The sequence below is a fragment of the Podarcis liolepis genome (genome assembly GCF_965112155.1).
Source record: "Podarcis liolepis genome assembly, chromosome: 2".
Lineage (NCBI taxonomy): Eukaryota > Metazoa > Chordata > Lepidosauria > Squamata > Lacertidae > Podarcis > Podarcis liolepis.
Window position 1 is genome coordinate 28,150,360 of NC_139555.1, and position 119,544 is coordinate 28,269,903.

Here is a 119,544-nt window from a genome sequence, read left to right on the forward strand (position 1 = left end):
AAATCTAAAGCCACCAACTGGTGATGCATATTTCAGACTGCTGGTGAACCCAAATTATTATAATTTCTTTTTGCTTGGGAGGGAATCTGATAAATGCTGCTTCCCAGGGCCTGGTAGCAAAACCAGGAGCCAAAAAAACAACTACAAGCTGCCTCTGTCACCTATTAATATCCTTTCAACTGTGCAATGCTTTGCTTGCTGTTTCCTAGGATTTTTTCCTACATTGCTGCTGCATGGAACATAGTCCTCTTCATTCAAGTCTATTTTAAGGTTACTGCACTTCCCCAGCACTCAAATCTCAAATTGTTTTTTTTGAGCACATATCTCTCTCCAGGGCCCATTGTGACTTGAAAGCATTTTCTGGAATGTGATTCTGCCTGTGTCATAGACATGAATTTGGTCATACTAGTGACATCACCAATAAGCGACCCAACTCTACTCCATCAGGCTTCTGCCATGCTGTGACCCTTAACACCAGCACATAGTACCAAACTAGACACTGTGAGTTGTATCTAATGCTAGTCCTATGCAGAGTAGACCCACTGAAGTTAGTGGAACTGAATGGTTTAGGTTTCAATGAGTTTACTCTTGAGTAGGATGAGCATTGGCTACAACCCTATGGTGCTCATGCTTTTAAGAACCTTGCTTAAATTGACAATTTATTTTAAAGAAAAAACAGCTGCATGGCCCCCATAGGGAACGTACTGCATTCATGGATTGCGGCTGAGCACCAGTTTCCTGCTGAAAATCCGCCTCCTGATATCTCCTGAGGTGGTGTTTAGTGCAAAACAATTGCAAATAGGAGCAATTGTTGCCACAACATCCCATTCCGGGCCAGGAGCAGGTCTATTGAGGCTCCACATCTGCTCTCTTCACAATATGGCCATCCAAGGAATGTTGGAGGGTGTCATAGATTTGTAGAGTTGGGAGGGACCCTGAGGGTCATCTAGTCCAACCCCCTGCAATGTAGGAATCTCAACTAAGCATCCATGGCAAATGGACACCTAACCACTGTGAAGGAGATTCCACAACCTCCCAAGGGAATCAGTTCCACTATCAAACTGCTCTTACTGTCAGAAAGGTCTGCCTGGTGTTTAGTTGGAATCTCCTTTCTTGGATTTTCTTAAATTGAAACCATTAGTATGAATCCTACCCAACCCCCAGAGCAGGAGAAAACAAACTTGCTCCATTTTCCATGTGACGGTCCTTTAGATATTTGAAGATGGCTATCATGTCTCTTCTCGGTCTCCTCTTTCCCAGGCTAAACATACTCAGCTCCCTCAACTATTCCTCATAAGGCTTGGTTTCCAGACCCTTGATCATCCTGGTTGCCCTCCTCTGCGCATGTTCCAGCTTGTCAATATCTTTCTTAAATTGTGGCACCCAGAACTGGTCACAGTGTTCCAGGTGTGGTCTGACCAAGGCAGGATAGAGTGGTACTATTACTTCCCTTGAGCTGGACACTATACCTCTGTTGATGAAGCCTTGCACAGTGGTACCTTGGGTTACATACGCTTCAGGGTACATACGCTTCAGGTTACACACTCCGCTAACCCAGAAATAGTGCTTCAGGTTAAGAACTTTGCTTCAGGATAAGAACAGAAATCGGGCTCCGGCGGCACGGCGGCAGCAGGAGGCCGCATTAGCTAAAGTGGTGCTTCAGGTTAAGAATAGTTTCAGGTTAAGAACGGACCTCCGGAATGAATTAAGTACTTAACCCGAGGTACCACTGTATAGCATTAACTTTTTTACTTGCTGCATCACACTGTTGACTCACGTTAAGCTTGTGGCCTACTAAAGACCCTCAGATCATTTTATTCACATGTACTATTGGTAAGCCATCTTATATTTATGCAGCTGGTTATTCCTGCCTAACACTTAAGGTTCTAATCTAACCCATATCTCTGAATATGGAAAGTTGTTCCTTTTTTAGTCGTCTTTCTCCCCTTCAGTGACTCACCCTTTTTTTCTGAATAGCTTTCAGAAGCGGCACACTTTCACAAGGAGCCTTTATTATGCATTCTGTTCTGTTCTCCCAGGGTGTTTGCAGCAGTGTCTGGAAATAGGCCACTTGTAGATAACTGTTTTGATACTGAGTGACACTGCTTATGAATGTTGGCAGCAGTGCACAGCTGTTGGGTCATTCAGCGCTGTAATAAATCATTAAGGTAATACAAAAAAGCAGTCTTTTTTGTCTGATTTTCTATTTTTAAAAGCATGTCCTCACGCGCTTGTGTGAAGCAGCTGGGTTAAGATGAGAGCTGCTCCCTTGCGAGGCCTGCTCTTAAAAGCTGTTCTCTTCAATCAAAATGCTCTTCTTTCACAAAGAGAAGGGTTTTGTTTTGTGTGAAGCTTTTCCCAGCTCTCCAGAAGATCTTTGAATTTCTGGCTGGTGAGGCTGTTAGAAAAAGCAGTGGCACTTATTACATGGATGGAAATACAATGAGAGATTCTATCGGTGAATGGGATGGCAGCTCATTGAAAACCCTGCATATAATAAAACATAAGTGCAGTCCTAACCATATCCACGAAGAAGCAAGTCATTGAGTTATCTGAGAGAGAAATGTGCTTCAAATATACTTTATGGTGTGTACACATTTGTTCCAGTGTAATTGGACAGCAACTTGCATTTAAAGGATTTACAATATGCATTTCTTACACTCCAGTAAAGGGGGGAGGGAGCTTGGAGTGGTATCCAGGAATAAACTATTATGAGGCAAACCCAGAATCCGAAGGCAATGCTGTTAAATTTCAGAATATTCTACCACAAGATGTAAAAGTCACCAACTCAGATGGCCCTGAAACGGGGTTGCAGAAACCAGTTGGAGAACATTTTAATTTCTCAACATCCTCAACACAGCCTGCTGCTGACCTGATGGTTGCTGTTTTCCAGAAAGGGAATTTGAAAGGAAAGCTCCCAGCGAGAGGCAAGACAGGCTTTGGGATTAGTTGTGTTTATTTTGTCTTTAATTGAGACAATGGTTTTCTGTCCCCGCACAGCTCTTAATTAACATTGCAAAGCTTGGGTGTTTGTTTTACTGCTATCTGAAGCTTAACTGGAATTGCACCTTTGTTCCCCTTTCGTTGTCATTTGGCCCTCTGAATTTCTTTGTGTGCAACGCACACACACACCTGCCAGGTGAGTGGGATAACACCTAATCGTTATAGCATCTGATGAAGTGGGGTGGACTCTAGTTCACGAAAGTTCATGCTGCAATCAAACCAGCAGATTTGAACTGGCTTGGAAATCTTAGACTATATTATAGAGTTGGAAGGAACTCTGAGGGTCATCTATAGTCCAATCCCCTACAATGTAGGACTATGCAGCTGTCCCATACGGGGATCAAACCTGCTACCTTGCTACCTTGGCATTATGAGCGCCACGCTCTAACCAACTGAGCTATCTAGCCTAAATCCTCCCTATAATCCTGAGGTGGGGCTCTAGATGATATGGTGCTATGCACTCTGCACATGCCCAGAGGCACGCTTTCTACACCCTGAGGTCCGGACTCAACCCCACACCACACCCCCTCCACGCTGGCTCAGATTAAATCCTGGAAGGTGACAACCGCATCCTACATGAACCTTTCTCCATCCTCCTCCTTCCCCTTTAAACGGGAGGCGCCATATTCGCGGACGGCGGGGGACTTCTCGGCTTCCTTCTTTAGTCCCCCCCTACGAGTATCCGCACATGGTCTCGTCCCACCTCCGCCCTTTAATTGGCAATGCGAATTCCTCTCTTCGGCTTTCTCCTTTAGCCCGGCCCCGCCCGGGGCGCAACACTCGCGAGCAGTTGCTAGGAGACGGGTAAACGCTACTCCAATCGGCGGGATCCGCTTGGCGGAGAGAAGAGCCGGGTAAGGAGGAGGCGCGGGGAAACGGGGGGGGGGGGAATCCAGGGGTGCTTTTTATTATCTCGGCGTATGGAACACGCGCGCTCTCCCTCCAGCGCCGCACTTCCCACCCTCCCACCGTGGAATGGTACAGACCACCCCTCCCCGGCTCCTTCCTCGGGCTCGAGGCCGCCGGTGGAAGCTCCCATTGGTTAGCGGCACGACCTGCTTCCCGGCCCCGGATGGGAGGGATGCTGACTATGGTTACCTAAGCATGGTTCAGGGAAAGGGCCGCCGGGGAATCTGCACATGCTCAGAGGCACTCTTGTTCTTTATATTTTCTCTTTGCAAGCCCTAGGGGTTAAGTTCTTCTGACACTGGAAGGAAAAGCACCCAGAATTCAGCCCAGGTGAGCCCGGGGTTGCCACCTTTGGGCAAAATACGGAACAGGTCAGGCAAAATAAAGGGCAGGTCGGGGTTGTTGCGGGGTAAGGGGACTAAACATGACTTTGCCTGGCGCAGGAGTGACTTCAAAGCAATCCATTACAATGATCAAATGGAAGCTATCCATCCCTGCAAACATTCCAGCAACAATATCGAAAGGAAACCCTCCCCGCCTTCTGAATTTCTGTCTGCCAGAAGGGTGATAAATGTAGAAAACCAGCCAAAAAAGAAAAAGAGAGAGGGATGGGGAAGAGATAGCAATTCTGCTTCTCTTCCTCACAGAGATTTGCCTCCCAACATCCTAACATGGTTTGCGTAACCCCTCCACCCCTCCAACGACACCTTTATGAATCCCTGTTTACACACACACACACACACACAAAAGCACCTTTCGAGTTTAATACCAGCGTCACTGCTACCTGTGGGTTTCCAGATCGAGGGTGGGCAAGCTGTTTCTTGGACTCCAACCCCCATCAGCACTAGCTGCGTGGCTGATGATGGGATTTGTAGTGCAGCAGTGTCGAAAGAACCAGAGGTTCATCTCCCATTTAGATGTTTGATGCAAATAATACAGGGACAGCCAACATGGTGCCCAAAGCCGAGGTGGCTGGACGACTCTTATTTGGACTGCAAAGCCCTTCATCCCAGATCATTGGCCATGCTGGCTGGGGAGATGGGAGTTGGAGTCCAATGATACCTGGAGGGCATTACCTTGAGGTAATGCATTATGCCTAAAAGCTACGTATGATAGCTAGCTAAGTTGGTGACCCTCTCTGATATTTGCTGCCTGAAGCAAATTGCTGCCTGATGACCAGCCTTCCCCAAAGACCTTCTTTTCCAGGGCTTATGCTGCTTTCAGCTGCTTCCCTCCGTTATTGGGGAGCTTTGCTCCTTTTCAACTGATTTCCTTCACGATTGTTTGACTAGTAAATAAGACCTACATTGTCAAGTATATGAGACATTTAAGGTTGCTTTGGTTATTGCTGCTCTGCCTGTTTTCTTTCATATTGGACTCTGTCAGGCTCAATAATTATTTCATTATTATTATTATTATTATTATTAGTTTATTTAGATTTATATACCACCATTCATCAGGGGTTAAACCACAGAGCCTAGGACTTGCCGATTAGAAGGTCGGCGGTTCAAATCCCTGTGATGGGGTGAGCTCCCGTTGCTTGATCCCTGCTCCTGCCAACCTAGCAGTTCGAAAGCACGGCAAAGTGCAAGCAGATAAATAGGTACCGCTCCGGTGGGAAGGTAAACGGCGTTTCCGTGCGCTGCTCTGGTTCGCCAGAAGCGGCTTAGTCATGCTGGCCACATGACCCAGAAGCTGTCTGGAGACAATCGCCAGCTCCCTCCGCCAATAAAGCAAGATAAGCGCCACAACCCCAGAGTCGGCCACGACTGGACCTTTACCACCATTCATCAAAAGATCTCAAGGCAGTTCACAATATAAAAGGAATAATAATTTAAGGCTTGCACAGATGCTTTTAAAAATTCATAATTTCCCACTACTAAATATGTAAGGTTACAACATGGAGCCGACATGGGAATATTGCACCATTCTTCATCAATGATGTCATAGTCTCTAACCAATTAGTGCCCTGTGACACTCATGTAAACTCAATCCCCATGGAAATTGCAAGGTTAATTGATTCCCTAGCTAGTTTCCCAGTGACAAAATATTGTGGTTTTGTATTCTGGAACGAGGTAATATCCCCATAATAGAAGTCCTATCTTGAAAAATTATGTCTGGAGTGCTGTGACAATTTCACTTCCACAGCCTCACAAAAATTCAATATAAGGTGATCAGTTTGGCTTTATTGATCTCCCCTTGTTACCTGCCCTTTAGTTAGTTAGAGTCTACTTGCTCCAGTCTTTTCAAGGTCCTTAAGGCCTTGCAACAGACTCGTGTTTCCCCAGTAAGGGTCAGGTGTGAATTATGCACTAAAATAGCAACAGTTGAAAAGTGGTGCTGAAGGAATAACAGGATCTTTTTCTCTCCCATTTGCAGTGAGCACCATGGAGATTGTCTACGTTTATGTGAAGACGCGCAGTGAGTTCGGTCGACAATGCACCTTTTCCGACCGGATGGCAGAGGTCAATGTGGACATTCAGCCAGATCCACTGCAAGCTACAAATTTTATTGAAAGAGACCCCATTGATACTGGAGTACAGTGTTCCAGTGATATGTCAGAGCATGAGGTAGAGTGTCTGATCTTGAAATACTACTTTCTACTTTTCTGCCTTTAGGCAGAATGCTGAAAGAGAAATGTATAGCTGATTATGCAGGATTTCCAAACTGCATATAATTCAGCTGGACAAGAAAAAGAGAGTTCTGTTTACAGAACCTTGGCATTAGAAAAAGAACATAAATAAGGGATCTAGATTTCTGTACTGTTCAGAAACCATTCTAAAATCTTCATCCAGTGCAATGTGGCTTTATGGTGGCTATTGTTTTAGTGGCAGAGGGATGCAGGTGGTGCTGTCGTCTAAACCACTGAGCCTCTTGGGCTTGCCGATCAGAAGGTCAGCGGTTCAAATCCACACTATGGGGTGAGCTCCTGTTCCTCTATCCCAGCTTCTGCCAATCTAGCAGTTCTAAAACATACCAGTGCAAGTAGTTAAATAGATACCGCTGCGGCGGGAAGTTAAGCAGCACTTCCGTGAGCTCTGGCTTCTGTCACGGTGTTCTGTTGCACCAGAAGCAGTTTAGTCATGCTGGCCACATGACCCGGAAAGCTGTCTGCGGGCAAACGCTGGCTCCCTCAGCTGGAAGCGAGATGAGCACTGCAGCCCCATAGTGACTGGACTTAACCATCCAGGGGTCCTTTACCTTTACGTACCTGTTTTGGTGGCTGTTTTAAAACAAAGTTCTTTTTGTTTTTGTTTTCCAAACTGAAGCTGGAAAACCCAAGCCCTTAAAAAAGAAACAAATCCATGAATTTCCTTAATGAATGGCAACTTCTGGATTTTGTTTGATATGATTGCAGATATGCAGATTTTTTTGACATCTGCTATATGAAAACGCAAGTCTGTCTATGGAGGTATAAGAATGATGCATAGCCTGCAGTTGGACATTGCAGGGGAGGCATGGCTTTTACCAAAATCAGCAACCTGTTCCTGCAGTACAAAACGCATGTAGCAACACCCCCATGTTGTGAGTTTCCCCGTTGCTACAAGCAGCAGTCTGTGAAGTTACATAGGGACAGGGAACTTGCAATGCAGTGACATTGCATCGCATACTTAGTATTTGTAGGCATTCCAGATGGTGAAGGCATGGGGCTGTTGCCTAGGTTAGAAAGACATGTATTCTGTGTCAGGGTAGGGAAGAGCTCTCCACCGGGTGAACTTTTGCCTGCCTGCCAACTCAGCTGCAGAAGGCACAGAAGCCATGAAATGGCAAACAAAATCAACGAGTCCGGTGTGTTTTGAGTGTTGATGGGTTGTTGTTGTTTGGCAAAATATACAGTCCACTCCTGCTTCATGCCTAGGACTGTGGGAGCTAGAATAATGTAGCAGAACACATACTTGACATATGAACACAGGCCCCAGGCTCCATCCCTGCCATTTCCAGTTGAAGGATCTCAGGGAGCAGGAGAAATATGAATTACCTTTGCTTGGGGCCCTGTACAGCTGCTGCCAGCTCAAGTAGAAAATGCTGAGTTAGTGGCCAGTATAAGGAAGTGTCATTTATGCAGGAAGTATCTTTGTACAAGGGACGCGGGTGGCACTGTGGGTTAAACCACAGAGCCTAGGACTTGCCGATCAGAAGGTTGGCGGTTCGAATCCCTGCAACGGGGTGAGCTCCCGTTGCTCGGTCCCTGCTCCTGCCAACCTAGCAGTTCGAAAGCACGTCAAAGTGCAAGTAGATAAATAGGTACCACTCCGGCGGAAAGGAAAACGGCGGTTCCGTGCGCTGCTCTGCTTTGCCAGAAGCGGCTTAGTCATGCTGGCCACATGACCTGGAAGCTGTATGCCGGCTCCCTCGGCCAGTAAAGCGAGATGAGTGCCGCAACTCCAGAGTCGGTCATGACTGGAGGTCCCTTTACCTTTATTTTTGTACAGCATGGTTCTTATTGGAATTTCTGTGCACAATTTCTGTATAGGGAAGAAAATAAACAACTGTTTCTCATGTGCAAACCAGCCTGCGGGTAGTAAGACTGTCAATGCTGGTAATCAGAAGTTTTGGATGGACTCTGTAATGTGGATTAACGTCATCCGTGGTATTATGTGCTTGGCAATTGGTTGTGTTCTTCGTGTTATCCCTTTACATGCAACCCAATTGGTCGCCAAAACGTTCTCCTCTATGGCCTCCTGCATTTCTTACGTATGACCCTTGAGAATCATGGTCTTGTCTGAGGCCACTGCTGCTGCTGTTTAAAAAGAAAGGGGGGGGGAAAGACTGAAGGCAGCTGTGGTTTTCCTTTACACCAGGTCAACACAGAAAGGTTTGAAATGGAAACCCGGGGCATCAACCACGTGGAAGGTGGCTGGCCTAAAGATGTCAACCCCTTGGAAATGGAACAGACCATTCGCTTCCGCAAGAAAGTTGAGAAGGATGAGAACTACATCAATGTCATTACTCAGCTGGGCAGTGTAAGTCCCTTTGGCCTCACCCTTTCAGCAGCCTATGTCAGAGCTTCGCAACCTGCTTTCCTTATTCCTTTTTCTTTGTTTTCTGTGTGACCTCCCCAGGTTTGTTCTGTGGCCATCCACTGACTGATTCCATTACTTCTTTTGTAGCAAATGGATCACTGCATCAAGCAGAACAATGCCATCAATATCTATGAGGAGTACTTTGAGGAAGAGGAGTTGGCGGGAGTTACAGATGAGGCTCCATCAGCAAAAACTATCAATGTCTTCAGGTAGCTCTTGAGCAGCCAGAAACCTCTGTCCTCTCTTCGAATCTGGCTTGAGATGATCTTTGGTTTTGCTGTAATGACTGAAATATTGCTGATGCTGCTGTCCTGCAAGGTGTATTGATGTTAGGTAAAGGGACCCCTGACCATTAGGTCCAGTCGTGGCCGGCTCTGGGGTTGCGGCACTCATCTCGCTTTACTGGCCAAGGGAGCCGGCGTACAGTTTCCGGGTCATGTGGCCAGTATGACTAAGCCGCTTCTGGCGAACCAGAGCAGCACACAGAAACGCCATTTACCTTCCCGCCGGAGCGGTACCTATTTATCTACTTGCACTTGACGTGCTTTCGAACTGCTAGGTTGGCAGGAGCAGGGACCGAGCTACGGGAGCTCACCCCGTCGCGAGGATTCAAACCGCCAACCTTCTGCTTGGCAAGTCGTAGGCTCTGTGGTTTAACCCACAGCGCCACCCGTATTGATCGTTATTAACCCTAAATTATTTGGGCAGTCTGTATTTGAAGAATTGGATGGTCTTTCTTATCTATTATTTCCCTATCTGTCTGCAAGATGCTCCCAGCTGACATTCACTGACTGTCCCTGAAACCAAGCATTGTCTATGAACATATCCCTGCTGTTTTCAGTTAACTTCACAGGGCAGGGTAGGATATATTATTATGGCACTTTTTCCTTCCATCTCCCCCTAAATGGAGCCTAAATGTAGGACTAAATGTAGTGGCAGACATCATGTCCATACAGTTAAAAAAAAGCCTAGAGTGATGAACAACTGTCTCTTTTGACTCCTTCTGATGATCTGTTTATTGAACACTCTTCCTGATTTGCTTGCACAAAGTTTATGCAGAGGTTAGATTGTGCTTGGTATTTATTGAGCATTTGCGGCAATTTGTTTATAGGGCACTTGCAGGGCTTGAAAGGTCAGCACGAACACTTTGAATTGTGCCCGGAAATGCACTGGAAGCCAATGTAGGTCTTTCAGGATTGTCTTATAACCACCCCATAAACAAATCAGGACAAATGCTCAATAAAGACCAGACTTTAGCCTAAGCTCTGTGCAAACTTTGCGCAAGTGAATTAGGATGGATGCTGGAGAAGCAGGTCATCTGGTGGAAACCTTGGTAGGCTAAATGAAGAAGAAACTGAGAAACTATATATTATTCAGGCAATAGTTATGACTTCTGGAACAACTGAACTGGGCGCATTTGGGACTGGAAATAGACTCCCACCCCAGTGAAGGATTTCTGCAGCACCTCCTTCAAAATGCTCAGACGCACATAAAACTCACTTGTCTGTGAGATATATTTTTTATTTTTAGTTCTTTGTGAGATTTGATGGCACAACCTGTTGCTTATGAGCAAATGAAATGCCATTGTCTTCTTCTTTATTATCGAAAAGGGACCCAAACCCAATCAAAAGAACAGCCACACATCTCTCCTGGCACCCCGACAGAAGCCGGAAGCTGGCAGTCTCTTATGCCAGCCTAGAATTCCAGCGGAGTTCAAAAGACATGAGCTATGATTCATACATATGGGATCTTGGTAAGAATTGAAACACTTTATTGTCACTTGTACAACTTGTATACAGTGAGATTACACGAGCACCCCCCACTTAGCTCTCTTAGTCTTAATTCCCCTCGTTTACTGACGCACACCCACCAAACCCGAAAGTCAGTTGCCCGGTTATTATCTTTTCATTCAGCAGCCTAACAGCCCATGGATAGAAGCTGTTCTTTACCCTGTTGGTGCAACGAATCATGCTTCTATATCTTCTGCCTGAGGGCAGGAGATCAAGAAAGTGCCGGCCAGGCAATCATCCCTGAGAATTTTCCTCACTCTCCTGAGGCAACGTTCTTCCGCTATTTCATCCAGCGGATTCATGGGACAGCCCATAATATCTTGTGCTGTATTAACCACCCTCTGTAGGCACTTCCTATCAGTTGATGTCAAACCAGAGTACCACACTGTGATGCAGTATGAAAGGGCACTTTCTATTGTTGACCAGTAGAAGGAGATCATCAAATGTTGATTGACATTGTTCTTCCGCAATACTCTGAGGAGATGGAGTCTCTGTTGGGCTTTCTTAACCACCTGGGTTGTATTGATTTTCCAAGTAAGGTCTTCACTGAGATAAACTCCTAGGAATTTAAAGGAAGAGACTCTCTCCACGCAGCCCTCCCCGATGTACAAAGGGGCTAGTTCTCCTCTCTTCCTCGGAAAGTCCTTTGTCTTGCTGATATTAAGGTGCAAGTTGTTCCCTAGGCACCATGTAGATATTTTTGGGACCTCCCCTCTATATGCTGATTCGTCTCTACCTGTTATTAAACCCATTATGGTGGTGTCATCTGCAAACTTAATAATTGCAGTAGATGGGTCAGAATGGGGGAAGGCGGCGATTATGGTTTCTGTGTAATTTCCCCTAGACTGGGCCTGAGCGCTGGCAGAGCCATCTCTTGGCTGGGATCTGTGGGAGACGCCTCCTGCCATGTCCGCCCTCTGCAGAATAGAGGAAGCAGAAAGGGTCTCTGACCTGGATTTTGCCCAACTCTAAAGGGTAGTCCCGTTATTAGTTCTGCCTCCCATTTCCTTGTTCTGCTTCCTCACTTTAGCTTTTCTACTGCCTGCACCTTCAAGTGACTTTGCGCCCAGTTCATTCATATTCAGGAGCAGAAATGTTGTTTATGGCGGCCATGGGGTGCAGTGGGACGAGAGATAAGGGAATAAAACAGATAATTTTTTTACCGTTCACTTTAGAATTGTGAAGTCTGATAGTTATTTTCTTCTGTATGGTAATTCTGCCCCCCCTTCTTTTTTTTAGAAACCCCCAACAAACCAGAACTTGTTATCCGGCCATCCTCACCTTTGGTGTGCTTAGAGTACAACCCAAAAGACTCGCATATCCTGATTGGAGGATGCTACAATGGGCAGATAGGTAAGGGAAATAGTTAGCACACGGTAAAAAGTAGTGGGGAATTCGGGGCCCTCATTGTGTACCTTGAAGTCTATTCTTTTTTGCCTTTATCTATAATTGTCACTGGCAAGCCTTCACTCCAATAGTGCCGGAAAAGGAAATGGAGGAAGGGGGCTGGCAATCCATGTGCTTTCAAATATTTATCTTTTTTGTTGCACCGACTCCAGTTTTTGAAAATATTTGCTGCTTTCAAAGTGTACATGAACTTTTTATTTTTTTCAAAAATCTGACAGCAACAGGCATCTAAAGCCAAAAATAAAAATAAATGGAAGCCAGGTTCAGTGTCCAGAGTTAGTGGAAACTGATAACTGGTCTTAAGAGCAAAGGAAATCCATAGCGGAGGTTTCAAGGTTTCAAATTCCGCTTGCTCGGTCATATCCACTTCTGCACCCACTGCTTTGAATGAAAACACAGTTATGAACTATGGTGGGAGTGCTTGTGTTCGATTTGCGTAACTCAGAGTTTGGCATTTCTTGGAATAGAATTTGAATTGTGGAAAGCAGAATGCATGCAGCTGTTTTTATTCATGTGTTTAATCAGCTTCTATCCTGCCCTCCAAACTTACACAACTCTGAATTAAAATAACGTGGCAAAAACAACATTACAATAAGAAAAATGGAACAGCAAAGAAAAATTCATTTGTTCTTTAGAAGCCTGGACAAATGAAAAAGACAGTATAGCAGCAAAGATCCCAGGTGAGCCTTCTAAGGAACAGCATTCCATAGGCAGGGTGCCACCACCGAGAAGGCTCTGGGGGATCCAGTGTACTACTTTGGGTTAACAGTTACCTGTTCTCTTCCATTCCCCGTGCCTTAGGTTCTCATTGCCAGATGTTTTGTCTAGTCCTCATTGCCGTCCTCAGGCTGCTGCTTGGTTTTATACCTCTTTGAAGGTGGGCTTTGAACGTAGAGAGGCATACCTGAATGCCCTGCCACAGCTTGCCTTCCATCGCTGCTCTATAGTTTAAAGAGAGCATCGGATGTGCCCTATATGCTCTGTCTCTTCCTAACTACTGTGCAGATGGACCAGGATGAGTGTATTCACATGGTGAATTGTGGCTACTTGCCTTGTTTTCAGAGAAGAGTCTGTGAACTCTCATGCTTGAAAGAACAGGCTGTGTGCAGCTGGAATTTCGCCTCCCTACTTCCTTTGCAGAAGTTCTCATGCCAAAGACGTCACCCGTCACATTCCTCTTTTTCTTTTTTAATACACGAACAGCAGCATGTCTTTCTAGTAGTAGTAGGAACCTCTCCAAAGAAAACAGGAAGCAGAGCTCTGACTGCACACAGTTATCTCCCATGCCCTTCCATGTACCATCAGATACCACGACTGTTGGAAACAGGAAATTGGGGGAGAGGACTCAGAGCATTCCTTATTTTCCTGTGTTTCCCACAAATACCATTTGGAGCTCTTGCTCTCCACTATGGCTGGGTAATACCATATTTTTTGCTCCATAAGACTCACTTTTTCCCTCCTAAAAAGTAAGGGGAAATGTGTGTGCGTCTTATGGAGCGAATGCAGGCTGCACCGCTATCCCAGAAGCCAGAACAGCAAGAGGGATTGCTGCTTTCACTGCGCAGCGATCCCTCTTGCTGTTCTGGCTTCTGAGATTCAGATTTTTTTTTCCCCCTTGTTTTACTCCTCCAAAAACTAGGTGCGTCTTGTGGTCTGGTGCGTCTTATATAGCGAAAAATACGGTATATTGATATATCGCCCAAAACCGGTTTCAACTCCATATTGTGATAGCGGTTTCATAATTGTTGACTGAGCAATATATCGCAAATCATGATGCGTGTTAGGGCTAGGTGATATATCATCCAAAACTAATTTCAAGTCCATATCATGACAATGGTTTCATAATTTTTGACCGGGCAGTATATTGTGAATCGTGTGTGTGTGTGTGTGTGTGTGTGTTATGCAAAAATCACAATGTGGGGAAAACCGTGAAGCCAGCCAGTGCCTCTACATAGCTCCATCCTTATTACAGACGTCATGATAGATCAGTATATCCAAGGCTGGATTTAGTTTTGATGAGGCCCTAAGCTACTGAAGGTAATGGGGCCCTTTATATGTCCAGCTGTCTTTTGTCAACAACAAATTGTCACTGTTTTTTGTGTTGAATATATGCTATATGGTAATTTATGGACCTAATAGGTATCTAAAGCCATTTGAACATAATAAAATATGCATTTTATCCAAGTAATTGCTGAACAGAAATACAATTAAGAAGAAGTATATTAATAGTGAAGTAATTATTAAGCTCTAACTTAAAATGATTTTTTATTCATAACAAACTTAGTAATGCAAATACTTCGGCATTTGGCAATAACACAATTTACAACAACTCATAATCTATTCCTCTTTGGCCCCCCCCCCAAGAGAGTGGGGCCCTAAGCTATAGCTTGTTTAGCTTATACGTAAATCTGGCACTGAGTACAGTGGACGCTCGGGTTGTGAATGTGATCCGTGCAGGATGCACGTTCGCAAACCGCGTCTGCTCACGCGCATGTTGCGATTTGGTGCTTCTGCGCATGTGCAAAGTGCAATTTAGCGCTTCTGTGCATGCACGACCACCGAAACCCAGAAGTAACCTGTTCCGGTACTTCCAAGTTTCGGCTTTCCACAATCCGAAAAAACGTAGCCTGAAGCGGTTGGAACCTGAGGTATGACTGTATATCGCAATGTTCAGCTGGCAGTGGCGTAGCGTGGGTTGTCAGCACCCGGGGCAAGGCAAGTAATTTGCGCCCCCTAACCTGTGGATTTGCGCCCCCTAACACTAACCCCCAGATGTTGCGCCCGGTGCGGCCGGCCCCCCCCCTGCACCCCCCACGCTACGCCACTGTCAGCTGGTGATATATCACAAAGTTGAAAACCAGCTCTGTTCTTATTCCAGACATTGTGATATATCGCAGTGTTGTAAACCAGATATCGCCCAGCCCTACTCCCCCCAGAAAATCATCTTACCGTTTTCTGCTAAGGCTGACCCTTACCAAATAGGGTGTTTTCCGGCTTTGCACACCCCAGCCTGTCTTTTGGCTGACTTCACCAGGGTGCTGTGTGGATGTGTAGTCACATTTTCATCGACAAGGCTGCCCTGGGGATCCTGTTCAGATTGGTACATGACATAGCTGCCGCCGTGAAGTGTTACCCAAGGAGCTCACGACCCCGTTATTCCTAATTGTCCCTGTTTGATTAACAAGAACGGTTGTCTGCCATGGTTATCGGAGTTCCAGCAAGCACAGGTTTGCCAGGTCCATTTATGATCGTATTGCCTTTTTCATTCACATGTGCCCTTTGAGTTAATTATACTCCCTTTTATGTTTCTTTTGCCATTTTCATCAGCAATCAGATCTGACAGGGTCTCTATTACAGGGACGTTATTAAGCACTTCATAGGTGATGGAAGAGGGAGTTGATTTCACTTTGTCCTTCACAGGCCTCCTGAGGCAGGCAGTAATGGCCCCGTGAAACACACTCTGTCACCTCCAATGGCTTAATTATAACTGAACCATAGACAGCAAAAGCAATTCCCTGCTGCATCTGCAAAAATCCAGCCCATCTGTGTGCTTTAAAAAGGAGAAGCTTTAAAAGAAGCCTCTGATAATGAAGCACTTTTGAATTAGGTCTAAGGGTTAAAGCACACGCCAGAGACATCTGGTGAATTTTTGCTTCTGCCACAGACCACATACGATTTATTGGGGGGGGGGGTTCCAGTCCAAATAACAATCACCTCCTGTATCATTTTGGGGTACATTTGGATGAAGACATAGGGCACTTTGTGGCAATCCTTAATTTTCTGTGTTAGTCCAGTACAGTGATGTAAATTCTCGAGAATAATCTTTTGGAGAATATTCTTGAGAATATTCTCGATTAATGAGAATATTAGAGAATTTTCATTTAAAATAAGAGAATATTCATTTTAATGCGTTGAAAATGATATAAAAGACAGCTTGATAAACAAAACTATATGCAAAGAAGACATTAACATTAAATATATTATCATTATATGATAATATATTTCAGTATGTCAATCTCTGGTAAATGGCACCTTGTACCATTGAATGGCACTGCAAAAACCAGCTACTGGCACTAAATAAAAATAAAGAAATGTCAACTGTTTAAATGAAGGCCACCTCACATGCTGTTACACATAATTGTATAGGCCTAGGTACTTTAAGTGTATAGAGCATTAAAGCTACTTTCTGTAAAAAAAAAAATCACACTGTGTGGCCAAGGGTATAGAATTGCTAAGAATAAGGTCACACCAAAATAGAAAAAAGGCTATTACATACAGTAGAAATACATAAAAATTCAAATTTTCATCAAATTAAATGAATAGCATTTTTAAAACTAAAAAAATATATAATGTTTTCTGTAGTTCACATTTCAGAACTGCCAGTGGTGAATGATACAATGCCCAGTAATGTAACTGGATTTTTTAAAAAAATCATTATTCATTACTTACACTGGCAATATCAGAGCTTGACTTATTATTTACTGGATTTTTTAAATGTGCATTGTAAAACTGGTTCTTACATTAGAATTTACAGTTTGTGGAGAATATTCTCCAGAGAATTTTCTAGCAGAGAATATTCTCACCTCACATCACTAGAGTATGGCATTTACATTGGCACTTCCATTTCTGGATCTGAAAATGTCCGTATTTTTTGCTCTATAAGATGCACCAGACCATAAAACGCACCTAGTTTTTGGAAGAGGAAAATAAGGGGGGGAAATTCTGAATCCCAGAAGCCAGGACAGCAAGCGGGATCGCTGCACAGCGATCCCGGATGCTGTCCTGGTTTATGGGATAGCCGCGCGCAGCCTCTCCTGGTCAACGGGAGCCTTCACCCCCTGCCCGGGAGAGGCTGTGCGCGGCTAAGGCTCCCCCAACAGTCGTGCTCCCTTTAAAGAGCGGAGAAAAGCCCCCAAGAGCCGTACACACGCTCCACACGGTTCTTTAAAGGGAGCGCTGACCAGAGCCTCCCGCCTGCATTTGCTCCATAAGACGCATACACATTTCCCCCTACTTTTTAGGAGGGGAAAAGTGCGTCTTATAGAGTGAAAGATGCGGTAAATGCAAATGCTGCAAAGCTATGATGTATACTTGATTTTTAAAGAATTGCTCAGTATATATTCCTGAAATCTAATTAATTGGGGAGATTTATTCAAAATAAAAGCAGTTTATGTTGACATTTTGAGGACGAGCTGTAGACTGGAACAGTGTGGGTGGCGAAAAGAAGCTAGATTAACTTTTTGGAGTGGTTTCCCGATTACCATAGAATTGTAGAGTTGGAAGAGACCACGAGGGCCTTCTAGTCCAACCCCCTGCAATGTAGGAATCTTTTGCCCGACGTGGGACTCAAGCCCACCAACCTGAGATTAAGAGACTCATATTCTACCAACTGAGCTAACCATAACCAAGGACCTTGATGCATGTTGAACAACTTCAAGCTAGGACCCTCAAGTAATCCTCTAGCCAAAAGATGCTCTTAACCTTGTTTGTGGAAGGATGACCTGAGCATCTTTCAAGCGACCCACAATTCCTGTTTTCACTGCCCCTCAGCTTACTGGGACACTCGAAAAGGAGGCCTGCCAGTGGAACTGACCACAGTCGAGCTTAGCCACCGGGATCCTGTGTATAATGCTATCTGGCTGCAGTCAAAGACTGGGACGGATTGCTTCTCCGGATCCACCGATGGGCAGGTAAAAGACAGATACTGCAGTTTGCTATCCTTAGGAACAGATAGATACTCAGGAAAAGGGGTGCAGTAGCTGCACCAGACCTACGGAGGAACTAGAGACGTCTTCGTGCTCCTGCATCTTTGCTCCAGGCTCTGTTGTTTTAAAAAAATGACTTGAGCTTCTCGCTGCTTCTGTACCCTTGGCTGGTTCAAACGATCAACTGCATTTATCAGCTAAGCCACAGCACTGAATGCGGGCGGTACTTGTATCCAAGATGGTGCATATAGCCGATGGTGTGTATCTCTGAAGAGCAGCCAATAAGGCTTCTGGGTCAGTCCCCATCAAATAATAATTCAGCCATAGAGCAATGGACGCTCATGGAAAGATCTGTAGCTGGGAGCGCTATAGCAGAATTCAGAAGTAGACAGAAAAAAGTAAGAATCACTTGTGAGAAGAGTAAGAAGAGTAAGAAGAGAGCCAGTGCGGTGTAGTGGTTAAGAGCGGTAGTCTCGTAATCTGGGGAACCGGGTTCGCGTCTCCGCTCCTCCACATGCAGCTGCTGGCTGACCTTGGGCTAGTCATACTTCTTTGAAGTCTCTCAGCCCCACTCACCTCACAGGGTGTTTGTTGTGGGGGAGGAAGAGAAAGGAGAATGTTAGCCACTTTGAGACTCCTTCGGGTAGTGATAAAGCGGGATATCAAATCCAAACTACTACTACTACTACTACTACTACTACTACTACTACTACTCTTCTTCTTCTTCTTCTTCTTCTTCTTCTTCTTCTTCTTCTTCTTCTTCTTCTTCTTCTTCTTCTTCTTGGTGCTATGAGAATTCTACACTGTTCAGGAAGGAGAAGAAAGGGGAGAGGAGTCATTGGATTGTTTCTAAGCAGGGGTCAGCAAACTTTTTCAGCAGGGGGCCGGTCCACTGTCCCTCAGACCTTGTGGGGGGCTGGACTATATGGGGGGGGGGAATGAACAAATTCCTGTGCCCCACAAATAACCCAGAGATGCATTTTAAATAAAAGGACACATCCTACTCATGTAAAAATACACTGATATCTGGACCATCCGCTGGCTGGATTTAGAAGGCGATTGGGCTGGATCCGGGACGTGGGTGGCGCTGTGGGTAAAACCTCATCACCTAGGACTTGCTGATCACATGGTCGGTGGTTCAAATCCCCGCGGCAGGGTGCGCTCCCGTTGCTCGGTCCCAGCGCCTGCCAACCTAGCAGTTCGAAAGCACCCTCGGGTGCAAGTAGATAAATAGGGACCGCTTACTAGTGGGAAGGTACACGGCATTTCCGTGTGCAGCTATGGCTCACCAGAGTAGCTTCGTCACGCTGGCCACGTGACCTGGAAGGGTCTCCGGACAGCGCTGGCCCCCGGCCTATAGAGTGAGATGGGCGTACAACCCTAGAGTCTGTCAAGACTGGCCCGTACGGGCAGGGGTACCTTTACCTTTGGGCTGGATCCAGCCTCTGGGCCTTAGTTTGCCTACCCATGAACTAATGAAAGTCTAAAACTCTCAGATGCCATAGAACCAGGGAATCCAACTTGAGTAAAATATTGGGGAGGGGGCAGGTAAGTCCTGCCCCACATAATCACATGACACGGCACACACACACTGTTTGAATGGCAATGCCCATTAACTTGGGAGGGCGTGGCCCCCTCAAAAATTGTATTGGGGTTGCAAAGACCCCTCTGCCCCTGGGAGTTGGCTCCTGTGGATAGAACATAGAGTTGGACCTTTGAAGCGGGGTGGGGGGTTGTAGAATAATTTAAACTGAATTTCACAGGGAGCTTCAGCTAGTATAATAAAAAAGATTCTTGTCCTCTAAATTGGGGGGGGGGGTGCCTTTATGAACCACTGCTGATTACCACCAATGGAGGAGGCCATATGGGGGGGGGGGAATGTGCTGTCCAGCTGATAAAAACTTTTATCTTGGAGAGGCTCTGGGAATAGAATCCATCTCATCCTGGCGACAATCTTCTAGGTTGGCAGGTGAATTCCTTGCAGACCTGATGGTCCAGGAACTTTGAGTTCCTTTTTCTCTTCTTCCTTCCCTCCTAAGTATCCAACGCAGCTTGCTTTCTGGAGCCATCTGGATGACTTCTGTCTGTGATGCCCCTTGGGTCCCTTTCTTTGCTCTTGTTCTCTGCTTTCACAGCACAGAATAATCTGAATGATTTGAACTAATCTGATAGGAATGTTTCGGGTACAGCAAGTCCTGGGCTCTGCACAAAGGATTCAATTAAGGTATTAGTGTGCCACTTCCAGCCCTCCAGACCGAAGATTTGGGGAACAAGTTGACAAGCAGCAACGCTGAAGGCCAAGGGTGTGGATATTGGGGGTGAAAGGCTGGTGCCTAGAGCAGTTCAGGAGACAAGAGCCCTAGGAAAGAGCATACATACTTGGTCACATTCTGCTTCGCTTGGAAACCATCCCTAGTGGGGAAACAGAGCCTGTAGATGGAATGAGCATAGAAGGTTCTTCAGTACTATGCTGTTGATCAGAGATTAGACATTTTGATATTAGATCTTGCAGTTCATGATGGGAGCTGATTCAGATAACTAAGTTGGCCACATGATAGTTAAAATTAGCAATAGCCTGCTCACCTGAAGGTGTCGTTAGATGGTTTCTTATCTCTTAAAATCAGCTAGTAAGATGTGCAAAACAGTGTTGCAGCAGGGAGAGTTCCTTAACAAGGTGCCAGCCATGTTTTCTTAGATACCCCATTCCATTCCCCATGGTTTTCCATTGTTTTTCCCAACTCATTCCATGGGCAGTGATCATTTGCAGTCTTCACTGTGTTGTGTGTATATATTTTGGGGGAGGGTCACTTCCTTAGCCCCCCCCCCCAACTTTGGGGTTCTCCCAAGCATGCTGATACCACCCCTCTTGTGTGTGGATGGTGCTGTTTGGGTTGTATAAGGATCAGCAAACAGACCATCAAGTTTACTAATAGTGTGGCAGAAACCTTTCATCCAATGAAATTGCCACCATTTCAGCGAGTTGTAAATTAGCCATCTGAACCCACCCATAATGTGGGCCCCCCTCAAAAAGCATCAGTAATGGAATTTCTTTTTTCCAGGTCCTGTGGTGGGACATTCGGAAACTAGCTGAACCAACTGAAACACTAGTGATGGACATCAGTAGGAAAGGGATCTTGGAAAATGCTTTAGGAGCCATTGCCCTGGAATTTGAGCCAACCATGGTGAGTCTGCTCTGAATTCTCTCCTGTGTATCTGAGTTCTAGAGAAGGCTTTCGTCTTCTTTCCCCACCTTTTAGTTTTTGGGTGCCACTAAAACCCTGTCCTCAGTTCCTAAGTGATACTATGTGGGGAGGGGACTAAAGGAGAGAAAACACATGAGAATTTTTTTTTTTGAAAAAGTATCCGGGAAAAAGCTTAAGAGTGAAATGGCAATAGAGATGTGCCTAGAGAAACACATTTTAAAACCAGGACATTCTGAGTGCACCAGGAGCACAGGAGAGGGCATCATTTATATATGTATTTTATAGTACACAGTCTGCACACCGGCATTTTCTTTTGCAGAAATTTGACTAGGCATTGGAGAGGTAAAAAGGTAAAGGACCCCTGACAGTTAAGTCCAGTTGCAGACGACTCTGGGGTTGCGGCGCTCATCTCGCTTTATTGGCCGAGGGAGCCGGCGTTTGTCCGCAGTTTTTCCGGGTCATGTGGCCAGCATGACTAAGCTGCTTCGGGTGCAATGGAACACCGAAACCAGAGCAGTGCACGGAAACACCGTTTACCTTCCCACCAGAGTGATACCTATTTATCTACTTGCACTTTTTGGCGTGCTTTTAAATTGCTAGGTTGGCAGGAGCTGGGACTGAGCAACGGGCTCATCCCGTCATGAGGATTCGAACTGCCGACCTTCTGATCGACAAGCCCAAGAGGCTCAGTGGTTTAGACCACAGCGCCACCCACATCCCTTATTGGAGAGGTACAAGGGAACAAACTGGACTTTTGAGGATATAACATGTAAACTGCAAGAGAGCTGAGTAAGGGGTGCAGCGATGGAAGGCGAGCTAGATGGACCGGCCAGTGGTCTGACTTGGTGTATGGCATCTATGTTCCTAAAACACCCAACTTCCTTCTTTTCAGTCTTGGTATAAAGTCTGAGGTATCTATTGTTATTTCTGGATAAGCTAGCAAGTGAGTAAGAACAACCAGCATTTACTGAGGAATTGTGCAACTTTTAAAATATGGCTCACCTCCATGTTGGCGGTGGTGCATGAGGAACACATCGACTAACATTGTTGTTAAATCTTCTCGCTCTGAAATGGCCGCTTCTGAGATTGGGGGTGTGGAAATCGGCTGCCGCTTGCGAAGGGATCTAATCTCTGCAGCCAGCAGGAGCTGAATCTCAATAAGCATCTTTATCTCTTTGTTAGGTGGCCAAGCTAGCCCCTAATCACTGAGGCTGCAGGTTTTCTGAGAACCAGCGGGGAAGCTAAATTGTGCATCACACATCCCAACAAGCCTACGAGCCTAACTTTGAAAGTTGTGCGGGGGGTGAGAAGAGAGACACACACAAGTCCACAAAGTCTAAAGAACATAATATTTAATGTTGTCATTGCAAAGGTATTTTTCTCCCCCGCCAGCTAGTGAATCGTACTCTACACTCTGAAGGTGGAGGAACTGCCTTTTTCTGTGGTTTTCTGTGGTGTGTGGTCTTATCTTTTAATTTGTCAGAAGCAGCGCAGAGTGGCTGGGGCAACCCAGTCAGACGTATAGATAATAATTTTTTGTTGTTGTTGTTGTCAAGTTATGAGGCCAAGACATGGGACATCCTTAGGCCAGGTGTGGTGATATCACCCCTTTAAGACTGGTTTATAGGAATGGGTTAAAGATGAAGGGACCCCTGACCATTAGGTCCAGTCATGGCCAGCTCTAGGGTTGCAGCGCTCATCTCACTTTATTGGCTGAGGGAGCCGGCGTACAGCTTCCGGGTCATGTGGCCAGCATGACTAAGCCGCTTCTGGCGAACCAGAGCAGCACACGGAAACACCGTTTACCTTCCCGCCGGAGCAGTACCTATTTATCTACTTGCACTTTGACGTGCTTTCGAACTGCTAGGTTGGCAGGAGCAGGGACCGAACAATGGGAGCTCACCTCGTCGCGGGGATTTGAACCGCCGACCTTCTGATCGGCAAGCCCTAGGCTCTGTGGTTTAACCCACAGCACTACCCGCGTCCCTAGGAATGGGTTAGAACCTCAGAAAGAATGTGCTTACATATAGCTGTCTCCCATTAAGGCTTCAAGGCCAGGTTCACAAGGTAATTGGGTGGAAGAGGTCCCATGGTCTAAGTTCCCATAAAACCTGGGTTTTTGAGAGCTCTCAGCAGCCAGCTAAGCTGAGGTCAGCGTCTGTTTGGGCTTTTGACAGCAGGTTCTTCCGTTGCTCAGCCCAACGGCTACCCCAAACTCACCGTCAGATCACATGTCTGAACCACAAAAATCATACATCCACTGTTTCATTTAGAATATTTTTTGTTTGTTTGTTTTCCTCCTCTAAAAACTATGTGCGTTTTATGGTCGGGTGCGTGTTATAGAGCGAAAAATACGGTATCTACAGATTCCACTTGTCCATCCATTGGCGGCCAACCTCTCTGTGTCTCTCCTTCCAGTGAATATTGTAAGTGCTGAGTTCCATCTTTGGGCTTCGTTGCTCTTGTCTCCTCAAACTTTGCAGCAATATTTATAAAAAAATAACCAATCCACCATCACTTGCCTTTCTACTCCACGTGAGTCCTTTCGTGAGCTCTGCTCTTTGGTCCAGGAAAAGAGAACCCACCACTCTGAAGCGTAACAATAGCGTTCCATTGTGTTTCCATAGCCAACCAAGTTCATGGTGGGAACAGAGCAAGGGATTGTGATTTCCTGTAACCGCAAAGCCAAGACTGCTGCTGAGAAGATTGTCTGCACGTTCAGTGGGCACCACGGCCCAATCTATGCCCTGACGAGGAATCCTTTCTACCCCAAGAACTTTTTGACCGTTGGGGATTGGACTGCACGCATTTGGTCAGAAGAGAGCAGAGAATCGTCCATCATGTGGACTAAGTAGGTAACACATTGTGTTGCCCATATCTTGTTGTTTTTAAAATTGCATACATGTCAGCTGGCCATAACAGTGGGTGCCTTGGTGCTGTCAGGGATTACAATGTGGCCACAACTTTTTCACCTTGAGGGTGCTCCAAGGTCAATTTCTGGCATGCCTACCAACAAAGTCTTAGCTCAGTTGGTTGGAGCGTGGTGCTGATAATGCCAAGGTTGCAGGTTCGATCCCCGTATAGGACAGCTGCATATTCCTTTTCATTGCAGGGGGTTGGACTAGATCAGTGTTTCACAGACTTGGGGCTCCAGCTGTTTTGGACTACAACTCCCATCATCCTTAGCTAGCAGGACCAGTGGTCAGGGATGATGGGAACTGTATGTGACCTTTGGTTATTAGCCGTGACCCCCGCTAATTGATTTACGAACCTCGATTAGCGATTTTATGGCTGCCTGGTCCGGCGCGCTTCCGTCAGCTGCGCCACTCTGTCACGGCTCAGCAGAGTTTCACACAGCGGTGTAGAACTGTCACCAGCTTGATTCAGCTTCCAGACAAACAAACAGAGTCCAGCTTGTCTATTTACAGCATTTATTCCAACATTTCTTAGGAATTTCCAGGACTATTTGCAGCCATGCCAGACTTGCGTCTTTTCCCCACGGAGTACAGAGTGGGACTGGCAAACTTTGCCTCAAGCTCCTCCCGAGCTTCCAAAAGTGACGTCAGAATGGTGTGGCATCATGGGAAGAACTTAACTCGTTAAGCTCCAACTCCCACACCCTCCCTTGCCGCACCTTCTGACAAGACCCTTTTGAGTTCAACACCTTTCCCTTTGCCTTGTGCTCCTTCCCAGCATCTTTCCCAGGCACCTGTTGAACCCCTTCAACACTCCCAGAATCACACTGTGCGAACCAGGCCCACGCACTTGTTGCTTGGTACCTTTCCGGCGGAATGCCCTTCGTTGAGCGACTAGACCTTCTGGGCACAAACTCAGATGTTACCTCTGACTCACTGCCACCAGGACCTGTGTCCTCAGCCTCACGGGATTCCCCCTCTGACTTAAAACGTTTTCGAACCCTCTCCATTACACTCACCGGAGAACTGGGCTCGCTTTTGGGTGTTCTCTTAACCTGTGGAGAAATTTCAGATACCTCCTCCTGTTCCTGACCTTGGTCAGTTACCTGATCGTCATCATCAGACTCAGTTTCTTCTTCCTCCCCCCCCAGAATCTTCCTGTTCTGAATCAGAAAGACATTCTGAAAGAACATCACGCTTGGAAGCAGGTTTTGACTTTTCATCCTGCTCATAGAACTCAGCGTGCTTGCTGATCAGTAACTTACTCTGATCACCTGATGGAAATGCAAACCTCCATGCACTCGCTGTTAGCTCATACCCACAGAAGATCATTTTCCGGCACTTGGATCCATCTGGCCCCTGCAACGTAGCAGGTACTGACACAGACGCATGTGACCCAAACATACGCAAAAAATGAATCTGGGGTTTCCTGCCATGCAACAGCCTAAACGGTGTGTCCCCTACCACGGAATTGTAGGTCCGATTCCAGGTGAAGCTCACATACTTGATTGCCTCCAGCCAAAACCTTGGAGGTAACCCAGAATCTTTCAGCAACACCTGTGCAGTTTTAACCAGAGCCTGACACTTCCGCTCTGCCTCCCCTCTCTGATTGGGTGAAGTCACTGTGTGACGTATCCCTTTCTTGCGAAAGTACTTTTGCAAAGCAGAACCTGTAAACTCAGCTCCCCTGTCACTTGTGACAGCTTGCACTTTGGTGGAAAACTTTACTTCCACCTCCTCAATCCAACGTTTGATCAGCTGTGCTGCATCACCCTTGGATTTGAGACCGTGTGTCCAGGAATTCTGTGTAAAATTGTCCTGCATCGAGAGCAGATACCTTGACCCTCCCAGACTTGGTTCTTTTACAGGACCCATCAGATCTATGTGAATTTGTTCAAAAGGCCTAGTGGTTATCCTCTCAATCTTTGGATAACTGCATCCTTTTACCTTTGCCAGCTTGCAAGTTTCACAATTTACAACATGTCCACATTCTAAAATCTTACACCCCTTAGAAACCTCCGGCAGCACCTGTAGTTCTTCTACTGAACTATGTGCCGTCCTAGCATGCCAAATATGGGCACATTCATCATGATTGGGAATTGTAGCACGCCGTGCTTGTGCTTTCTTAACCTTCCCATCACCCTCCAGAGACGTTTTAAGAATGAAGAGATCATTCTGCCCCTTTTTAACCTTGGCAAGCACCCTCCCTCCTTTGGAGATTGTGCACACATCACCCTGAAAACAAACCGTAAATCCCATTTTCAGTAGATAAGGCACAGATAAAAGACAGTGGTTCATCCCAGGAACGGTACAACACTCCAGCGTTTCCTGTAAAATACGAAAATGCAGATTTACAACGTTAGTCAAATTTCCTTTCTGTCCATTTGCAAACAGTACAGATTTCCCGGCAGGAATTGCCGTGCAGTTCCACCTCTCGACAGCAGGTGTCTCTGGAATCAAATTGCGATTAGCTGCAGAGTCAATAACAAAACGAAACTTGGAATTTTCCACACGGCCGTCTTCGAACAAAGCCATGCTCGCAGAGACTTGATAAGACTCTTGTTGTTTACCACGACCACCTGGTTCGGCTCTACGCCTGCCTGCCTTCTCAGGCCTGTTGCCATGGAAACCCGACTGGCTCCCATGAAAAGTGTCCTTGACAACATCCTGCCGCGCCTGTGTGCTCCGGTGGGGGCAACTGCTACGCAGACGTTGAACTCCAGTGGAAAAACACTGCCCGGGGCTCCCAGCTGGCTTGGCCTTCCTCCTTCTGGAATGGCGCCTCCCACCAGCCTCGCCCCCCCTGAAGCTGCTCTTCATTCCAGCAGGTTCAGTGGAAAACTTTTCAAACTTGCCTTTGGAACTTTCCGCCCCCCCGACTTGCTCACTAGCACTCCTTGAGGCTAAATCATCAGGAACAGGGGCTCCAGCCATCTCTAGGCTTCCAGCTTCAATCTGCCCTTGGCCTCCTGCTGAGCCTTCACACAGACGTTTCAGCACACGCCAAGCCTCACACGCAGATTCAACGCTTTCCAGGTGCTGTTGCAAATTAGCATGAACACCTGCTCTCAACATGCAGATCTCAGCTCTCATAGCTTTCTCCCTCTGCATTTTCTCCTCCAGAGAAGCAGATTGCGACTTTCCTGCAACTCTGTCATCTCTGTCCACCAGTTGCACTGGTTCCCTTTGGGAAATGTCCCAAACTTCCGTGGCCATGAACCACGCTCTCACCCTTTTTGTCCAGGTATTCCACGCTTGGACGGTGAGTTCCTCAAGCTGTTCAAACGGAGCTTGAATCCCTTCCTGGCCATCTGCCATCTTCTCCCGTTCTCCCAAGGGGGCCCCAAGCTGTACTTACAATAACGTCAGCTCCACTGGCATCTCTCCCTGGAGAAACGATACCCTGCTGTTCTCAGCTCCTGGCTCCACAGCAAACCTCTGCGTTTTTCAGCTAGCTGCTTTCAAACTCCGAAGCTGCTCCTTTGCCTCCTGCTCGACACCGCAGACTTCAAACGCATTCCAGCAGTATCTTCCGTGACGGTTTTACAAGCGATTATTTAGGATCCATAACCTGTGACCTTTGGTTATTAGCCGTGACCCCCGCTAATTGATTTACGAACCTCGATTAGCGATTTTATGGCTGCCTGGTCCGGCGCGCTTCCGTCAGCTGCGCCACTCTGTCACGGCTCAGCAGAGTTTCACACAGCGGTGTAGAACTGTCACCAGCTTGATTCAGCTTCCAGACAAACAAACAGAGTCCAGCTTGTCTATTTACAGCATTTATTCCAACATTTCTTAGGAATTTCCAGGACTATTTGCAGCCATGCCAGACTTGCGTCTTTTCCCCACGGAGTACAGAGTGGGACTGGCAAACTTTGCCTCCAGCTCCTCCCGAGCTTCCAAAAGTGACGTCAGAATGGTGTGGCATCATGGGAAGAACTTAACTCGTTAAGCTCCAACTCCCACACTGTAGTCCCCCAAAAAAGCTGGAGACCCCTAGTTTGGGAAACACTGGACTGGATTGTCATCATTTTATTATTTGTACCTTGCCCATCTGATTGGGTTGCCCCAGCCACATAATAAAACATTACACATTAAAAAGCTTTCCTAAACAGGGCTGCCTGAAGATGTCTTTTAAAGGTTGTATAGTTGCTCATCTCCTTGACTTCTGACGGGAGAGTGCTCCACAGGGTGGGTGCCACTACCAAAAAGGCCCTCTCTAGATGATCCTCAGGGTTCCTTCCATCTCTACAGTTCTATGATTCTATGAAGTCCATGTCAACGTAGCAATCTAAACAACCCTTTGTGTTTGTCTTCATCCTTTCCACCTTGGATAGCTGTTACACCTTATGCTTGTTTTGTGGTTTGGGGAGGCAGCATGCTTTAAGCAATTAATTGGTTGAAAGCACACTGAAACAGAATGTCACGTCAGTGCTCCTCTATGTGCAACTTACAGCGCTTAAAGCAGTAAACTAGGAGATCCCTTCTGCTCTTAAACCAGCTGCCTCTCCCAAGTGTCTCAGAGCATAGCCAAGGCAATTGTGAAGGGTCAATGCAGCATGTTGGATTTCTTGAACTCGGAAGGGTTGTAGGAAGGGTGTTAAGGAATCTTGTGGAAATATGGAACCTTGAGGTTTATATAAATTCCAGCCCTCAAGTGGACTGTGGAAGTGGTTTTGACTAACCGTGTACATTCCAGTGCCCAAGATATTTACATCACAAACATAGGGAATTAATAGCAGACCCTCCATGTGTCCCTATTTTCCAGGGACAGTCTCCGATTTATAGAAGCTGTCCCAGTTTCTGATTTGATCCTGGAATGTCCCGCTTTTCCTTAGGATGGCCCTATTTCCATTGGATAAATGTTGGAGGGTATGGAGTTATGCAACCCCCTGAGCCAAGGAGATAAGTAACTATACAACCTTTAGAAGACCTCTGAAGGCAGCCCTTTATAGGGAAGTTTTTAAGTGATTTAAGTTTTGTCATGTTTTTTATATATGTTGGAAGCTGCCCAGAGTGGCTGGAGCCCAGCCAGACAGGGCATTATTATTTTTATTATTAATTGGATGTTCCTATTTTCATCAGAGAAATATTGGAGGGTATGCAATAGGTTTCTGTTTCCTCTGTGGTTCAGTAGATACACTTTTCCCTCCTTTGAAATACACCGTTTCATGCAAAGCTTCACTTTTAATAAGCAGCAGGAGTAGGAAGCCTTTTAAATGGATCCTTTGAAACACAAGAAATGCTGCATTCTTTGGCAGATACCATATGGCATACCTCACAGATGGCTGCTGGAGCACCACTCGGCCAGCTGTCTTCTTCACCACCAAGATGGATGGCACCCTGGATGTCTGGGACTTCCTCTTCAAACAGAATGACCCTACACTCAACTTGAAGGTGATTCCGGAGGGAACAAACATATCCACATTTCAGATTCTTCTGTTGCAGTCTTCCTGTTCTGAGACTTCCACTCTCTAGAGGCAGAACGTTAACTTGGAAGATCGCTAGCTTGGTGCCCATTTGAAATTAAGTAGTGGTTTTTGTCACTTCTGCCGGGCTTTGTAGTAGCTCTGGGTGACTCTGGTGCTGCAATGGTAGCCAAATAGTTAAGTATGGGCTCCAGCAGGTAGCCACTTTCTTGGAAGGGGAAAGTTTGTTCATCTGTGTGCCTTGTCCTGTTTGAAAATGGCTGCATTTTTGCCGCAGTTACATTTGTTTGAAGGCCTCTGCATGAAACAGCTTCCAAACATGCATAATTTCTGCAGGCTAAATGCCAATTTACACACATATGGCCCACTTTTCTTATATGGAGAAAACCTCTGTGCAAGGAAAATGTGGGGAGCATCCCCCAAAAGGTGGCAAAATGGGGCAACAGAATGGCATTTGAATAAAACCCTGAAAAATCTGTTCTGCTGTTGATCCTTTTAATCTGAGCTAAGCACTCAGTCCTTGAAAATGTACTGGCATTGAAATGTCAGCAAACCCTTCGCTCCTGAATGGGTCTTTCTTCAACAGGTCTGTGATGATCCTCTCTTCAGCCTGCGTTTACAGGACAACGGGCGTTTTATTGGCTGTGGCTCCAAACTGGGTACGGTGACACTGCTGGAATTTTCCTCTGGCCTATGTACCTTGCAACGGAATGAGAAGAACCTGGCTTCCGCAGTGAGTGTCTCTTGCTTCCTAGGGGGCAAATTGGGGGGGCGAGGCAAACAGACCTCCTTGCAGGAATGTGTGCATGTGTTTTGTTCCTCTAGTTCAGGGGTAGGGGACCTCCAGCCCAGGTGCTGCGAATGTGGCCTGTAGACCTCTCCTTCTAGCCCTCAGACTTCTGCCAAGGCCATGGCCCTGTTACACACCCTCCTCAAGTGTTTTGGCTTCCTCAGCCTGGATAGCTCAGTTGGTTAGAACATGGTACTGATAACGCCAAGGTTGCAGGTTCGATTCCAATATGAGACAGCTGCGTATTCCTACATTGTACTAGAAGATCCTCAGGGTCTCTTCAAACTCTATAATTCTATGACTCGAATGTGTCCTTGAATTGTGTGAATGCCTCTTGATAGCCTGATTAATATAGGTTAATACCTTAGTTTATTGTAAACTTTTTTAAAAAATAAACTTGTAGAAAAATGATGGGATCTGCCATATATCTTTAAAATGAGACAGGTCTGCATCTCTCTAATAGGAAGGTTAATGAACTATCACAGGACCCCAACACAGGGCTCAGAAACCCCATACAGTGGTACCTCGGGTAACAGACGTTTCAGGTTACAGACTCCGCTAACCCTGAAATAGTACCTCAGGTTAATAACTTTGCCTCAGGATGAGAACAGAAATTGCGCGGCAGCGGGAGGCCCCATTAGCTAAAGTGGTACCTCAGTTTAAGAACAGTTTCAGGTTAAGAACAGACCTCCAGAACGAATTAAGTTCTTAACTTGAGGTACCACAGTAGTCCAAAGTTAGTGGCATGACTGATTTAGCCTCCGTGAGGTAGGCCGCTTCAGTTCCACCTACGGGGCTCCCTTGAATCCTTTTCAGCCTGTAATCCTTCTGTGCACCTCAGATGTTTGAGCGGGAGACGAAACGAGAGAAGATTCTGGAGGCCCGCCACCGCGAAATGCGTCTTAAGGAGAGGACCAAGACAGAGAGCAAGGAGGACCGGGGAAAAGAGGACGTGGAAGAGGAAAAGCCGGAGGAGATCCTGGCACGGGTGCAGAAGGAGTTCTTTGATGTCATCGAGGGAGAGCTCAAGCGCAGGGAGCGAGCAAAAGCCAAGCCCAAAACTGGCGACGACCAGGTAACAGGGCCGCTGAGAAAGATGCAAAGGCTGACTCTGCAAGCACAGCACAAAGTCCAGGGAGGTTGATGAGTCTTAAAATAGCTGCCAGGTATCATTTACGGAAATGTATGTAACCCTGGGGTTGTCTGGCGATGAACGACAGGATAGGAATTACATGCAGGAGGAGACAAATAAATTGTTGTTTAGTCATTTAGTCATGTCCGACTCTTCATGACCCCATAGACCAGAGCACGCCAGGCACTCCTGTCTTCCGCTGCCTCCCACAGTTTGGTCAAACTCATGTTGGTAGCTTCGAGAACACTGTCCAACCATCTCGTCCTCTGTTGTCTCCTTCTCCTTGTGCCCTCCATCTTTCCCAACATCAGGGTCTTTTCCAGGGAGTCTTCTCTTTTCATGAGGTGGCCAAAGTCTTGGAGCCTCAGCTTCAGGATCTGTCCTTCCAGTGAGCACTCAGGGCTGATTTCCTTCAGAATGGATAGGTTTGATCTCCTTGCAGTCCACGGGACTCTCAAGAGTCTCCTCCAGCACCATAATTCAAAAGATAAATAAATAAAGTAGAAGAAATAGCCTCCAAGAATGTGACATCATGGTACAGGGGCACTTAATGCATAGCAAGAGAAGGAATGTTCCAGGAAGATGTTTCAGATGGCCACATGTCTTATAACATCCTTCCATATTTCAGGAGCGGACATTTGACGAAGAAGACGATGAACCAATCCTTCCTAAGGTCAGTATTCCTGATCCCACTCCCAAATATCATTTAATGCATGGGTAAGCAAACTAAGGCCCAGGGGCCGGATCTGGTCCAATCGTTTTCTAAATCCAGCCCACAGACGGTCTGGGAATCAGCGTGTTTTTACATGAGTAGAATGTGTCCTGTTATTTAAAATGCATCTCTGGGTTATTTGTGGGACCTGACTGGTGTTTTTACATGAGCAGAATGTGTGCCTTTATTTAAAATGCATCTCTGGGTTATTTGTGGGGCATAGGAATTCGTTCATTTTTCCCCCCTTCAAAATATAGTCTAGCCCCCCCCCCAGGCCTGAGAGACAGTGGACCGGCCCCCTGCTGAAAAAGTTTGCTGACCCCTGATTTAATGTGTGGAGTATCCCTGATCTGCAAGATATCCAAGAAACTCTGGACCCGTCCCAACCTCCTTAAAATAGAAGAACACTCTTGTTAATGGAGCTTGCCCACTGACCCAAGTGAACTTGTCACACTAGCCAACAAGAATGACCATAAAACAGGAGCATGGATGGGATTGGTTGATCCGTATGAGGTATTTGCCACAGCTATGAACATAAGAATAGTGTGCCGCATCAGGCTAGAACAGTGCTTCCTAAACTTTGGCCTCCAGCTGTTTTTGGACTACAACTCCCATCATCCCTAGCTGGAAAGACCAGAACCAGGGGTGATGGGAATTGCAGTCCAACAAACAGGTGGACACCCAGGTTTGGGAAACACTGGGCTAGAAGATTTAACAACAACATTAGTAAATGTGTTCCCACCACCACTGCCAACATGGAGGCGAACAATCGGTTGCCATTCCTCAATAAATTATCTAATTTACAATGCATGGTTGCTCGGCGTTTTTACCCAGATATGGCCATGGATCCCTCAGACTTTATACCGAGACTGAAAAGAAGGTTCTAGGGTATTTTAGGAACATAGTTGTCATCATCAGAGCCAACTCCTAGTTTCCTTTGCTTTCCCCAATCAAATATCTGAGAAGGCCTGCCATCCTCCCAAGGTGATGGACATTGCCATTCAAATGGCATACGTGTGCTGTGTCCTGTGATTGATTATGTGAGGCTGGGCTTACCTGCCCCCCCAAAAAATATTCAATTTGGCAAACCTGGCTGCCATATACCTAGTCAGACCATTGGTCCATCCGGTTCAGAACTGTCCACACTGACTGGTGGCGGCAGCAGCTCTCCTAAGAACATAGGAAGAGCCTGTTAGATCAGGCCCATGTCCCATCTAGCCCTGAAGGAGCGTCTCCACCCCCATTGTTCAGCCCGGACACTGAGGTCCAGCTCCGAGGGCCTTCTGGTGGTTCCCTCACTGCGAGGAGTGAGATTACAGGGAACCAGGCAGAGGGCCCTCTCAGTAGTGGCTCCTGCCCTGTGGAACACCCTCTCACCCGTTGTCAAGGAAATAAACAACTACAGTGGTACATCGGGTTACATACGCTTCAGGTTACAGACTCCGCTAACCCAGAAATATTACCTCAGGTTAAGAACTTTGCTTCTGGATGAGAACAGAAATCGTGCAGCAGCGGCGCAGGGGCAGCAGGAGGCCCCATTAGCTAAAGTGGTGCTTCAGGTTAAGAACAGTTTCAGGTTAAGAACAGACCTCCAGAACGAATTAAGTACTTAACAAGAGGTACCACTGTATCTGACTTTTAGAATAATAATAATAAGTAATAATATTTTTTTTATTTATACCTGGCCCTTCCCGGCCAGAGCTCAGGGCGGGTAACACCAGTAAAATTACAATAAAAATATAAAAATAAAAAACCAATTTAAAATACAGGTTAAAATATAATTTAAAATGCAGCCTCATTTTAATAGTAGCCCATAGATCAAAACCATAAGGGGAAGGAAACATAAGGGTCAGACTGAGTCCAAACCAAAGGCCAGGCAGAACAGCTCTGTCTTGCAGGCCCTGTGGAAAGATGTCAAGTGCTGCAGGGCCCTGGTCTCTTGTGACAGAGCGTTCCACCAAGTCGGGGCCAGTACTGAAAAGGCCCTGGCCCTCGTTGAGACCAATCTAACCACCTTGCGACTTGGGACCTCCAAAGTGTTGTCCTCCGCAGGGCATACCAGGAGAGGCGGTCCGGTAGGTACGAGGGTCCTAGGCCGCATAGGGCTTTAAAGGTCAAAACCAGCACCTTAAACCTGATCCTGTACTCCACCAGGAGCCAGTGCAGAAGACACCTGAAGGCAGCCCTGTATCGGGAAATTTTTAATGTCTAATGTTTTAGAAAAAAAATTATGTGCTGTAAGCCGCTCAGAGTGGCTGGGGAAACCCAGCCATATGGGCAGGGTATAAATAAATAAAAATATGATGATTATAGTCCAGCATCCTGTTCTTACAGTGGCTTAACAGTTGCCTGCAGGGAAACCAGCAGGCAGGATTCAAGCACGAGAGCACTCTCCTTTCCTGGGGTTTCCAGCAACTCCCTTCAGCACGATTGCTGCCTCCCAGTTGTGGAGGGAAAACATAGCCATCATAGCTAGTTGCCTTGATAGCCCTCTCCCTGAATTTGTGCAATCCTCTCTGAAGTTGGGGGCAATCCCTGCCTCCTGCAAGAATGAGTTCCATACTCTTCTTAGCATTACTTCTGTCACAGCCAGTTTGCGCGGCTACAGGGACCACGTAACGCTCAGGGCTGACCTGTGGCCTTCAGCAGAATCGTATGGCAGAGTTCCTCAGGGGCCGCGTTGCCTCAGACTGCAGGTGGGGTTTCCAAACTTATGTTTGTAGGAACTAGTACAGTGGTACCTCTGGTTACGTACTTAATTCGTTCTGGAGGTCCGTTCTTAACTTGAAAATGTTCTTAACCTGAAGCACCACTTTAGCTAATGGGGCCTCCTGCTACCGCTTCGCCGCCAGAGCACAATTTCTGTTCTCATCTTGAAGCAAAGTTCCTAACCCGAGGTAATATTTCTGGGTTAGCAGAGTCTGTAACCTGAAGCGTATGTAACCTGAATCGTATGTAACCCAAGGTACCACTGTACACCAGGGAAAACATTAAGTTGAAAAACCCTTTCCCCTGAATTTCTCGTTTTCTATGTGCAGTGGGTTGCCTTTTTGGTTTTGGTTTTTACTGTGGGATTTTTAAAAAATGCAATTCCTCACCTGTCTGAAGTGGTTTCCAATTCATTATGGTAACTTTTAATCCAGAAGAGATAAGGATATACCTCTCCCAGAGACTGATTTTGAGGGGAGATCACTTGTTAGTGCAGACTTGCAAAGACATATTCCTGGTTTCTGTTTTTTGCAGGAGGAAGAGGAAGAGGAAGAGGAAGAGGAAGAGGAGGAGGAGGAGGAGGAGGAAGAAGAAGAAGAAGAAGAAGAAGAAGAAGAAGAAGAAGAAGAAGAAGAAGAAGAAGAAGAAGAAGAAGAGTGAATGGAGAACCCTGAAATTCCTGAATGGAATTTATATGCCTTCCTGTTTGCTCTTTCTATCATTATTTTTTTACACAACAGACTCTATCAATAAATGTAGCAACATTTTTTTGCACTTTTCTCCCGCTACTCTATCCTAACCCGAACGAGTGTCCAGCTGAGTCCTAAGTGCCTTTGCCATGGAAACTTGCAATAACTCTCAGTGCCTGAGGGACAGAAATAAAATTTGAGGTCGCCGTGATGAATTGATAGCAATACAGGGCTGAAAACAAGAAAAGGAACTTCCGCATAGATGACCCTTTCATATTCTGCACAGGAGAGAGAAATCCATAAATGCCAACAAGGGGAAATTAGTCCTTTTGCAGCGCATCTGCCACGGGGGAGGGAGCAAGATGCTTTTGTTGCTGCCATCTGAAGGTGTGGTACAGTACTGTGACAGTTTATAGTGTTGAGTGGCATTAATAAAGCACTTTAGGCAAGTCAGCCAAGCGACATAGGAGATAACAGAGTGATTTCAGATGGGGGCTTAAATTGCAAAAAGGTCATCGAGATATTATAAGCAGGTCATTATTAGCCATATGGGGTTCCCTGCCCCAATTTCTCCCAGAAACACATCTAGATTAAATAGGGGGGAAATAAAGATTGATATATATGTGGAGCCCTGATCTCATAATAAATACCTGTGTGGAAGCATTCAGAGACATATAATAAGGACTCATCCACACTTCTGCTTGTTCTGTACTTAGAAAGTATGGGTCTGAGTGGCTGTCTGCTTTTCCAAGTGGTTTTGCCTTTTGCCCTGCTGCTTTCTCCGGGAAAACCCACTCTTCGGCAATAAATCAGAGGAAACATCAGTCTGGGGGGAAACCCAATAGTGGGGTAGGAGAGCTGAAGAAAATTTCACATCTGGCAACCTATGTGTGCCTTTGGTTTCAGATAGTACATGGGTAGACGACTCTTAAAAGCCTGGGACACACATTTTCACTGTGGCCCAATAGATGTAGTTGGACTCCAACTCCCATCATCCCCAGTGGTCAGGGATGATGGGAGCTGTAGTCCAACAATACTTAGAGGGCCACAGGTCTCCCCCACCCCCACCCCCCGCGCTCTGTATTTTTCCTTTGGGGTGACTAGTTCTGCAGGTCAAATTGTGAATAATAATAATAATGCTTTATCTAGAAATATTGAACCCTTTGAGCCTTGGCACCTGAATATATTTCCACAAAGGGTGGGTTTTCTTTCCAGTGTCACCCACTCACTTTTCCGAGAGAGAGGTGTAAAATTTCCTCTTCACCAGCCCAGCACAGTTGCAAAGTAGCATCCATCTCCTCCTCCTCTCAAAGCCCTCCTTAATGAGATTTCAGATCCTAGAATTGGCCATCAGTGCCCTATAATCACTCTGTGTAATACAATGGAAAGATGGTATCTGATCTCCCCCCCCCCCCATTTTTTTATTGATTTTCCAAAAAAAAAAATTAACAAACAAACATAAATCTCAACTGTATTTAAACCAAACTTAGTAACGTTGTTAAGTGACTTCCTCGTATCCCCCTGGTTGAATTTCAGTGGATATCATTCGAACGGTTTTCCAAAACCAATATTCTAATAAAATTAACTTAATCACTTAACATCTTTCTTTCTTTCACATTCCGCATTAAACATATTAATTCATCACATTACCTATTTCAATCCTAAGTCTATCTGTTTTTTGCAAGCATCTCCAATTAATTTAACTTAACATGTTTAACTAAATAGTCTTTAAATTTCGTCCATTCTTCCTGATATTCCTCCTCCTTCTGGTCGCGGACTCTTCTGGTCAGATCAGCCAGCTCCGAAAAATCCATCATTTTCATCTGCCAGTCTTCCACTGTTGGTACTTCTTGTGTTTTCCAATTCTTAGCTAATAAAATTTGAGCAGCAGTTGTGGCATATAAAAATAATTTAACATCTTTCTTGGGCAATTCCCAACCTGTTATTCCAGGTATCTGATCTTAAAGCTGTTTCCTTCCTGCTCCTTTTAATGTCTGAGCCAAAGGAATCTTTGCATTTGCTGCCTCCAACGCGACAAGAGAAAACTCCCACTGTCGCTTCTCAAATCCACAGTGCTTCAAATGGCAAAGGACACAGAGAGAGACACAGACACAAAGACAGTTGAGCTACAATAACCAGAAGCATTGGCGCCAGGAACCACGCAACAGAGAGCGAAGGCCAGTTATCGCAGCAAAGTCAACATATTCAGGCCTTACTATTGCAGGGCAACAGCTCCACCATTCCCTGTTGGTTAAATTATTAATGGGATGCTCATCTTGCAGCTCATGCAAAACACTTTCTCCTCGAGGTAGAAGCAGAGGGTGAGAGTAATGGAGAAGAGCTGCCTCCAATGGAGTCTTGTTACAGTCTTTATTATTATTTTTTCCTTCCTGATGTGCACACGGCATCTGGCCAATGCACAAAATGCACTTGAAAACACACAGTCTCTGCTGTTAGTTACTTAGCAAGTTACTACTCAAAGGTTGAGATCTCCCTTTGGTAAACTTGTTTGAAAGTGCTCACAATTTTGCATGCCAAGAGCAGTTCCAAACATACTGAAATCCTAAGTTTCTAGCTCTCGTGATCTTTCTTTTGCACCCTGTGCGATCCCACCACGCTTCTTATCATTGCTGCTGCATAAACTGGATGCCCTTCCCATGGAGCATTGTGTCTGTCTCATGAAGGTCCCCATGATATATAAAGGTAAAGGGACCCCTGACCATTAGGTCCAGTCGTGGCTGACTCTGGGGTTGTGGCGCTCATCTCGCTTCATTGGCCAAGGGAGCCGGTGTACAGCTTCCGGGTCATGTGGCCAGCATGACTAAGCCGCTTCTGGCGAACCAGAGCAGCACACGGAAACGCCATTTACCTTCCCGCTGGAGTGGTACCTATTTATCTACTTGCACTTTGATGTGCTTTCAAACTGCTAGGTTGGCAGGAGCTGGGACCGAGCAATGGGAGCTCACCCCGTTGGGGGGATTCGAACCGCCGACCTTTTTATCGGCAAGTCCTAGGCTCTGTGGTTTAACCCACAGCGTCACCCACGTCCCTCCTGATATATAGGGGCTTTATATATAGGAGGGTTTAAAAAACAGCACACTCCTTGCAGCTAATAATTAGACAGTTGCAGGGAGGTGGGAGGGAAAAAGAAAACGGGGAAGCAAGCAATCCCAGGCACTATTTCTTCATAATTGATCTGCTTTTGCTGTGTCTCTTCTTAAGCCTTCCTCTAGGCAACCTCACAGCAATATGGTCCTTAGTTTAGCTCAGGGGTCAGCAAACTTTTTCAGCAGGGGGGCCGGTCCACTGTCCCTCAGACCTTGTGGGGGGCCAGACTATATTTTTTTGGGGGGATGAATGAATTCCTATGCCCCACAAATAACCCAGAGATGCATTTTAAATAAAAGGACACATTCTACTCATGTAAAAACATGCTGATTCCCGGACTGTCCGTGGGCCGCATTTAGAAGGTGATTGGGCTGGATCTGGCCCCCGGGCCTCAGTTTGCCTACCAATGGTTTAGCTCTTCAGCGGTAGCTGGAGGAGAGGGAGAGGCCAAGTGTAGCATTCGTGACATTGTACTTGAATAGTATTATGAGTTTGTGGTGTTCAGCTGAGTGCCAGACCTCTCTAATCCCTGCATCGAGCACGTGTTAAAATCTAATCAAGGCTTCTAATGGAAATGGCCTGCGAGTGTTCGGTGCCAGGGGTGCCAATCTGAATATAATATTTGAGGGAAACCCCCCTCAAATATTTTATTAGGGGGAGGCGAAGGGACCACGGCCCCTAGGAGTTGGCTCCTATGTTCGGTGATGAAGCAAAGGCACTCTGCACATGTTCTGGGGCGAAGCTGTTTGATGGCTTACTTCGGGACATCCTCCAGGACGAATGCCAGAATCTCTGGAAACCGGCTGAGTTCTCTGGCTGCAGCCACCGCAGGTCCTTCTCTATCTGGCCATCTGCCATGGATGCTTCTCAGCCGAGATTCCTGCATTGCAGGGATGGACTAGATGAAATTGGGGGGGGGATCCCTTCCAACTCTACGATCCCATGATTCTATCCTTCCGTGGCACCCGCCCCCCACTCCCTCTTCGGTACTAGGCGCCAGAGGGCGACGCGGAGCAGGACAAGACCGCGCAGCCCAGCCAATCGCGCGCCTCTGTGTCACCAGGAGGAAGCCTCCCGCGCGCCCGGTTGTTGTGTACACTTTGGAAAGATCTCCAGGGGACCCGAAACACCAGGAGGCAGCGAGAGGAAGAAAGAGAGAGACAGAGGCGCGAGACGGCGGGGGCAGAGAAAAGGCTGAGCCTCTGCAGATCCCAGATGGGGAACGGCAGAGTCCCCCAAGGCGAGGCGCAGGCGGAGCTGCAGCTTGCGGCAGCTCTCCAAAAAGGGAAGGCGCGCGCGTAATTTGGCAAGGTGCGGGCGCCCGTCGAATGGCGACGCCTCCCAAGTCTTGCCTCGGACTGAGAAGCGCCCGCTTGGCTTTTCCCGGTCGGAATGAACTGAGCCTGAAACGGACCAGCCTCGGGTAAAGAAGGGAGAAAGAGGTGAAATCGAGAAGTCAAAAGGAGGATCCGCACGTGGCTGACGCTTGTTTGTTAGTTCCCACCCAGCAGCCCCCGGTTTTCCATCCACCCTCCTCGCCTTCTGGGTGCGCACCTGTCATGATCATGAAGGAGACGGGCGACTCCAAGGACCAGCAGCTCACGGTGAGTGAAAGGGGCTCCTTGTTTCTAAGTCCTCTCCAGGGGTGAAAAGGAAGGGAAGCGGGCGGTGAAGTCCATCAGCAGGACGAGAAACAAAAGTTGGCTAGCGCTTTTTGAAATGGTATACACGCACGGACACGCGCACGCAATTGGCAAAGAAACCCGAATACAACGGCATGGGGATCGAGTTGATTAATAGCTGAGTTGGTTGTGTTAGACGGTAAGTATATGAAAGGTCAAAAAAGGAGGTGTCCTAAGAGTGCCCCTTGGTGATCAGCTTTCTCCCTTATCAAAATGGGATCCAGAGAGAGCTTCGCTGACTCTATGAGCGCAGCCTGTCTGGCAGGTTAGAATAGCTGGAGTTATGCAGTGAAATAAATCCTCTTATCTTATGCCCCAGACCTAAAAGGTCAAGCCCTGTAAACATATTTAGCTGCAAACAATGACCTGGGTTAGCAAAGTATGTGTCAGTTCTCCTGTCCACTAGTTTTATTCCCTAGGTGCAGATAAAACTTCAGGCTGGCTAAGCATTTTCTTTATAGTATAAGTTATTTTAAATATTGTTTTTAACGCTGTAACCCACCCTGGGAGCTTAGGGTGAACAACAAACAAACAAAAGTGTTGCTAAATAAAATGTTATCCAATGATGGTTAGGCAGGCTGCATCTTGGTGGAGAGTCTTGTCTACCTGTTTCTTAAGGAGTCGGGGTGCATTGTGGCTGTTGCCTCTGGTGCACGCATAGGGAAAAGCTCCTGAGTATTTTGCTGTGTGCATTGCATCACACCGGACCTGTATAGCCTTGTGTATCTGAATCGATATTTGGATAAGGAGTGGATAGGGGCTACCCTGGGATGAAAATAATGAAAACTGACACGATGATAACCAGGAGTCAATTGTTGTGTGTTCATGGCATAGAGTGGCAATTGTCGTGCACAATGGGATCATTTTGGCAATCAACATTCAGATAATTCAATTCCGGTTGCAATGTATGTGCAGCCTGCTGTGTTTTCCTACACAATTATGCTAATTCAGGCATAGGCAGACTCGGCCCTCCAGGTGTTTTGGGACTACAACTCCCATCATCCCTAGTTAACAGGACCAGTGGTCAGGCATGATGGGAGTTGTAGTCCCAAACCATCTGGAGGGCCGAGTCTGCCTAGGCCTGTGCTAATTGGAGCATCCTCAGCGCAAAGGCATGGGCCACATAAGTATGAAGTGAAAACAGGCTCCTGCCTCGTGGATCTTTCAATGTAAAAAGAAATGATGGAGATAAAAGGCACAGAGAGGGATGGGGCCAGAGGGGGAGAGAGTAATAGGGGAAGGGGCTGTGGCTTAGTGGTAGAGCACGTGATCTCTCAAGCGTCTGTCTCAGTATAAGGCAGATTTCTATATTCCTATGTAGGAGCCTGGGGACGCGGGTGGCGCTGTGGGTTAAACCACAGAGCCTAGGAGTTGCGGTTCGAATCCCCGCGGCAGGGTGAGCTCCCATTGCTCGGTCCCTGCTCCTGCCAAACTAGCAGTTCAAAAGCACGTCAAAGTGCAAGTAGATAAATAGGTACCGCTCCGGCGGGAAGGTAAACGGTGTTTCTGTGCACTGCTCTGGTTTGCCAGAAGCAGCTTAGTCATGCTAGCCACATGACCTGGAAGCTGTACGCCGGCTCCCTCGGCCAATAAAGCGAGATGAGCACTGCAACCCCAGAGTCGCTCACGACTGGACCTAATGGTCAGAGGTCCCTTTACCTTTACCTATATAGGAGCCTAGACCAGAAGGCATATATGTGGAGCCACCCCTACTGAGAATGTAACCAACTTTATTCAAGAACGTTTGTAAGCCAACATTGTACTTGTAAAGTGCTTCAATAACTTTTATTGAAAAGCAGTACAGTATGTCCATATTCTAACTAACCAGCTAATTAAATAAGCCGTTATACCTGTTGCACAAGAGAGTGTGCTTTATCTAAACTCTGGTAATATAAAATTCTAATTCCTAGGTATACAGTCATCTGTAAATTGTATCTCAGTTATGCAGACTTTTTAAAAAAAAAAACATAATTTTTTTAATCTAGATTTTCAAGATAGCCTACAAAAGATAACCATAAAACAGATCAGAAACAAAAGCAGTTGTCGTAGCAACAATAAAAATGCAAAAAGCAGTAGATACAGAATTGCATTTCAGTTATGCAGACTTCGATTTCCTCTCTGCTTTTTTTTGAATGATGCTCCAGCTTAAGATAGGTGAAGTTCTACTGTGTCCGTACGACAAAATGACATTAAACAGATGGGCAGGTATAAGTAAATTATTATTATTATTATTATTATTATTATTATTATTATTATTATTATTTAGGGTTTAGAGGGGTGGTTTAGAAACTGCAACGAGTTTCTTAACGGCAGCCCATGTGATGCTGTATAAAATGGTGTGGGGGGTTTTGAGGGGAAAAACCTTTCAAGGGCATTTCTGTTGGAGGAAGAATAAGAAACAAGCGGATCTTTCAGACTGAACCCAACATAAGAATAAGGCCTGTTTTTTTCAGGAGCTTCTGTGTTTGATTTAAAACCAGCTGTGTTTTAACTTCTCAAACGCCAAGGTACAGTCTTGCCTAGAAAGTATGCCCTCTAGATTGTGTCCTGAAAGCCTTTCTTCCAAATTCTGGACCTCATGTGATGAGAAAGTGGGCATTTTGGTAAACAAACAGCTCCAGTGATGGAACATCTTGCAGCTCTGGGCTGTTGTCTTTAGAGGGCGAGTGGGGAAAAGAAATGACCCTTGCTGGCTCACGTGGCTGCAGCAGCTTCTGTAGACCCATGGCTCAGCGGTGTCTGAAGCCAGAGATGCTGCTTTCTGGACAGTGTTTCCTTTCATCCAGGGAAAAAGACTGTAATTGTCTGTGTGTGGCTGCCTGCCAAGGCCTCTGAGAGACGCAGGTTCTCTCTCTAGACAGGCGATGCTCAGGTGAAGCACACTGGGCAGGGCGGTGGTGGAAGAAATTGACCGAAGGAAGTTCGGAAGTGGAAGGAACTTCCTTCATGCTTTTTGTCTCTGGACAGCCATGACTCCCATGAAGGTGCTAAGCGTCTCTCTCTCTCCCCACCCCACCCCCTTCTCCTCCTCATCTTCCTTGAATCAGTAGGGGGTGGAATCCCTCTGTAGCTCATAATCCATCTCCTCTTTGTATTCTAGGTGGCTCTTCGCATACGGCCGGTCAGCTTGGCAGAGCTGGAAGAAGGAGCCACGCTCATAGCTCACAAAGTGGATGATCAGGTACCATGGGGTCCTCCTTCCTGATGCCTTGCAAAGTGGTGGGAAGGGGACTGGGGATGGTGCCGGATGAGATGGGACTTTGAAATCCAGCATCAAGGATGAGCTATGTGGATGGGTTTCAATAATTTAAACACAAACACACACATAATGCAGCACAGGTCACTGAAATAATAGTAATAATAATAATACAGTGGTACCTCGGGTTAAGTACTTAATTCGTTCCAGAGGTCTGTTCTTAACCTGAAACTGTTCTTAACCTGAAGCACCACTTTAGCTAATGGGGCCTCCTGCTGCCACTCGGCTGGTGGAGCACAATTTCTGTTCTCATCCTGAAGCAAAGTTATTAATCTGAAGCACTATTTCTGGGTTAGTGGAGTCTGTAACCTGAAGCGTATGTAACCTGAAGCATATGTAACCCGAGGTACCACTGTAATAATAATAAATTATTTGTACCCTGCCCATCTGGCTAGGTCTCCCCAGCCACTCTTGGCGGCTTCCAACAAAGATTAAAAATACATTAAAATGTCACACAATAAAAACTTCCCTGAAAAGGGCTGCCTTCAGATGTCTTCTGAATGTCAGGTAGTTGTTTATCTCTTTGACATCTGATGGGAGGGCGTTCCACAGGGCGGGCGCCACTACTGAGAAGGCCCTCTGCCTGGTTCCCTGTAGCTTTGCTTATCGCAGTGAGGGAACCGCCAGAAGGCCCACGGCGCTGGACCTCAGTGTCTGGGCAGAACGATGGGGGTGGAGATGCTCCTTCAGGTATACTGGGCTGAGGCTGTTTAGGGCTTTAAAGGTCAACACCAACACTTTGGTGGTGCAATAGCCACCAAGAGTTCAGGGCTGCTGAAGGGAGTAATCTGTTGCATAAAGAGGGTCCCTGAGGCTCCAAGCTGCCTGGGCAACGCGACCTCTGATCCAGAAGGTCTGGTGCATCATCTCGAAGGCTGGAAGATGCACCTCACATAGGAAGTAGAGGAAGCTGCTTTGCCTGTTGGTTATCCTATTGGTTTGTTTAGCTTGGTAGCAGCCAATACAATGCCCTCCAGACTGCACTTGGACTACAGTTCCCATCATCCCTGGCCATTGACCATGTTGGCCGAGATTCTTGGGAATTGTAGTCCAGCAACATCTGAAGGGCACCATGCTTGCTATCATTGATCTAGTCCAGCCTTTCTCAACCTGTGGGTCCCCAGATGTTGTTGAACTACAACTCCCGTCACCCCTAGCTAGCAAGGCCAGAGCTCAGTTGTAGTCCAACAACATCTGGGGACCCACAGGTTGAGAACCGCAGATCTAGTCCGTTATTGGATTCCAGGAAGTCTCCAATGACTCAGGCAGTGGCCGTCCTCCACCCCCTCCTATCCAGTCCTCTTAACTCAATTGCCTGAGACTGATCGTGGGATCTTTCGAATGCAGGCACGTATTCTGAGCTGCTTCCTGGAGGGATAGTTTAGTTGGTAGAGTGTGAGACTCTTAATCTCAGGGTTGTGGGTTCCAGACCCACGTTGGGCAAAAGATTCCTGCATTCCGGGGGGGGGGGGGTAGACTAGATGGTCCTCATGGTCCCTTCCAACTCTACAATTTTATGATTCCTGCTAAGCAGGTGCTACGGACCTCCGCCCCTCTAAAGACGATGGGGCCATGACCTTGCTTTCCTCATCGTGGGCCTTGGACTCGCTTTCTTGTTTCCTGACCTGCCTTGCCAGCTGCTGAAGGTTATAAATGAATTCTCCTCTTTATTCTTAAGGTTAGGCACAGTGGCACAGAAAGCAGGCTTGGCCTGTCTTCAAATGAAGCCCTGACAGTGTGGGAACACTGGCAAATGTTAAAGTGAATGAGAAAGGGGTGATCCTAGTGACTTGGCACTGAAGATTATCAATCCGGGGAAGGAGATTGCTGAGAAATCAAGTAATAGTGGGCTTTGGACTAATAATATTACTGTGGTACCTCGGGTTAAGAACTTAATTCGTTCCGGAGGTCCGTTCTTAACCTGAAGCTGTTCTTAACCTGAGGTACCACTTTAGCTAATGGGGCCTCCCACTGCCACCGCTGCGGGATTTCTGTTCTCATCCTGAAGCAAAGTTCTTAACCTGAGGTACTATTTCGGGTTAGCAGTCTGTAACCTGAAGCGTCTGTAACCTAAAGCGTCTGTAACCTGAAGCGTCTGTAACCCGAGGTACCACTGTATTTTTAAAAGCTGTGTACATGCTTAAGCCCAGTTAGCAGGGATGACATAGACCAGACTTTATATCTGCAGAGATCTCTTTCCCACTCGGCTTGCTTGCTGAGGAATCGCTGCATTTGCAGTGGATTTTGGGGTACATTAAGGCACACTCTGGGTTCACCCTGGACTTGGCTGCTGCCCCTCTCTTGAGCTGATGAACTGATCATCTTTGCTTTTTTCAGAGACGATTGTTCGCGGTAGCTGGCTTCCAAATGAGGAATCCAAAACTATGTGGAAACTGTCACTATGCATTTGGGAATTAAACTCTTTTCTGTGCAAGGCCAACTCTGCCATGTGGCACAAATGATGATGATGATGATGATGATGATGATAATAATAATAATAATAATAATAATAATAATAATAATAATAATAATATTTATACCCTGCCCATCTGGCTGGGTTTCCCCAGCCACTCTGGGCAGCTTCCAACAGAACACTAAAAACAGAATAAAACTTCCCTAAACAGGGCTGCCTTCAGATGTATTCTAAAAGTCAGATAGTTGTTTAGTTCCTTGACATCTGATGAGAGGGCGTTCCACAGGGCGGGTGCCACTACCGAGAAGGCCCTCTGCCTGGTTCCCTGTAACTTGGCTTCTCACAGCGAGGGAACTGCCAGAAGGCCCTCGGTGCTGGACCTCAGTGTCCGGTTGAACGACGGGGGTGGAGATGCTCCTTCAGGTATACTGGGCTGAGGTCGTTTAGGGCTTTAAAGGTCAGCACCAGCACTTTGAATTGTGCTTGGAAACATACTGGGAGCCAGTGTAGGTCTTTCAAGACCGGTGTTATGTGGGCTCGGCGGCCGCTCCCTGTCACCAGTCTAGCTGCCGCCTTCTGGATTAGTTGTAGTTTCCGGGTCACCTTCAAAGGTAGCCCCACGTAGAGCGCATTGCAGTAGTCCAAGTGGGAGATAACCAGAGCATGCACCACTTTGGTGAGACAGTCTACAGGCAGGTAGGGTCTCAGCCTGCGTACCAGATGGAGGCAATCGCCCAAGGCCCCAGATGCTGAACTATTGGTTGGCTACTTCAGTTGCACACCAATGTTCACATTGCCCCAGTGGCTCCTTCACTGACTTCTGCAGGGTCTCCTCCTTCTTAGGTTTCCTCTTTTTCTACCTGCTCTGTTTTGTCTGCTTCTTCCATCTTCACTTCCTAATAGTATAGTTGCCATTTGGAGCTGCACTGTGTTGGACTTGCCATTCACAAGTGTGGGGGGGCCCGCTCTGTTACTCCTGAGCTGAATGTTTTCCGTAGCGTTTCCCATGGGTGTGCTGTTGTCTTTCATCATAACCCTTTGTCATCCTATGGTTCCTCGGAGCACAGAAGGTAAGCTGAGATTCCCAGTTCTCTGCAACACCGTCTCTGGACTTGGTCTATGCCATTGAACATTCTCATTAGCAGCTGCTAAGGAGCCCTGCTTGTCTCCCTGTTTGCGGGAGTCAGGAGAGAAATTAGGTCTGCTGATTAGAAGGATATTCTTGGACTCCCCTTGAGAGTTGCTGGGAAATGCTGGCTGCAATTGACTCTGCAAGCTTGGCTCCTGAGACTCAGACAGTCCCCGGGGGGAGCCAAGCTGTTGCGTCTGTGTGCTACATTTGCTTTGGTTTGAGGAATTGCATCATGTCTGGGCGATGCAGAGCCTTCCTGGATCTTCTCGGAACTGTAGGCAGATTATTGTGTGTGTGTGTGTGTGTTTTCCAAGACAGATGAAGGCAGCTTTAAAGAGGGATTAATCCTCATTATGCTGTTACACTCAGCCCACTTTTCTGAATTATAAGATGCTCCAGGAGTGCTGGATTTGGATATGTTAGGTTGCCTCTGAAAGAAGGTCATTTAGGGCTTCTTGGCATTTTGTAATATTTGAGTTGAGAATACAGTAGTACCTTGGTTTTCGAACAGAATGTGTCCCGGAAGTCCATTCGACTTCCGAAATCTTCGGAAACCAAGGCTTGGCTTCTGATTACACGGGCATGCCGGAAACAACAGCAGAAACTGCATCCAAAAAAAGTTCAAAAACTAGAACACTCACTTCCGGGTTTCGATCATTTGGGAGCCTAAACGTACAAGTACCAAAACATTTGACAACAAATGTACGACTGCAGGTGAAAGCACAGCTCATTCACTTCAATGGACAGCTGAAGTCTACAACTCCCACACCAAACTCTTAAGAGGCTTACAAAGCCCAAATTCCAATCTCTGTGCTTCTCTCAATCCTTGTGTAGACGTGCAGTGCAGTCTGTTCCTTTCCTTAACAGACAGAGTTTTCTGCACCTAGTACGGTACATGTGGCAGGAACTCTGGCATATTAAGATGGCAAGAAATTGAGGTTAGACTGGCACAGTGCTTTGCTCAGCTGCTTTGTAAAGATTTTTTTTAAAAAAACCTGCTGTTTTTAAAGTGGGTCTGGGGAAGATCTGGGTCCTATCCAAGTGACCTGTAGCTCATGTCCCCTAAGCTACCCCAGAAAAATGCCCCTGATTGCAGCTGTATGCTTCTGTCATCCCTCTGAGTTTTGGCTCCAATAATATAATTTTAATGCTACCCGAATGAAAAGTCCTAATCAGAATGTTGCTAGGGCATTAGGAAAACAGGTGTGTTTTTTAGAAAGAAAGAAAGAAAGAAAGAAAGAAAGAAAGAAAGAAAGAAAGAAAGAAAGAAAGAAAGAAAGAACAAGTATAGCTTGGGGAATTTATAAATTGGTTGGTTTTTCACCTTTCCTACATTTGTGAGAAACAAGCTAAGGATGGAAGGGGGCAGTAGGCAATTTGAGAGTACAGTGGTACCTCGGTTTATGAACTTAATCTGTTCCAGAAGTCTGTTCTAAAACCAAAACCGTTCTTAAACCAAGGCGCGCTTTCCCTAATGAGGCTTCCCATCGCCGGTGCCCTTCCACCGTTCAGATTCCGTTCTTAGACCGAGGCAAAGTTCTCTAACCGGAACACTATTTCCGGTTTTGCGGAGTTTGTAAACCGAATCGTTCTTAAACTGGACTGTTCTTAAACCGAGGTACCACTGTAGTGGGTTTGTAGGTTAGATGGAATCAAGTAGGACAGGCAATGAAGAAGGAAGAACATGAGACTTGTCTTGAAAGGATAGCAAAACTGGGAAGGAGGAAATGGAAATCCAAAATTTGCTGAGCTGAATATTACAGGTTGTATATAAGAGGGGGTATTTAGTCCAACAGGTTCAGGATAGGATAATTGCTGGCAAATGTCTACACCCAGAATATTGAGTCTGGGATAATGGAGCTGTTTACAGCCAAACTATTATTTCTGCCTGCCTGTGTGGAATCCATGTTTGTTTTAAAATAACAAAGAGTCCCATAACCCACCAAACTATAAACTAAAAACTAGAGGCTAGTAAGCTTTGAAGATGTCGCAGGACCCATCCTCGCCTTTGCTGCTGCAGACAAACACTGCTACCCCCGTGGGAATCAAGCGTACATAGTTATCTGTCTGTTTCACTGCATGTATACATGGCAGAAAGTCCACAGTAGCTGTGACAAAAGCAGGCCTGGTGATAATATACAGTAGAACAGCATGCAGCCGCTGTAGATTTCCTCCACAGAAGGAGCATGCATCTAAGAAATCACTACATGTGAGCGTGTTATAAATGGATACGAGTCTCGTGTGGCCAGGGTTAGGATGCTGATGATCATAAATGGCCAAAGGGAATAATAATAATAATAATAATGATAATAATAATAATAATAATAATAATAATAAATTTTATTTATACTCCGCCCTCCCCAGGGTGGTTAACAACCAATAATAAAAACAAGTTGATTGAAATATAACTTAAAAAACAAGATTAAAATACAGTATTAAAATATTAAAACATTAAAACGCAGCCTTGCAACTCCTCTAATCCTTGTGCCTCGCTGTTTCCTTTGCTTTGACCTACAGCTGCTTCTCCTGCCTCCCCCCTCCCCCATTTTGGCAACAGTAGGCGTTGAAATGGTTCAAATGAAGAAGGTTCCTTTGGAGAAAGGGAACTGGCTGCCCACTTGTGAGGAGATGCAAGTTTCTGTTGATCCCTATCATGGTTATTCCTGCTCTCCCAGTGATACGGAATGGAGGGCTCCCTCCCCCCCCTTCTCCTATAAAGGGGGTTGCCTTGGAGACAGCCTCCCTTGCCTTATCGGGCCATGCCAGCCCATTGTTTATGGGAGTGACTTGTCGTCATGGCAACAATACTCTGGAGCAAAAAGTGGGGGTTAAGCAGGGAGGAGGAACCGCGCCAGAACTGTTTCCGGGGACTAATGCAGGGGTTACTAGAGACCCCTTTGAGAAATATAAGCCCCACTGCTGCCTCAAGCCTGTGACTGGCAATAGCTTCGTCATAAGCCCCTCGCTGTGGCCAGGGCTTACTTAGTACGTTTTAAATTTTAGTCAAAGCTGGGAGCGGCTGCCAAGACCATATAACACCAGTCTTGAAAGACCTACACTGGCTCCCTGTACATTTCCAAGCACAATTCAAAGTGTTGGTGCTGACCTTTAAAGCCCTAAACGGCCTTGGTCCAGTATACCTGAAGGAGCGTCTCCACCCCCATCGTTCTGCCTGGACACCAAGGTCCAGCGCTGAGGGCCTTCTGGCAGTTCCATCGCTGCGAGAAGCCAAGTTACAGGGAACCAGGCAGAGGGCCTTCTCGGTAGTGGCACCCGCCCTGTGGAACGCCCTCCCTCCAGATGTCAAAGAGAACAACAACTACCAAACTTTTAGAAGACATCTGAAGGCAGCCCTGTTTAGGGAAGCTTTTAATGTTTAATAGGTTATTGTATTTTAGTGTTCTGTTGGAAACTGCCCAGAGTGGCTGGGGAAACCCAGCCAGATGGGCGGGGTATAAATAAATTATTATTATTATTATTATTATTATTATTATTATTATTATTATTAGTTTATGATTGCCCAACTTTCCTCTAAGGAGCTCTAGGGGGCATACATTGCTCCCCACCTCTACATGTCACACAACAACCGTGTGAGGTAGGTTTAGCTGAGAGAGGGTGACTGGCCCAAGGTCACCCTATACTAAGGCTTCGTGGCTGGGTCAGGATTTGCACCCTGGTCTCCTAGGCCCAGCTCTCTAACCACTCCACGGAGCTTGCAAGAGAAAAAGGAAGAGAGATTTCATTCTTTCAGCCTGCCCAATCCCTGGCGGTCCAGGTCTCAGAATGTATGTTATTTCTCATATCTGTCTATCCCTGTTTACCGAAAAGCATTTACGGTAATTTTTTTTAAAAAACCAGAAACAAAACCTGTTCCACTTCTGTCCCAGAAGAAAGTTTTCACCAGGAGGGTGTCTAGTCTAGGTCAAGAATCTACACCCCCCCACACACACCAACACCTGATACCCTCCACTTTCAAGACACTGCCATGACTGTGGTGCTGGTGCTTCCGGGATCCCATTTCTAAATTTTAATTTATTTAATCATTTTTTTCGATACAAGCAACAACCGCAAAAGACACATACAACAGAAACCATAATAACAATAATAACACAATTTGACAATTCAGATTTGAATACACTGATATACCTATGACTACACCTTTTTTAACAATATTTTCCCACCTCTCTCTCCTCTCCCTACTTCCCACCACTATCCACCTTATCGCTTAAATATTCGTCCTGGATCCCATTTCTCTCTTCCGTCACCCAAGAGGATCCTTTTTGTTTCCAGAAGCTACTTCTCCTCCCGAGGTTTTCCATCTAGAAAGGGTGGCAGAGTATGTTATTCCTTTGTGTTTGCTTATTAATTTAAATACACACACATTTTGATTTGCCTGTCGACCAGCAGTGAGATAAAACCTGTAGGTGGAAAAACAAAAACAAAAAACCGAGTAAACAACACACACACCCGCAAGCTGAGCTGCTTTCTAAAAGCGTCACATGTGGAAAGCAAGTCTCGCATCTCCACCCACACACCAGGACTGTCTGTTTTCATCAGAGAAATGTTGGAAGGGAATGCCCTGCCTCAAAGGAGAGATTCTTTTAGATTATTCCGTATCTCGGCTATGTACAGTCTTGAGAAAATGCTTCCTTCAACTGAAGGTCCTGCGTTCTCCATCCCCACAACAATATTTGTAGAAGTCATTTGTAGTGTTCTGTAATTTCTGATGTGTCTGTCCAGAAGCGGCCAGGAGAGATTTGACAGCAGCACAAACAAACCATTTCCTAGCTTTCCCCCTCAAAACTCCTGATAGCTGAGCAGAATTCATTCGGGAGGAATGCTTCGTTCTGGTTGATGCCCAAAGGTTTACTTTCAGAGATGTAAAAGAGTCAGAATTACACACTGTAAGAGGAGTCCATATCCTGCAGTTACTGATCTGTGTTAGTCCTTGTCTTTCTTCTTCCTTGTAACCTTATGGCTGCAGTTATTTTCTGATACATCCCCTATTCGGGTATTTCAGCTCGGTTTAATTTCTCTTGTTTTGGCCTGCTATGTGAGACAATGCTGCCAGCGTTGCAGCCTATAGAGGACAAAACCTATGAACACAATTGTTGTTGTTTGTATTTAAAAAGATCTCGTATTTTAGCAAGACTTGCTGTTCTGAGAGTGCCTCCCCAAAAGAAAGGTGACAAGATTAGAGAAATGGGTCGTGCAGATGCAGCCTCCTCTAAGGCTGAATAATACATAAAATCACAGAATGGTAGAGTTGGAAGGGACCCTGAGGATCATTTAATCTGGCCCCCCTGCAATGCAAGAATATGCAGCTGTCCGATACTGGGATTGAACCTGCCACCTTGGTGTTATCAGCACCAGGGCTGTCTTAAGCATATGAGATGCTGGGGTGCAAACATCTGCCCGACGCGCCCCCCCCCCCCGGTTGCCCAGTCCCAGGCGTGCAGGGGGGCAGAGCCGACCGGCTGCCTTAGCGTCTCGCTGGCTCGGTCACCTCCTAATTTGTGGCGCAGAGCCGCCCGCAGCATAAGAGCCCGCCACGGCACTCCGACCGACGGGTGGGCTCTTCCCCGGACTCAACTGTCGGGCTCCGGACTCTCGGCCTGGCGCCCCTGAGAGCCTGGCGCCCAGGTGCCCCACACCCCTAGCGCCTATGGGTAAGACGGCCCTGATCAGCACCACGCTCTAACCAACTGAGGCTGACATGTTATGTCCTTGCATTGGGAGTGGTTGGGTGATCCAACAGCACCAAAAGCAAAGATGTAGAAGAATTAGCTGCCCCTGGAGAAAGCTTACTGGGAGGAAACTTAGTCGGAGCAAATAATCATGCAGAGATTCACAATTTCCTCTCAGTCAGCTTTTCCTGTCTCTCATTACTGTGCTTTTAACAACTCTCATTATACAGTATAGGCAGAAATCAACTGGCGAGGTTGTTTCCTAGCAAGGATATGTGTTAGTGGGAGTAAAGATTTTCCTGTTGAATTGTTACCAGTTGTTAAAGATAGGGGATCTAACCTCTGTCGCAGTAGTGGTGGGGGAGTTTTGTCTGTTGGTTTTAAAGGGGAGGAAGAGGAGACCATCCTGTTTGTCAGTGTCCCTCTCCCTAGTAGGTCACCTTCCCTCTCTCTTCTTCAGATCCTCTGCACAAACCTCAGGACAGAATCGCACAGAGGCCCATTTGTCCAAGCGAAGTTATGAGGCCGGCCAATTGAATTTTTGGCGTTGCTCACAAAGTGCCCATGAATGGCCCCTGAAACAATGCCCTGCTTCTTCGGGCACAATGGGCAAGAGAGCTGCCAACAGCACAGGCTGTTCTTGTTGCTGAGAGTTACCTGTGGCTCCACCTGAAAGAGAGAAACCATTCAAATCCCAGTCCTGAGAGGAAGGAGGGAGAGGGAGACAACATATCCCTAACCTCAGTGACATTTATTTAAAATTGTGATGGTGGTATGTCCCAGGGTGCGTCACAACAACATTAAAAACAGTTTTAAACAAATTTCAAACACAAGAATAGGGTGGCTCCTAAACGCAGGGCTTTTTTATCAGCCAAACTGAGTTCTGGCACCTCTCAGGTTGGCGCCATTGCCATTGTAAGAGAACAAGGAAGGCATTTGTGGTGAGTTCTGGCACCTCTTTTTCTGGAAAAATAGCACTGCTTTAAAGTACCTGTTATGTATTCAGTGGTCTGTGTTTGTCTGAGCTTGAGTCTGTGCTAAGGATTCTGAGCCCCTGTGTTCTGATTCGACACATGATTTCTGGTCACAGAACATTTCAAGATTTGGGCCTCTGCCTTTTGCCCTAAAACTCTGAGTCATGATTTGCAGCTTATAAGTTTACAGAACCAATCACGTTGGGAGTGGGAGTGGCCCAGGCCTCCAGAAATGTATATAAGCGGAGCTATTTGTGCCCCATTTCTTCCTGATTAATGTAAGAGAATGGTAAAAGGTAAAGGACCCCTGACCTGTTAAGTCCAGTCAAAGGTGACTATGGGGTTGCGGTGCTCATCTCGCTTTCAGGCCAAGGGAGCCAGCATTTGCCCACAGACATGACAGGGTCATGTGGCCAGCATGACTAAACTGCTTCTGGTGCAACAGTACTCTGTGATGGAAACCAGAGCACACAGAAACGCCGTTTACCTTCCTGCCGGTGCGGTACCTATTTATCTACTTGCACTGGCATGCTTTCGAACAGGAGGTTGGCAGGAGCTGGGACAGAGCGACGGGAGCTCACTTGGTTGCGGGGATTTGAACTACTGACCTTCTGATGGGCAAGACCAAGAGGCTCAGTGGTTTAGACCACTGCGGTAATGTCAGAGAATGGTAATGCAGTGGCATTGAAGGACAGGGAAATCCTTTTACATGGCTCTTGCTGTAAATGCTCGCAATGGGAGCTACTGATTGACATAAACTCAGTGATAAGAAGAAGAAGAAGAAGAGTTTGGATTTTATATCCTGCTTTATCACTCCCCGAAGGAGTCTCAAAGCGGCTAACATTCTCCTTTCCCTTCCTCCCCCACAACAAACACTCTGTGAGGTGAGTGGGGCTGAGAGACTTCAGGGAAGTGTGACTGGCCCAAGTCAGCCAGCAGCTGCATGTGGAGGAGTGGGGAAGCGAACCCTGTTCACCAGATTACAAGTCCACTGCTCTTAACCACTACACCACACTGGCATAATATTGGTGGAAGATTCTGACATACTGGGGAATCCCCAAGATATGTTCCTTAAGTTATTTATTTACCACACTCAACTTCCCATTCTTCCTCCAATGAGCTTAAGGCACTGCTTAGGCGTTTCTTTCCATCTTCATTTCATCCTCACAACAACCATGCGGGGTTGGTAATTAAGGCTGACTCTGGCTCAAAGTAACACTGGCTGAGTGGGGATCTGTTGGTTAAAGTGTGGTGCTGATAATGCCAAGGTTGCAGGTTCGATCCCCATAAGGGACAGCTGCATATTCCTGCACTCCAGGGGGTATGACTAGATGATCCTCGTGGGTCCCTTCCAACTCTACGATTCTGCGATATGGCAATACCACGCTGGTTAATTTATCCCAAGCCGCCCTTTTCTTTTTATCTGCTGCCTGCCTACTATGGCGATTGCCTTACACACAGGCCCCTTTTAAGGCCTCTTGGAGATGGTGAAACCCAACCTAACGTTGCCGTCTAGGGCAATCTGATCTCTGCACACGCAAGGATGACAAGCTGCTCTCACAGGGGGACAGATGCTGACATCTACTGTGCCATCGGTAGCTACTTTTGTAGCAGGTATCCAGTTCTGCCTCTGAACGGTTGAACTGGGAAAAGGAGAGGCTTCCCATCATCGGTTAAAGCTCTTAAGTGCCAGAGGTCTCAGGCAGAGGGGCTGGCATTTGGCATTACATAACCATCCCCAAGCCGAGAGACAAATCTTGTGAGGTGAACCCTTAGCAGTCGTTCCCAGAAGGCCAAGCTGCAGCACTGAGGTAAAATCTCTCTGGGGTTCAAGTTCATTTAGCCAGGTTAGCTCCAAAGAGAATAAGGCTGTGTACACAGTATGCATTTAAAGCACATTCAAAGCACATTCGTTCCCCTCAAAGAATTGTGGGCACTGTAGTTTGTCCCTCACAGTTACAGTTCCCATTAACGCTCAGCATAAACTACAGTGCCCAGAATTCTTTGCGAGGGATGGGTGTCCTTTAATGGTATAGTGTGTACTTAGCCGTAGCCTCATTTCCGCCCAAAGAAAGCAAATCCTTAAATACAAATCCAATAGTTTCATTCCCCTTTCCAGGATCTGGCAAAAAAATAATAATTCCCCAAATACACTGCAACCCATAGCACAGGGGTCTGCAACCCGTGGCTCCGGAGCCGCATGTGGCTCTTTTACATCTTTGCTGCGGCTCCAGGGCGGATACTAGCGAAGGGAGGAGGCGCATTGTGCGCCCCGACACTCCTCACTGTGGCGGGCGCTGTACTGGCTGTGACGTCGCATGGGGGTGGTGCGTGCGTTAGTCACGCACCGTCCCGACGTCACCTTCCCGCCCGCTGTCAGATCGTGGCTCCGGAGATATATTTGTTTTAAATGTCGCAATGGTTTTGCGGCTCCCAGTTGTTGTTTTTTCTTCGGAAACGGGTCCAAGTGGCTCTTTTTGTCTTAAAGGTTGCAGACCCCTGCCATAGCAGATACATACTTTACAACATTTCTCCAAGGAAAATACAGGTGTCCTATAATGACAACAATAATAATGTTATTAGTTATATCCCACCCATCTGTCTGGGTTGCCCCAGCCACCCTAAAAAAACAACAACAAAACATTAAAAGACTTCCCTACACAGGGCTGCCTTCAGATGTCTTCTAAAGGTTGTGTAGTTGCATAACTCCATACCCTCCAACATTTCTCCCATGAAAATAGGGACGTCCTAAGGAAAAGTGGGACATTCCGGGATCAAATCAGAATTTGGGACGGCTTCTGTAAATCTGGAAAATAGGGGCACTTGGAGGGTCTGCAATTGTAGGTGCTATTAAGGAACCAAGGCTGAATCCCCTCCCAACTCTGCTGACTGCATAGCACAACAGTTCAGCCATGCATACATACACACACACACACCCTTTCCCACACACCCCCATATCCCTTAGTGGCTACCGATCAGCTTGGGATTAAGCCTAGCAAACAGACACTTGATCTAAGACCAGCAATGGCATCCGCACAGCTAGTATGGACCTGTCCCCTTTGTCATATCAGATTAGGGTTAGAAGGGATCAGAGACAAGCACAAAGGAAGATTAATGACCCACAGGCAGGTGGGTGGAACTCCTGCATTCAGGATAATAGCCAGTGTGGAAGCTCTAATACAGTGACATCCAAACGTTTTCCCAAAGAGGGCCAGATTTCATGAAGTGAAGGGCTGTGAGGGCCAAACGACCATAGGGCCAACCAAGGTTGTTGACCTTTTTTTTAGAATTGAAGTTGTTTTTTAGGATTTTACCCTAGAAAATAGACTGCCACAGGGACCAGATTTGGCCAAATTAGGCCCCCGTAACAGACTTTGGACATGCCTGCTCTAATAGCTATTGTATTTCTCTCTCTCTCTCTCTCTCTCTCTCTCTCTCTCTCTCTCTCTCTCTCTCTCTGCTACTTCCATTCTGCTTTATTTCACTGTCTAACAGTCTTCTCTTCCATCCTTCCAGTTTTCCTGATGCCCTTTAGGTCAGATCTACCTGCTTTGTGGGAGGGACCACAGCTCAATGGGAAAGAGAGCAACCTTTGCTTGCAGAAAGTCTGAGTGTTCCATCACTGGTGCACCCAGTTAAAAGGGTCTGGTAGCAGTTGACTAAGACCCTTTGAGGATATCTGCTCCTCCACTGGGTGACAGGCTTGTGAACACACCATTGGGCTAGTGTGATGATATATAAGTTAGCACTGAGGCAGCACAGAAGGCTCCCCCACATCAGATCCTAACCCTCCTCCTAGCAGATTTTTATTCTGCTGGGCATTTCCCAGCTTATTACCACTGTGCAGTCTAATTAGTTAGAAGCCAGTTCACAGTTGCAGTCTTAGTGCTCAGGGGATCCTGGTGTGCTATGCAGCTTATTAAAAGCTTCTGTACCTTGAGGGACATGATTTCGGAGACGGGGAGGGAGAAACAGGCAGAGAAGCTTTAGCTGGTGCAGCTACCTTGGGCAGAACTTCAATATTTCATTGGCTATGGGCTGTAGGTGGTTCCTAAGTTTGGAAACCACTGCTCTAAGGGATGGCAGCATGATGGCACTTTATTGCTTCCTTCTAGCAGGAGGAAAAAAATCTTGTTATAGTGGTACCTTGGTTCTCAAACTTAATCTGTTCCGGAAGTCCGTCCAATACCAAAGCATTCCAAAACCAAGGCACGCTTTCCCATAGAAAGTAATGCAAAATGGATTAATCCGTTCCATACTTTTAAAAACAACCCCTAAAATAGCAATTTAACATGAATTTTACTAACGAGACCATTGATCCATAAAATGAAAGCAATAAACAATGTACTACAGTCACGCAATCAGTCATCAGTAGCTGAACTGGGTTCCACACAGTCACAAAAACAAACAGAAAAGAGCTGCAAAAACAAAACACAAAATAAATAGCAAAAACAGACAGATCTCAGTATAACACTCAAAACGGAAGTGTGGCACTCAAATCGGAAGCGTAACGCTCAAAACAGAGCACGTTTGGCTTCTGAAAAAAGTTCGCAAATCGGAACATTTGCTTCCGGGTTTGCAGTGTTTGGGTTCCAAGTTGTTTGAGTACCAAGGTGTTTGAGAACCAAGGTACCACTGTACTCTGGAAAGATTTGGGATTTGGAAACAGTGGCTAGCCATGGCAGCAGGGTGACTCTCCTCTGGGCCAAATAAGAACTAGTGCACACATTTTCTCTTCCACTTTCCAGCTGCTTCCTTGCGGTTTGCTTCCAGTTCTCCAGTGTAATGTGTATCAAAAAGATCCCGTCACTTTTTTCTTTTTCAGATGGTCGTTCTGATGGACCCAATGGAGGACCCTGATGATGTGCTCCGCGCCAACCGCTCACGAGAGAAGTCCTATATGTTTGATGTAGCCTTTGATTTTGCTGCTACCCAGGTAAATAAGTCGGACGAACATGCATACCTAGTTACCCAGGGACCTGAGCCCAAAGTACATGTGATGTGGCAATAGGCACATGCATTGGTTTCCTGGCTGATCCAAGAGATGCTGGGGTGGAAGAGCTAAATATTTCCCTGGGGTGTGGTTTTTTCTGTTCTGAATCACCCTCCCCTTTTTCACCCAATGGAAGAAATGTAAAGTACCCTTATCTTTTCCCGGCACAACTAAAAAACCAGCTGTGAAGCTTAGAGTGGGGAAATTCCCAGAGGAAAAAGGGTTAATCAATTCCTCCCTGTTCCTCAGTTCCCAATCACACCTCCCCAGAGTTGCTTTTGATTAGGAAAGATAACTGGGGGAGTGTTACACGGATCTGCGGATCTGCCGTAAAACGTATGGTCCCCGATCTAAGGCACCTCTGACATCCCAGCTTTGCCTTCCAACCCTGTCTCAGGTGTGGTGGCAGGTGGCATGCCTGGGCCAAACCACAAGCTCCCCTTTCAGTAGGCTCCATTTCAAGCTAATTTGCAAGTTGCCGTGAAACTGGAGCTCCTTGAGTGAGATCTGCCATTCATCTTGCCAGTTCTTGCTCCTGAAGTGAGAGGTGGTAAGGGGCTGAGATGGAGAAGGAGCAGTGAGTAAGGAGAGAACATTGTGGAACGGAAGTGACTGAGAGCACAGGACTACAAGGCCACCTCCACGCCATCAATTAGAGCACTCTTATTCCACCTTAAGAGTCAATGTTTATTCCACTTTAAGAGTCAATGCTTCCCCCAAAGAATCCTGGGAACTTTAGTCTTAAGTGTTCCCTTAAACAGAGCCTGGTAGAGCCAGCCCATGCTATTGTGCAGTTGCACTGTGTGGTCTGAGGGCTGCATCCAGCCTCCGCGCTGAGCTTGGAAGCACCCCTGGGCATTCCTTTTCAGTTACCACAATACTCCTTCAGGACATACCCCCAAAAATGGATGCACGAAGAGATCACTTGTGTTGTCTCCAATTGGGCTGGCTCTGGATCCCAGTTTGTTTGATTATTAAGAATAATAATTTTATTATTTATACACCGCCCATCTGGCTGGGTTGCCCCAGCCGCTCTGGGCAGCTTCCAATGCATATGAAAACATAACCAAACATCAGACATTAAAAACTGCCTTCAGATGCCTTCTAAAAGTTGTGTCGTTCTTTATCTCCTTGACATCTGGTGGGAAGGCATTCCAGAGGGAGGGTGCCACTGCTAAGAAGGCCCTCTGCCTGGCTCCTTGTAACTTCTCTTACCACAATGAGGGAACCACCAGAGGGCCCTTGGAGCTGGACCTCAGTATCCAGGCTGAGTGATGGGGGTGGAGATGCTCCTTCAGATATACAGGACTGAGGCCGTTTACTCAGTAAATTTAAACAGCATCATAAGCTTTATTTTAAAAAGACGATGATAAAGGCTAAACCACATAAAACGAACTCAGATTCATGGCTAAATAGCTGTCTTAAGGAATGCAGTTTCTTCTTGCCTTTGGAGGGCTCTGTTATACTATGCTGGAAGCAGCAAAGAGTAGGAGGTGTTAAAGAAAAGTCAAAGTCATTGCCACCTGCTGCCTCATATTGAGCTATTTGTTTCCACTGCCTTCCTGGAAACAGCATGTTTTTTTTGCTACCCTCTTCTGTTCCCCTCCTCTTTCAGGATATGGTCTACCGTGCCACCACCAAAGGCCTCATTGAAGGTGTCATCTCTGGCTACAACGCTACTGTTTTTGCCTATGGCCCCACTGGTAAGAAAACAGGCTCATGTGGGAATGTGAGACACCATCTCTTCTCACTGTAGGAACCAAGGTCTATAGGCTGCTCTAGGCATGGACTGTTTTAGTTCTGAAAGCAATGGGACAAGCCTCAGAACTGCTCCCTCTCTCATGGGGCCCCAGGCTCTATTCTCCATGTGTGAGGAAGGGTCAAAAGAAGCCATTTCTGGACCCAGGGCTGAATTCGAAGTAATGGCTGTCAGGATCTAGACAGGGAAGAGGGAGTCAGAGGGAGGGAGCCTGAGAGCAGATTTGTGTAAGCACCCTAAAAACCAAATAAAAGACATGACCTCTGATCTCAAGCCTGCAAGCCCTCTATGTTAACGGAACAAGGGCCTTGTCCACTTCTGTGTGGTGGTTTTTCAAGCACACCACGTTACCGATAGAAAACAAACCATCCTTTGGCTAACAGTAGAGCAAATCCAAAGCACAAAAGTAGTGCAAACGCCCTTGCACATCCTTGAACAAAGTCATGTTTGTACTATCTTCTCATCTTAATTCCAGCACACCATATTCGTTCCAGATAAGACTTGTCCCTGTTCCATAAAAGACATGTTAGCCTCCATAGTCTTGTCCCTGTGCTTTTCTGAACACAGAAGGTGAGGAGCTGGACATCAAGAAAGCCATTTATTATGCAGGTTGATACAGTTCATCTTGACCAGTGGTTTTTAATATATTGAAAATGACCTTTGTTAGGAAGGAAAGAGCTTAAGGAGCAAAGTGCTCCTTTCAAGAAGAAACCTAATAAGATGGAGATCCAACTTTGGGTGGCCCTAAACTGGAAACATGTTACCAATTCAGCAACCAATTCATCCTTTCCCTACTTTCCTCTCACCTCCAGGCTGTGGAAAGACCTATACCATGCTTGGCACAGACAATGAACCTGGCATTTATGTGCGAACGCTCAACGACCTCTTCCGTGCTATCGAGGAGACCAGTGACGACATGGACTACAAGGTGTCTATGTCCTATTTGGAGGTGGGTCACCTTGGAAGCAGGGTGGGGGTGCGAAAGATGGCCTATCTCTGGAGTTGTCAGCATGGCGCCCATGGGCACAAGGGCACCATTGAAGACTTTTCCTGGTCTCCACAAATCTCTCCCCTACGCCAGTTGTCACCCTATGTAAAAATGATGTTGATCTTGGGTCAGTATTTTTATGGTGCCAGCAAGGACCACATCTGTTCATTTGTTTTTACTGCATGGTCCACCAATGTCATTTATATTTTGATGGGGACTGGGTGAGGGCTGTGCGAAATAATGCAAATGAAGGAAGATCAGTTTTAATCATACAGGATCCAGCTTTTACCTAGACTCCATGGGAAATAAAAGAATATGTGTGTGCACAGATATTTTCTGTTTTTCTATCTGCTCAGGGCAAGGAGGGAAGAGACTTGGGGAAATGGGGGGGGGGGAAGCAACGCCAGAATGGGGGTGCCCATAGCGCTCTGTCCAAATTCCAAAGGTGCCCACAGAAAGCTTGATGAGCTAGCCATCGTGGCCCAGACCTGGAGGGGAATCGCTGCCCGATAATGCTGTTTCGTTTACCATTTCCTGTGCACTGAGTCACACAGCTGTTTTTGAGGTGCGTCCCAAGTTAGAGCTGCTTCCCACATAGTTGTTCCTTGCTTACAGGGGAATGTGCAAGTAACAAGCTGGAGATTTTGCTGAAGCACATCCCTGCAAAATGTACACAAGCAGCAGAGCTACACTGAAGCTGGGTGGCAAAGGCATACAGTGGTACCTTGGGTTACAGACGCTTCAGGTTATAGACTCCACTAACCGCCTAGGGCTTGCCGTTCGGAAGGTCAGCGGTTCGAATCCCCGCGACGGGGTGAGCTCCTGTTGTTCGGTCCCTGCTCCTGCCCACCTAGCAGTTTGAAAGCACATCAAATAGGTACTGCTCGAGCGGAAGGTAAACGGCATTTCCGTGTGCTGCTCTGGTTCGCCAGAAGCGGCTTAGTCATGCTGGCCACATGACCCGGAAGCTGTATGCCGGCTCCCTCAGCCAATAAAGCGAGATGAGCGCTGCAACCCCAGAGTCGGTCACGACCGGACCTAATGGTCAGGGGTCCCTTTACCTTTTTTAACCCAGAAATAGTACCTCGGGTTAAGAACTTTACCTCAGAATGAGAACAGAAATCGTGCTCCGGCGGCGGAAGGCCCCATTAGCTAAAGTAGTACCTCAGGTTAAGAACGGTTTCAGGTTAAGAACGGACCTCCAGAACGAATTAAGTTCTTAACTAGAGGTACCACTGTACTTACTTTCACATTGTCGTGATGATGCGCATGCCTTCCGCCTTAAACACTTGCGTGGGAAATATTGCCTTCACAACTGAAGCACACACACACACACACCCCGCCTTGAAATCTTGATGTTGTCTCAAGTGTTCCTACCCCTTCCTATACCCCATAACTTGACTCTTCTCTAGCAGCTCCCCCCCCCCCATCCTTCTGCCTTTATGGCTGGTGTGCACAAGGTCCTGGGTGCAGATAATCGCCTTGGCAACACACCAGGACTCAGGCTAGTATAATATTGACACTCATTAGCAGCTTGGAACAACCAGCAATAAAGTGAAGGAAGGAAGCAACTGGAAAAGCACCACTGGGACATGAGCAGTGCAGTCCCTTTGTGCTTCTTTCCAACTTTAAGAGAAAACTGAGGTTTGGCAGTTGTGGGGTAGAAGGGAAGAGAAGGCGAAGGAAATTAGCCATCATCTGCCCATCTTTGCTTCTGGCATCCCCTCTATGCAAGAACCCATCTCTCAGTAGCCTCTGTTCCTCAAATCAACTCTCTCTCTCTCTCTTTTTAAAAAAGAAAAGACTATTTTATCTTTTCACATATAGAAGGTTACATTTGTTACTCAACAGTTATATTCCAAATTCAACAAAACTAGTGACTTTCCGCTCACCCAGCATCAATGTTTATAACCCCAATTTAAATACAATTGCATTTTAAGGTTCTGTCTTCTCTCACTTCAACCTCTCTAACATGTTTCTTTATGTATTCTGCCACTTTCTTCCATTCAAACCCTGCGGTGGTCTTTGCATATGGGAAATAACTTTTTATATACACTAGAAATGGTTTTCAGTCTTCTTTAAAAGATTCTAAATTTGTGTCTTTTATCAGTGCCATCAATTTTGCCATCTCTGCGTATTCCAAGATTTTTTTATCAGCCGTTCTTCCTTTGAGGGTGTTCTTTCTCCTCCTTCCATTTCTGAGCGTAAGAGAATCCTTGTCACTGTAGTCACATACCTAAATACCATTGAGGCTTTCTTTGGGATTTCACTGTCTAGTATCCCCAAGCAGGAAGGATTCTGGCCTCTTGGGAAAAGCAGGGTTGCCATACACCCGGAATTTCCTGGACATATCCAGAATATTGCGTTTGGAAGCAGTGTCTGGGTAGAAATGAACAAAATGTCCAGGAAATTCACATTTCAGTAGTGTCATTTTTGCTGATTTTCCATAAAACAACATAAAAACAATAATTTTCCATAAAAACAACAAAACTCAACAACTTTGGCAAAATTATTATTATTATTATTATTATTATTATTATTATTATTATTATCATCATCATCATTATTATTATTATTATTATTACAGTGGTACCTCAGGTTAAGTACTTAATTTGTTCCAGAGGTCCGTTCTTAACCTGAAACTGTTCTTAACCGGAAGCACCACTTTAACTAATGGGGTCTCCCGCTGCCACCGCACTGCCAGAGCATGATTTCTGTTCTCATCCTGAAGCAAAGTTCTTAACCCGAGGTAATATTTCTGGGTTAGCGGAGTCTGTAACCTGAAGCGTATGTAACCTGAAGCGTATGTAACCTGAGGTACTACTGTATTATTATTATTACTATTCTTCAACAAATATGGCAACTCTAAGGAAAAGTAACTTGAATTTTTTTCTTAATTTCATTATACAGTGGAACCTTGGTTGTCAAACGTAATCCATTCCGGAAGACCGTTCGACTTCCGAAACGTTTGACAACCAAGGTGCAATTGCTGGTCAGCCAATTCCTTTTAAAAAATGGAGCAACTCGCCTCAGAAGCCATTCAACTTCCAAGGCGCGTTTGAAAACTTCCAGGTTGTCGGCGTTCGGGTTTCGAATTGTTCAGCTTCCAAAGCATTCGACAACTGAGGTTTCATTGTATACCATGTCTCAAAAGGCTCACTCTCTCTCTCTCTTTTTAATAACTTTTTTTTTAATTTTCCAAAAATAAAATGGGGGGAAAGGGGGGGATCATAACCAAATTTTTAAACCACTTTTTTTTTTTTGGTCAACTTCCCTCCACTCCCCCTCTTGGTTCCTTTATAATATACTTGTTCATGCGCGTCCATAAAACCTTATATACTTAACAATCCAATTTTAAAACCTTCTTCATCTTATTACAAGTGACTTTTAAAAGTTATACTAATGTAAAAATCGATACACAAATCTTAAAAAATATGCATTGAACAGTTACCCTTTTTTGTAATAATTTGTCCTGCATAATTCAGTAATTTATTTTGCCAGTCTTCTTCTTTATCTTCTTTGGCTGAGGCTTCTTCCTTCCTCAGGGGCTTTGAAAGGCTCACTCTCAATGCTTATTCAGAATATTTAACCCATGGAAACCATAGGGTCTTGTTTTGTTTTCAGACATTGAGTGGGGCACCTGTACGTGTCTGTTGTCCACTGCCTTTAGCCCAAACCTCTCCCAAGTTGATCCAAACTGACTTCGATACATGGCAGAAGTATCTGTGCTACTGCCTTGCTACAGGCTATAGGCAGAACAATAAGGTGAATAAGGTCTTAGACTGCATCCTTAACTTTCTAGAGCAAATTGGATGCCAGCAGGAGAGACAGCTCTAATGCAGTCCTTATTGACACTCCTGGTATTGAATTTATTGATTGCCTGATGCATTAATGGCCAATGCCAGGAATCTTGACATTTACAGTAGGTTTGATGGGAGGTATCCGCAAGGAGTCGTGGCCAGCAGTGGTTTTTCAGGGTTGTTTCCTTGCTTGCTTTTAAGCTAACACAGCAATTCCGGCGGAGTGTCATTGCGATTGGAGCCTTCTATGGCCCAAGCAATTGCAGCTATGATTCCAGGGTCCCTGTTGGGCAGAGAATGTGGGGAGCAGAGTTTGAAGCAGTCCTCAAATGTGGTTCTGAGATCCAGCTTGCATGGCTATTCCCTCCCCCCACACAGGTGGAATAAATTAAGACAACGGACACAGAGTTCTAGGTTAATGGGCGAAAATGGCCACAACTTTATTGATTACAGGAAAGAAGGGTATTGGCTTTAGGCATTGGCCCCTAACCGACTATCCGGTCTAACCGGGAAGGGTTAAACACCAACAGGGGGAGCCACCCGAGATGCATATCCCTAGGCGCTCCCTGAGGGGTTACCGCTTGGGGGCGCGCTTTAGGCGTCGTCTCCAGGGGTAGAAAGGGGCGAGCCAAGGGCTGCCCCGACCTTAAGTGGCCTTACGAAGGCCCGCCCCTGCCGCCAGCCGATTGGCTGGCGCCACAGGGTATGCTAATTGGGGGAATCCCTGCCTCCCGCGAGGCTGGCGCCAGCCTCGCGAGAGCGAGTGTGGGCGGGGTCGTGATCCCGCAACCCCCCCTCCTCCTGACGATCGGAAGGGGCATTCTCAGTGACCTTGTGTCCGATTCTAATAGCCAGTGCTGCAGCCATAGGCAGACCCTTGTGGGAGACAAGAATGACATCTTACCTACTTGTGAGGTGCATGCAAGGGGAAGAAGGTTCTAATAAACATTTCTTTTGCCAACGTATATAGTTCATTTGTTCCTCTCTTGCACCAAAAAGAGAAAATACTGCCAGATGCTCTGGGCAGAACAAGGAAGTAATAAATCAGCAAACTTGCATCGTAGTCTAGGCCACGGCATAGATAGATAGATATCAACACTGCAAATCATCCCATCTGTTTCTGATGCTCTTGCTTATGAAACCAAATTGGGAGCACTCACAAACAAGAGTGAGGTATCATCGGGCATGGGGAATTTCTGTGGCTTGCAAAAGTACAGAAAATATTTTGGGGGGGCAGGACTTTAAGGGGCAGGGCTGTTGACATTTCTAATCCACCTTAAGGAACAGGCATGGGATTGTTACGTGTCACATGTCTGTTTACATTCCAGCACAGTATGCTGGGAACTTCTGTTTGTGTATAGCTTTTGCTTTTAGCTGTTCTCTCTGAGACGACATGAGAGAGAGACGACATGTTTCTTTGTCCTGATTTATGATTAATAAATCTGTAGTTGTAGTATGCTTCCACAAGCCTCACGCCTATTCTGTGTGCACAGTTCGATCTGCTGATAGTGTGCCCTGGCTGAGTAAGCCCAGGTCGCTGATTTATATCAGAGCAGAGGTGATGGTCTTTGCACTGGGCCACTGGAAGGAGATGGCCCAGCCGGGGCTAGCCTGCTGGCCTCCCGGCCCTCTGCATGCCAACAAGGTTGGCAGGAGCAGGGACCGAGCAACGGGAGCTCACCCCGTTGTGGGGATTCGAACCACCAACCTTCTGATCGGCAAGTCCTAGGCTCTGTAGTTTAACCCACAGCGCCACTGGCGTCCCATATTGGTGCCTTCTAGAACCTGCTAAAAGATAGCTAAGCTGCTTGCAATGGTACTTCAGCCCCTCTTACTTTCCCCCTCTAGATCTACAATGAGATGATCCGGGACCTGCTGAACCCCTCCCTGGGCTACCTGGATTTGCGTGAAGATTCCAAAGGGATAATCCAAGTGGCTGGAATCACGGAAGTGTCCACCATCAACGCTAAGGAGGTGAATGGGAATAAACCAATTATACAACGGGGGAGAAGCAGGAAGCCATAAATTTCGCTGCTGCCAAATGCAGTTTTACAGGATAGTGATCCCAGTTATGAATTTTATGTTCTGAAAGAGCCTGCCATAATTGTGTACCTATCACTACGGCAAGCTGGAGATAATTCTAACTGAAGATCCCGATACTGAATAGCCCTACAGTACTGAATGACATTGCCAACAATGGATAGCCTTGGACAAGACCATTGGTACATCTATCTCAGCTTCTTCATTCCTTCTGTGACCAGGATTGCATGTTTTGCCCTTGTTGTTAGGGACGCTGTCAGTGCAGCATCCCCACATAGCATCGTGGTTAATGGCCCACAAATAATCCGACCCTCTCCCCCCCCCTTTTTAAATTATTCTGTATTTGTGTTTTTGTTGCTAGAGAGTAAAACCATATTAGTCAACCCAATTGTTTGTTCTGCTGCTTATGAAGAGGTGAGACAAGCATTAAGGCTGAGTTTGAAAAGGTTATTCTTATTTGCATTTGGATTTAGTTTTTTGAGGCAGGAGGGGAGAAACGTTAGCAGTGATGGAACAAGAAATTCAATATTCTTTCCTGGATATTGTTTAAGAGGAGAAATAGATCAGCCCATTACTTCCTGGCAACAGCAGATGCTGTGGTTTTGAGGAATGGACCGGCATGTTTACCTGAAAGTCTTGCTGTGTTCAGTTGAGCCTACTTCCAGATAAATGAGCATAGGACTGCAGCCTTAGAAGACTTGGGCTACGTACACATGACAGAATTAAAACAGATTTCCCCCAAAAATCCTGGGAATTGTAGTTTACTCTTTACAGACCTATAACACCGTTAAAAAACTACAGTTCTGAGAATCCTTTGATGGGTGCTTTAAAAGTGTGGTATTGCTGCTTTTCCCCCCACCTGAGGAAAACGACTGTTTAGGTTTTGGCCAACCAGAAACAGATCCATTTCTCAGAGTTGTTGGGGTGTCCCCTTCCCCCTTCTGTTTCCCAGGATGTTCCTCCTTTTCTTTGGTCCTCGGCCCCCCCAAATCCCCACAACAATTCTCATGAGCTTTACCTCCTTATGTCTTTCCCTGATGACTCCATTTTGTGCTCTCACCACCTGTGGGGCATCTTCTCATCATCCAACAGGTAGTGGCTTCGCTCTTACAAAACCTTTAATATTTTCAGTTTCTGCACTTTTCTGAGTTGAGGGAAGAGGAGAGAAGAGGAGTATAGACTCCTATTCCTATAGAGTCCTATTCCTGAAGTGTCTGTTCATGTAAATATTGCTATGAAATATTACTGCCTGTGGTCCACTCAGGAGAGAGCAGAAAGCAGAAAGAAAGGAGAAACTCTGGGATATTGTCTTATGACTTCAATGAAAATAATTTCCCACAATGAGAGAAGTTGCGGATCTTGTAAGTCTGATATGGGAACAATATGGAGGAGGTAGGATGGACATTTCTAAAGAATGCCTACAGACACGTCCAGCTGAATATTGGCCTTTGTTTGTGTGAACAGTGACCAAGAGGTCTGCAGGCCAGAATAAACTTGTTCTTTTATCTGCGGTTCCTTAATCCTCTCTGTTTCCAGTGTTGCAGAATGGCCAGAGTTTAAGTAAGCCTCCTGTCAACAATATCCATGGCTCAATTTAACATTGAGGTGGCAAAACTTTGGAATGTCAGGTGTTCCTAGACTACAGCTCCCATCATCCCTGACCATTGGCCATGCTGGCTGGGGTTGATGGGAGTTGGAGTCCAACATCTATTGGGCCACAGGTTCCCTGTCTATTTTAAGAAGGATGCCTTTGTGCCTTCCACTGATTCCCTTCCCTGCAGATCATGCAGCTGTTGATGAAAGGCAATAAGCAGCGTACCCAGGAGCCCACGGCGGCCAACCGGACTTCCTCGCGCTCCCATGCTGTGCTACAGGTCACCGTGCGCCAAAAGAGCCGCGTCAAGAATATTATGCAGGAGGTGCGCATCGGGCGGCTCTTCATGATTGACTTAGCTGGCTCGGAGCGGGCCTCTCAGGTACGAGCAGAAAGGGGCAGGCTTCTCATCAGGAGGAGTTAGTCTAGGGCAGGGGTCAGGTCAGCAACCCTTTTCAGCTGTGGGCCAGTCCACCGTCCCTCAGACCATGTGGTGGGCCGGATAAATAAAAGCACACATTCTGCTTCCTGGACCTTCCGCAGGTCGGATTGAGAAGGCAATTGGGCTGCATCTGGCCCCCGGGCCTTAGGTTGCCTACCCCTGGTCTAGGGCAATGTTTCCCAAACTTGGGTCTCCAGCTGTTTTTGGACTACAATTCCCATCATCCCTAGCTAGCAAGGTCAAGGATGATGGGACTTGTAGTCCGAAAACAGCTGGAGATCCAAGTTTGGGAAACACTGGCCTACGGGGTTGTTCTGGAGGCTATGTATTTCCTGAGCATTGTCATTGAAGCCCTCTGGTGCTCAGCCTGAACATGTGAGCCCCAAAGTGTGTAGAGGAATCAGCACATCGGCCCCACCGATGGGGCCCTGGCCCTGATGGGGCCCTGCAGCACTGGCCCTGATGTGGTGGAACGCTCTGTCACAAGAAACTAGAGCCCTGCGGGACTTGACATCTTTCCGCAGGGCCTGCAAGACAGAGCTGTTCCACCTGGCCTTTGGTTTGGACTCGGTCTGACTCTTATGTTTCCCTCCCCTTATGGTCTTGATTTATCGGCTACTTTGAAATGAGGCTGCATTTTAAATTGCATTTTAACCTGTATTTAAAATTGGTGTTTTTCCCGCCCCCTCTCTTTTCCCCCTATTACGTTTTTACTGTGAGTTTATTGGTGTTAGCCGCCCTGAGCCGCTCTGGCTGGGGACGGCGGGGTATAAATAAAAATTATTATTATTATTATTGCTACTGCTAAATATGTGAAGGCCGGTGTGAGGAGGGGTACAGCCAGCAATGGGCCTGGGGCCACTGAGTTCATTCTGGTCCCTCTACACACTATGGGTGTCCTGTCTGAAGGGGGGCTTGAAAGGGGTTAAAATGAGGAGAGGAGTGGCATTCTTTCCTTCCTGAGACTGCTGCTCTGGAAGAAGCTTGAAAGCTGGAGTCGAGGGCACAAGAGAGCACAGCGAAGACGAGGGCAAGAGATTCCAACCCACTCTCAAAATTGCAGCCGAAGAAAAGGTCTCAGCATGCCCCCTGCTTGGTTTTTCTCGGAACAACGATTCCATTCTTGTGCCCCTCCTACTCTCCTTCTCCCACAGACGCAGAACCGCGGGAAGCGAATGAAGGAAGGGGCTCACATCAACCGCTCCCTGCTGGCCCTTGGCAACTGCATCAATGCGCTCAGTGACAGGGCAGGGGTCAAATATGTCAATTACCGGGATAGCAAGCTCACCCGCCTCTTAAAGGTAGGTCTGCCTGCGGGGTGGGGCTGGCAAGGAAGGTGCCTAATCATACAAGGTGGGCATAGCCTGAATTAAATGATATCTTCTCTCTCACACGTTCACGAGGCAAGGTTGGCTTGCGGGGAAGGATTTCATGCCAGTGTGCATTGAATTGTAGTCCTTTTGCTTAACAACAACAACAAAATGGCGGCAGTCTGGTTCTCGCTACCCACCGCCCCACACCACAGAGCTTTCTTTTGTCTCCTGTGGGGTGGGGAAGAAAAAAGCGTATTTGCTGGCTGTGGTCAAGGAAACAAATGGACAGTGGTGTTGTTCTTAAGGTGACAGAGGTGGGAGGAAGTGGAGAAATTCAAGGTGGGTTTGGTATTGTTGATAGCCTCATATTCGCCACAACATTTAGTTCCTTCCCATGTCCTCTCATATTAGGAACCAAACGTCCCTCAAAGTAGGCTGGGTGGGATGACAGGACCACAGTGCCCAATCTTGCCCTTGAGTGGAGGCCGTGACATGTGATCAACACCCGAGGGTGCCATGGCAAGTAGGGTCAGGTTGGAGTTGCAAGGCTTTATATCACTCCAAGCAAACAACTTGCACTTACAAGATTTGGAACTCAAATGAAACCTTTCATTCCTCTTAGGCCAGACTTCCATGTATCAGGCTCTGTACCCTTCCTGAAGAGTTAAGAGACAAAGGCATAGTCTCATGTTTCCCAAACTTGGGTCTCTGGCTGCCTTGGGACTACAACTCCCATCATCCCTCGCTAGCAAGACCATTGGTCAGGGATGATGGGAATTGTAGTTGAAAAAACAGGTGCAGACCCAAGCTTGGGAAACACTGGGTTAGTCCTTTGTCCAGGACATCCTGTAGCCTCTCACTCAGTTACCATCTTGCGTATTCCTTATATTAGTAAGCAGACATTGGGGAGATGAGGCCCCTGATGTCAATGGAGCCAGGGGAAAGGGAATATGGCTCTGGGGGCACTGTTCTGTGGTGCATGCATCTCAATCTAGGGGGGCTTTGGCTTAGAAGGTTCTTGGCTGTCCAGCTCAGGTTTAATGTGGGGCTCAGTTTTTGGCTCTGCCATTTGCTCCTCTGCTCTTCCTGATCTGGCTGGTTTGTCCTCTTCTGTGTCAAGAATCCTGGCTGCTGCTCAGCAGCTCTTATGTTAAGACCTACAACTTTGCTCCCTAATCCTAGGATTCACTAGGCGGGAACAGCCGAACGGTAATGATTGCTCACATCAGCCCTGCCAGCAGTTCCTTTGAGGAGTCACGCAGCACCCTGACCTATGCAGAGCGTGCCAAGAGCATCCGCACCACGGTAGGATCCCCCAGACCCCACACCCTTTCTCTAAAAGTTCTTCCACTTCCTAGATTTCTAACTTCTCTCTTACGTGGCCACAGTGGCATAGCGTGGGTTTCCAGAGCCCGGGGCTGTGCAGAGGGTGGATGGGGAATGACATCTGTGTCACCCAGGGGACCGCAGCCACAGAGATAAGAAGAGTTGTTCCATTGTCTGGAGCGCTCACTTCTTGGTTTGCTTGGAGAATCCATTTTCAGTGGAGCCCAGTGATGGTAGCGTGCAACTGTATTGAGGCAGCACCAGGCGTTGCAATTTTGCACCCCTAACAATTTTGCACCCGAGGCAAAACACTACGCCACTGGGTAAACATTCTAGTTGTTCCACCAGAGCCAAACCAATCCTTTAGTCCTCCAGTCCTGAGCATCCTAAATGCTGGAACCATTCTCAGATTGACACACAATTGTAGGGAACAAGACTTGCTCCAGGAAATGACAGTTTTATATCATACAGGACATCTCTTTTCAGAGCACGGCAGCTATATGATTGACAGGATACTAGACTAGATGGACCACTGGTTTCATCTGATGGTGTTGCACTTATGTCCTTCTAGAAAAAATGAGGGGGGGTAGAAAAACACCAGTCTCCTGCATTTCCAGTCTAGCAACCTTCTAACTGTTCTCCCCTCACAAAATATTATCCAGACTTTCATCAAGGTTCCCTACGTATGTTTTCACACCATCTCTGATGTCTCCAGTCTTCCCATTTAGTACCTACCCTACCACATAACATTTATATAATATGTAATGTTGGTGGAATGTCCTTAAGTTTTCCTCCCACATCTAGCAATTTAAGAGAACTTAAATTGGATGCCACAGTGTCCATGGATTTCCAGTACTCATTCCCTCTCTCCGCCTTGGCAGGTAAAGCGTAACCTTCTTAATGTCTCATATCACATCGCCCAGTACACAAGTATCATTGCTGACCTACGTAGTGAGATTCAGCGGCTGCAGCGCAAGATTGAACAGCAAGAGCCACGCCCAATGCGGTCCGACATCCGCAGTATACAAGGTAGGAAAGGCGAGGGATGTTTCTGCCAGGACATGGACACTTACATTCCTGCCTCTAGCCTTCTTATGCCTGTGGTAGCTTCATGCCTCACCAAGTGACACCTGTACAAAGGGAACAGGTGCCATGGAATGGGTGGGCAAGATTTTCCTGTGGCCCTCAAACGTAGCTGAAAGGCTGCAGTTCCTTCAGCTTTTACACATCACCCAAAAAGTATAGGCTCGGCGGTGTGTTGAAGGTTTTGGAGAGTGTTGGTGCTAACCTTTAAAGCCCTAAATGGCTTTGTCCTTGTATACCTTAAAGAGCATCTCCACCCCAATCATTCAGGCCGGACACACCAAGGGAATGAAAGACCTACATTGGCTCCCAGTACGTTTCCGAGCACAATTCAAAGTGTTGGTGCTGACCTTTAAAGCCCTAAACGGCCTTGGCTCAGTATACCTGAAGGAGTGTCTCCACCCCCATTGTTCAGCCCGGACACTGAGGTCCAACTCTGAGGGCCTTCTGGTGGTTCCCTCACTGCAAGAAGTGAGGTTACAGGGAACCAGGCAGAGGGCCTTCTCGGTAGCGGCACCCTCCCTGTGGAATGCCCTTCCAACAGATGTCAAAGAGACAAGTAACTATAACCTTTAAAAGACACCTGAAGGAAGCCCCGCATAGGGAAGTTTTTAATGTTTAAGGTTGAATTATGTTTTTATATAAGCTGGAAGCTGCCCAGTGTGGCTGGGGCAACCCAGTTAGATGGGCGGGGTACAAATAATAAATTTGTTGTTGTTGTTGTGTATCTAACAACAACAGCAGCAGCAGCAGCAAGTTGTGCAGTGGAGAGCTTGGTTGCCCTCATAGCACAACGTGAGGGAAGGGAGAAATAATAGAGATGTTTGGTAGCATCTTCTTGCTTGACATTTTGACCAGACTCCTTGCATTGGTTCTTTTTCCCTCCCTGCTGTTCATCGTAGCTGAAGTGCAACTCCAGGGCAACCCCTTTGAGAGGCAGGAGATGGACCAGCTGAGGGAGCAGCTGATCAGCACCTTCCGGGAACAAATGGACGTGCGGCGCCACCTCATGGAGCTAGAGAACAATTACATGGAGATCCAGATTGAGAGCTCTCGCCACCTCCTGGCCATTGCTGAGTAAGTAGGGAGCTGAGAGCTGGCAGGGCACCATCCCACGTTCTTTGGGGTTCCTAGTTTGAATTCTCTGTGAGTCTGTGCTCTGAGCCTAGGCTGCCATGTCTGAGTAAGGGCGGGGAAATAACACTGCTGGGTTTACCAGCGCTTGGGCCCTGATGCATCTTCCTTCCTCCTTTCCCCACTCGCCTCGCCCTACAGTTGGGAGCAGGAGAAGGCCCGGCGGGCCCAGAAGTGGCGAGAGGAGCAGAGGAAGGAGAGCTACAGCAAAGATGAAAGCGAGAAGGACTCCGACACTGGCGATGACCTGTCGGATGTGCCGGAGCCGCAGGAAGTGACGTTAGCCCGGGAACACATTGCCACTCTCCTGAGGGAGCAGGATAAACTTCACAAGCAGAAGGTATTCAAGCTCAAAGGAGCTAAGCGATAGCCACTCCGAGGGAAGAGAGGGATGAGGGCCCAGGGTTGCGGCCGCAGGGGGATTGCAGCATCTGTTGAGGCTGAGCTGTTTGCAGCCAGCAGGAGTCTCTTGGTCAGCCCTTCTGCTTGCTTTTGCTGGCCCCCTGTGACCCCGGCGTGTGACTTCCCCCCTGTGCCAGACAGAGCTGGAGAGGCGGTTCTGGGAGGTCCGTCAGCGTGGGCACCGGCTGGAAGAGGCTCTGCCCTGGCGCATCAGCTCCGAAGAGCAGCGGGAGGTTCTGAGCCTGCTCTGCAAGGTCCACGAGCTGGAGGTAGAGAACACGGCCATACAGTCGGGGGCCCTGCTGAAGGACAGCCTCATCCGCCACCAGGAGCGGACCGTGCGCCGCTTCGAGCGCCACCGCAGCCTTTGCCACCGCATCATCCACGAACAGCGGCAGATCATCCATGGTACGGCCGCAACCGCTGTTCAGTGCAGACGTAGGGGATCCGCTGCACCTTGCATTCCTAGGGCATGCGATCCAGGACAGGCAGAAAACCACATTTCCCACCTTTTGCACTAATTGAGAATGGGGTGTGTGTGTGTAAGGTTTTGGGGAATCAGATCCCTCCCACGGGGTCAGCCAGGAATCAGAGAAAGGATAAAAGCTCTTACCGTGCAATTTATTCAATCATTCACAGAAAGCGGTGAAGGAATGCAGCCAGTGTGGTGTAGTGGTTAAGAGCAGTGGACTCGTAATCTGGGGAACCGGGTTCGCTTCCCCGCTCCTCCACATGCAGCTGCTGGGTGACCTTGGGCCAGTCACACTTCTCTGAAGTCTCTCAGCCCCACTCACCTCACAGAGTGTTTGTTGTGGGGGAGGAAGGGAAAGGAGAATGTTAGCTGCTTTGAGACTCCTTCGGGTAATGATAAAGCGGGATATCAAATCCAAACTCCTCTTTTTCTTCTTCTTCCCTATATAATGGCGTTGCTCCAAGTAAAGCCCCACCCCTCTGCATCTCCCCAATTCTACATCACTCCTATGTTGGCTAATCTGAGCTTTCTGCTGCCAAGTTCTCTGTTCTAATACCCTCAATGCCTGCCTGGTCCTGAGAGAGGGGTGTGCCAGGAATGCTTTTCAGAGACACTGAGTCTGTCAGCTGTCTCTCCCCTGGGGCTTCTCTCAGAGGCGGAGCTAAGTGCTCTGGTACCCGGAGCAGTGCACATCTTGTGCACCCAGGGGCGGGGCTAGCCATGAGCAGCGAGCATCCCAGGGGGGCGGGGCAGTGATGTCACCCGGGGCAGGTCGCACCTACCGCACCTCCCTTCCTCCGCCAGTGGCTTCTCCTTCTTCCTGCTGTTCCTCTTTCCCAGCTTCTGCAACCTCTGAACTCTGGCCTTCTGCAAACCACTGTTTTAAATCTATACTGTCCTCCTATTCTCGGGAAGGTTCAGGGAGGGGGGGCGGCCTCCACCTTTCCTTCTCAGTCTAGTCCCTGACAGTGTGTGTGTGAGTGAGAAAAGTACATCAGTGTGGAAATGTTCCTGAGATGTTTTAAAGCACAGCATGGGTTCACATTTTGTTCCCTCTCCACTCTTTCTTTCAATCTGATATAGACTGCCTATGTTCATAGACCATTTTGAACCCATGGTATAATGTAGTGGTGTTCTACGTATCATTCAGGAGGAGTTAAAAAAAAAAACACCTTTACAGTTTACCCAAACATTTGAGGGCTGAACAACAGTGCTGGATTACCAAATAGGCAGCGTATGCACCGGCTTATGAGCCCCACAACAATGGATCAAAAATAATATTGGGAAGAAAATTACAAAAACATATTAGGAAATTATTTGCGAGGCCCGAGATTTTGACTGCCTAAGGGCCTCCACGGAGTTTAATCCGGCACTGCTGAACAATGTGGTTCTGTTAACCTTGAAATTATTGGTTGTGTCAGGAGATACGGCTGTGTTTCTTTTTAGATATTTTCATTGATTTATTTGTATTCTATTTTTTTTTTATTTCAAATTTTTATTAAGTTTGTTTTACAACACACACACACATAGAACTAAACATAAAAGTAATAATACACAATCAAAAAACAAAAACAACAAATAACAAAGAAATACAAATAAAACATAATAACGTATGGAAACTTACACAGATCAAACTATATATATATATATATATATATATATATATATATATATATATATATATATTTCAATTCTTCTTTTCTTCCAATTGACTTCCTTCATCCTCAACACGGTTCTCTTTTCGTTTTTGGTAAACTGTCTCCTTCTTAGTTCATTATTACCCCACTTTCCTTCTGTTTTTAACTTTTATACCATAATTTATTTTGCAGAACTTAATCGAAACAAGTCCAAATATTAATTTGAGGGCACTGCTTTTTAAGGTATTCTCTATATTTTCCCCATTCTTTTTGAAATCTTTGCTTGGGCTGACACCTAATGGCTTCTGTCAATCTAGCCAATTCAATATAATCAAATAATTTATCTTGCCACTCTTTTTTTGTCGGTATTGTTTCTTTTTTCCAATTTTTGGCAATTAGTGTTCTCGCAGTCCCTGTAACGCAAAGGAATATCCATTCCCTTCCCTTCCATTCCATTCGTTTATTTGGATTCTGCCTAACCCGTTTATAATAGGGGTCATGGTCGCTGTTGCAGACTAGACCTGAAACATGTGTGGAGCATTGACTTGTCCATTGTGCAACCCTTTCCCCATCCTCTCTCTTCTTGCCAGAGTCTCAGCTGTCGGTGCCATCCCACCTAGAAGAACTGTATCAAGCCTACTTGCATGAACTGGACGAGGGAGGATTGGACCGTGTTGCTGCCATTGACCGAGCGGCCGCCCGGGCCCTCAAGGTACCATGCTGCCACCGTCTCTGGTCCTAATCCACAGCAACAACTCATTGGTGGCACCAGCCTTCATATATAAAGACCACGCTGTCTGACCTATTATGAGTCCCATTCTGCAGGAAATGCCTGACTTGGCATGGCCCTTGTAAGGCAACTTTGGGGCTCTACAGACCTAGCCAGAATCCTGTTTCTCACTAGGCTTTCTGCGCAAGCCTAAACAACGAAGCAGAAGGCTTTTTGAACCTAACCACCTACAGCCAAGTCCAAATCAGAGGCAGCCAACCTCACTCCAAAGTTTATCCTTGGGCTCATTGTTGCATCTGCATTAAATAATCAGAAAGATAAATTAGCAGGCAAAACCCAGAGAAACCAAGCGGCTGAGCATATTACACCAATCCCGGCCCAACTGCACTGGCTGCCAGTTAGTATCCGGGCCCAACTCAAAGTGCTGGTTTTGACCTATGAAGCCTTTAAAAGCTCAGGACCCCAATACCTCAAGGACCGCCTCTTCCCATATAAACCATCCCAGACTGCAGTCATCATCTGAGGCCCTTCTTCGTGTGCCTCCTCCATGTGAGGTCCATAGGGTGGCAACATGAGAATAGGGCCTTCTCTGTAGTGGCTCCCCGTTGGTGGAGTGCTCTTGCCAAGGAGGTTTGCCTGGCACCTTCATTATATATATTTTAGGTGCCAGGTAGAAAGTTCCTTTCCAACCAGGCCGTGGGCTGATTAATATACTACAGCCTTTTAACTGTGTCTGTGGGAAGGGAGGGATATCGTTTTGCTCTTTCGTTTTACTTCTTTGCTTGTTTTTATCCTGTATTTTTTTCTGTGAACCGCCCTGAGGTCTTATGATGAAGGGCGGTGTATCAAACAAACAAAGTTGATCCAACGAGACGGCAAATAACTTGTTTCCTAATGCCACCGGGACACGGGTGGCACTGTAGGTTAAACCACAGAGCCTAGGGCTTGCTGATCAGAAGGTTAGCGGTTCGAATTCCCACAACGGGGTGGGCTCCCATTGCTCGGTCCCTGCTCCTGCCAACCTAGCAGTTCGAAAGCACGTCAAAGTGCAAGTAGATAAATAGGTACCGCTCCGGCAGGAAGGTAAATGGCGTTTCTGTGCGCTGCTCTGGTTCGCCAGAAGCGGCTTAGTCATGCTGGCCACATGACCCGGAAGCTGTACGCCGGCTCCCTCGGCCAATAAAACGAGATGAGCGCCACAGCCCCAGAGTCGGCAATGACTGGACCTAATGGTCAGGGGTCCCCTTTACCCCTTAATGCCACAGGTGGTGTTGCTCCTTCTTGGGCCATCAACTTCAGCTACGAACTATAGGTGGAGAATGCAAGGTTGCAGTTGCTTTTGGCTATACCTGCGGTGCTCTCAGAGTATCCATGTTCTCTTTTCCCTGCAGGACACCTCTGTGCCAAAGCTCCCCCCGCTCCCGGTGGAAAGTATCCTGGACTCTGACCAAGAGAGTGTAAGGACACTGGGCTCTGAGTACCAGCAGCCGCCACGGAGGGATTCCCGAAGGGGCACTCTCCCACCCCTTGTCCCCGAGCCAGACAGGTAAGATTAACTTGATACCCTTTTGTGGAACGTATCTCGTGCAGCCCCCATCTCAAGATCAGATACGAACAGGTTATCTTTCTTTCTCTTCTCAGCAGTGAAGCAAGCCAGGTGTTCAAGGCTAGTCCTCGGGCCCGGCAGATCAAGAATTCAGCAGTAGTGACACCGCCTCCTATCCATGTGAATGGCATGATCACTCAAGAGGTGTGAATCGACAGGGGTGGGGGGAGTGAATAACAACAACAACAACAGTAATAATAATTTATTTCTACCACGCCCATCTGGCTGGGTTTCCCCAGCCACTCTGGGCAGCTTCCAACAGAATATTAAAAACAATCCAGCATCAGACATTAAAAACTTCCCTAAACAGGGCCGCCTTCAGTTGTCTTTTAAAAGTTAAATAGTTGTTTATTGCCTTGACATCTGGTGGGAGGGCGTTCCACAGGGCAGGCGCCACTACCGAGAAGGCCCTCTGCCTGGTTCACTGTAACCTCACTTCTCGCAGCGAAGGAACCGCCAGAAGACCCTCGGTGCTGGACCTCAGTGTCCGGGCTAGATGATGGGGGTGGAGACGCTCCTTCAGGTATACAGGACCAAGGCTGTTTAGGGCTTTAAAGGTCAGCACCAACACTTTGAATTGTGCTCGGAAATGTACTGGAAGCCAATGAAGATCTTTCTGGACCGGTGTTATATGGTCTCGGCGGCCACTCCCAGTCACCAGTCTAGCTGCCGCATTCTGGATTAATTGCAGTTTCCGAGTCACCTTCAAAGGTAGCCCCACGTAGAGCGCATTGCAGTAGTCCAAGCGGGAGAGAACTAGAGCATTCACCACTCTGGCAAGACAGTCTGCGGACAGATAGGGCCTCAGCCTATGTACCAGATGGAGCTGGTAAACAGCTGCCCTGGACACAGAACTGACCTGCGCCTCCATGGACAGCTGTGAGTCCAAAATGACTCCCAGGCTGTGCACCTGGTCCTTCAGGGGCACAGTTGCCCCATTCAGGATCAGGGAGTCCTCCACACCAGCCTGCCCCCTGGCCCCCAAGAACTTGTCAGGATTCAACCTCAATCCGTTAGCTGCCTTCTATCCTCCAACCGCCTCCAGACACTCACACAGGACGTTCACCGCCTTCACTGGTTCTGATTTAAATGCATACTGATGAACACCCAGCCCAAACCCCCGATGATCTCTCCCAGCGGCTGCATGTAGATGTTAAAAAGCATGGGGGAGAGGACAGAGCCCTGACTTGATATGCAGAGGATTTGTGCCTTCGTTTCAAGAATGCACGGGCATTCCTCTGTAATAAGAGACATTTCTACATACAGTGGTACCTTGGTAGTCGGAAGCCTTAGTTGTGGAACAAATCACCTCCCAAACATCACAAACCCAGAAGTGAGTGTTCCGGTTTGAGTACATTTTTTGGAAGCCGAACGTCCAACGTGGCTTCTGCAGCTTACAATTGGCTGCAGGAAGCTCCTGCAGTGAATCGGGAGCCGCACCTATTTCCGAACCTTTTCGGGAGTCGAATGGACTCCCGGAACTGATTAAATTCAAGAACCAAGGTACGATTGTAGTTGGTAGCGTTCTGCAAAGACCTGCAATTTCGTAGCACAGCTGCTTTACAGAAGATCACGCCGAACAGAAAGAGGAGGTGTTTCAGCGGCAACCATTTTGTGTATGTTCGATGAGCACGCAACTGCCGATGCACATGTTGCTTTGGGCCTCGAAAGGGGGCAGGGATGGAATGGGGCAGGCTTCCACACCCCCACCCCCACCCCACGAGTTGCCTGTATATATTTGAAAAATTGTACTTGTGGAGCCATGATGGGGGAGGCTGCAAAAAACAAAAAAAAATATGTGGCTCCAGAGTTCATGAGATGAGAGTTGCTCTGTCTTGACTTTCCCTGCCTCTGTTCTTCTCCACAGTATGTGCCTCGAGAGAGTTTGGTAAGCCTGAGTAGCCAACGAAATTCCTCCCCTGACAGCAGCGACCACTGCTCTGACGGCATCCTGCCACGCGGAGGTAACTATAACCCAGATATTTTAAAGATTACAGTGGTACCTTTGCTTATGTACTTAATTTGTTCCGGAGGTCCGTTCTTAACCTGAAACTGTTCTTAACCTGAGGCACCACTTTAGCTAATGGGGCCTCCCGCTGCTGCCGCACCGCCGGAGCACGATTCCTGTTCTCATCCTGAGGTAAAGTTCTTAACCCGAGGTAGTACTTCCGGGTTAGCAGAGTCTGTAACCCAAAGTGTTTGTAACCCGAGGTGTTTGTAACCCAAGGTACCACTGTAAATGTGCCTTCTCCCTACTCTCAGTTATGTCGCAAACTGGCAACAGCCGGGTTGAACGGTATCAGCCTCGGTGTGGGGAGGCTTCCTCAAAATTTAGGAGCCCAGCGACTCCTTTGTATTGGAGGAATTCTTCTACTCATCAGAGCCAACTCCTAGGGGCCAAGGTCCCCCAAGTGAAATATTTGAAGGGGCCTCCCCCCCCCCCCCGTTAATGGGCATTGCTCATGGTGTGCATGCACTGCATCTTATGATGGAGCAGGGCTTACCTGGGCCCCCCCGAATTTTTATTACAAGTTGGCATCCCTGTTTGCAGCCGGGTCCTTCACCTTCCCCCTTCTCCCACTTTGTGCGATTGCAACGGCAACTCTTTGTTGTGTTTCTGCATTTGTGTACTCTGGCCAAGGTACCTGAAAGCTAGGCCAAAGAAAATGTGCATATTATATATGAGGAGTTAGGGGGAAAATATGTTTAAGCAAACCTTCATAAAGAAACCAGAAGCTTTCCTTTTGGGTATTTTAGATTCAGATATCCCAAATGAAAAAAGGAGAATATTCTTATATGCTACAAGTGCAGCAAGAATATTAATAGCTAGAAATACAAAGAGTGAATTATTACCAACGAAAAATGAATGGCAGGATAAATTATTTGAATATCTTGAATTGGCAAAAATGACAGAGAAAATTAGGAGACGGCCTAACCAAAAGTTCCAAAAGGAATGGGAAATTTATAGAGATTACTTTTTAAAAAAACCAACCTGTGCCCCAAGTCAAAACCTGGATTTGCTTTGATTAATTTTCTCAAACCATAATATGGATTATAAGTATAGTATTTGGGAAACTGTAGAAATGATGAAATGATAAAAGAAGCAGTTTAACAAATAGACAAAACAGACCTGCTTTGAGGAAGACGGAAGTCTGTCAGAGAAGAGAAGGAATCAGGAATAAAGAATATGGTGACGTAAGTCCATGTGTAAGAACTTACGGATTTATGGTTGTATGTATGTTTCTTGTTCCTTGTTTTTCTGTTGTTGTTGTTGTTGTTGTTGTTGTTGCCGCTGTCGTCTTCTTATTTTGGTTACTTTATAGTATGTGTTTATCAAGTAAGAAAACTAATAAAAAGCATGGGGGGAGAGGAAAATGCACAGTGCAATAAAAAATATGCTTTTTTTGGCACACGCACCCTCCGTTGGCAGAGCGCAAAGAGATAGCGAGCGGCACAAAGAGCATCGCGGTGAAGGCTGCCCGGCGCCGCTCCCGGGTGCTGGAGTACGACCGGAGAAACCTGCTGGAGCCGACCAAGGAGCACAGCAGCCTCTCCCTCCACTCTCTGAGCGAGAGCGAGGACCCCCTGTGCCGAGAGACCCCAGCCCTCTGCCAGCCTGCCAGCCCAGGCCTGCAGCACGCCGTCAGCGAGGACAACTTGTCCAGCAGCACTGGCGAGACTGTGCCAGGAAGGAATGGCCCCAGACGCTCCCCTGGGCCATGGCTCCGGGTCAGCAAAAAGGGAAACAAGAAGCTTGAGAAGAGAGAAGAATCGCTAGAGGCCAAGAGGAGGAAGCGAAGGTCTCGGTCCTTTGAAGTCACCGGCCATAGGGTACGTCTTCAGCATCTCACAGCTACCCAATTATGTTTTGGTAATTTCAACATTTTTGACATATACAGTGGTACCTCAGGTTACATACACTTCAGGTTACATACACTTCAGGTTACAGACTCCGCTAACCCAGAAATATTACCTCGGGTTAAGAACTTTGCTTCAGGATGAGAACAGAAATCGTGCAGCGGCAGTACAGTGGCAGCAGGAGGCCCCATTAGCTAAAGTGGTGCTTCAGGTTAAGAACAGTTTCAGGTTAAGAACAGACCTCCAGAACGAATTAAGTTCTTAACCCAAGGTACCACTGTACACAGTTTCGCCTTTTCTCTTATTTTTGCCGATGTCCCGTCCCATTTCCCACAGAGTTGTTGTTCTCTCTCCCCTCCCGCTGCCACCCCTATCTTGTATCTATCAAATCCTAACTACAATACTGTTAGCTGGTTGCTTCTGTTGCTCGTAGCTCAAATCCTGTTCACGAGTTCGTCCTACTGTGATATTTCTTCAAACGGTCTGAAAAAGACACTCATTCTTCCGTAAAAACCCTCATCATGAGAGTCTCTTAATTTTGCCGCTTTTGCAACCTCCATTGCATCCCCAGGAATCCCCAACCTTTGGCCCTCCAGATGTTTTGGACTACAATTCCCATCATCCCTGACCACTGGTCCTGTTAGCTAGGGATCATGGGAGTTGTAGGCCAAAGCATCTGGAGGGCCGCAGGTTGGGGATGCCTGATCTTACTTATCCATTTTCCTTTGATTGGAACTTCTTCTTTCTCTCGTTTCTGCGCATATAGAATCCTAGCTGCTGTTGTTACATACATAAACAACTTTAACATTTTTTTGGGGGGAGGGGTAATTTCTGCCCCTCTAATCCCTAACAGAAATGCTTCATGCTTTTTAAATATATATACTCTTTTAAAACTTCTTTTTTTTATCTCGTGTATCATTTCCCAAAATACCTTTGCTTTCTTGCAAGTCCACCACATATATAAAAAAGATATAAAAAGATATAAAAGATATAAAAAAGATAAAATTGTATAAACTTGAAAAGTATAAATAAAAAATTTTCTTTTTTTAAAAAAAAAGGAAGACTCACATGAGACCTTCCGACAGAGCCTGGTTGCAATCTAAAAAAAAAATGCCTGGCCAGGTTAAATAGCCCCTTACTTGTCTCCAGTCTCCATTTTGTGCATGGCAAATTTGCATGTTTCCAACTTAGCATTCAAATGCTAAACCAAAAGCACAGAAAAAGTGTGGTCCTTCCGTTAAAAGGGGAACTGTTCCCCCTGCCCCTGGCCATGTTCCCAACCAGAAAGCTGTTTTTTTGTAGAATGAATAGCGCAGATTAAAGTTATGTAGACTGACCTTATCTCCTCCCCCTTCATATCTCCCTTGCAAATGCTCCTTCATAAGAAATGATGGAATGGTAAAAGAGATCCGCACCCCCTGTTCACAAAGCACCTTCTCAGCCTGTGCGTTTGTCTCTTTCCCTTGCAGCTCCCGTGTCCGAAGAACAATGTTGCCCGCCGTCATCCGCTGGAAAGCAGTTCTGAACACAAGATAACGGCCGCTGGAGGGACTCACAACACCCGGGGAATTGGGAGGGCAGCCGTGCAGTTGTCCAGAGTGAGACTTCTACAGGCCCAGCCATCCTCAGGTAGGGGTGCCTAAGCAAGTGCAAGTAAAGTCTTGCTGCTGTTAACAGCCGTCCTCCACTGTAGTAAAGTTAACCATGGGTCACAGCAAGGAATTTGGGTGCCAGAGCTTAAGGGAAGCATCTTGTCCTCCAGTGCGGGATCCCACATTTTCACTTTGGAGTAATATAAACCGTCCCAGACTCTGCAGTCATCATCTGAGGCCCTTCTTTGTTTGCTTTCTCTATGTGAGGTCCAAAGGGTGGCAACATGAGAACAGGGTCTTCTCTGTAGTGGCTCCCTGTTTGTGTAACGTTCTCCCTGGGGAGGTTCGCCTGGTGCCTTCGTTACATATTTTTAGGCGCCAGGCAGAAAAGATCCTCTGCAACCAGGCCTTTTGGCTGATTAATATTCTACAGCCTTTTAAATGTGACCACAAGAAGGGGGAGCTATTGTTTTGCTGTTTCGTTGGAATAATTTACTTGTTTTATCCTGTACTTTATTGTGTGAACTGCCCTGAGATCTTGTGTTGAAGGTCAGTACGGTATATAAATCTAATAAATAAAATAATTAATGAATTAATGAAATAGCTTACATAGAATAAATGCCACCTCATTGCTTACGGGTTTTGAAGGTTACAGAGATGGCAGAATTGTACTGAAGGCTATTGGACTAACACAAAGGTCAGTGTAATTAATTATATCATGAAGAAATATGAGGGACTGGGGGGGGTTGGTTGTGTCAGGCAAACACTGGTTAGGGTGCAGTTATGATGCAAACGCCTATGAAATTTAATCAGAGTCATCTTCCTTCCTCCTCCTCCTCCTCCTTCTTCCTCTTCTTCTTCTACCCCTTTAGGTCCTACTGAGGCCTCCTCTCTCTCAGTCCCCTCCAACCAAGGTGGCATCTCCAAGAAAAACTTCCAGCCCAGCCAGCGCCCTCCACGGCTGAACTATATCACAGTTAATGGCACCAACCCTCACTGCAAAGATGGCAGGAACCGGCGATGCTGAGGATTGAGGGGACACAAGTGGGTTGAGAAGCCCCAGGGAGCTGCCTCTGGCGCTCAGTCGGATGGCAAAGTGGCCAAAGACATTGTGGGAAGGTGGCTTATGCAGAAAGGATGACCCAAGGGAAGACTCCACCCAATTGGTTGTGGGTGCTCCTGCCAGGGATTCAGTTTGCCCGAAAAGTCTTTACAGCTCCAAGACTGGATGCCCCAGTCTCAAATAAGTAACACTATGGATGGGCATAAATACATCTGTCCATCTGGTACAGTAACTGAGAGGAGCCAGAGGCCTCCTTCCTCCACAAGCACAGATATCTGCTTTAAATGGAAGTGCCTTTATGCTAGAAGAGAACACACAAACCGGGCGACCCTATAGGGAGATGGGTTGCTGTTAGTGCTGTGTGCATGCTATATTTCTGCATAGTCAAGTACAGTTCGGTAAGTTTCAGTCTTTTAAAACTTTCCAGAACATCCCTCTGGGGGTAGGAACACAAAGGGAGTGACACTTGGAAGCCACACAGCTTCAGGTCATGACCATGCGGGTGGGAAGCTATGGTAAATGCCTGATGTGTTTGGCTGTCTTCCAACAAGGGGCAACAAGACTGTTCGCCAACCAGAAACCATCGCTGAATACGTGGAGGAATGATACAGACCTTTGAGATCACACACAGAATTTCTGGCGAGTCTCCCATTGGGTTGGATACTCTATGACTCTTCCTTCATGAGAACTGGCAACTGGTTTTGAAAAATGTGTACATTGGAGTTGACAAATGTTGACTTTTGTATATCCCGTGAACTGTGGCAAGGTAGCGTGGGGAAGAAAATAGAACCGTGCATTATCCAATACCAACCCCAAGCCATTTCCAGAGACCTCTTTAGCCTCGTGTATTTTTTGCTGCCTACTCCGGGTTGCAGTTTCTGCCAAACACATGCTGCAGTCTTGAAGGCCAAGACTTCCACACAGTCATGGGCTTACAGCAGACCTGCACTGGTTTGAATGCACTCGGGTATATTCTGCATAGTAAAGGTAAAGGGACCCCTGACCATTAGGTCCAGTCGTGAGCGACTATGGGGTTGCAGTGCTCATCTCGCTTTATTGGCCGAGGGAGCCGGCGTACAGCTTCTGGGTCATGTGGCCAGCATGACTAAGCCATTTCTGGCGAACCAGAGCAGCGCACAGAAATGCCGTTTACCTTCCTGCCAGAGTGTACCTATTTATCTACTTGCACTTTGACGTGCTTTTGAACTGCTAGGTTGTCAAGAGCTGGGACCGAACAACGGGAGCTCACCCCGTCACGAGGATTTGAACCACCGACCTTCTGATCGGCAAGTCCTAGGCTCTGTGGTTTAACCCACAGTGCCACCCGCGTCCCATATTCTGCATAGTTAGTATTAAAATAGCTTTTCAGAATAGAAATCCTTCCAAAGCAGTACACAAGAAAGATCCGACTATATTTCAATATCAGCGTCTAAGAAAGACCTGTCAGGATCATTCACATTTGGCAGTTGGTGGTAGAATGACCCACACTGTGTGTGTGTGTGTGTGTGTGTGTGTGACAGCGAGAGAGAGAGAGAGAGAGAGAGAGAGAGAGAGAGAGATCCAGTTGGAGCAGACTGAGGTAGCCTTCAAACCATAGAAGGGAGGTGAAAAGATAGAAAATCGGGGAAAAGGCTGCCTACTAGCACAGTTCCATACTAAATATCGAAGCACCCTGGCATTTAGACGTACTGTCTTTGATCCTATAGCTGTTGTAACTAGCGGCCATTGGCAGCCAAGCTTAGTACATAACACTTACCCTTTTTAAGTTCATTTAGCGCTCACTTACCATCATCAGATCTTGAAGCAGTCTAAAGAAAAATCCAAATTCATCATATACAATAAGAACTATTTCAAATAATTTACCTCGAAGAGGTAAAGGGACCCCTGACCGTTAGGTCCAGTCACGGACGACTCTGGGGTTGCGGCGCTCATCTCACTTTACTGGCCGAGGGAGCCGGCGTACAGCTTCCAGGTCATGTGGCCAGCATGACTAAGCTGCTTCTGGAGAACCAGAGCAGCGCACAGAAACGCCATTTACCTTTCTGCCGGAAGGTTACCTATTTATCTACTTTGATGTGCTTTCGAACTGCTAGGTTGGCAGGAGCTGGGACCGAGCAACGGGAGCTCACCCCATCGCGGGGATTCGAACCACCAACCTTCTGATCGGCAAGCCCTAGGCTCTGTGGTTTAAAAGAGTATCCAGATACATTATCATGCATCTCCTCCCATCTTGTCTGGTTGGCGAATATGTGGCCAAAGCAATGTGAGGTCTCTATGTTCTTTAAGAGATTATGGAGCATGGTTAAAGGACTCAATTATACATACATTCCATGTATGGCTATGGAATTATTATTATTACTATGGATGGGTTTGCCCATCCATGCTGGGCAGCTTACAGCATATAAGGCAAGGATTCCTGATTTGTAAAACCCAACAGCTGGATGCAGAGGTGCAGAACATTTCCAGCCTGCCACGCTTGGTGCTGTCTTCAAGCTCTGCTTTTGGCTGGGGTCAGTTATGCTTGAAAGAATCTCCTTTAAGAAACACCCAATTGATGGTATTGTTTTGGGGGCGAGGGATCAGTATAGGCTTTGAACTATGGCTGATCGGGATGATTGGTTTAATAAACTGGCAAGGGCTGCTCAGCTAATATGGGCGGTGGCGGCAGCAGCAGCTCCTATGGGATCTTGTTGGGCCTCCCTCAAAATGGTGGCACCGGCACCACGCGGGACCTTTCGCCAGCCTCTCTTGCTGTTTGTGTCAACCCCGATTTGCAAGGAGGGAGCTGTGTGCAGGTCACCTGCACAGCCGAACCTGCAAAGTCTCCCTGCCACATTTGTAGGTGATACCAGCAAGCTTGAGGGTGTCTTTGGTGCAGGCCTGTTCTCCTCCTCCCCGCCTTGTGTTCTAATCAACTGTCAATATGACACAAGGAAAAGGCTGCTATCATCGACTATGCGAGCAGAGGGCAATCCAATGGGGGTTAGAGTAGGTGCCCCTGGGGATGTGCAGAGCGCTCCTGGAAGCTCACTGGCTATCTCCACTGTGATGTCCATGAGGCACGTGCAGGACGCCCGCTGCTGGCCATTAGGGGCTTGGTGTGCACCAAAAAGAGCCAGTGTGGTGTAGTGGTTAAGAGCGGTGGGCTTGTAATCTGGTGAACCGGGTTCGCGTCTCCGCTCCTTCACATGTAGCTGCTGGGTGACCTTGCGCTAGTCACACTTCTCTGAAGTCTCTCACCCCCCTCACCTCACAGAGTATTTGTTATGGGGGAGGAAGGGAAAGGAGAATGTTAGCCGCTTTGAGACTCCTTCGGGTAGTGATAAAGCGGGATATCAAATCCAAATTCTTCTTCTTCTTCTTCAAAAAGAGGATCTGGCTGCCGGGGAACCATCAGCAGAAGCTGTACATCATGACAATGACCACCAGCATCTAGCAGCATTCTTCTATGTGCCCACCCGGTGGAAACACCTGCCTGTTGTTGCCACCTCTTGCTTCAACACCCAGAGCCGTCTTTCCCATTGGTGTTAGTGGTTCGTTGCGCCAGGGCGCTGGCCTCTCAGGGGCGTCCTAGTGAGTGGGGGAGCTGTGCGGATTTGCCGGCAGCCTCCCCTTTCCCTGCATGCACGCCAGCTGCACCCCACCCACTATATGGCTGGCGGGTGCTCAGCTTCCTTCCCATGCCGCAGGAGGAGAGGGATCCTCGCAGAGGCTTAGAATAATAATAATAATAATAATAATAATAATAATAATAATAATAATAATTTATTTATACCCCGCCCATCTGGCTGGGTTTCCCCAGCCACTCTGGGCGGCTCCTAATCGAGTGTTAAAAATAATACAGCATTAAATATTAAAAACTTCCCTAAACAGGGCTGCCTTCAGATGTCTTTTAAAGATAGGATAGCTGCTTATTTCCTTGACATCTGAAGGGCGGGCGCCACTACCGAGATGGCCCTCTGTCTGGTTCCCTATAACCTCACAATGAGGGAACCGCCAGAAGGCCCTCAGCGCTGGATCTCAGTGTCTGGGCTGAATGATGCGGGTGGAGACGCTCCTTCAGGTATACAGGACCGAGGCCGTTTAGGACTTTAAAGGTCAGCACCAGCACTTTGAATTGTGCTCGGAAACTTATTGGGAGCCAATGCAGATCTCTCAGGACCGGTATTATGTGGTCCCGGCGGCCACTCCCACTCACCAGTCTAGCTGCCACATTCTGGATTAATTGCAGTTTCCAGGTCACCTTCAAAGGTAGCCCCACGTAGAGCACATTGCAGTAATCCAAGCGGAAGATAACCAGAGCATGGTGAGACAGTCTGCGGGCAGGTGGGGTCTCAGCCTATGTACCAGATGGAGCTGATAAACAGCTGCCCTGGACACAGAATTGACCTGTGCCTCCAAGGACAGCTGTGAGTACAGAATGACTCCCAGGCTGCGCACCTGATCCTTCAGGGGAACAGTTACCCCATTCAGGACCAGGGAGTCCCCCACACCCGCCCGCCTGTCCCCCCAAAACAGTACTTCTGTCTTGTCAGGATTCAACCTCAATCTGTTAGCCGCCATCCATCCTCCAACCGCCTCCAGACACTCACACAGGACCTTCACCGCCTTCACTGGACTGCGCAGTTTCCCTCCCAAGCCTCTGCATCTGCTGAAGACGGCCCTGCTCCTCGTCATTGTCCCTCCTCCTGCTTCCTGGCAAAAGGCAGCGTGCAGCCTTCCCGGGCTGCCTTCTCGGGCTCTCCATGTCGGCCAGCACATTTTCCTGCTTGATCGCCACCACCACGCTGGGGATCAGGGCAGTGGGGGAGACAGAAGACATTTTCTATCGCCCCCTCCCTTGTTTTTGAGTTGCTGGGGGAGCGCCGGAGGGATCTTTGCACCACGGCGCCGGATATGCTTAAGACGGCCCTGTCAACACCCTCTCGGTGACTGGTCACACCACCTTGACACGGCGACCAAGGCACCACAGAACAGAATTGTAGAGTTGGAAGGGACTTTCGGGATCATTTAGTCCAAGCCTCTGCAATGCAGGGCTATGCAGCTGTCCCATACGGGGATCGAACCTGCAACCTTGGTGTTACCAGCACCATTCTCTAACCAATTGAAAAGGCCCAGAACCTGCATGCATTCACTGGGAGAGGAAGGAAACATGGGAGACCGGGGCCTTGACTACCCTTGTGTGCGTCAAAATAGTTTTCAGGATTTCAAGAGTTTGAGGGGTGCGAAAGGCTTGGAAGCCCTGCAGATTAGCTGAAGACTGAATTATTATTATTATTATTATTATTATTATTATTATTATTATTATTATTAATTTTTCTATAAAGCCCTTCATTCAAGGACCACAGGGCGGTTTACAACAAGACACTGGGGGAAGGAGAGAGAGGATTGCAGGCTAAGTAAGGGAGTCAATACATGAAAGGGAAGATTGAACAGAAGACAATGAAGACTCCTTCTTTGAGCAGAACACTGCTCAAAAACCATTTTCACCTCAAAAATAACACCACACAGTCACCCCCAGCAATACATTTCCTGATTTTTATTTAGAAATCTATGTAACTGATGAGCTATTCAAAAGGCTGTGGACATTACCTGCAGAGAGAGCACAAGCACCATATTTCCACCTAGCCCATAGTCTGCAACCCAACTCCTCCAGTTGTAAACCAGATTTTGCCCCATTTATTTTACAAACAAATAATTACACTTATTACAGAAAGTTTAGAAAACCAACAGGAAAGCCTTTGTTGCTGTTGTTGTTTTTCTTCTTAAAGGGGAAGGTGCTATTATTTGGGGATAGTACACTGGAATCTGCCTACCTTGGGAAAAAATCATGTGACAAGGGCCAGGAGGCAGAGGTTGAAATGGAGAGAAGGAAGTGTGATGGGTCTGGTCAGTTGGTTCGTATGTATTTAATTCACTAATCGGGGACTCAGAAAATAGGCTCAACTTTCCTACCTGACCAGCAAGACAGCAAAAACCCACTCTATGGCTAGGATATCCAGTCAAAAGCAGCAAGAGATGGGATTCATGTGTCTCTGGTCTGGACTGAGAAAAATAAGGGCGTGGATGTATAATCTACCCTGTATATGAACCAAAGACCATGGTGCCACTTTTAACGCTTAAAACTGTTGTCTGTTTGCAGCTGAAATTCAAAGAACCAAACTCGTTCTTCTAGTATCAAGTCTAGTAGAGGGAATAGTGGGAGGCTGGATGCATTAACAAATAAGGGTGGCTAGAAGAATATTACAGTATTCTAAGGACTTTTTACCTACCAGTGTACTGCTGGGTTTTTGTTTTTTTTGTTTTTTTGTTTTGTCTATATCTCTCAAACTACAACAATTCCACGGGATCACCACTTCATGGGCAAGACATGAAGGCAGATTCTAAACAAGTTAGGAAGTCAAATCTCTTGCTAAGGGGGGTATCTTGGAGAACGATCTAATCAAAAGCACCACTGAGATCCTCCAGTTCTACCTGAGTTCCTTAAGCGTGCAATCCTATTCACATCTACTCAGAAGTAAGTCATTCAGTTCAGTGCAACTGGCTCCCAGGTGAGCACATGTAGGATTGCAGCCTTCAAAGATGGAAGAGAGCTAAACATAAGTATCTGAAAACAGAGATAAGGGAATTCCCCACCCCCAAGACTGTACATGTTTTAATTTCCCATCTTCTTTTCTTTTTTTAAAGTCCCCAGGTTTGTAGCTGCAGACGTTGTTTTCATGCAAGAAGCACCCAGGGCCCACATGCCCAGATTACATGCATAGATTACAAGATGCCAGCCAGTTTTGTACTGGATTAGTTGCTGTTCTTCAGTACAATCCAGTCATTCTCATCCCCTGCCTTGTCTTGTGGTTCCCTATCTTCCGCCGTTCTTCTACTTCTTGATTTTGATCAGAGAATGGTAGACAGGCTTGATGATGATATGCAGGTGCAGAGAGTTGTCGATGAGGTATTCGGAGGTGCGCTTCTGTAAGTCGGCATGCACCAAGAAGTCGGCCACCTCGTCTGTGCTCTGGTGGAAGCTGTAGGCATGTTTGACAAAGACTTTGCCCTGCTGCCTCATGCCTACCAGGATGGTTTTTTGGAAACTGACTCCGGCAAAGTCGGAGCTAGTTGTGGCCGGAGTGATAACCAGGCGGGGGCGGCCGTCCTCGATCCTGATAGACTGAATGGCCCCCGAGACAGAGTCCGAGTAAACGGGACGCAAGCTGACCGGGAGCCAACGTGGGGAGAACAGAACGTTCCAAGTCACGCGCTTGGCAGAGTCGTGGTTGCTGGGCCCCAGCTGAGTCTGGAAACTGGTGCTGCGGTCATCCCTGGCTGGGTTGTTAATCACCCACTGAGAACCCCAGGAGGTGGAGAGGTAGTTTCGGGGCAGGAACATGCTGCAGTTGACGTCGAAGTATTTGGCAAAGTGGATCGGCGAGGCCGAGTGGAACTGGAAGGCCTGGAAGAGCAGGTCTTGCACAGCGTTGTAGTGCTTCAGCATCACCAGAGACTGCTTCTGTAGGTGGAAAAGGTGGCTGGGGGAGATCATAGGGTAACGCAGGGACCTCAGCATCTTCTCCACGACATAGTCCTCGGGCTGGTGTGTGACCACCCACTCCTCGACGGCTGTGTACAGCTCCAACTCGCTCTGCAGAACCAGGTCGGATCGTTCCAGCAACAGCAGCAAGAGATCGACGCTCACCGAGGCCCACTCAGCGCTGCTCATCACAGCTGAGAGGTTCCAGGCCAGGAACTGGAGGCAGCTCTCCTGCAAAGCCTCGTCACCAATTCTCACTGCGTAGTGGTACCAGCCCACCACATGGCCCTGGTTCGACTCACTGGCCAGATGGTTTTTCATGTATTCGGCTACCCCTCTCTGCAAGCTAGAGATGCGGTATTTGCTGGCTAGTCTGTGAAGCGGTATTGCTTGGTGGAGGAGGATGGAGATCTCACCACAGTACAGATATCTAGAGAAGGGACACAATCATCATTCATATTGGTGACATTTCTTCTCTCAACGGTTTTCATGTTTTATTTTTATTGTTAATAGACTGCGTTAGCTACTGAGATGGGTAGTATACAAACGTCTTGGCATTGCATGAGACCACCACCTAGCTGGTTTTAAATTAACTTGGGTGGGGTATAAATAATGGAATTATTATTATTACAGTCAAAACTTGGTTCTCGAATGGCTCTGTTTTCTAACATTTCGGCTCCCGAACGCCAACAACCCAGAAGCGAATGCTTCTGTTTTCGAATGTTTTTCAGAAGTCAAACGGCGTCCGGGGAGTTTTTTTCTTTTACTCCGTTGACTTTGCTGAACGTTTCGGAAGTCAAATGGATTACTTTCAAGGTTTGACTGTATTATTATTAAATAGGGCATCCCTATTTTCATTGGAGAAATGTTGGAGGGTGTGGAGATCAAACATCTCCAACATTTCTGTCTCTTTTTGATCTTGGGAGTCCAGCCTCACTCCCTTTGCTCTCAGCCACAAAAGCCCCATTCTGGTTTCTCCCAGCTTGGCAAATCGGACACACGCCATGCCACAGAACTGAAGGACAGGTTACATTTACAGTAGTCTATTCCATTTCCTGTTCTCTTAGAATACATTTCCCAGCAAGCTGTGTTTCCAGTTGTCTTATTATAGGCAAAAGTGCAGGGGCTGCCAACGTAGATGTTAGATTCCAACTCCTATCAGACTTGGCCAGCATGGCCAATGGTCCAAGAGAGTCCAGCAATATAATGGAAAACATCATGTTGGCTACCCTGCCATATTGCATCCCAGGACTGCATAAAAAGGTTCAGCCAGGTTCTTAGGAGAGAGATGGAAGGAGAGCAGAGGGCAACTCCAGCTCCTCCAGCTGAGAACCAACAGGACCGAGGAATGGGACTCATTCACTCCTTCTTTTAGGGCCACCCAGATGAGGTCAGTGAGCTCAGCCTCTTACCTGATGAACTTTTCAAAAAGGGCTGCACTGTCAGGTGGCTCGTGCAGAGTGATCATGGTCTGGTTGTGCAGGAGGCTCTCGAAGATCTCGCTTTGCAGGCTGAGCATCAACTGGTGGGTGTGGAAGACTTTGATTTCGTCCGAGCCTGCAGTGTGCACCCGCAGGGTGGTATCGCTGGCATTGCCGTTCTGCAGGAGCTCTTGCAACCGCTGCAGCAATGACAGGGAGTGGTTGATGGTGGCCACTGTGGAATCCCCGGTGAGGTCCGCCTTCTGGACTGCAGAGAGTGTGAAACAAAATCAATGAGCAAGAGGCGAGATTTCAGGGCTGGGAAAATGGGGGAAGAATGAAATTCATGGGGGAAGCCCCCAATTGTTTGATTAGTATGTAAAGGATGCTGGATAGGAAACCACTGGGCCATTTGAGAGTAGGCCCCTTGACTCTGGTGTATATTATTATTATTATTATTATTATTATTATTATTATTATTATTATTATTATTATTTCTACCCTGCCCATCTGGCTGGGTTTCCCCAGCCACTCTGGGCAGCTTCCAACAGAACATTAAAAACAGAATAAAACTTCAAACATTAAAAACTGTGGGGAGTGGGCGCCGCTACTAAAAAGGCCCTCTGCCTGGTTCCCTGTAACCTCACTTCTCGCAGTGAGGGAACCACCAGAAGGCCCTCAGAGCTGGACCTCAGTGTCCGGGTTGAACAATGGGGGTGGAGACGCTCCTTCAGGTATACTGGGCTGAGGCCGTTTAGGGCTCTAATGGTCAGCACCAACACTTTGAATTGTGCTCGGAAACGTACTGGGAGCCAATGTAGGTCTTTCAGGACCGGTGTTATATGGTCTCGGCGGCCGCCCCCAGTCACCAGTCTAGCAGCTGCATTTTGGATTAATTGTAGTTTCCGGGTCACCTTCAAAGGTAGCCCCATGTACAGTGTGTTGCAATAGTCCAAGCAGGAGATAACTAGAGCATGCACCACTCTGGTGAGACAGTCTGTAGGCAGGTGGTGCTAATCTGGGATAGTTCATTTTGAGGCGCATTCCTGAAATCCCTTTTTCCCTTTGTGATTCTCTTGGTTTGGTCCTAACACTTTGCACAATGGGAATGCAATAACCAATGGTTTCTAACAAATAAATTTGACTAACTAGCTATCGGATTGAGTTAAAGCTGGCCTCGGGCTCCCCCTTTCTTTCAGCTAAGCCACAAAGAGGAGATCAGAAGCTTTATTTTATTTTATTTTCAATTAATTTTACAAAAAAAAATCCAAACCCAGAACTGGTTTAGGGCCAGGATGTGGATTCTGTGGCCCTCTAGATATCCTAGTGAGGCATCAGGCATAAGCCTGCATTTTATTAATGTTTGATCAGGGCTTGTATATTAAAGAGAGGGCTTAGATTTTCAAATGTTTCATGCCAGGCAGAGAAAACCTTGGCCATTCTCCTAAGACAAGGGGCCCCCCCTTGATTGATAGCAGAAAACAATTCTCAAAGTCGTAAAAGCTGAAAATACAGACTAAGAGCAGGACATTGACCCTACATGTTACAGAAGATAACAAAGGCAGAGATAAATATAATTAGGAATGGGCAAATAGTAAAATGATACCATGGGCCTCTCTTAAACCTTGAGCTGTATTTTCTAAGGCCAGAGGCAAATGGGGAGAAGCATCTAGCTGACAGAAAAAGAGAGCATTTTTAGGAAATCTTCTAAAAACTGTTTCTTTCTTAAACTGAGAGAAAAGGCAACTGGCTTGGCTGGGGAAAAAGAAGCTTCTTCCTATTTTATTTTGAGGCTGGAAAGGAGGGTGAAAGGGGGAGGTGTAAACTAAAGAGCCTTCTTTAAAAACTGTTTTTTTACTGAGTTCCTTCCTTTCTACTTTGAGAAGCTTTATTCTTTTAAAAGGTTACCTATGATAATGTATGAAATATATTAGCTTAAATATATTGGCTTAAATGTAATTATGCAAAGGATTTAACAAATGCTAGAAGAGTTGTATTTATCTTGAAATTAAGTCAGCCACCAGCCCAGCCCTCTTGCCAGACAAGAAGACGCCATCCAAGCAGTCTTGATATATAGCTGTCAGACATTTGTTTAGAAACCTTCAAATGAAGGAGATCTTTCAATGTTGATGTGAAACTCAAGATCCTTGACATATGTTTAAGATAAAAATTTAAGATTAACCATTTGTTTTAGAAGGCAATAGGGCAAGGAGGGCAAGAGGTGAGCTGGTAATTAAGATTCCATGTAAGATATATTATTACTTATTTGTCATTTATATATAGCTCTTTGTCCTCCATATAAGGACAGGAGGATATGGGTGTATCTTTTTGTGATTGGTTCTAGCAATCAGCCAATAGGAAATCCAACCAGGCTGATTGGACAGAGGCAGCCCAAGGAGGAGCAAAGGGGGCTGGATTAAGGGAATATAAGTGCTGGCCATAATGGCAGGAGGCCAGGCCAGAGCTTGGTAACCATATACCACTGTGCCTCTCATTTATTTGTCTGACAAATAAATAATTATTTTAATTTCTCTATTGCTGCGTTGAATATTTCATTCCAGCTAAGCGTTAACCACAAGCAGGGTGCTACATTTTATGGTGCCCTGTGACTCGGATAAGTGGTCTGCTGGAACGCAGCCCCTTCGCTCTACTGAGCAGGGTACAAGAGAGAGGATCTCTAAACTGCTTACCCAAGCGCGCACTGGTAAATTTTTCCAGGGGGAACGCAGAAGTCTCGTCTGTCTGATACCCTGCTCACTGGCGGCGACGGACCGGGGGGAAACGGAACCAACCAAGGGTAAGTGCACAAAGGGATTTTTGGCCCTCCAATTAATTGGGAGGAAGAGAAGTCTTGATCAAACTTCTGCGTCTCAGTAAGTGGGAACTGAGTACGCTAGGTGGTTGGATACATCAGATGGTGATCTGGTGGGGGAAAAGGGAAAGTTGGGAGGTAGTGTGTGGTGAAGTATCCAGCGCATTGTATGTGTGAGAAAGTACAGAGCAATCTGTAGCTGACCTGAGTGTGGAGTGGGTAGTACTTCGGTTCCCAGTGAGGCGACTCCATCTGGGCAAGAAACCCCACAAAGCGTGTGTGTGAGTGACTGAGTGGATACTTCACAGGGCCATACAATGGGAGTTGGGGGTTCAAAAGGGGAAAATACACCTCTTGAATGTATGTTAAATAATTTTAAGAAAGCCTTCTCAGGGGCGTATGGAGTCAAAATGACGCCAGAGCGCCTGAGAACGTTATGTGAATTAGAGTGGCCGAAGCAAAATACTGAATGGCCATCTCAAGGAACCTTTGATATAAATTTAGTAAGCAAACTTTGGTCTAACATCGCCAAAGAAACTGGAGGGTGCCCAGAACAATTTTCATATATAGATTCCTGGCTGAGCACATTAAATAAAAATCCTCCATGGATAAGGGAATGCAAAGTCCAACGATGCAAATTATTGGCTGTAAAAGCCGAAGCTAGGAAAGGAATCTTGCCAAATAAACTCAAACCCATTTTTGAGGGACCAGAGGAAGAGCTGCTTCCACCTCCACCCTATGCTCCACATCGAAGGGAGCCTAATCCAAACACTCCACCAGTTGTAACCCCAAGGCAAGAAAGTGGAATGAATAATGGGGCTGGAGTCACAGAACTTGATTCCTTGATAGATTATGATAAATATCTTCAGGAGGCATTGGAGGCCTATAATGAAGCCCAAGCAGAAGTGGTTATTCCATCTGTGAGTCCCAGTAGAACTCCATCTACAGTCTCTTTTAGTGGAACAACTGATTGCCTACCCCAAACTCCGGTACATCCAAGTCCTAGAGAATTATTACAGAAGTTACAGGGAGACCTTAATCGGTCAGCAAGCAATACAGCCAGGCGTATAAAGCTGCTAAAAGAACGCCTTGGGACAAATACCATCCCCTATGATTTGAGGCCCCTAAAGCAAAGCGAAGAGAAAGATCACGTAGTAGCCCCTCTCAGAAGAGTATTTGATGCACTTGAGGAGCCTGTGCTGGTTAACGGGCAACTCGGACCACGGCCACCTCGAACTTCGACCCTCCAGTACATTCCATTCACAACTACGGATCTGATGAATTGGAAAACACACACCCCATCTTTTGCAGAAAAACCTCAGGCTATGATGGACTTGGTGACTTCAATAATAAATACTCATAGTCCTACTTGGACAGATTGCCGCCAGCTCCTGAATACTCTGTTCACCACTGAGGAAAGGAGAGACATAATTGAAAAGGCACAGATATATTTGCGTGAGCAGGCCAGAGTGGGAAATATTTTTAATATTGACCGTCATCTCCAAGACAACTTTCCCTTGGAAGATCCTAATTGGGATCCAAACAATGCAATTCACCTGGCCAGGCTTACCACCTATCGCCAGACGCTTGTGCAAGGTATCCGCAGGGCATGCCAGAAGCCCACTAATATGTCTAAAGTCTCAGAAGTAGAACAGAAACCAAATGAGAGTCCAGGAGACTTTTTAGAGAGGCTGCAAGAAGCCTATCGTATATGGACTCCTTTTGACCCTGAAGCCCCTGAAAACAGCAGAATGATTACTGCTACATTTGTGGCCCAGTGCGCTTCTGACATTCGTAAGAAAATTCAGAAATCAGAAGGATGGGAAGGGATGCTGATGAGCCAAATTATGGCCATTGCACGCCGAGTTTATCGGAATAGGGATGAGGCTGAGAAACAAGAGAAGAAGAAGTGGCAGAAGGAAAAGATGGTAATGCTGGCCACAGCAGTGAAGCAAGACTACCGCCCCTTAAATGGAGGAAGAGGGCGGGGAAGGAATCCACCACTGGGAAGGAATCAATGTGCAAATTGCAAGAAGGAGGGTCATTGGAAGCGGGAGTGTCCTGAACCCCTGAGGTTGGAAGAAGTACGCCCAGGCCCAGGCCCAGCCCCAGGCTCCGGCCCAAGAAACCAGGGACGGGGACGGGGAATGATCCGAGATGGAAGATATCAGAGACCTGGACAAGGACAGAGTAGAGACAATTTCATTGGACTGGCAGAGGAGGATTTTACCCAAGACTAGGAACGACCGGACTCCATAAAGTTAGGCTTCCAGGAGCCCACGGTCACGATTCAATTAGGAAGCCATTTAATAGACTTTATGATTGATACTGGGGCTGAATACTCAGTACTCCCAGAACTATTGCAGAAAAAGGCATCCAAAAGTGTAGTCATTAAAAGTGCCACTGGTCAGTCAGCTAAGAGGTCTTTCCTCCAACCTTTGGAATGCCAGATTGGGGGACATCGTTTAACCCATCAGTTTTTGTATATACCTGAGTGTCCAATACCTCTCTTAGGTAGAGATATGCTGTCCAAATTGCAGGCCCAAATCACCTTCACTCCTCGAGGTCCAGAAATGAAACTGCCATCAAAGGCAGCAGGAATAATTTCCCTCTCCGTACCTAAGGAACAATCATGGCGCCTAATGTCAGCCCTGCAAGTCCAACCCACATTGGATACAGAGTTAAACAAGCTCCTCCGAACTCTACAGGTGCCACCAGGAGTATGGGCCGAAAATAGCCCACCAGGAATGGCCAAGAATATAGCTCCAATTGTAGTAACCTTAAAACCTATGGCTACCCCTGTATCTGTAAAGCAATATCCTTTACCCCGGCGAGCAGCAGAGGGCATCCAGAAACATTTGGACCGCCTATTAAAATATGGTCTGCTTAAGCCCTGCCAATCAGAATGGAACACACCCCTTTTGCCTGTTCGAAAACCTGGGACAGATGAATACAGGCCAGTGCAGGACTTGAGGCTCGTAAACCAGGCTATCGAGACCTTGCACCCAAATGTACCAAACCCATATACCTTGCTGAGTTTGATCCCACCAGAAGCAACATTTTTTACTGTATTGGACTTGAAAGATGCATTCTTCTGTTGCCGGCTGGCACCACAGAGCCAACCTATATTTGCCTTCCAGTGGGAAGACCCTTTGACAGGAACAAAAGGCCAGCTAACTTGGACGAGATTGCCCCAGGGATTCAAAAATTCCCCAACTTTATTTGGCACTGCCTTGGCGAAGGATCTAACAAGTTACCCCTCAATACCTGGAGAAAAGGTGGTTCTGCAATATGTAGATGACCTTATACTAGCAGCAAAGGATTTTGATACCTGTAAAGAAGGTACAGAGGAACTGCTCCACTTGCTCTGGCAAGCTGGCTACCGAGTTTCCCAGAAAAAGGCACAGTTATGTTTAGAAAAGGTCAAATATTTGGGCTTTGACATCTCACACCAACAACGAGCATTGAGGCCAGAGAGGAAAGAAGCTATTTGCCTTATCAAGGAACCTACCACAAGGAAACAACTCAGAGGATTCCTGGGAACAGCAGGGTTTTGTAGACTATGGATACCTGATTTCAGCAGTCTGGCCAAGCCCTTACATGAAAGCACTCGAGGTGCAGAAAAGGACCCATTCGTATGGGGACCTGAGCAGCAACAAGCCTTTTTAGTTATCAAACAACGACTTATGGAGGCCCCAGCCCTTGGACTGCCTAATTCGGAAAAACCCTTTCAGCTGTATGTACATGAACAGAATGGGATTGCAGCGGCAGTCCTGACCCAGAGATTAGGAAGTTGGAACCGTCCAGTAGCTTATTTGTCAAAACAATTGGACTCAGTAGCAAAAGGATGGCCTCCATGCCTAAGGGCAGTAGCGGCCACTGCAAGCCTTGTCAAAGAAGCTGATAAATTTACCTTCGGCCAGACGATGTATGTGAATGTACCTCATGCTGTTCTGACACTCATGGAATATAAGGGTAGTTATTGGCTAACGAACCCAAGGATGGCTAGGTACCAAGGCCTATTGTGTGAAAATCCCAGGATTCATCTACGAGTAGTGAATATGCTCAATCCAGCGACTTTGCTGCCCCTACCAGAGGTAGATGATGAAGAATCACATGATTGTCTCCAAATAATGGATGAAGTTTATTCCAGTAGACCCGATCTGAAAGATGAACCATTGAAAAATCCAGATGTTGTATATTATACTGATGGTAGCAGTTACCTGCATGAAGGTGCCAGACGAGCAGGATATGCTGTGGTCACCAATGAGGAAGTTGTGGAAGCTGAAGCTTTGCCTGCTGGCACCTCAGCACAAAAAGCTGAACTTATAGGTTTAACTAGAGCTCTGCAATTGGCAGCCGGATGTAAGGCAAACATCTATACTGATTCTAAATATGCCTTCTTAACCCTGCATGCACATGGAGCTCTATGGAAAGAAAGAGGTCTAATAGGAGCCCACGGGAAGGCCTTGAAATATGGACCTGAAGTAGAAATCCTGTTAGAAGCAGTATGGGCTCCAGAACAGATTGCTGTAATGCACTGCAAAGGTCATGGACGAGGAAGGGATCCAATAACCAGAGGAAATCATGCTGCTGACAAAGCAGCCCGAGAGGCAGCCCAAAAGCCTGTGGGAGGATTTATAGCAGCCCTCATACCAGAGGTAGTTCCAGAAGAAGTTAAACCTCACTATACCCCAGAAGAGAGGAAGTGGGCTGAACAGGAAGGAGCAGTTGTGAAGGACGGTTGGATGATCCTGCCAGACAATAGGATTTATGTACCTCATCATCTAGCAGGCACAATTGTAAGAAATTATCATGAATCTACTCACCTTGGCGGTACTGCAACCAGAGAGAGTCTCAGTCGGAAGTTGTATATTATTAACCTATCACAATTAGCAACTTGCATTTCACAGAAATGTGTTCTTTGTGCTAAAAACAATCCCAGGCAGGGACCGGTACAACCTCCTGGAATCCAACATGTGGGATATGTCCCCATGGAAAGCCTAATTGTGGACTTCACAGAGCTGGTCCCTTCTAAGGGATTCAAGTATCTCCTTGTGTTTGTAGATACTCTTACCGGATGGGTTGAAGCTTTTCCCACCCGAACTGAAAAGGCACGAGAAGTAACTAAGAGACTCCTCACTGAATTGATCCCGAGGTTTGGATTACCTAGATGCATTGGAAGTGATAATGGGCCAGCGTTCATTGATCAAGTAGTACAAGAAGTATGTCGAGTCTTACAAGTGAAATGGAGACTGCATGCAGCCTATAGGCCTCAGAGTTCAGGGAAAACTGAAAGAATGAATCGGACTCTGAAAACCCAATTGGCAAAATTAACCCAGGAAACGGGATTGGGATGGGTAGATGTGTTACCCATAACACTGTTTCGTGTTCGGTGTGCACCCACAAAAAGACTTAAGTTGTCACCTTTTGAGCTCCTGTATGGGAGACCGCCCTCCTTTGTTCAGAATATTCCAGCTGATCTTAAACAAATAGGAGACCATGTGACACAGGGACAAGTGCAATCTCTCTCCCGTGTTTTTGTTTCTCTTAACAGGTGGGTCCTCGAGCGCACGCCGTGCAGCATTGCCGAGCCGATTCATCAGTTCCAGGCTGGCGATAGCGTATGGGTGAAAGAGTGGAAACGTGATCCACTTGCACCTAAGTGGCGTGGACCTTACACCGTCTTGCTCTCTACTCCAACAGCGGTGAAGGTAGCTGAGGTGACCCCCTGGATTCATCACTCCCGTTTGAAGAAGTCCGAAGGCAGTTGGACGTGCAAAGGTGACCCCTCTAATCCTCTTAAACTGACTCTCTCCAAAAACCCCTGTATCTAGCCCTACCGGGAACGGGCTAGGTCACGGGCAACATTAGACGACCGGCCTGCTGCAGCCACAACCTGGAAGCTGGCTGACCTGCGCACGCCTGAAGCTTGAGGAGCATCTGAACCAGCGATTGTGAAAGGAAAGATTCTCTTATACAATTAATTGACTGCCCACCCCCCTTGTGGAACAATTATCAGAGATATTACTCATTGGGGATCCTCGGGATATATGTTTTGGTCTTGGTGGTTCCCCATTCCTGTCACTGGGGGAATTATATTGGGACTAATATTTATTTGCTATCACTATAAGGTAATCTTTTGTGGAAGGAATGCATATGCTAGACATCAACATGATTTTATTATTAATCCTGATCCCTTGGGAAGGGGAAGGGTCCTTGAATCTGGCCAAATTGACTAAATATGGATTCCGCCATGACCACAATATGTGGGTAGGTTTAGCTGAAATGGTAGCCAATGTTGCAAATAGGACCAATTGCCTTGTTTGCTCTCTTGGGCCAGATGATTCAGAGGGAGGTATGCCCTTATTACCGATACCATTAGATGCCATTGGTATGGTAAGCGAAATACCACACCAAACAGAATTACAGAATTTCCCCGGATGGAACTCAACTAAACCATTACGAGTTATACCTGTACAAGGGGAATTCTGTGTACATAAATCATCAGATGCAGCTGATTCTACCATGATAGGCTCTTCTCATTGTCACTATACTTGGGATAATATTAAGAATACCTGGGCACACGATACTACCTATCGAACTCGGAATGCCTTGCCCTGTGCACCTCCTTTTATTCATGCATGGAAAGTGGTATGGAACATAACTGTGACAGAAAAAGGCAATCTAACATACTGCACTGTGAACTCTCTACCTCTTCTGATATTTCGCCTTCTGTACTCCACGTACCAAAAACCTCAGACCCGATGGTTGTGGTGGATATGTGGAGAATGGGCATACAAGAAACTCCCCTCCAAATGGAGTGGGACTTGTTTCCTGGGATGGGTATTACCACCAATGTGGATTATGCCTACTAATTTGGCCAAGCGTACACGAAGAAACGCTGATATTTCTCATATAGCAGGAGGAAGTACCCAAAGTTGGAGCGGTACTGATGATTGGCCACCAGAGCGCATTATAGCCTATTATGATCCTGCCTCCTGGAATCCTGGTGAGCTCATACAAGGGGCACGGGATCCTATTTATAATCTAAACAGAATAATTCGATTGCAAGCAGTAGTGGAACTTGTAACCAATGCAACGGCCCAGAGTTTGAGACTTATTGCACAACAGTTGGATGAAAGTAGAGCCGCCATTTTGCAGCTGAAAATGGGAATGGATTATGTACTTGCCAAGCAGGGAGGCCTATGTGGAGTCTTGAACTTGACAGGGAATGCCTGTTGCTTTAACATTTCAGATAATGGTGAGGCAATCCGTGTGTTGGCCACAAAGATGGAGAATATAGCACATGTCCCAGTACAAACATGGGAAGGATGGGATATGGGATGGCTCACCAATTGGTTACCTAATGTCACAGGACTCAAAGGGATACTATTGTCTTGCTTGTTTTTCTTGACAGTAGTGGTAATGGTTTTATGTATGACGCCATGTATCATTTCATGTTTTAGAAGTACAATTAGCAAGATGGTTTCAAATGAAACTCTACCTCATATCATGGCCCTATACAGAGCTTTACCTCAGGAATATGATGAAGGTCAAGCTATCAAGGACACTTGGGACGAAGGTCCTTGAGCTTGAAAGGGGGGAATGAGGCATCAGGCATAAGCCTGCATTTTATTAATGTTTGATCAGGGCTTGTATATTAAAGAGAGGGCTTAGATTTTCAAATGTTTCATGCCAGGCAGAGAAAACCTTGGCCATTCTCCTAAGACAAGGGGCCCCCCCTTGATTGATAGCAGAAAACAATTCTCAAAGTCGTAAAAGCTGAAAATACAGACTAAGAGCAGGACATTGACCCTACATGTTACAGAAGATAACAAAGGCAGAGATAAATATAATTAGGAATGGGCAAATAGTAAAATGATACCATGGGCCTCTCTTAAACCTTGAGCTGTATTTTCTAAGGCCAGAGGCAAATGGGGAGAAGCATCTAGCTGACAGAAAAAGAGAGCATTTTTAGGAAATCTTCTAAAAACTGTTTCTTTCTTAAACTGAGAGAAAAGGCAACTGGCTTGGCTGGGGAAAAAGAAGCTTCTTCCTATTTTATTTTGAGGCTGGAAAGGAGGGTGAAAGGGGGAGGTGTAAACTAAAGAGCCTTCTTTAAAAACTGTTTTTTTACTGAGTTCCTTCCTTTCTACTTTGAGAAGCTTTATTCTTTTAAAAGGTTACCTATGATAATGTATGAAATATATTAGCTTAAATATATTGGCTTAAATGTAATTATGCAAAGGATTTAACAAATGCTAGAAGAGTTGTATTTATCTTGAAATTAAGTCAGCCACCAGCCCAGCCCTCTTGCCAGACAAGAAGACGCCATCCAAGCAGTCTTGATATATAGCTGTCAGACATTTGTTTAGAAACCTTCAAATGAAGGAGATCTTTCAATGTTGATGTGAAACTCAAGATCCTTGACATATGTTTAAGATAAAAATTTAAGATTAACCATTTGTTTTAGAAGGCAATAGGGCAAGGAGGGCAAGAGGTGAGCTGGTAATTAAGATTCCATGTAAGATATATTATTACTTATTTGTCATTTATATATAGCTCTTTGTCCTCCATATAAGGACAGGAGGATATGGGTGTATCTTTTTGTGATTGGTTCTAGCAATCAGCCAATAGGAAATCCAACCAGGCTGATTGGACAGAGGCAGCCCAAGGAGGAGCAAAGGGGGCTGGATTAAGGGAATATAAGTGCTGGCCATAATGGCAGGAGGCCAGGCCAGAGCTTGGTAACCATATACCACTGTGCCTCTCATTTATTTGTCTGACAAATAAATAATTATTTTAATTTCTCTATTGCTGCGTTGAATATTTCATTCCAGCTAAGCGTTAACCACAAGCAGGGTGCTACACTAGGACTCCAACTCCCCTTAACACTAGCCAATAAGGTGGGATCCAACTAGGTTTTACTCATGGTAGACCCATTGAAAGTAACAGACCTAGGATGTATTTGTATAATTTGGAATATTTAATGTGATCTGATTGGATTGTTAAAATGGAAAACTTAATAAAAAATATTATATAAGAAAAGAAAGTAACGGACCTAGGTTAGGGCCTGTCCGTACTTCAGCTTAATGTAGATTGTGGACTCCCTTGTGCTTCCTTTAACGCCCCCTGTCATTGCGGCATTTCCCTCTGACTACAGCTGTCTCACACTTTCTGCTCCCTAAATCCAGAGATTTCCTATGCAATTGGTGTAGCTCACCTATTCAGATTTTCAGAGCACAGGGCATTTTGAAAGAAAAGTGGTCATTGGATCCAAAATGTCTGAGAGCAGGAGAGGATCCTTCTCCCCAAACTGCAGCTTTCAAACTTCATGTCAGACATCTTAGTCTTTTGTGAAGATACACTTGATAGGTTTTCTGGGTTCTCTGAAATTACATAAAGCTCCATGGTATTGGGCAATTATGAATCCACTTTAGCTGCAGCCAGCGATTGATGTTCTGCCCAGGGTGAGTAGAAGAGTCAGTCTCAGTAGGCTGCTGTTCCAGTTGTGACCTTATTTTAAAACAGGGATCACAAAGGCTGTACCAGTGGTATGCTATGCCTTATTATGAACATTTATTAATGTAAATAAAAAAGGGTACTTTTTATCATATGTGGTGGTCATGTAAGATGAAAAAAGACTTCTGGGAAATGATATATAAGGAACTGAAAAAATGTTGAAAATAACTTTTCCTAAGAAACCAGAAGCTTTTAGGTATTATAGGACCAGAGATCCCGAAGGACCAGACGAAACTATTTACAGTAGTACCTTGGGTTACAGATGCTTCAGGTTACAGACACTTCAGGTTACAGACTCCGTTAACCCAGAAATAGTACCTTGGGTTAAGAACTTTGCTGCAGGATAAGAACAGAAATTGTGCGGTGGCGGTGCGGCGGCAGTGGGAGGCCCCATTAGCTAAAGTGGCATCTCAGGTTAAGAACAGTTTCAGGTTAAGAACGGACCTCCAGAACGAATTAAATTCTTAACCCGAGGTACCACTGTAGGTACGAGACCACGGCTGTGCGGACTCTCTTAGCTTGGAAATGGAAAGATGGTACAACTCTGACCAAAGAAGAGTGACAAACAAAATTGATTCACTATGCCGAAATGGCAAAACTTACAGGAAGAATTAGAAATCAGGAAGAGGAGGTCTTTAATAAAGAATGGGGAAAGTTTATAATTTATTTGAAAAGCTATTGTAAACAACTACATACATTGGTAGGATGGACAGAAAACGTGTAGTCAAAATTTGAACTATAGATTCACAAAGGATTTATAAAAATAGAGTTATGATAGAGATGCAGAGGGTAAAATCAGTACATTAAGATCCACCATTGGGGGGGGGTGAAGTCAGAAGGGATTATATGTTTATGTATTTAATTCATTTGTTTGTGTAAAATAGAAAATGCAAAAATAAAATTTATTTTAAAAATATTATTGACATTTACTAAGCAGTTGTAACTATCTAGGGCAGCACAACAGAAAGTATAAACAGCACACCCTTCCTAGGCCTAGTTGCAATCTTAGCGACTCCTAGGATGAGGCCATAATGTGAAATATTTGACAGAGAACCTAGCTGCATGGGCTGTTGCAGGAGAGAAAAATATGGGGTATCATACATGCGATGCTTCTGTACTAGCATACTTCTGAAAAGCTAGTAGCCCAGAATGATCAACTGGTATATTTTCTTGGAAGTATTTAAATGTCTCCTGGAACCCAAAAACCTCACTGGAATATTTGAGGCGATCCGCCAAGGTAAGGGGATCTTACGAGAAGTGAAGCAGGAGTTCTGATGTGAAGTCAGTGTGTGTGTGTGTGTGTGTGTGTGTGTGTGTGTGTGTGTGTGAAAACAGCTTGTTTGCACTTGCTGTACATATTCTTAGTCTTTGATGGACTGCATCAAATATTTCCAAACATTGGAATGAACTATGTTAATAAAAGGACCACTCCAAAATGGCAAAACTGACCGGAAAACTCAGGAACCAAGAAGACAAAAACTTTAAGAAAGAACGGGAAAATTTTCTAATTTATTTAGGAGACCACTGCAAGCAGATGAAAACATTGGCAGAATTTTTTAATAACACTTGTAATGTATCAATCGCTATGGACAATATGGACGCATACAAAATACGGATTACGAAATAATATGCAGTTGAAAATGTTGACAATATGACCCATGGTGGGAAGTCTGGAGATTCAGAGAAATCTCTAAATGTAGATATTTACTTGGTATTGTTATAACTCTACGCTTGTAAAATAAAATAAAAAATCATTTTTTAAAAAAAGGAAATGGAAGGACGGGGTTTCCAAGGTTTTAGTATATGTTTCGTAATTTCTAGCTTCTGGAAATCTCCCAAGGTTTGCAACAGAATAATTAAGGTCAGCAGCCCCTGACTGCCTGACTCCCTAATACTGAAGGTGGTAATTAAAGTCACCCTTCGCCTCGGAGCTTTGACTAATCCCAGCCAGCTCTTGCGGATGTCGGAGTTTTCACTTTACTACTCATGGGAGCTGGAGCTCCGCCAGCAGTTTCACAGCCGTCATTAACTCAATGAAACCGCTGCCGCTGGATGAATTAAATTCTCACGCTGAGCCAAGTTACACTTTTTTGGTCTCCCTAGGGAAAGAAAGCTTAGCTTGTTCACACTCCCCGTATCCTGGCTTGCGTCTCCTGCCCAGTCCAACTTGGGCAGGGATGAAAGGTTAAAATTCAATGGCAAAAGAATCTCTAGCTCTCTCTTAGGACAAAGACACCAGCGGGATGGGGAAGAGCAGCTTAAAGGGGAAGGATCAAATGCAGCTATTGCTATGAAAACATCGCTTTTGTCGAAGCTTCTTGACAAAGAAGAGTGCTTGTGACTCTTTGCTCCGTAGGGAGGCAGACCCGCAGCTGAAACACCGCCCTCCCCACCACTTTAAACTTGAGATGGTCTTTCTCTGTGTGGTCTCCACATCCATTTTTATTTTTTTATTTTTTCTGGTTTGGATTGCTATTTGCACGGGCAACTACTCACTAACGTCCAGTACTTGAGAGAGAAAAATTGGCATGTTTATTTTGCGTTTAAGCAGTTGAAAGGATCGCAGCGTGTTCATGAGGAAATCACTTCCGTGGGGGATGCAAAACTGACTTCCCCCCTTTCCCCACCCCACCCAAAAAAACACCATTAGAACCCATCTATCTGGTTGGTCACAACACACCGTGGTCTCTAATAACGTTCAGAATTTATAAATTCACCCAAGCACAATGGTGAGATTTAGCGACCAGGGCTCCCTCCGAAAGAGGGGCACAGTGAGCCCATGAATTAAGGACAGCTGACATACTAAGTTCCATAATGAATCTGCCTCTTGTGCCACAATCCTGTTCAGCAGGGTACAGAGTTGGGGGTAGGGAAGTATGAAACCCCAACTTTTCCTTTAACTCCTTTGCATCTGCCTAGCCGCTCCTTGTGCCTGCGGTGAAACTGGCCCCCATATAATATCTTTTTAAATCCATGTCTTATCCAGCGGATTAGCTTCTTCCAGAAACACAAGCGGCACAGTTAAACCAAGCTGAGTCGAGGATTGGAAATGAGAGACACACAGCCTTTCGCCTTGAAGGGTCAGTTTGACATCCAGCATCGAGAGAAGATGCTGGAAGTTACTGTTGGTAACATATATCCTTCTTTTCCCTTACAATTATGATCAAAGTGGCTTTTGGTAAGAGTGCGGCTGGGTATAAATTCCTCTTTAGCATGCAGTCCAGTTTTTCTATAACTCGGGATTCTCTGCCAATGGGTGTTGTAGAGAACCAGACAGGCCGAATCTTCAAGGTCAAGGTTTCATTGAGCGCTAGCTGGGCGCAGCCTGTTCAATATATGCAGGATTAAGCAAGACCCGTTAGGTCTTGCAGGGTGGTCTAAGAACTAGAGAATAAGCCCATGACTTGGGAAACCTGGCATCTATTCCAAAGCCAAACACCTTGTATAACCTTGGGAAAACCATTCACGTACCTGGAGTTCAGTAGAATGGAATAATTTGCTCTCGAACCCTGTCTCAACCCTGGGATGTTAAAGCCAGGGAGTGGCCGGAGCCTTAAATTCCCTGCTGCTCAATTCTCATCGGGTCCAATGAAGAATACATTGGTGATACAGTTTGGTTAAAGTGCACCTTAAAAGTGTCTTCACTGGTGCTAAAGTTCTGCAACATGCCCCACTTTCTGAGGCTCTGAGCCACACTCTATGCAGTGTAAAATGAATGAATAAATTCACAGTTCCTCCTGCCGCCTCAGCCCAACCTGCTCACCTAGCAAAGCTCTTTCCCAGCAGCCCTTCCTCCTTACCTGCTTGGACAGCCAGGCACAGCAGTGACAGTGCAGCGAAAGAGCTGGTCCATCGCCTCGGTGCGGCCTGCTGGACCCCTATCCCTTTAGCCATAGCTGCTTCCTTAAGCGTGTCCGCAGAGGGAATAAGCCCTCGACTGAGCGTACTAATGTGTCTGACTCTTTATGTAGGACACTGACTCTCCCAGCCCCGCTTGCCATTGATTGGTGGAAAACTAGTAACAGCTGTTACCAAGGAAACCACTTAAGATTGTGAATTGATGCCTGTTGGACATTGTGGGACTCCCTGGGCGGTTGGCCGAGCCTCCCTGGGACAGCAAGACTACCTGGAGCCTTCAGCATGCCGGAAGTTGCACAAAGAACACTCACCTTACAGCTGTTTTCTTTTTGGCCATAGTTGTTTCTTAACTTCAGAGCATCTGATTGCAAAACAGTGGTGCGCTGGTGCCAGTCTGTTAGAGAGACTATCAACCAAGGTGACAAGATAAATATTCGAAATACTTTATTGTCACTTGTACAACTTGTATACAGTGAGATTATATACAGTGAGATTACACGAGTACCCCCCACTCAGCTCTCTTAGTCTTAATTCCCCTCGTTTACTGACACACACACACCAAACCCAAAAGATAGTTGCCCTGTTGTTATCTTTTCATTCAGCAGCCTAACAGCCCACGGATAGAAGCTGTTCTTTACCCTGTTGATGCGACTAATCCTGCTTCTATATCTTCTACCCGAGGGCAGGAGATCAAGAAAGTGCCGGCCAGGGTGTGAATCATCCCTGAGAATTTTCCTCACTCTCCTGAGGCAACGTTCTTCCGCTATTTCATCCAGCGGATTCACGGGACAGCCCATAATATCCCTTCCTCCTCCCAAACTTTTTGAAGGTTGCGTTAGTCCTGCGGGACAAAATAGGCCTTCTTTATACCGCAGGCTTACCATGAGACATGAGGAGTGTTACGAGAGTCAGAACACCTTCAACCCAAACTCAGCTTGTTTAAGCATGAATCACTGTATTTTCTGACATTTGATTTGGAGGAAGACATGTTCATTGTTAGGTCCTGCCCATGAGTGAGCAGCATGTTTCTCCCAGGTAAGCAAGGCTTCTCTCAGGTAAGCAGCATGTTTCTCCAAGGGTACAGTATGATTGCATCTCACACGGGCATTCAGTTCCAAGGGTTTCTCGTACACATGAGAATCGTGTCTCCTCAAACTCCTGGAGCCGCCCACAGCTAGTGGGTGAGCAGGTTAGGAACATTTTATCATATGTGGTGGGAATGTAAGAAAGTAAAAAACTTCTGGGAAATGATATATAATGAGATGAAAAAGATGTTGAAATATACATTTTTTAAAAAACCAGAAGCATTTTTACTTGGTATTATAAGTGAGGATATTAATAGACAGGATGCTAAATTGCTTCTATACTCAACAACAGCGGCAAAAGTATTGTTGGCCCAGAAATGGAAGCAAGAAGAAATACCGACGAAAGAAGAATGGCAGATAAAATTAATGGATTACACAGAACTGGATAAAATGACAGGAAGGATTCGAAACCTGTGGGACCAGAGATTTACAGAAGATTGGAATAAATATATGAACTATTTGAAGAGCAACTGTAATCAACAAATTACGCTAGTAGGACTACAAGAAGTTTTGTAAGGAGAAATATATGAAATATTGCAAAGAAGAGAAAGAAGAGAGATACTAGTTATGTTATTTAAATGTAATAGTGAAAGTAAGAAATGTAAATTAAGTGAAAAGATTGAAAAAATTTTAGAGGTGATGGATGGAAGTCAAAAAAAAGTATATAAGATATAAAAGTATGTTCAATAATTGTTGAAAATGTTATGTTAAAAAACTAATAATATATATATATATATATTAAAAATAGTGGGTGAGCAGGAGAGAGAAAGAACCCCCAGTTCAAAAGGGTAAAAGAGTATTGGGAAATGATCCATAATGAATTGGAAAAAATGTTTAAAAGTACTTTCCCCCCCCCTCAAAAAAAAAAAAAAACCAGAGTCCTTTCTGTTGGGGATAATTCAGATAATTCAGACTGAAATTCCCAGGTGTCAAAAAAAAGGTCATACTGCGCCCTGTGTTTCATTAGCCCCAAAATAGAAAACGAGCGAGGTCCCAATGAAAGAAGAATGGCAACTTAAGTTGACAGAATATGCGCAACTTGCAGACTTAACGTGTAGAATAAGAGAACAAGAAGAGCATACGTTTAAAGAAGACTGGAAAATGTTTATTGAATATTTGGGAAATAATTGTGTACAGCTGAAAACGCTGGCAGCATCAAGATAAATTCAACAGTGTAAATAAGTTTTGATGGATGCAGTAATGGAATACTGAATGGCATAGTTTTTGTAAAATATGCAGAGATTTATGATATGTAAAATGAACCATGGAAAGAGAAGAAGGGAAGTCAATGTTATCTTAAGGATGTAAAATTAGTATTTCACATTGTAAAACAGAAAATTTAATAAAAATTATATACTAAAAAAAGAAAAGAAAGAATCCCCAGTTCTGCTGGAGCCTATGCCCATCAAGCAAAGCAGGGAGCTTTTTTCCCACGCTGGATCTGCTTGGGTTTCCCAGTATTTAAGCTCTCTGTTTTGCTGGGCAAAAAGAGCTTTTAAGCTCTCCACCTTGCTTGGATTTAACTTGCGCACTTTCAACCAGCCTGCTTTCAACTGTACCTGATTGAAATTGTGCAAGTTAAACATGTGTAAGATGTGATGGTAAAGGTAAAGGTAAAGCTACCCCTGCCCGTACGGGCCAGTCGTGTCCGACTCTAGGGTTGTGCGCCCATCTCACTTAAGAGGCCGGGAGCCAGCGCTGTCCTGAGACACTTCCGGGTCACGTGGCCAGCGTGACGAAGCTGCTCTGGCGAGCCAGCGCAGCACACGGAAACGCCGTTTACCTTCCCGCCGGAGCAGTACCTATTTATCTACTTGCACTTCGGGGTGCTTTCAAACTGCTAGGTGGGCAGGAGCTGGGACCGAAAGACGGGAGCTCACCCCGCCGCGGGGATTCGAACCGCCGACCATACGATCGGCAAGCCCTAGGCACTGAGGTTTTACGCACAGCGCCACCCGCGTCCCATAGATGTGATGGTACTGTATTTCAGATAGTCATGCGGAAGAAGAAGGGAAGGAAATGGATTACAAGTCACTACCACCACCAGCAACCAAGGAAAGCCTGGTGTTTTATTGCTGCATCCTAGCAGACACATAGTGGCTTGCAATTCTGCGAAAGATGCTGCCAGCCTGCTGTAGACCTGAGTGCATCATGACTTGGCCCACAGAGCCCTAGTTTCATATAGATGCCCACATGATTTGATGGCCCAGAATCTACTAGACAATTTGGATGAGTATGAGGAAATGTTGTCAAACAGCCAGTTTGGGAGTGTGGCAGCTCAGGTTTTTCAGGTGAAGAGTCCATATTGGACCACCCAATCAAGCTTAGAAGACGCAAAGCCCTATTTGAAAAGATGCCTTTTTGAGAATTTGCAGCCCTCCTTGTGCCCTCAATACCACTGTGAATGTAATGAATAAAACAATAAAACAAACAATAAATATACATGTGTGTAAGGTTAATTTGGTCAGCCATGGTGTCGATTTGGTGCTGACCTTTAAAGCCCTAAATGGCTTCAGCCCGGTATACCTGAAGGAGAATCTCCACCTGCATCGTTCAGCCTGGACACTAAGATCCAGTGCCTTCTAGCAGTTCTCTGATGGCGAGAAGCAAGGCTACAGGGAACCAGGCAGAGGGCCTTCTCGATAGTGATGCCTGCCCACTGACATCAGATGTCCAGGAAATAAATAACTATTTGTCTTTTAGAAGACATCTGACGGCAGTCCTGTACAGTGGTACCTCGGGTTAAGAACTTAATTCATTCTGGAGGTCCATTCTTAACCTGAAACTGTTCTTAACCTGAAGCACCACTTTAGCTAATGGGGCCTCTCACTGCTGCTGTGTCACTGCTGCCGTTCCGCTGCTGCGTGATTTCTGTTCTCATCCTGAAGCAAAGTTCTTAACCCGAGGTACTATTTCTGGGTTAGCAGAGTCTGTAACCTGAAGCGTCTGTAATCCGAGGTACCACTGTATAGGGAAGTTTTTAATGTTTGTGGTCTGTTTTAATTTGTTGGAAGCTGCCCAGAATGGCTGGGGCAACCCAGTCAGATGGGTGGCGTATAATTGTTGTTGTTGTTGTTGTTTGTTTGCTTCTCTTTGTGAAAATAACTCGGCTGGTTGACCCTGGAAGGGAAAGGCATGTCACAGGCTTCGCAGAAAGGGGTTTCCATGAAGCAGCAAGGCCAGACATGAAAGGCTTGTGCTCAGGCGGGTGGGAGAGTTTACACTTCACTTGCCTGCTTAATACAAAAAGCAGATGCCAGCATAAATCCCATCAGTCCAGACAGCTACTCAATAAATGGGAACAGGCTAATATTCCTCCAGCTGTGACCAAACTGGATGCGGCATGAATGAAGGTCATCGAGTCTGCCGGAGCGTGGCCCTGGGGCAGGGGTGGCACTAGGTGGGAATGAGACAATGCGCACAGAGATACACACAGGGAGTAGAAGTGTCAATGTGACTCCCGCTGGCAAGAGGACATGGTGATGGAATTCTCACCCACAGCAGGATAGCTGGAAGGAAGGATCCGGCCCATGACTTGTTCACAACTCTCCAGTGCTCTCAGTACAACTTTCCTATCACTCCTACATGGCCACACGCTCAGGGCAGATATGCCACCCAAGTTCTTAATAATTCATAGCAGACCCTCCAAGTGTCCCTATTTTCCAGGGACAGCCCCAGATTTACAGAAGCCGCCCCAGTTTCTGATTGGATCCTGGAACGTCCCGCTTTTCCTTAAGGTGTCCCTATTTTTATTGGAGAAATGTTGGAGCAGGCATAGGCAAACTTTGGCCCTCCAGATGTTTGGGACTACAATTCCCATCATCCCTAGCTAACAGGACCAGTGGTCAGGAATGATGGAAATTGTAGTCCCAAACATCTGGAGGGCCAGAGCTTGCCCATGCCTGTGTTGGAGGGTAGGAAGTTATGTGACCACCCCTCCCGAGCCAAGGAGATAAGCAACTGTACAACTTTTAGAAGACATCTAAAGGCAGCCCTGTATAGGGAAGTTTTTTATGTGTAATGTTTTATTATGTTTTATATGTGTTGGAAGTCACCCAGAGCAGCAACCCAGTCAGATGGGCGGGATATAAATACTATTTATTATTATTATTATTATTATTATTATTATTATTATTATTATTATTTGAATAGGACATCCCTGTTGGAGAAATGTTGGAGGGTATTGTCATAGCTCTGGTACCTTTTGTTCCCTGTGCAAATCTCAGTCAATGCCCACTGCCCTTTTCCCAAGCATAACCTTGTGCCTTTTTTGAGCTCTTTGGTGCAACTTGCACAGCCAGAAAAACAAAAGGCACATATGCCCTTTAGATCCACAGAGATATGTTGCTGCCAAGGCAATTAAAGGTAAAGGTAAAGGTACCCCTAACCGTTAGGTCCAGTCGCGGACGACTCTGGGGTTGCGGCGCTCATCTCACTCTATAAGCCGAGGAAGCCAGCGTACAGCTTCCGGGTCATGCGGCCAGCATGACTAAGCCACTTCTAGTGAACCAGAGCAGTGCACGGAAACGCCGTTTACCTTCCCGCCGGAGCGGTACCTATTTATCTACTTGCACTTTGACATGCTTTCGAACTGCTAGGTTGGCAGGAGCAGGGACCGAGCAACGGGAGCTCACCCCGTCGCGGGGATTCAAACCACCAACCTTCTGATCAGCAAGCCCTAGGCTCTGTGGTTTAACCCACAGCGCCACCCATGTCCCAATTGGACATTACCTAATGCAGAAGGGACAGGGAGCCACAGGCAGAAGCCTAGTGCCTTTGCACTGGTTGGCCAGAGTACATGAAAGCATGGAGCACATTGACTACTTAATATCACCTGCACACTTTCCCTTATATTTTGACAAATAAAAGAGCTAAGGAATTGTCTGTGTGTGTGTGTGTTTTTAAGAACAAAATAATGAAAGCTGAGCGCTAAAGGAAGTGAACCCCTGTGGATGCCGCAGCTGATGGGAAATATGGTCCTGCCCTTGACATACTATTGCATCCCTGAGTCAAAACGTGAATTAACTGCCAGGGCAGATTCAGTCACAGGGAATATCATTCTCTCCCGCTGCCCTGCCCAAAAGGCTGTTGGCTCTGGTCATTTGCCCAGGCCCTCCTGTTCCCTGATTCTAGCTGACCAAGGTCAAAAGGCAATACTGTGGGGACCTGAGGCAGAGGAATTGGTGTGGCAGCATTCAAGCGCTTGCCTTCTGGGACTATAAACAGTGCAGGAAATTATCACACGTAGGTTTAAATCCCTACGGTGATGGTGGTGGCAGGGACTGCTATTTCCGGGTATCCTTTGCGGATTTAGACACTGAGCTTCCAGATGTTTGCTTACTGACACAGTTATTGCCGATTCCTCTTCAATCCGGCCCAGATGGCAGAGGCAAGCGTACATCTTAAGTGTAACTCTCTGCGCTGTTGTGGTGTTTGAGACAGCCTTTTAAAAAGGGAAGGGGGGTTCATGATGGCATTGGGGCAGTTATTTATGGCCCTGTTTGCACCCTAGAGTCCCTTCTTGTCTGGGGCATGGCTGTAGCTAGGGGGTATGGAGGTGGGCCCCCGCCAGGGGCGCAGGCGAGGGGGCGTGCAAAATCGGCTTTAAAAATGTCCATAAATATGTCTATAAATAAAAAGATTGATTATTGCCTCATAAGAAAATGTATTAAATACAGTGGTACCTCGGGTTAAGAACTTAATTCGTTCTGGAGGTCCGTTCTTAACCTGAAACTGTTCTTAACCTGAGGTACCACTTTAGCTAATGGGGCCTCCCGCTGCCGCCGTGTGATTTCTGTTCTCATCCTGAAGCAAAGTTCCAGAAAGGTACTATTTCTGGGTTAGCGGAGTCTGTAACCTGAAGTGTCTGTAACCTGAAGCGCCTGTAACCCGAGGTGCCACTGTAGAGGGTGAATTGAATGGGGTGGTGGTGGAGGAGAGGTGGAAAGAAGAGCTAATTTGTCAGTGGCCAGGGGGCGCAATCTGGACAGTTCTGCCAGGGGCTAGCTACAGCTCTGGTCTGAGGCTGCAAGTTTGAAAGGGACTGGTGGCGGCAGCGATGACCAGATCATCAAGTTGCAACTGTCCCACCTTACAAGGCTGTTGTGCACAGGAAGGGTGCAAGGAGGCTCTCCTAGGCGCCTCCTTCTGTCACCCCTAGAGTCTCTCATGTCTGCTCCTGTTAGGCTCTGCTGCAGTCCTTCTTTATCCTCTGTGCTTCTCTTCATCCAACAAGAGGCTAATAGCCCTGAATCGCCAAACCAATGATGTTACTGATAAGCAAACATGGTCCATGTTTCCTAGGACCACATGTTCAGCTCACAATTGCGGCAGCATCCTAAAACCAGTACCAGGGCCTTCTACGAGAGCCACTTCATATTGATCCCAGGAAATTTAGAGTGTGTTTACTCACCATTAGCTGCACTTGCTTTGTTGACTCAGGGCTATTATTTCTCGGGGAGAGAAGCGGCGGCACAGGCAGAATTATGCTTGGAAAGACACAGATGGGATGTAAAAAGCTGGCGATAAGGAGGAGAGTGGGGTTCTTGGAGCGATGGTATTGGCCGCTCTGATGCACGGCACGGTAGCAGATTCATGGGAGCGTGGAGAGTGGGGCTATTGGCTCCATAAATCCATAGGAGGAGGGAAGTAACTCCTAGGCAGGGGAACAAAAATAATTCTGGACAACAGCTCTGATGGCCCATAGGTGGCATTTTCCTGTGCAGAGGGAATACACAGAACGACAAAGGTGTTGTTGGTGGCATCCGTCTCCAGAGACAATAGAGTGCACCTCCAGGTATGAAGTCAAACCGCTGTGTTAGCAGCACCAAAGTGACTTCGCTGGGGAGCAAACCTGGCCGGTTCTTATGGAGGCAGGGACGCGGACTTATAAAAAATATTGGGGGGGCCCGGGAAAGCTCATGAATAATAAATAAGCTCATGAATATGCAAATAAAGTGGCGCCGCCTCCTCGTGAGCGAATAGGGGAGAGCGTGCTGCTCCTATTAATCAGCTCCGAAGGTGGAGCTTTTGCTCGGGAGGGAGGGCAGGAGGCATGCAGCCCGACCCTGTGCATTTTGGGCTGGGGGAGGGGCGGCGATGGCGCTCTGCTGGAGGGGCGCCGGAGATTATTGGGGGGGCTGAGCCCCCCCAAACGAATTTTTGAGGGGGCTCGGGCCCCCTCAAGCCCCATGGAGTCGGCGCCTATGTATGGAGGTCCTGGGCTGACCAGTGGGCATGTTGATTCATCTGGGACATTGGCTTCACACACACACCCTGCTCAAAATAATCTGTGTGCATAGTCACCAGCAGAAACAGTTCCCCCTACTTCATCAACAAGCACGCATTTGAAAAGTTGAACAAATATTTCTACCCATGCTGGGACTGCATGGGCTTTTAAGTGCATAAAAGGGTACGTAATCTGGTTTAAGTGCTCTTAAGTAGCTACACTGCAGCAAACACCAGGTGTGTAATCTAATCAAATATTTAAAACAAAATTTTAATCCACTTAAAAATAGCCTGCTAATCAAATTTACGTTTATTCTTTCCAGCAACACGCATCATCCTTAAAACTAGACCTTACAAAGTTTGATTGGCTGTGGCCGCAAACCTACACACACACACACACACAGAGAAAGAGAGAGAGAGAGAGAGAGCGCTTATAGAATCCTTATAATCAAGATCATTTCAGCCTTATCGATCAGGAATGGGGGTGGATGGTTCTCTCTTCATTTTGCTTCTGAAGAGGCCAGAGAATAAGACTTCATGCAATTCGTTTCTTGACTAAGAGTGTCTCCTGGTGGCCACATGAATAAGCT

At 46.4% G+C, this 119,544-nt stretch overlaps 2 protein-coding genes across 10 annotated transcripts; one reads left to right on the top strand and one right to left on the bottom strand.

Annotated features, from left to right (window-relative positions):
• Window positions 1-3,757: 3,757 nt before the first annotated feature.
• Window positions 3,758-86,331, top strand: LOC310700437 (dynein axonemal intermediate chain 2-like). 9 transcript variants are annotated; one of them, XM_083490061.1, is made up of 31 exons: window positions 6,292-6,482; window positions 8,715-8,876; window positions 9,024-9,145; window positions 10,547-10,689; window positions 11,966-12,079; window positions 17,684-17,823; window positions 20,898-21,020; window positions 23,669-23,892; window positions 29,218-29,353; window positions 29,972-30,118; window positions 31,017-31,250; window positions 31,936-31,980; window positions 43,308-43,388; window positions 58,495-58,605; window positions 60,278-60,365; window positions 61,234-61,370; window positions 67,058-67,183; window positions 69,031-69,225; window positions 70,440-70,586; window positions 71,781-71,903; window positions 72,806-72,953; window positions 73,910-74,084; window positions 74,283-74,481; window positions 74,681-74,951; window positions 77,243-77,364; window positions 78,774-78,928; window positions 79,027-79,132; window positions 80,856-80,952; window positions 82,419-82,819; window positions 84,316-84,475; window positions 85,311-86,331. In XM_083490061.1, the coding sequence occupies exons 1-31, from the start codon at window positions 6,300-6,302 to the stop codon at window positions 85,463-85,465; spliced, it is 4,770 nt and encodes a 1,589-aa protein (XP_083346187.1). In that variant the 5' UTR covers window positions 6,292-6,299; the 3' UTR covers window positions 85,466-86,331. The 9 variants fall into 9 exon arrangements, with proteins under 9 accessions (XP_083346184.1, XP_083346185.1, XP_083346183.1 ...); XM_083490058.1 differs by lacking the exons at window positions 43,308-43,388; window positions 58,495-58,605; window positions 60,278-60,365; ... (14 more) ...; window positions 84,316-84,475; window positions 85,311-86,331 and adding exons at window positions 3,758-3,857; window positions 35,284-35,502; XM_083490059.1 differs by lacking the exons at window positions 43,308-43,388; window positions 58,495-58,605; window positions 60,278-60,365; ... (14 more) ...; window positions 84,316-84,475; window positions 85,311-86,331 and adding exons at window positions 3,758-3,857; window positions 35,302-35,502.
• A 4,694-nt stretch (window positions 86,332-91,025) lies between these two features.
• Window positions 91,026-110,708, bottom strand: BTBD17 (BTB domain containing 17). Its single transcript, XM_083490195.1, has 3 exons — window positions 110,585-110,708; window positions 94,439-94,715; window positions 91,026-93,456 (listed from the first exon to the last, which is right to left on the bottom strand). Exons 1-3 carry the CDS (start codon window positions 110,676-110,678, stop codon window positions 92,376-92,378), a joined length of 1,452 nt encoding a protein of 483 aa, XP_083346321.1. The 5' UTR covers window positions 110,679-110,708; the 3' UTR covers window positions 91,026-92,375.
• Between the last annotated feature and the right edge of the window lie 8,836 nt (window positions 110,709-119,544).

Bases quoted from the DNA above. Each gene is read 5' to 3' on its own strand.
- LOC310700437 (XM_083490061.1), top strand. From the start codon at position 6,300: ATGGAGATTGTCTACGTTTATGTGAAGACGCGCAGTGAGTTCGGTCGA. The intron at 74,952-77,242 runs GTACGGCCGCAA...TCTTCTTGCCAG, and splicing joins ACAGCGGCAGATCATCCATG to AGTCTCAGCTGTCGGTGCCA. The intron at 79,133-80,855 runs GTGTGAATCGAC...TCTTCTCCACAG, and splicing joins ATGGCATGATCACTCAAGAG to TATGTGCCTCGAGAGAGTTT.
- BTBD17 (XM_083490195.1), bottom strand. From the start codon at position 110,678: ATGGCTAAAGGGATAGGGGTCCAGCAGGCCGCACCGAGGCGATGGACC. The intron at 94,716-110,584 runs GTAAGGAGGAAG...CACTCTCTGCAG, and splicing joins GTGCCTGGCTGTCCAAGCAG to TCCAGAAGGCGGACCTCACC. The intron at 93,457-94,438 runs GTAAGAGGCTGA...TCCCTTCTCTAG, and splicing joins CTTTTTGAAAAGTTCATCAG to ATATCTGTACTGTGGTGAGA.